We start from the raw sequence: 144,179 nt of genomic DNA, 5'->3' as shown, positions 1-144,179 counted from the left end.
AAGAAAATGACAATGTTGAGAGATTGGAGACGAAGGAATCAAGCAAGGAAAAACAAATCGACTGTGAGCTAACACGGCTTCCTCGATGCTTTGGTCTTTTTCATAATATTTGGCTTGGTATCCATGTAAAGAAACTTGATGATTATCTGATGACGTCATGAAAGCTCCAAGATGCAGTATTCAAAGCAGACGACACTAAACCTATACCCTCTAATAAAACACTGCGTGTGTTTTAATAACATTCCGCAGCCAATTTTGCAACTCTTCCAAATTTAAAAGAAAGTGTGAATGTGCAGCCTAAACATCGGGCGGATTTTGTAAAGGGTTCACCCACTACGCAGTCATCAACAGCTGTCGGTATAGTCTATAGTTGTTATTAAAACGTGCATTCACAACTTCTTCCTATACTTTTTGTCCACGTAATGATTTGACCACAACTGGAACGGTAGAATTATCAAGGACCAGGCAGGACAGGAAAGATTCATGACTGCAGTTACAGGTTTTGAGCTTTTTATCTTCCCTTCAATTTTCCCTCGCGCGAGGCCTCAGACTATAAAAGTCAACATAGCAAAGGGGAAAGTGCTTAGCGACACTAGTGTTATTCTTTCAGGCATTGTCAAAATACATCCGGGCTATAATAGCGCGGGCGCTTTGAAACGGGAATTTCCCTCAACAAGCGCTGACCCGGACGGAGGTCATTTTTTTTTTTTTTTTTTAAAGAAACACTCTGTCCCCTCCCCCCCCCCACTTCCGCCACCCAGATTCGACGTCAACATATGGAGGTAGCACACACACGGGATTACTGTTGTTTGTCTGCACAACCACCGCGAAGTGTCACGACAGTGACCTGTGGCTTTTGGGTCGAACAACGGGAACATCTATTTCCGGGTCAGTGGTCCAGATGCTTTGAGAAAGCGAACTAGATTTTGTTTGTGATTATACTCTTCGTTTTGCTATCGTCATCTCCCATAAAAGGAATGAAGCAACGTGATTATCCTGCGAAATTTCAACCTAGAATAATATCTGTCTACTAAAATACTTATGTGGAAAAACTGATGATAATTGGTCATGTTGGTAGAGGAATAGACGGAAACTAATATGAATGTATAATGTTATCGAACTACATACAACAGTATCAGAAATCTCTATGTAATGGATCAACAAGTACTCGAATAAAAAACCCTCTTAAATTAGGAAGAAATTGATATCTGGACAGGGGAAGAGAAATCAAACAAAGCAGACCGTAATCGCCCATTCTGAACCACATCTGAACTGACGAAATGACATTTCTATTGACCACATTCCAACCCGATTCCAGCTGTGGTAAGGGGATTTCGGTAAAGTTAGGGTCTATAGTCCTTTCCGAGGAAAATTGCAACTGACAGCTGATGATCTGCTTCCGAGTATACCGTGCACGTCTTCCAACGAGTACTATAAGCACATCTTGCGTTAAAGTTTGTTACAAACAGCAGTGACATGGGTATCGGATTCCTTTAAAAAAACAACAGTGAAATGAGTATCGTATTTCTTCTAAAGGTTCACCCAGGTCAAGGAGAGCTCCTTGCCCAGGTATATAGACATCCCGGAGAGTTCATGACTGTGTATCGGAACATTTAAAGTTCCCGGAGTGTGAAGTCACATCGAATTTCTTCCGTTCATGTTGTCTGGTACACTTCGCCCCTCACATTTTTCCAATCATTTCATGTTCCTATGAGGGGGGTTTGGCGTCGTCTACCACGACGCACTCGTTATTTGATTAGTTATCGTCGTGATCCTATACCTTGATTGAACCAAGGAGTTACCAGGTAACACCTTCATTGAACCAACTGCTTTGGATTTCTTCGTCGTCACGTCATGCAGTGTCACGGGGCGCTCTATGTAAAGAAGTACAGGGGAATTGCCAGGCACGCTCAGTGGTTTGACCAGAAAATACCCGCTGAACTTGACACCAAGATTACCTTTTCTGGGACGTCCCTCAACCGCCCCTCCCCCCCCCCCCCACACGCTGAGAGTTTTCGAGTGAAATCGCAGGCAAGATGATCAGAAGAGGCATGATCTTTCAAGATACCCACACCTGTAAATGACCATTTCAGCCCCCACTACTGTGTCGCACCAACAGCACCAACAGAATTCGAGGAAAGAAACAAATCATAAATCATCATCCATGTTTATGATAATATGAGTTTATTAGTCGTTGCTGAAGGCGAATTCTGTTACAAATTGTTCTTCATGTGGAGTACAACAGGGTACAGTCTAAGACGTAGATGCACAAGGCATTTCTAAAGTTTGAGTGAGGAAACCATAGTAGCTCTTCTTTAAGTAACCTCCTAGCAGGGCTTGAGCAAGAGAACCTTAACCCTCTCGCAAATACAATACAAAACAAAACAAAACAAAACAAAACAAAACCAGAAAATTGGTATACTGGGACGTAAACACGAACGACATTGGATCAATGCGGACTCATAGACTGACCATTGCATCTTCGCGCGTAGAAATTGGTGACGTCATTACGAAAAGCAGGGCGCATGCGTCACATCTCCTATCTCGTAACTATGCAGGACTGATAAACTTTGGACATTTGCGTGTTGTAATGTTCGTCCTGGGCCCCATTTCATAAAAAGTTGATATGATAGCAAGTCTTGCTGTATAAATGACGATTGTTATGGTAACGAAAACAATCCCGGCTTCCTGATTGGCTGTTGCTATTGGGAGTTGCCATTCCAGCAACAGTTGCTATCCTAACATCTTTTATGAAATGAGGCCCTGGTCTGAATTTTATTATAGCTTGCATGCCACCTGACTTGCGTCTTCGCATAATCGCCACAGAGCAACAGGTTCAAGCTTCTTTTTTTTCCTTTTTCGTTTGTTTGTTGTTTTTTTTCTTTTGTAATGATTCGTGAATTATTATTAGTTTCAAGGTTGATATGCGAGAACACATCACCGGAATGAGAAAAAACAAAATTGTAATCCTGTGCTATCGGCTGTCCCTTCTCGAAAACGTAAACTGAGGGTAGAAATGGCCCCCCCCCCCAAAAAAAAAAAAATAAAATAAAATAAAATAAAATAAAAAGAAAATAAAAAAAAATCGTTAAAACATATCTACTGGAACTAATATATATAGGTACATGTATTTTACGTAGAAACCAAATTGTATCCCTGGTAATAGTTTAGGCTTTCTTCCTGACTTTACTTGTCTGCGATGTTTTACTTCAAGTCGTTGTTGTTTTTGTCACTATGTTTGTTGGGGATGGGGTGTTATCGTGATTATTGCACCTCGCGATTCGGTGAATGTGAAGCTTGAAGAAGATTACAGGTTCTCTAAGAATCCTTCAAGTTTTATGATTAGAAATGCTTTTGTTACGACCACAATCACTCTGAGAATGATCGCACAAAAGAAACAATCAACTAATGTTCAGGCGGTTTATTAACAGTGATATTGTGGGTACAGACCCGTAATCGGTTTTCACATCAGTACAATAGTGATCAATAAAAACAATTATAAATCAGTAATTGAATCACTTACACGCATTACATGCAATATCCCTGGAAATGCCCAAATACGATGCTCGATGCACAAATGAATGATCCGCGATGCACCGATGAATGATACCTCCGACGTAAATCCAGAGGCGCAGGTTACAATACTCCGTGGTATAGATCCAGGGTATATATCCACATTATAGATCCACGGTATAATGTTCACAGCGAAATGTGCAGAATCCAACGTTATGACGACCACGTCCAGTCGATGTGTTGAATGATGATTCACTTAATAATGTCCAGCAAGGAATCCAGCCCGTCACAGCTTTGCCGTGGCATTGTCCATTGACATAAAATATGGAGTCTATCTCCAATGTAGGCAAATTCATTCCCTGCAGGCAAAAATGTCTCCCAGGCCTTATCTCCACAAACATAACAGGTCAGCAGGTAACACAGGACTGACTATAACAAGTCGCTTCAGAGCCAGAAGTGACGTAACTCTCAGAGCAGTGGTGTTAGGTACTCTGCCTACCTCAGAATTTCTCCGGCTTTTATATCCATTCACCCCTTTCTAGTACATTCTGTAATTTTCTCCAACCTGGGGCCGCACACTTGAACATATACATCCAGGAATCCTGGATGACTCACTGCCTAACTATGTGCATAACATCGTTGGCAAAAATAACTACCAATCACATTGGGCTACAGGGACAGTGCCTCACTCAGCCAAATAATATTATGTTAGCACTTCCTAGAACATTCTAGACTGGGTGAGAAATCATTCTAGATTGAGTGAGCTATAATGTATTTCCTGTCACATGCATGTACTGTGGCTACATTGTACACCACCTAGAAAATTCTCCACTGATCTGGTCAGCCTGTATGTACTATATCTATACCAGATAGAATGTTCTCCATTAATCTGGTCCACCTGTGTACATACACATTAAAACAACCATGCATGCAGTACATCATACATGTACATAACTACTAGTGTGTACATTTTGTGACACTTTGTAGTATGATACCTGAACCATTTACCGGCTTCGTCATGTGGCCATGAATGAATTCAGCTCTTAGGTATCTGCCAATCATTGCGTGTCTGAGCCATCCGAGATGCACCTGTGTACAGCAGGATTATGTGAATAGTGGTATTTTGACTTTTGGAGGTAGAAGATTTTGTGGACAGTCCTATGATAGGGATTAGGACCTCCGCTATTAGGACCTCCCTTTGAAGGTATAGATTCCCTACTTCGGCTACGCTCTACAAACGATGAATTGTTCGCTCTGTCTGTCCTCCTGTGAAGAAATGCCATATGAATTGTAAATCCTTCATATAATCGTTGAAGGCTAACACAAGACACACAGACACAAATCAAAAAGAACACGAGAGAACGGCGACTTTAACGACCAGCGACAGTTATAAACAACATTTGACTGGGAATTGCTTCGGAGGACTCGTTGGAGCTACTGACTAGCTTAAAAGGGATGGTGCAGTTTCGGTTAACATGGGGCTTGAGGTTTCCAACTTTTTTGATGGTGATTTTTTTTTTTTTAATGTAGATAATGAGAAACCTCTTTTATGAAATGTGAATGAACATAACAGTTTTAGGAGGAATTCAAAGTTTATTTAATGAAAATTGGTTTTGAAATGGCCGAGATATCCAAAACAATGTAGGCGTAATCCTTATAAAAGGTGGGACCCACCTTTTATAAGATCCTCCTTGTTTTACTTTGTCTTAGTTATCTCAGATATATAATTTCAAAACCGATTTTCATCAAATAAACTTCGAATTTCTCTTAGAATTGTAGGCTTCTTAACATTATATTTTTAGAAAAGTGGTTTCTAAATATCTCGCAAAAACTTAAAGTCCAAATTCTCACCTCAACCAATACCATACCACCCCTTTAATGCACACTTATTATTATGGCAAAAGTGACAGGGGGTCACGGAAAACTATTCTTATAATCTTGTTTTTTATCATGTCAAACACGAGGATATTTTATGAATTTAACTCCACTTTCACGGAGCGTTCCCTTGAGCCATAGTCTCATGGCTACACGGCGTTACGAGCTGTCAGAAAGACAAAAAGAAGATAAGTAAAATGTAGGAAAAGTGAGAGACAGAATAGAGAAAAGAGGGAGAGAAGGAAATAAAAGAAGTCGGAGACGTTGAAGAGTACAGAAAAACAAATCCAGAGGAATGAGGGTTACGATCACAGAAACAATGATGACATTGTGTACGTATTCATAAAAACCGATCGTGATGATATTTTGTTTGAGAATCTCTCTTCCTCCCCATGAGTTTCTCTCCCTCCCCATGCGTCCGTCTCTCTCCCTAAAGTGAAAAGCGCTTACAAGAATTGAATTGTTTAGAGTTTATATGCATTCCTTTCCACATTGTTCCGAGGTTGTCTATTTCATTTTCGTGCCTGTTGAAAATCTGCGTCAAACACATATAATTTCTTGTATTACGTGTGGGAGGAATGCAGCCTACAACTTACAAGCTCAGCTTTTTAGCATTCCTCCCCATTTCCAACATTTTCCAATACCTACAAGTTTTCTATAAATTTATCCTTTACCTTGTATGATGAAATTTATGCACTGTATTCAATTTTTGTAATATATATATATGTTTTTGTTGGAAATGAAAAATAAATGAATGAATGAATGAATGAATGAATGAATGAGAAAGAAAAAGTAAAACAAAACCAACAAAAATCACATTGAATTGACGGAACTTCTGAGCGCAATTCAATCATCATGATTAAATTGATTTTGATTGACGGGATAAAATCTGACGAACAACATCATGGTTGCAAATCCATACAGAATTGGAATGTATCATGTAGAGAAGTAATGGAATCGAAAGTTTGCTATGTTCTTTACTTTCGTGAAACCGAGCTTCGAATAGTCTGGCTTCCAGACCGTCTGCTCGTATTAATTTCCCTCCTAGAATATTAACGCCATCTAACGAAAAAAGAAGTAGCAGGTTTTGCTGGATGGTCCTTTGGTCCTTCGGCAAAGGCAGCGACTTCGTCGCCGCGGAGGGCACATTTTGTGAAAATGGAATACAGTTGGTAAAGGGTCTGGAAACCAGACTAAGCTACGAGCAGGAGGCTTAGTGTGTACACTACTGTATCACGTATACGCCATATATTTTAGCGAGGCTAAATTTTCGCGAATCGGGACTTCCTGACAATTTCGCGAGTGGTCTAATTCGCGAAGGTGGAGTATAGCACTGAACGGAGGTAATGTATAGGCCTACGTGCACGTACATTCATATCGGAATCAGAGTCAATATTTTCGGGTGTCTTTCAATTCGCGAATAGCACCTGTCTCGACGCGAAATTCGCGAAAATAAAAATCTCGCGAAATATTCGGCGTTTACAGTATTTGCCTATAGCCGTGGGAACTCATATCAGGGAGGTGAGATTCACCTCCCTGCTCATGTATTATTTTCATCATTTCCAGCATCTCTTGCAAATGCGCAACACTACCAGAGCGGCGCTATGTACTCATGAAGGTCACCTCTCTGCTAATCGCAAGGCATTGCCATGCAAGAGCGTTGAGATGTGAATTCATAGAGCTGGCTGTCGCACCTAACGTGCTCGCCATTTTCGTGTCTGTTTTTAGTTCCCGGCGATGATATCTTCAGCAGTGGGCGACGCCTCTTCATGTTGTTGTTATCATCATTATTGCAAGCCAATATCGTTGGATCAATGTTCGTATAATTCACAGTTTCCGGACGAGAAGGAGGTAAGTATGCAAGTCGAGATACAGACATGAAATACCTGCTTTGTCATGGACATATGGCGCGCCATGATGATTCAGCTGCTGTTCCGAGTTCATTGCTCTGCAGATTAAAGTAAAATATCTGTCTCTTCACGATGATTTGGATGGCAAAATGTCTGTCACTTTACGATCATTTAGATGGTAAAATGTCTATCACTTCACGATAATTCGCATAGTAAATGTCTGTTACTTCACTATCATTTGGATAGTAAAATGTCTGTCACTTCATGGGATCATTTGGATATAGTAAAATATCTGTCACTTCACGATGATTTGGATAGTAAAATGTCTGTCACTTCACGATCATTTGGATCGTAAAATTTATGTTACTTCACGATCATCTGGATAGTAAAATGTCGATCACTTCACGATCATTTTGATGGGAAAAATATCTGTCACTTCACGATAATTTGGATCGTAAAATGTCTGTCACTTCACGTTCATTTGGATCGTAAAATGTCTGTCACTTCAAGATCATCTGGATAGTAAAATGTCTGTCACTTCACGTTCATTTGGATCGTAAAATGCCTGTCACTTCAAGATCATCTGGATAGTAAAATGTCTGTCACTTCACGATCATCTGGATAGTAAAATGTCTGCCATGCACTTCACGATAATTTCGAGATAGTAAAATATCTGTTCCTTCATGGGATCATTTGGATATAGTAAAATATCTGTCACTTCAAGATAATTTGAATAGTAAAATGTCTGTCACATCACGATAATTTGGATAGATATAGCATGGACCTACAACTGTATATAGGTCCAGGAATGATTTATTAACAAACAGAACTGGAGCGGTGTCATGAAAATTTGACTCAAGCGTAGATAGTTTTAGCACTTCGGAAAGAGTGAAATAGTGTTATAACATAAGTCGCCAAGACATATCCAGATAACGATGAGGACGCTAATAATAAATCTGGTTATTCACTGTTTTTCCCCTTTCGAAGCATATACAACGTGTACTTTCACTTTTATTCTTTTTTATTACATGATATTTACGGAACATTAGACACACTGGCAGCGTGTAAGTATGGGACAATACAGCTCAGATCTTAAATCTGAAAAGTAGAAATGAAAATAAAATTTCAGTTAAAAGTACCTCAGAGTCTGCTAAGGATTATTTTTGTGTGTATTAAAACCAAAATGCTGCATATAGAAAAATAACATCAAGAAAGTTCTTCTCTACCAACGCAATACAGTCTATAATGAAAGAATGGTCTGCTCAGGTTCTTGACTCCAGGTGAAGACCGATGTCACTCCTCCCCCTCCCTCCCCCGCCTCAATTCCTCTGTTCCTGATGCAAAATATTGGCTCAAACATAAAAATGAGGCTAGTGTATAATTCCTACATGGTCATTAAATAAGATATACCAGCACGGGTGATGAAGCAACATTGATTCTTTTAATGTGTGTGACGGCTGATTACGTTTTGTTTTATCTATCTATTCGTCAGTATTGTCGGTAATCAGTCATCGGGTTTTAACCACCGTATCATGCGCTGCAAAAGACATGCAGACATATTCAAGGTTAGCCTTTTGTCAAGGCCTCTCGCTGTAACGGACGAGCGAAGCGAGCCCAGCCGATCGACAGCGCGAGGCGCAACCCCACGCAGCTGAGCTCTCTTCACCATACAGCGAGAAGGCCTTGACAAAAGGCCAATTCAAGGTATGCTTGAATATATACTCTGTACTAAATCGAGTAGGTACAATTTGTATTAAGCTTAGTACCTCCTTGACTAAACCGTACGTATAGACTATAGGTCTATGCCGCGATCACAGTTTCCCTCGGACCTTCTTATTGTGGTCGAGTTTTTATCAGTCCTATATACATGTTATTTATAGGCCTACACTCTTTTGTCTCTCTCGTCTATCCAAAGTATAACTGATGACTAAATCGGTGAACAACTTATCGATTCCAGATACTTGCATTTAGCGTCACATTACTGAATCATCAATATCGTTGTCTTGTTGTCTTTATGATAATATACTCTTGACCTGTACGAGAGTGCCAAATAAAGCGGGAGGTCAGTCCCGTTCAAATGTTCAAATCTGTGTGAGATTAACCAGAAATCGCTTCATGTCATCAAACTCAAAAGTATACACGTGTGATACAGTATAGCGTTGTGTACGTGTGACTAGAGAGGTGAGACTCTCCTCCCTGGTGTAACCATGTATTGTAATATAGCTGCATGGTGTGTTAAACTTTCGAAGGACCTGGTCAGCACACAGTCTGTTGATCAAGCTTCCGAGTGGAAATATTACATAATCATCATCACCTTGTGATCTGACACCTCTAGACCTATATATATTATATCCCTCGAAGAAAAATGTCAAGGTTTTCGCTGTCGTTTTCACATATCCTGTAACAGCCAGGCATCTGTAGCTTAGGTTTAATATTTCACATCGCGCGTCTTACTTCGAGACTAGCAGCTAGAGCAAGGTAAGACGAAACATCTTTTGTGTATTTTCTGAAATATCTAATTCTTTTTTTTTCCACATGTGTTCCTATGGGGAATTATTGAACAGGTGTGAGATCTGTGAGCACGAGAAATTTGCGCCTGCTATGGGGTGGCTGCCGGGGTGGCTGACCCCAATAGTCCTCTCCACCTCTTACCTCGCAGTTCTCAACAGGAACAAACTTAGTCTGGCTTCAAGACCATCTGTCTGTACTGTTTGGTTCCAAAAATATTGACGCCCTCTAACGACGAGAGAAATGGAAGGAGATGCAATCATCAAAGGGTCTGGAAACCAGACTATACTATTAGGGGAAAAAATAGTCTCAAGTTCAAGTTCAAGTTCAACTTTATTTCCATTTCCATTGAATATAAAGAAAAATAATCTACAATACATTAACGGAACATATATGTGACAATTTCAAAGAAAACGTACATGTGATCACGAGTAACAACAGGAATTCCTTTTCTAAGGTATATAATTATACATACATAAAGACTAGAATGGAAATGGAGGGTCCCACTAAAAAGCAAAGCTTGTAGGGTATGGGACCCTCGGAAAATACATGCACAAAATCAGAGAAACCAATGTCAACTGACATTAAGTTAACTTAGGAAGGGAAAAAACAGAAAAAAAACCCAGAAAAAATGGGGAAAAAGAAAAAAAAGGGAAGTGAGACTATGGTACAACACGCGCCATCGTGGACACAAGCACACTGGTCTTCATGATGTAAGTTCAATGATAAAACGCTCCCTGGATTGATATTGCGAAGGATTGGGTGTATATACCGGTATGAATGCAGAATAACGGCAGAAGAACGGCTATAAAAAAAGATGACATGATTGAGACAATAAAACCGAACCTAATTCGGTTGTATATCATAAGATTTCAATAAGAATAATTTGAATTTGTTCTTAAAATAATTCAGAGTTTGTGCTGATACTATGTCGTATTAGTCCCGCTGTGTGGATGCCTGACAAAAGGCAGGTTCTATTCTCTTGTTTGTTTGTTTGTTTGTTTATTGTTTCTCTTCCTTTTGTTTTCTTTGGTAATTTGCCTTATTTTCATGAGTTCAACCAGGGAGGTGTCTCTTCCCACCTCCCTGGTTCAGCTCAGTAATTAGTTACTGTCCACAAGGTCCGGAGGAATTGGTGTGAGTATTGAGGCTTGTGTGACGTATCAGGACAATTACCCACCCCCCCCCCCCCCCCCCGACAATCATCCCGGCAAATAGTGATAGGGTCAGAGTAAAGATTAGGGTTGGGTTTAGGGTTACACTTTGGTTTAAAGGCGGTTAGGGTTTGGATTAGGTTCAGGATTAGGATTAGGGATATGGTCTGGGGTTATCGTCCATGGGGTAATCGTCCTAGATTCTTGTGTGGATAGTGCGAAGATTGCTGCTATAGAATTATGGAGCTCCATGCTAAAACCAACATTAAAAGGGAATGCCACGCACCGTGTTTGAGTCTAATCATTAGAGTGAAAATTAAACAGAACGGAATTGTTTTTTTTTTCAATTGGACATAAATGAAGAAAGTTATGGAATCCTATTAGATTCCCATATTTATTTGTAGGATATCAGGTGCATCTGCCTAAATCATCAACCAAAAGAATTACTTAAATGGAACTTTTTAAATAGAAGTTTGTATACAAAACCAACGGGAAAGGCGACAGTTGATAACATCATTGCATCTTCCAACTTGCGTGTATTCCATGAGATGATGAAAAACCTTGGAATTCCATGAACGTCTCATTCTGCGTCCCATTTTGATGCAACTTCCATCAATCTTCCCGTCTGCCAGTTCACTTTTTTTTCACCAGGGTTAACTTGAACATGGTTTTTCATTAAATCGCACTTTAATGTCTTTTGACCTACAACATTCCTTCCATGCTCACTGGACCACCAACTGATGTATTAAAAAAATGAAAAACCGCGAGTCGTGCGAGTATGGTAGCATCAGCGCAAATGGAATTAAAGGCTCTTCTTAACATCCCCCTGGCTCCGTAATTAGACACAAAACGTGGAACTTTTCAAACTGAGCTATATGATAAAATTCCATTTGGGCTTGCAATGGCATTTTGAAGTGATTAAACGTTTTGAAGATTGTACGATTTCTTTGAAGATGTCTAGGGACAGATAGCTCCTTGCTAGAAAAAGTGTTTTCAAACTGTGTAAAGCTTTGCGTGCAGGATGGCATGATTTGGGGGCCTGTGAGGTGAGGACTTGTTATTTAATCGTATTTGCATAATAATAATAATGTGTCTATGACCAACTTCACTGACACTCTTTCCTGAATATCTAAACAGATGGGGAAAGGGAATTCTACTTTCTATATAGCCTTTATTACAATTTTACCTCAAGCTCCAATGAAACTGTTTTTTTTATATTTCCTGTTTGTGACTTTGACTTTACTCTTCATATGAAAGTGAAATTTGGCATACAAGGCGGGATTTTCCCTTAAAGGGATGGCACAGTTTTGGTTGAGATGAGACTTTAGGTTTCCAACGGTTTTTTTTGATGGTGCATGACTTTTAGAGATATTGAGAAACCTCTAATTAAATATGGTAGAATGTATAATTCTGAGAGGAATTTAAAGCTTATTTGATGAAAATTGGTTTTGAAATTTCCGAGATATCCAAAACAAAGCAATCCTAATAAAAGGTGGGACCCACCTTTTATCAAGATTGCTTTGTTTTTTATATCTCAGCCATTTCAAAACAGATTTTCATTAAGAAAAATTTGAATATCTCTTAGAATTGTATGCTCTGGATCATTTCATAAAGTGGTTCGAAGTATCTCCCAAAAAATAAAAAAGCTGAATCATCGCCTCAACCATGTCCAATACTATATCACCCCTTTGAAGTTTCAAGGCTTACGTTGTTTCACGAATATGACGGAGCTGTCGTGTCTAAACGTAGAACTTGTATATTATGCAGGACGACAATGACCTCCAACGGGTGGAACGCACTTTTGCGTAGATAAGTTCGAACTTTTGTTCTTTAACCTTTTACTTGGTATATATATACGCGATGGAATTTGCATTTGTGTTGTTCGTGCCATTCCACGAAGGCTGGAATCAAATTTAGTGTATAATGTCCTTATTAGATCTGGCAGATATAGGCCTAACAATAAGTCATGGGGGAATCCTTGTACTTTTTAGTTTGATTGTGATGATTTTTCGTGACACACATGATTTCAGCCAGACACGCGCGCATCATTAAAGTGGAATTCCGAACGAGTTAAAGGAATGATATAGTATTGGTTGAGGTAAGGATTCAGCTCTAAACTTTGTGCAACATATACTTACAAACAATTTCATGAAATGTGTTTGAGCATACAATTCTGACAGGAATTCAAAGTTTATGTGATGAAAATCGGTTGTGAAATGGCTGAGACATCCAGAAACAATGTAAAACAAAACAATCCTAATAAAAGGTGGGTCCCACCTTTTAATTAGCATTGCTTTATTTTGGATATCGTGGCCATTTCAAAACCGATTTTCATTAAATAAGCTTTGAATTCCTCTTGAGAATTACATGCTCTTTCATGTTTTATCAAGGTTTCTCATTATCTTAAAAAAAAAAAAATCATTAAAAAAGTTGAAAACCTGACGCCCCATCTCAACCGAAACTGTACCACCCCTTTAAATGTTAATCTGAAAAGAAAGAGCAACATTTTGCAAGCACTACCAAGGAGGTACACCTCCTTTTTCGGAAGTTATTTAGCCAGATATAACATTATGTTTTACACTTATAAAGAACACAGGAAAAAAAAAAGTGTTTTGTAAACTTTTGTGTCATGAGAACATCGGTTCACTCATTTGCATATTCATATCACCTGATCAAGAACTGTTTTGCAAAAATCTGCGAAACTTCCGATTTTGATCAAATTTTCATTGCTGTGCAAAATAATGATCAGTCATATATACATAAGTAGGACTTGAGACTGGGACATAGATTGCGTTTCAACAACAACAACAACAACAACAAGAAAACTAGAAATTTCAAGGTTTTTGTGTAAAAAAAACTATGGCAAGTTTGTGAAGCAATGAGGTCATCAACTCACTAATTTTAGTGCTGCTTAATCAGACATAATGCATTCATGCAAAAAAAAAAAAAAAGAGAGAAAATACAACGATGAATTATAGAATATATGTTTCAACTTATACGTGCAAACCAAGGAGCTTTAAACACACACAGTAATGGGTGTCATCATCATCATCATCATCATCATCATCATCATCATCATCATCATCATCATCATCATCATCATCATCATCATCATCATCACGATTGTTGCTTGGGGCATGGAGGTACAAACGAGAATTTCGTTTGCATACAGCTCTATTGCTTGGAGTGGAGCAAGATTCACCGGGGGTGAATGCCCCTCAGTCTCGCTGTATGACGAAGTGATATTGTATATTGATCACTTATTTGAACAACATCTCGGCGAAACGGGAACATTATTTTGTTTAGCTCGAAACGATGACTCGCCTGTTTTTTTTTTTTTATTCTTATCTTCATGGTTATAGGGTGTCATTAACCTGATGATAACGTGCTAGGACGTTGAAGTAATCATTCCATGACAAATATAGATAGATGAGAAAGAGAAGAAAAAGATAGAGAACAAAAGGCATATCAATACGCAGTACATTACCTATACTCTCTGACGAATGTTGCTATGTGGAAGTTTAATCTCTTGTTGTGCAGCCTTGAAGATCAAAATTTAGATCGTCATTAGGTGAAGTATCCACATCCTCCTCGTAAGGAACACCTTTGCCGGTATTAAATAAAGCAGTAATGATAATAAAAAAAAACACGTATTGCATATCATTGCCGTCGTCACTGTTGTCTCATTATCAAGTGCTCGCCATATCACCCAACAGCAGCTTGACAAAGTGATTTAGCTGTGGAGTATTTCCTTACAAACGACACTGAAAATGCACAGTCAAGCACGCGATTGGGATAATTAGAAGAAGGTTCGCAATACACTGCGTGTTTCGTGGGCGACCTCATACCTTAAAGGTCTAGTTTACCTTTGGGAGAAGTGATTTAACCCCCCCCCCCCCCTCCAAGATATCACATTTAATACAAGGATCTATGTGTAGGTCTGTTGTTTCACAAACGTCCTACCATATAAAATTTTTGCAATAAACTCTAAAATATAAAGAGATATCAGTATTTTTCTTAATAAACCATAACTGCAGAAGGTTTAGTCTGGAAACATTTTCATTATTGATATTGTTAACATTTTGTGTGTTTAACAATACTTAACATCGATAATATACGGATTCAAATTTTTACAGTTGTTGTTTCTATCCCTAACTCACATTTTAATTTTTAGAACTATTTTAAAGCACTAATGCTGGGTCTTTGTTTTATCTGCAAATGGTAAATTATGCCGTTAATTTTGTGTGACCAGGGAGAGACTTAACTGTGACAAAGGTGTTCCTATTACTGTCGGAACACCTTGTAGGAGTCTCGTGCGACATATCATACTGTAGCAAATAACTACTGACGTAGGCCTATAAAAATAATTCCCAGTGTCGAAATGCCAGTGTGAAGCCTGAGTCATGAAGACATAAAGATGACTTTGTAAAAGAATAGAGGATTATTATTTTTGCTGAATGAGTGGTTTTCTGGACCCCTTGGTAGAACAACAGTGTCTCTAATAGTAGGCACAGCTGAGCTGCAGGGCAATCCAGCCGTATCCCAGTTAACATGTATGATTATCATTTGTGTGTTTTTATGGTGATTTTATGCTGAAAATGAATACAGTACAACACAATACAATACAATACAATACAATACAATACAATACAATACAATACAATACAATGCAAAACAATGCAATACAATACAATACAATACAATACAATACAATACAATACAATACAATACAATACAATACAATACAATACAATGCAAAACAATGCAATACAATACAATACAATACAATACAATACAATACAATACAATACAATACAATACAATACAATACAATACAATACAATACAATACAATACAATACAATACAATACAATACAATACAATACAATACAATATCTTTCTCATTTCTAGCCGAAAAAGAGCGCATAATGTCCATCGCGTGCAAACAGGACTTCGCAGGTTATCATCTGTTCTGGTTTCTTGTCCTCGAGAGACGTCGGTCTTGGTGCCGACATCCCAAGAGCTTTCAGTACAGGTATTCGTATTTATTGACACAAGGTGCCAAAGTTGATGGCAAAATGCCCCCATCTTTAACCTCCTCTCTTGGAATGCAACCCACATTTTTTGGTAAACCCTGGGACGGCAATATTCTGCCATTGTATGCTTTCAGCGTGATCTTCAGTTTTTCTTTCGAGTAGCTTCGCGTGCAGACCGCCATGTCAAATCTTTAATAAGAAACCGGATTTACCACAGTCGATGACGTCACGGATGGGATAACATCAAGCCCGTAAAGAAGAAATATACTTTGTTTTGAAGCGATGTAAACAGTATTTTGTCGGATTCTTTCCCCATCAGTGGAGAGAGTCTCCCCTCACCCCACCCCCACCCCCACTCTTCAAGGACACTTTCTGACCTGCTTATGGGCCAACCTACCTGTTCCCTGAATTGCTTAGGACGCGGCTATACCTTAAAATCCCTTTCACCCGAGACCGAACGTCCGATCAGTCGTAAACAGGATCAACGGAACGAAGGATTTCCTGGAATAGTGGTAAACGGGGATCTCCCCACCCCCTAATAACATCCCAGTTGTCGTTACCTTGCATGCCAGTGTCAGTGTGTGTGTGCGTGTGTGTGTATCACCCTCATGTGAGCGATTAATTCATTATGTGAGTGTTCAAATGTGTGTTATGTATGTGGGTACGCGTGGGTGTGTGGCTATAATAAGTTTGTGACTCAAGCAGGTGAACTGGTAGACAGAAAGATCCGTCTGTAGCTGTCCGGAGGAGTCTTTTATATTTTTCACGTTATCGCTCTCCTCCGTAGACAGAGGGGATCCGTGAAGCCAGACGTAGTCTTCGCGGAACATTCCCCGACGGCCAGATACAGACTGATCTTTCGGTCAAGTAAACTGGAAGAATTATAGATCTACATGTACCGACTGTCCTAACCTCAGGTTTGTAAGTGCTATGGTTGGCTGTAAGTCCTCAAACCCTGCGTATGGAAACTCATTGTATTGGAAAGTGCCTTGAGTATGATGTGTATAGACTCTTGAAACACACGCACACACATATATGTCTATCGATAGTCATAGACTTACACACACACACACACGCACGCACACACACACACACACACACACACACAGGCTCACACACACATACACCCACACACATTCATGTCTTTGCTTTCCATTGAAATTGTATAGTACGTAGTTGTCTTTCCCTCTCTAAATCAAGGAAGTGGTTTATTCTGTGAAATGATACTTTTGTTTATTCTATACACGGGCGAAAATGAAAGATTTAGAGTACTTAGGTATATCGAGGATTATACAAGACCTGTGGTTATCGTGATTCCAGGGTCAAGAGTGCGGATGGTTACGGCATAGGCTTATATATATACTCAAGACTTGTTATCTCGATTGGAAGATGGCAGGCATCAAACGAGAACAAATCGACGTGACAGAAAAGCTTGTTACCATAATGAAAGCTTAGGAATGAAAATCGACGTATTATTTTCTTGATGCTTGCCAAATGCTGTGTTCCACGTTATGTTTTCATGCGGCAAGCCGCAACTTTGGCTTTTCAAACGGCGTTCATGTACCACTGACATTACAAAGTTAGTTGAAACACAGGTGAACACAGTTTTGGAATTAGGCCAACCAACAACGCCAAGGTCAGTTTCAGGGCCTGTTGGAGAGCGGGGCGGGGGGGGGGGGGGGGGAAGCCGTTCCGCCTTTCCTTGGCTCAAGAGGGGTGCTGTAGGGGATACTGTTTACCCCCATCCGACAGGGTTCTTTTCCCCTTTTTACAAAACATCCACCAGCTGCCTTCGCTTAGCTCTCTGTCTCGGGAGAATAACAGGCAGAAAGAAGATAGGAAAATATCCAAATCATACTTGCTCATACCTTCTCAACTTTTTTTTTATTTTTATTTTTTATTTTTAGCTGTCTCATGACAATTACGATCGGATGTCACCGACATCAACATTTTCGATGATGTTGCCTCCGGGTCAGATGACGAAAATCAAGAATGAAATCCAAGGTTGCTCTAATTCTATGAGCAGGCTCCACAATCATTTTTCCCCCATGAAAAAAAAAAATCAAGGGTAAAGTGTATGACATATCTCGTCACCCTAGCTTTGTGAGAGCTTCATCGCTCCATGACTGGAACGAGACGTTATTTGAGAGCACTTGGTCCCAGCATGGAGCTACCAAATAGCTCCATGGTCCCAGCTTGGCTCGTGCATGACTTGAGACCTCAATGACTTGCTGTTTTAGCGAAATTTATATATGACGAAGTTTTTGAAAAAAAAAAGGGTTATAACTATTCCCATGAGCTCACCGACACATAGCTAGAGGCAAAGCATCAATCACTATTTGAACCGCTGATCATCGTGCATCAACCATCCCGTCCCGATAGTAGCAGCTCCCTAACTTCTCCATAAGTGCTGTTTATTACTTTTTTAATGGTGCGCAGTTGGCAAAGATCAACATGGTGATGTCACGGCGATTTACGACGGGTTTGCAGGCCTGTACAGTATGTCCCCCCCCCCCCCCCAAAAAAAAAAAAAAAAATACGATCGGATTTTTGCATTGATAACACACAATATGATTAAACCGTCTAAATGGTACTTCAGGGTCTTACAATATAACAATGTCATCTTAGCTCTATTTTACAGGAAACCCCATTCAGAGAAATGTGGATTGTTGTTAAGCATGTCATGAGTCTGATTCTTCCAAGTTGATGCTCTTGGAACTGCATGTTAATGAGTAAACACAATAGACAGAACTTGGAGGGAAGGGATTCCTGACATGCTCTATCAAGAATCCTCATTTCTCTTTGACCACTCAAGCAAATTGATTAGATTCACCATATTTAGCTCACCTGAGCCAAAGGCTCAAGTGAGCTATTGCGATCGCCCTTCGTCCGGCGTCCGTCGTGCGTCGTGCGTCGTGCGTCGTGCGTCGTCCGTCGTGCGTCGTCCGTCGTCCGTAAACTTTTTACATTTTCATCTTCCTCTTGAAAACCCCAAGACCGATTTTCATCAAACTTGGCAGGTAGCATCCCTAGGGGGTTAGGAACTCAATTTGTTAAAATGGGCACCATGCCCCACCCAGGGGGCCCCCAGGGGGGCCCAAACCCCCCAAAATTAAGGAATCTGTAAAAATCTTCTTCTCTAGAACCAGAAGTGATAGCGCTAAGTTAATACTATGAGTTAGTACATTGATGACTGTAGTTTCAAGTTTGTTCATGGCAGAATCAGGGGTGCCCCCCTTGGGACCCAGGGGAGGGGGGTGGGGAGGGGTCCCAATGGGGCCTAAATTGTACATTTTCATCTTCTTCTTGAGAACCCCATGACCCATTTTCACCAAACTTGGCAGGTAGCATCCCTAGGGGGTTAGGATCTCATTTTGTTAAAATGGGCACCATGCCCCACCCAGGGGGCCCCCAGGGGGGCCCCAACCCCCCCCCCCCAAAAAAAAAGAAGGAATCTTTAAAAATCTTCTCTAAGATAAGCTAAGATAATACTATGAGTGAGTATGACTGTAGTTTCAAGTTTGTTCATGGCAGATCCAGGGGTGCCCCTCTTGGGGGCAGGGGGGGGGGGGGGGTTGGGAAGGTCCAATTGGGGGCCTGAATTGTACATTTTCATCTTCTTCCTGAAAACCTCATGATGGATTTTCGTCAAACTTGGCAGGTAGCATCCCTAGGGGGTCAGGATCTCAATTTATCAAAGTGGGCACCATGCCCCACCCAGTGGGCCCCAGGGGGCCCAAACCCCCCCCCCCCCCCCCAAAATGAAGGAATCTTTAAAAATCTTCTCTAAGATAAGCTAAGATAATACTATGAGTGAGCACATTGTAGTTTCAAGTTTGTTCATGGCAGATCCAGGGGTGCCCCTCTCGGGGGCGGGGGGGGGGTTGGGAAGGTCCAAATGGGGGATTGAATTGTACATTTTCATCTTCTTCCTGAAAACCTCATGATGGATTTTCGTCAAACTTGGCAGGTAGCATCCCTAGGGGGTCAGGATCTCAATTTATCAAAGTGGGCACCATGCCCCACCCAGTGGGCCCCAGGGGGCCCCAATCCCCCCAAATTAAGGAATCTTTAAAAATGTTGGCCCTTATTGTACATTTTCATGTTCTACTTGAGAATGCCTGGTCAAATTTTAGTAAAGCTGTGAATAATTTAGATTAGTGACTGCGTGAAAGGTGAACTTGCGATACTCAGGTGAGCGCTAGACCCGCGAGTCTCTTGTTAAAGTTATCGTTGCGGAGAGTTCCGTTGTATCTTCTTCTTTTTTTCTTTATTTTTTTATTTATTTATTTATTTATTTATTTATTTTTTTTTTTTGGGGGGGGGGGGACATACGGTATAGACAAGGAGGTGCAGACAAGAAACTGTAAGATTCTAAACTTTTTTTTTGATAAATTTTGCCTTCCATACTCACATCGCGGCTCTCACTACATGCGTCAAGCTGTTGTTGATTTTTTTTTTTGACGATGATGTTCATGTCGTTTTTATTAAGAAGCGCGTCATTCACATTTGAATATTTACGCCTTTATCGGCATAAAAATCGATACTTTACTTAAGAACAATAACTCCAAAAAAATGAATGAATAAGATACTTTATAATTATATTCATGCGCGGGGAGCAGTACGTCTGCTGTCATACAGTTAGGGCAGATAAGTCCTGGTGTATGATGGTGACGAACAGTGTGGTAGCGCGTCGCCTTTTGACAGGGCCCTCTCGCTGTGTGATGGCTAAACGGGCGGGCGAAGCGATCTCGCTTCGTTCCTCACCACCACACAGCGAAAGAGTCTTGGCAAAAGGCTAGAGAGCGCGATGCCTCCTATAAATTGAAATGATAATAATAATAATTAGAAAAAAAAAATCGTATCTGCCTGACTTCTCGGATGGACAGATTTCTCTCATTGGGCGATAAGAAATGCGTCGCTTCACGCTCATTTGCTTGTATTTTTCAAGAAAACGTAGATAAATGTGACGGAGACGTAGGTACGACGAGTCGCAATCTGCTCGGACGTGTATAGCAAGGACGTATCGGCAACCATTTCAACGCCACACCGACCGCGTCTGCGCGCAAAATAAACGCATTTGGATCATCATCAGGGCAACATCACTTTAGCAAGGACGTGGCGCGGATGTAGCATGTAAGGGAATTTGTTCAAAAACAACGAAATTTGCGCGACGTCCTTGGCAATTTTTCTAATTTCTAAGGACGTATAGCGGAACCTTCCTCCGGTGTAAAGGGGGAATTACAACAATACGGGTACACACACGTATTGATATATATCAAAGGGCTATAGCTCTTTGGATATTATTACAGTATATAAAAGCTGAGCCGAAGTCCTGACATGGTCCAGGCCACAATTTCGCGAAGGGCATGAGTTTTTACTACATGCTATTTATTAGGATTTATGGACTCGTTTGAACTCACGCCGTAACCTTCGTGATTGTAGGGCCTGACCTCGCGGTGCCGATTGATGGAGCCATACCGATTTTGGAACTAGACAAGGAGTGAACTTTCCCCTTCTTTACACCCCTGAGAATATCTCTTTTTCTCCCATGAAATAGGCCCTATAATGTGTACTCTTTCGGCTTGCTGTGTATTGGCATTCTCTCACCATCTATACGGAGAGGACGATGTTCGTATATCCGAATATAAACGCTTAATTATTCCATGTAACAATTAAATGTGAAAGCAACTAACAAAGGAAGATGTTGATTAATACGAAAATGAAAAAGAGGGTACGCACTAAAATGAACGTACGGAATTGCGAACCTCATTTCGTTCCCGGATCAACAGACCTTCGGAATATTCAACGAACTTTACTTCGGATGGACGAAGTGTCGAAATAACGAACCTTCGGAATGACGAACTTGTACTCCCACGGAGCAATAAAAATCCCTGCAGCTCCGCTCATGCCAAGGAGGAGGATACACCATTGCTCCTACCAAGAAATGCGGATGCGGTATCCCAGGCATGATTTACTGGCACAACCACGTTGTAAAAGAGTAACCTGGCAGACATTCAATTTGAAAAAAAAAAATAATCAGAGATTAAAAGAAAAAAAGGATCGAAGAAGGTTTCACTGTATACTATAACGTTGCTAAATATATAGTTTGCATAATGATAATATTACACAGTTACATCCCGAAAGAAAAAGGGGTGGAGAAGTTTATGTCTTATAAGGTATCATGAACGTTCCCCATGAGCAAACAAGGTGACTAAAGAAATAGGATGAAAGTGACATAATATACTTTATGTACACATGCGGTAGCAAACCAGGAAATAATTAACCAGTTGATATGTTTTTAACGCAGTATGCTAGAAGGTAACAGCTTCTTTCACGGAAATTTCAGCAATAATCGAAACTGAATTCTGCTGCCGAGTGGTCAATATGATAAACGACATAGGCTAACGAAAGTGAATCCTCAGCTCAGCTGAAGTTTGAGACAAATTGGACAAAAGAAAAATCTGACGATGGTGGCAAGTATCAATGCGATTATAATGTACTCAACATATCGCACATAATGTAATGCTTCAACGTAAGAGGGCGCTCTTCCTGTTTTCATGCCGGTGTTCCTGCGACATCATTGCAGCTCTCACTCGCCAGTCTTGATTGTTCTCCATTGACTTAGGATTAGGGTTAGGGCTGTAATGGGGGCTTAGGTTTAGTTTGATGTGAGGATTAGGATTAGAGCTATGTTTGTAGATAAAATTCATGTTTAGCTTTAATAGCGTGCAGATATTTCATGGGAGCAATATTGTCGCAGGAGCAAATGTTATGGAACCGTTCTTGTCAGAGCCGTAATTCTTACTTGCAATACTGCAGTGCAATACCTCATATTTAGCTAACACGAATAGTGTCTGTGAGATAAAAACAAACAAACATTCCCAAACAAACAAACAAACAAACAAACAAACAAACAAACGAACGGGGATTTTTTTTAGATTTGAAATGGGGATTCAGATTTCAACCTTTTGTGAGATAAGATATTAGAACCACTTATGAAATACTAAAGAACATACATTATTCTAAGAGGAATTCAAATGTTTACTGGTGAAAATCGGCGTTGAAATGCCTGAGATATCAAAATATAGTGTAAAACAAAGTGGTCCTAGTAAAAGATGTGTCCCGCCTTTAATTAGGACCTCTTTGTTTTTGAATATCAAACATTTCGAAACCACTTTTCATCAAATGGAACTTCTCTTAGAGGAGTTTCTCTTAGAATTGTTTGCTCTTTCATAATTCATTATAGGTTTCTCATTATCCCCCCCCCCCACACACACACACACTTTGGAGACGCGAAGCCCCATCTCACCAAAACTGTTCTATTCCTTTAAAGAACAGCACAAACGTATCCTGAATTCGACAACAGAGGGGTTACTTAAATCACTGACGAACAACCATCACTATGTGCAAGGATTCGAATCGAAAATATTTATGTCGTGCCTTTAAACGTGAAGCTGCAGCAGTGTCTTAAAGGGGAAATCCAGTCCAAATATAAGTTAGTCTCGTAAAAGAGAGTAAAATCTTACGAGTTCAACGGTGAAAATTTGACTGAAATCGGATGAAAAACTAAGGAAGTTATGACATTTTGAAGTTTTGCTCATTTCTGCAAAACAATACTTGTACAGTGGATATGAATATGCACTAGTAATGAGTGAGCTAACCATGTCATAACCTCACAATTTTCCATTGATCGTGTACCAAAAATAAATAAATAATTAAATAAATAAATGACGAAAGTTCGATGTTTCTGTCATTGAAGTCTGAAACATGTTATTATTCCTGATTGAATAACTTCGAAATAGTAATCAGATATACGAGGATTTGATTCTCCGGCATAAGTGCGCTTGAATGAAAAACTGGAAATTTCAAAATTTTATGTACAAACTGTTTGGCAAGTTGTAAGGTAACGACATGCTCACTTTGCCATTTGCATATTCATATTGACTGTTAAGAACTGTGTCCTAAAAAAATAACGAAACTTCAAAATGTCATAACTTCCATATTTCTCATCCGATTTCGATCAAAAATAAACCATTAAAACATTTTACTCTTTCTTATTAAACTAACTTATATTTTGGACTGGATTTCCCCTTAAACAGTTCCTCTGCTTCACGTATATGAAAGGAGGGGGTGTGTGTGTTGGGTGGAGGGGGGAGGCATTTTAAATCGGTGTATTACCTCAATCAACTAAATAACAATTTATCGTGAACATACTTGATACCGTAGTTATGTACATGGTAGGCCCTATGCACTAATCAGTCGCAGTCACAATACGATTGCGAGCAGCCTGCTGCACGCGGGTCTGAAATTTATGGCGAGGGCCGTACGTGCGACGAGTTCAGAAGGGATATGTACTTTTCTTGTACATTTACACTTTTCTTTCACTTTTAAGAACTTATAGTCACTGTCAGATTTTGTCATGGGGTAGCTGCTATCATCCCCATGCAATGGGTAATATGCATAAGTGTGTGTTACATTAATGGTGCGCCTCGTCCGTCCCGAAATATTTTCAAAACTTCGATCTCTTTCCCCTTTGCCGCGTTTCATATCTGAACCCTCTTTGCTGTAAAGACTTCGGCGAATTTAGTGGCTTATGAGCACTGTGTTATGTGGTTGGTGTTGCCAATTTACGGATAAGTGGCTTCACATATTTCTGTTACCTCTGTTTGCTAGGGTTGTTGCTATGGTGTTTGTGACAACTTATGATAACTAACTGTCTACCCAGCTGCTACTGCAACCCTTACCAACTTTCGACAACTTGCAAGAAACGGAAAAAATACATATTATGTTCGTTTGTTCATTCGTTTGGTCCTTCAGTCTCTGGTTTCTAATGGCAAAATAATCATTTCTGAAACAAATTTTAACAGGACTTGGTGGGACGGGGAGCTAGGGCGCCATCTGTGGCCACTTGTAGTAAAGTCTGTCAAGTAATCAACAAGATTGACATACTGGATACGTTCAATCATGGTCCATGGTTCAATCAAACGGAACATTCTTAAGAAGTAGCAGAAGGAATCGAAAGATAGGCCTGTCCAGTTGTTCCCAAGCTTGTCGTCTTAGCGATAATGATTTCCGTCGTGCCATGGAAAAACCCGAAACGAATCGGAGAAGAAAACAAAACAAAACAAAACAAAACAAAACAAAACCCTAAACCAAACGAGAACAACAAAAATAAGTCAGTGAATCTTGCCTGGAACTTCTACCCCTCAAACGGATTGTGGTTGAATGATAAAAACAATGATTATGATTCCCCTGAAATGTTCATTTGCGCCAAGCCGGAAGCAAGAAATGACCTTAACACCTGCCTTACTCAGGTGGTATATCGCTGCATGACATTAAAATATGCCACGACCATGACCTTAGTCACTGAGAGAGGGAGAAAGAGAGAGAGAGAGGGAGAGAAAGGGAGCGGGGTAGGTACTGTTAATGGATAGTTTGTTTACTTTTCGATCAGCAAATGTACCAGTATTGTTTAATCGTATAACATCTGACATGAATTTGGGACAGTTTAATGAATCGAATCCAGAATGAAAGAGGCTAAACGACACATTAGCCAATATTGCAATGCTGTTTTGTTATTGCAATCATGGTATGATCGTATTTTTTTTCTTTTTTGTACTGACAAAGTCGAAAATATTGTTGTTGCGTGTAGAATAAACAGTATCCTTTGTATTTTATGTTTATTATTGTTTTCTGCATTTTTAGCTCACCTGAGCCGAAGGCTCAAGTGAGCTATTGCGATCGCTCTTCGTCCGGCGTGCGTCGTGCGTCGTGCGTCGTGCGTCGTGCGTCGTGCGTCGTGCGTAAACTTTTTACATTTTCATCTTCTTCTTGAGAACCCCTTGACCGATTTTCACCAAACTTGGCAGGTAGCATCCCTAGGGGGATAGGATCTCAATTTGTTCAAGTGGGCACCATGCCCCACCCCGCCTAAGGAATCTTTAAAGATTTTCTCTAGAACCAGAAGCGATTTAGCTAAGGTAATACAATGAATCGGTATATTGATGACTGTTGTTTCACCATGTTCCCTTGTGGGCACCTAGGGGGCCTAATTCCCCCCCCCCCCCCCCCAACATTAAGGAATATTTACAATTCTTCTCTAGAACCAGAAGTGATAAAGCAAAGTTACTTTGAGTTTGTACATTGATGACTGTAGTTCCAAGTTTGTTCATTGCAGATCCAGGGCTGCCTCCCCCATGTCGGGGGGGGGGGGGGGGGGGGAGCATGCCCTCAGCTCTCAAAGAAAGCTACCCCCACCACAAGTTTCCAGTGTTCTCAGGTAAGAGTCTGCAAGAATGCATGGAAGGAGAACATGCGATACTCAGGTGAGCGCGAGACCCCCGGGTCTCTTGTTTTACATGCAAGTGCTAATTCTTTTGCGCTTCTTTCAGAAATACGCAGCTTTTGCTGGTCAAGCGAGAATTCTCGAATCGTTCTGACGAATAAGACACCAGTCTGGATGATGATCAAGACCATGATCGAATCCATTCCCAGTGCAATAGGTATATCGATGTATCTATGTGTCTTCTATCCAAACTATTGACTTACTGATTATATCATAAACTGTATAACTGCTATTTCTATCTATATCATATCTTTATTTTTTATTCGATTTTGTCGCATCTGATGTATTTTCATTGGGAAATATGAAAATAAATTGAAATGTTCAAAGCGAAAGTTCGTATATATATATATATGAAGAGTTTGTTTGCAAAAACCGATAAGTCCATATTTGCCAAATGGAGATATTTGCGATTAAAGGTCAAGAAAAATAAAGAGAATAATAAGAACATTTTTGCTTCTTTTGACCATAACTTCAAAAATGTACCTTTATATGTAGTGACCAATGTATCATTTAAAAGGTATTATTTTGTACTTTATGACAGACATCGTACTTCAAAATTTTCAAAAATGGACTTATCGGTTTTTGCAAACAAACTCTTCATAGGGCCTATATATAATGTTTACATATATAGATATGCATTTATTTATGTATTTATCTTTATTATCATTACTTTTTTTTTTCTTACGATGGATAATCTTTTGGCAGGACCTCGCCCCACTTTAGAAGCCCTTTAACAACGCGGTATCATTGGGTCGTGCATGTGTTTCTTGCTCGGCCGGATTTGAAAACTGAGATTTTATACTTGACGTTAGGTTTCGATTCATTATGCTTTCACTTTCAGTCAATCCATCGACAGTGAGAGAGAGAGAGAGAGAGAGAGAGAGAGGGGGGGGGGGGGGGAGGCGGGATGGGAAGGGATCAGGTGAATAAAGAATCATAGAATAGACAAGTCGAGATACCAGTTTCTTTGCCGTAGCGCTATACGCCTTCATGCATTGCTTCGAATAGTGAGGGCCACGACAAGTCATTGACTCTGATAACTTTTATCAAAAATGCGGACGCTGTTATGATTCCGGTATTTGATACAGCCGTCCGCAGAAGAGTGTCCCTCGCAGACGCTTGCACAATCACGTGATTTGTGGGAGAAATTTCGGATAAATTCCCGCCGGTTTTCCCACTCGTGGAAAACAGATAATGAATACATCATGATTCGTTTGTTTTAGGGTTTTCCCAATGCTGATTTGGGATGAATGGCGCAATTGTTGTTGACCCGAGGGGAGAGTCAATTCAATGGCGATTATCTCCCACCGGGGAGTCGAACAGTTTCAGATTTGTAAGTTTGATTGACACACTCATGTCTGAAACTATTAAACGAACTAATGTGCCGCGGTTCCATGACATTTGGTCCTGCGACATTATTGCTCCCATGAAATATCTGCACGCGTAGCCAAACATAAGACATACCCACAAACACAACTTTAAAATCCTAACATCAAACTAAAATCTAAAACCTTATCACAACCCTAACCCTAAGACATAAACAAACACACAAACACACATACAAACAAACAAACAAACAAACCTTCCAAACAAACCTTCCAAACGGATATTCTGCCATAGACATCCTCTGTCAACCATTGCTAAAGTAGCAAAAGACATCGGAATGCGTCTTTCTGTAGCCACGGTCCTTCCATGTTTCCATGAAAGAGACTGCAGGGAAACTTGTGCGTGTATGCTCGTGTGCGTGCTCGTAATATTTTTGTTTGTCAAGAAAATGATGATTGATTTCAAATTTATGAATTTTATGTATGACAGTGAACGCTTCATGATTACAGAGAGTAAGGTATACCAGGGAGATGGACACCTTCTTGGGTATACACTGTCAGTAGTTTCGATTATACGCCCTGATCACGTGACAGAAAAAACACCAGCAGTTATATTTCATGTTCTCTATACGGTATGATAAGCCAGGCGATCAATTAAATTCAATTTACTATTTGCAGATGAAATAAAACGCCAGCTTTAATGCTTCAGAATAGTTCTAAAATGTGAGTCAGAGATAGAAACAACCAATGTAAAAAATTGAAATGAATATCAAGTCTTGTATATTAGTTGTACAGTAGCTATAATAAAAATGTTTCTAGACTAAACCATCTACAGTTTAATTGAGAAAAATAGTGATATCTCCTTATATTTAGGCTTTGTTATTATTTGTTTAGGCTTGTTTAGGCTTTGTTAATATATTACTTCTTATATGGTAGGATGCTTTGTGATACAACTGACCTACACATATCCATCAAAAGTGATATCACAAACATTTTATAAATGACTGTTCCCAATGGTAAACTGTACCTTTATCGTCTTTGTATGAAGAAGTCATTGAACCCTTCTCTCTCCCCCCCCCCCAGCCACTCCAAATATTAATATGATTAATGGAACGCCTTGGTTTTAATATCTAGGTTCGGATGATTGGACATTCTGATTTGGACATCTATTCCTATTGGTCATCGCGATTGTTGAGTGGGTCATCCTCAGTGAATGGTCAGGGGAATATTGATGTCGGTGTTGAAAATACGAACGAAACTCGAGATATAGATGTCTACTCACAAATCATCTGATATTAATTGTATGATTTCCGTTGCACTCCTTATACGGAAAGTCGTCCCCCCACCCCCTTTGTGTTGAAAATGCATACATTTATGCATGTCTTGGGAGACAATGGTTTTCGTTTACATGTAGCGAAAGCATTATCTTAAAAAAATGAATGATCAAGAGAATGTTCTGTTGTTCTTGTTGTTTTTGTTGTTCATGAAAAAAAAGTAAGATAAATGGGCCCTATATTGGAACAGGGAGGTGGAAGTTGCCCCAGATAAGACTAATATCAAATCAAACTACATTATAAACAGGTCAAACAATATTATCATTTAAACCTGTGCTAAAAATAACAATGATTAGGGGTTGTGTCTTTGTATTCTGATCAAAGTTGTGCGTTGATATGCACCTCAAAGAAGAGAAATGGATAACAATAATTTGAATGATTATCCTGTGATTGCCAGATGTGTTAAAAAAATTGCGTCGGTTGATTTCCATCTCAATTTCGAGGTTTTCCACGAAGAGAAGACCTTGCCCAGAGTCAACATCATACCTGTGGTTAAAGCAAGATAACATTTCGTTTTAAAACGTGACCAGAGGATAAACGTGTATCATTTTTTTGTCGGTTTGTCTGTCTGTCTGTCTTGCTCATCTCTCCCCCTCGTCTTTCTTCACACCCCCCCCCCCCCGAAGATGTTGATCTCCCTGAAGAAGTCAATATCATTTATAGTTTTGCTGCGAAGTTCGTGGGGATTTCGCTCGAAGGAAAACACTCCAGTAAGATCGACCTCCAGACGGTGTTGTATTCATGTCTCTAATGTGGTCTCTCTTTCTCATTCAGCCATTATGATATGCTCCAGTTTGACCCAATTTTGCTTTCTCCTTAAACTCCCGCACTCTAGTACTTTTTTTCTCGCCTTTTTTGAGGGTAGAAGTTTGGAAGTTTTCTCTTTTACCATTTGCTCTGTAATCTGGTAATTATTTAGTTTGTCTGTATCGAAAAGATATTGTAATATCTAGGCGCGTGATTATAATGTAACCGCGACTCGAATTGGGGTCATCCCACGAGCCCGATACCCACGAGTCATACAACCCACGAGTTCGACATTGAAAACAGGTCCATGAGTCATACAGCTCACGAGTCATACAGCCCATGAGTTCGACACTAGGCAAATAAAGCCTATGAGTTCGACACTAGGTAAAAACAGCCCACGAGTTCGACAGATACAACACGGGGCTTAAAGGCATAATTTACCATTTGCAGATGAAACAAAAACCCAACACTAGTGCTTTAAAATAGTTCTAAAATGTGAGTTAGGGATAGAAACAACCACTGTAAAAATTTGAATCCATATAATCGATGTTAAGTACTGTTAAATACACAAAATGTGAACAATAGTTATAATAAGAATGCTTCCAGACTAAACCGTATACAGTTATGGTTTATTGAGAAAATGCAGATATCTCCTCATATTTTAGGCTTTATTGCAAAAATTTTATATGGTAGGATGTTTTGTGATACAACAGACCTACACATATGCATCAAATGTGATATCTTGAACATTTTTGAAATCACTGCTCCCAAAGGTAAACTGGACCTTTAATGTGTCGGTCTCGTGGGCCTTGTTAGCTCAGTGTCGAACCCATGGACTGTATGACTCGTGAGCTGTATAACTCATGGGCTGTATGACTTGTGAGCTGTATGACTCGTGGGCTGTATGACTCGTGGGTGTCGGTCTCGTGACGTGCACCCCTCGAATTAGGAGTTATTCGTAATAAAAAAGGTTATGTGTGTTTATGACATTGTGTGTGTAAAGCATGTGCGTGTGCGTGTGTGTGTTGTGGGGGGGGGGGGGGGGAAGGGGATAATTACGACTCATATGCAGCAGTAAGGACGATCTAAGAGGAAAAATTTGGGCAAGATTGCTGAAAATTGTGTCGCACAGCCATTTGATATGACAAAGAGTCACAATACAGCCGTTTTTGGTGCAGGTATCGGATAAGTATATAATTTAGATATTGCAACAAAATATTGTCGATTATATTTAGAGTTAAATGCAGATTTTATGATGATTTCTAGAAAAGGAATATAATAATTTATTTAGTTGTGTTATGACTATAATACAATAATGATAATCGATGTGATCATAATGTGAGTAATTATGAATATGAATTTATTCAGTTGTGTACAATTATCAATATGATTATGGTTGTATCATCGTCATTGTAATTTTCTTTCACAATAAGTCATGAACAACGTAATTTTATAGGATAGGATAGGATAGGAGCATAACATTATGCCAAATGGTCATATCGGTTATGACATGAGTTACATTTATGTATTATTTATGTATTATACGATTATTATTATTACCTCCATTATTATTTTTTCACACTTTCCCCTGATTTATTGTTGATTCGCAAATCTATATACTTATTTAAAGGCCTACATGGGTCTCGAAATATGCATAATTGTATTACTTTGGCACCTTTCACCCCATAATATTGAGAAGGATATTATTATTTTAAATCTCCTTTCAGAATATCTTACTTGTTTATGATATTTGAAGCCATTCTAAAAAACAAAAAACAAACACTTAACCGCATAAATATAACTCTTTTTAAGATACCGGATTTTTTTAAAGTGAATTTCACGGGTGTTTTTGTTTTTTCTCGTGTCTCCTTTCACATGTTTTGTTTCATTTGTCCAGTCCGTATTCCTGTCATAGAAAATAACTCCCAAGTTTTTTGTTTTAACATCCTCAGTAATCACGAGGATGGAGTGTTAAGCTTGAAGTCGCACGACAGCTCAGGCAACCTCGGGTGGTCGTCGCGCTTCGCACCCCTGGGCATGCAACAGTATCTTGTGAACCGAAAGACAAAATGCAACACTTTGCTACACTATCTTGTTGTCGTTGTACAGTTGCCACTTACTTACGTCGGCAGAGGGGAAAATCCAAAGACTTGTTCTAGATGCGAATTTGCTCGGAGGGTTGTTTGGGTGCTGTAAAAATAAAACAAAGAAAGGAGAGGAATACGTCCCAGGATAGTATCAAGGGCGAAGATGAGATCGTTTTTGACATCTCGGAATTTCAAAGAGTCCCAGATGACGATCTTTTTTTATTGAAAAAAAAAACAATAAAAAAAAAATACTTTCGAAAGATTAAATCAGGGCATGCATAGATAACAGACAGTATTATTTTCTTGTTGCTTTAATATTAGTTCTCTCATGTGGCTACCGCCGGAATTTTCCTGTTAAACCAGAGAGGTGACCTACCTGGTTAACAATGTACGCAATTCTGTGATCAAATGTCGTTTTTACATGTTATATGCAGGTGTGCCCTACTTGTAGCAATTGAGCACGGTGGCTCCGTTCAGTAGTGGATGTTAAAGAATTACCCAGATTTAAAGTTACTGCGTACCACATAAAAATAGTATGAGGTCATGGCATATCTATGATGGATCAGAGAGAAAGACAGACGGAGGAGGGGTGAGATGGCGGTAAAATATCGAAGGAATTAACAAAGAAAATTTTCTCCCTTTCTGTAGGAACTCGAGGTAAGATGAAGAGCGCCCCCTTCAGTCCAAAGTGCACATTAAGCTCTTTAATACCGCGTTATCCTATTTATTGTGGCTTATTGGCATCTTATTGATACTAAATGGCTTTCCCCCTCTTTCTTTCTTATGGGTAGTGATTGAAGAATGTTCCTAATCCATGGTAAAATCAAAGAAAAGATCTGATATGAAAGTACTGTATTATGGATAATATTAAACCCTTGGAAGATACTAAAGCCATGATTATCATTGCGTTATTGTATGCCCTATATCGGGAAAATCTTGTCTGACTCTTCAAATAGGCGCCGTACACTATGCGTTTAAATAGTTTGCCAAATTACAGTTACCGTGAATACCGATAGACTTGTTCCTTATAGTAACGTGCATGCAATTAAGGAACGTCTACTACTAGTATATGCAAATAATGTAAGACATGACACACTTGGGTCATTTAAGTATGAAGTTATTCACCTGACACTAATTTGTTATTAACGGTCGGAAACACACGATGCATGTATTTTGGACTGTGAAAGTTACAGAGTGTGTATGACGTTATTCAACTTCCGGCCAAGTTATGTGCATTATTTGTTTATTATATCATTATTGTTGGAACATCCCGCGGCGCTACAAGCTCTCTGAATCGCGCACCCAAACAATAATTGCAAAGCATGGTGTTGTCCTACACCAGTTCTGGAACCATGAGCCCGGACAAGCGATCTTGATTACCGGACATCAGTGAAAAAGTATATTTGAGCCTTCAGGCAAAGCAAAGTACTGGTCACGTGATGGCTCTAAGCCAATTATTTCATCAGGATCCATATTGCGATTTTATATCATACATATTACACATTATTACATGATATTCTCGCTTGGGTTTGTCGAGTCCTCTCTGCAATTTCACATACACGTTGTATTCCCCCTCGCGCCTCATGTGTTATTAGAATTGATTATCGACCAAGTTGTGAAAAATACATTAACAATTTAATAGATTATTACAGGGAAGTGAGGTGGCTATGTGACATTCTGATAGCGTAGGCCTAGACAGTACGCTTTGTATTTCAGAGGGTGAGAGAAAAGGAAACACTCAACTCGACTCTGATTTCTGTGTATTCAGTGTGTTTTGCTCTTTAGTAAAGCGGAGATTGCAGGAAAGCCACAACATTCCCTGTCTAGAAGGGGAGAGAGAAAGGGAGAGAGAGAGAGAGAGAGAGAGAGAGAGAGAGAGAGAGAGAAGTGCGATTAGTATAATCATCCTCTACATGCACGGTATATGTTCTATCAAAGTTCAGTTTTCGGGGACAAGGCGTATCTTAGCCTTTTCACCAGTCACTTTCTGTTTTTCTGTCCTTTTTCTGGAACATACCGCCTACCGCTGTGTTGTTGCTCAACAAAATGCAGTGATAATCGATTGTTTGATGATAATTATTTTTGACATTCTTCAAGGAAACTGCTGTCCCCGAGATATTTCACTTTAGTAAGTGGAATTGATGCGCGTTTCACGTTCCTCCCGTTACCAAAGAGTTTGCTTATCGTTTTACGAAGTCATGGACGTGGACGGTGCAGTAACATTGGAGTGGGAACGAAACAGAGCCGATCCGAATCCGAATAAGATCGATGTAAATAAAGAAGGGAGGGGGGCGTCGAATGTTTTATGTGACTCTTGCCTAATAAGAGCGACGTAAAAGAAGTGGGGGGGGGGGACGTCGAATGTTTATGTGACTCTTGTCAAATGGGGTATTTTACCGCTGTGACATAGGTAATTTTGCTGGTTGGTGAATGACTCATTATTTTTTTTTTTAAATGGGTGTTTTGCTGCTGTAGCCAAAACGTCCCCTTCATAATATACGTTGTGCCTTTCAGTGCGTCCAGCGCCCGATTACTAGCAGGAAGGGCTTACAGAAATACACGGTCTGTTGCGCGCATGTTATCATGCACGAGTAAAAAAAGAAAAAGAACAAGAAAAAGAAAGGACCCCCCCCCCCCCACACACACACACACGCAAAACTTTTGTGTATGGTGGTGTGTATCAGAGATACGCCTCTTTTCCTTTGCTAAGCAGCACTTCCTATTGATATGGCGCAAGGCTAAACTTTCGGAGAGCAAGCCAAGTGTAGTGGTTTTCAGTCTCTATCGCACACAGGCGCACCCTCGGTGCCGCAGTAGACGTAGAAGTTTTTCTCATTCTTAATGTTTTACATTGATAGCAAGGAAAAGTTTTAAAACGCGATTCACTGGTCGCTTATATGGTACATCGCTGCTCTGTCTCAGGAGGGATTATACACAAATGGATTATCATTAATGCGAGTGAAAATTTTATTCTGCACCATGACCCAGTGGGGGAAAACACGGAAATGACAACAGAACTATCGAAAAAGTTTGAGCGATCAGAGTTCCCTATAGGATATTAGTTGATTGCCTGACAGTCATGTTCATCGCTGCAAACACCATGTCGCTGCAATACTCACCTAGAACGTGATATTCTATCGCATTACCGGCTTATTTTGTTTCGTAAGCAAAGGATTACTGTTGCGCTTTAAACTTAACCACAGTACTTTTTTTTGAACCGGTCACTGTCTGGCTGACTTCGCTTCGCTCGCCTACACCTGCCGCTGACCATGCCGAGTTGGTGGTGCGGGCCGAAGCTTCGGCTGCCGAAGTGGGCAGCACCGAGACTGGCCGAGGCGCGAATGTCGTTTCGACGTCGCCTGGGGACGAACCGCGGCCGCGACAGCAAGAATGACGGCGATGATGGAGTGAAGAAGACGCCGAGTCGGTCGCAGAGTTTCAGCGGCTATGGCGCTCGACTCCGCAACTCGTTGCGACGAGGTCGTAGCATAAGGATGAGGCGGGGCGCGTCGTTCAGGGATTCGATGCGATTTAGGAGGAGTTACACAGGATCGATGCGCAGGGAGAACTCGGTTCGAAGGAGGAAAATGATGTCGGATATACAGATCATCCGCCGATCATATTGGTAAATATCTAATATGGATACATAAAAATTGTGTAAAAAGGGCATGATCATCGATGTTGCACTCTGCTCGAGTTTGTAATAAATTACATGAATAGAGCTCTCGGGATAAGCCAGCCAAAGAGCAGTTTATTTCACCGATTATGTATGAACTCGTACCTCCATCCTGATGTGTTTTGGTGTCTGTATGTGTGTGCGTGTGCGTGTGTGTATGTATGTATTTGTGTGTGTATGTGCGTGGGCTTGTAGGGTCAGTTGTAAAAAACAAGGAAGAAATGAAAGAGAGGGAGGGTGAGACCAACAAGAGGGTGGGGCAGCGAAAACGTTGTTCATTTGGTTTCACAGCGAGTTTCAAGTTTGTTTACGTTTTTAAAGGGCTCCTTGTAACACTGGGCTTTAAACTTTAAAGGTAACAAAGGACTGCAATTGCCTCCGCGTGGGGAGGAGGGGCTTATTGTTGGAGACTATTGGAGCTTGTCTTGTCACCTCCTACGCTGCTCTCGACAAATAATCCTTGCCATCGTTCGTCAAGCACATCCCTAATTAATCTGCGTCTGATTTTGTTCGATGTGGAACGTTTTCGGCACGTTTATCTGTTTTTCTTTTTTTTTTTCCCATGAGCCTTGAAAGTCACGGTTTCATGGAGAGTTGGGGCGTGCTTGAAAGGGAAGTACACCCTGAAAACAAAAACAAACAAAAAGTGTATCTGATTATTATGGTGTGCTTGTTTACAACCAAGCTATCTCTTGACTTGGATATGAAACGCTCCCAAGAAGAGAGTCAGGTGTAAAGAATCAACAAACAAACAAACAACAAGTTTTCCACCGCCTCCACAAACTAATGCGGAGACAACGCGCAAAACAAAATACCGTGATCTGCGAAAGCACAGAAGTCATCCCCTTCTGCTTTCGTCATTGGCATATTGAGATAATTTTCCTGCAGTGACAGAGCCCAAAGATTACATTTTCTGTGCTTTTATCATGTTCGTGTGCTATAAATTAGGGACTGTGAATGAATGTGCCAATACTCTGATGTAATAGCTAAGTCCTCTTCACTTGACATAACAACTTGTTGTTGTTATTTGTCTCTCCGATAGTGGTAACATTGACACCGATATCGGCCACTCGACACAGTGTAGGGCCTGTTGCGAACTATCAAATTTTCGTTGTAATCCCGCACTAGATATGCGATATGACCGTACTGTCTTGAATTGCACTGAACGATATCTTAATACACAAATGACTGTATGAAGTACTCCAACCACAAACTTTGGCTATGATCTGCACAATTAGAGTCGAGGTCATGGACAGCCAACGAGAGAACTTTTCTGCCCCCCCCCCCCCGTTTTTTGTTCAACTTCCAATTAAATGAGTGGCCAACATCTTTAAGATGCAAGCTTATCATTTTATTAGGGCCTCTCTTTTTCAGTAACAATGATTTTGTTCAAGCAGTTTACTATAGGTAATGCACTTTTGCTTATCTTTTCTTTCACTTTCTAATGTATGTTCATATATTTTGTGTTTTCACCGAATAATTATTATATTCGAAGGTATATGTACGTGATATTGGAAGATTTGAATTGAATTGAATTGAATGAATAACTATAACGAACGGCAAGTAACAAGAGCAGAATGGAAAACAACCATGAAATAGGCAAAAAACCCTGTTTGTTTGGCAATATGAAGCTATGGGATTTCCCACTGGCATGATAATGTTATCATGCTGGGTACTATGACGTCATAAATCAGTCTAATGAGCCTCTCTATGTTTGGCATGCTACAATCAAAATTGTATTAAGTAGCACTTGATTATTGCGATTATTGATATTGTTGGTATAGGAACATTACCTATACCCGTGTATAGTCTTTTCATTGCTTAACATAACGCATCACCATTACATAACTTATTAGAACATGACATAACATAACGTAACATAACATAACATAACATAACATAACATAACATAACATAACATAACATAACATAACATAACATAACATAACATAACATAACATAACATAACATAACATATCAGAACATAACATAGTTTAATAACAATATGATACATAATCTCTCCAGACAGAAAACATTATGTATTTATAGTGATATTAGATAATACCACATTCCTTATTACCTTTTACCTTTTACATGTATTGATGCAGCAATATCACAAATACTAATGTCGTCTTTTTTTCGTTGTCGCACAGCATAAATAACGCGTGTAGTTGAAGAGTAGTGGCATTGTGAAAATATCCACGATGAAATGTGAAAGATGAGGGAACATAATTATTATAATAAACTGTCATTTTCCAATTGGAATTAGCGTCTTTATGGAGGTTACGCAAACAAATGCATTTCAATAATGATCCGCGTATCAATGGCCACTGTATTAACATTTGACACGCCATTTTGGACAGGGCAAATGAGGCATTAGGCTTTACTGAATTCATTATCGAATATGAAAGTTTTTTCCTACTTTCTTGATGGGGGAGGGACAGTTTGAAAAAAGTTATCGAAGTTGATGTAAGAATGTGACGAAAATCGTACGAAATTCACGTAATTATGATGACAATAAATATCATGGTCTTTGACATGTGCGATTCTTTCAGTAGATTCAACATAAATCAAAGATCTCCCAGGAACCAAGAAATCTTGTGAAGTTGTTTTTCCACATCTTCTAAGATGAGTTATCACACCCAAAACAAAAAGACATTCGTTATGAGCCTTTGACGACGCATTTCTTTGATTTATTCTCCTTCCTGATTAGATTAAAGAATAAATCAAAAAGAAACATGAAAAACTGTTTTGTTGTTGAGAAAAGTCGGCTATTTTCACTCCAAAACTGGATTGTCACGTTAATGTGACACGTTGATTCTAGAAATGTCTTTTTCATGGATATAACCCTAAAATAAAAGTCCATTGATATGGTGAATATCAAGGCATCTCGTGCTTCAGGTGTTTTACTCGTTTTTGCTTGATTTTTCTGTATGGACCGCAAAAGTAATGTCATATGCGCGTGATCTGCCTTTGTTTAGTTTCACTTCCAGTCATTCTTGTTTACTGAAATGAGTTGTGACTGAGAATGTTTCCAAGAGATTAGTGATGAATTTTCCACAAACATTATGTAGGCCTACATGGAGATTACTTTTGATTTGGAATATATAAATGTATCTAAATGAGTACATAAAAAATGAAAGAGAAAGAGAGAGAGAGAAGGAGAAAGGGATATGTATGAAACAGGTCCAACACGTGAGGGGAAAGAACGAAATCTGTTAATTCTGTTTCGGCAAAATAGGAGCAGGGAGGTAAAGGAGTATTAAAGGCATAATTTACCATTTGCAGATGAAATAAAAACCCAGCATTAGTTCTTCAAAATAGTTCTAAAATGTGAGTTAGGAATAGAAGCAACCAATGTACGGATTTGAACCAGTATGACCGAGGTTAAGTATTGTTAAATATACAAATATATAAGCAATAGTTACAATAAATATGTTTCCAGACTAAACCGTCTACAGTTATGGTTTAATGAGAAAAATAATGATATCTCCTAATATTTTAGGCTTTATTGCAAAAATTTTATATGGTAGGATGTTTTGTGATACAGATGCATCAAGAGTGATATCTTGAACATCTTTTGAATAACTGCTCCCAAAAGTAGACAGGACCTTTAAAGCACACTTTGTTTCAAACTATCAAAGCAAGAAAGGAAAATATAGAATAATGTCCCGACAGTCATAGTAATCATGCCTCTTTATCATTGCATAACATATATCTGACTTAAAATGCCTCTACAGCATTTACCCTTTCATAAAGACGATTGACTGGATCTGTGATTTCATGTATTGCTCAGTTACCTGGTCCTGTTTTACGTGACGGGAATTATCTCTCGTGAATTATTGGAAGGAAGTTTGCGACAAGTAGCCGTTTATCACAGTCAGACCACGACATCATGGTGGAGCCCCGGGGACTACCAATACAATGGCTGTGGGAGACCGTCTGTCAAAACATGGGGCCTCATTTCCCATGTTACAAACATAATAATTACTAGTATGACTAAGGCCCTGTTCATGTTATCGCTCGTGAAACATGGGGGTGGGGTGTGAGGGGGTGGGGCTGGTTGTTTGGGGGCGGAGCATGATGGGTACAACAGATACCATCTCGGGTCACGGGGGTTGCTAGGTAATGTAATTTGTTCCGCGGCTACCTGGAATCGGTTCGAGATTTTTTTTTTCTTTAAGTAGAATGACAAAATTTTCTGTCGTGGTGAGCATGATTGTAAACATTCGTGTACAACTCGGGATGCCCACCCGACGTAATGGTGGTGGTCCTTAAACAACCAAAATTATCAAATTTGAATGAATGACAGAAAAAAAAAACCAGACTAAACGAAGTTAAAGGGCAAGTCTACTCCATGTTCATGTCAGCTAAGCAAAGAAACAAACAAACAAACAAACAAACAAACAAATAAACAAACAAACAAACGAACAAACAAACAACGGAGTAAAGCCGAGCACAAACAGGAGTGAATTTATGCAGGGCGATATTATTTGACCTGATTTCAGGAAACATTAATAAAAGTCGCAATGACATTATTCAAATTAATGGAGGTGATGACCTCACAAAAATAATGTTCTTAAACGTAATTTTTATCTCTCACGTACAGAGCCATATGACAGGTGTGACAGTATGACGTCAATACCCCTTTCAAATATCCATATTTGTTCATAGTTTTAATGTTTTTATTGTTAATAATGTTAATATTTCTATATGTTAGGTTTCAATCTGTGAAAAATTATGTGAAACATTGGAAACAGCAAAATTTCGCATATTTCTTTACTTAGATCCTTTTTTATGAAACCTCATTCATTCTGTCTGCGTGACGTCACAGTAAAATCCCACTCCCACTCCAGAGGGGATTTCCGCGCACAGTAAGGTATCCAACAATGGATGGCTTTTGGCAGCTTTCCCCATCAGAGTGAATCACTCCGATGTCTACGAGTGGGACTGTGTAAAACTTGACAGGGGAGGGATGGATGCAAGGATGGGAAGCAATGAAACAAACGGATTTTCACGGCTTAGAAAGGAAGTGATCGTTTAGTGGTTTATCGCGATAATTACGAGGCTGGCACCATGCAATATGAATCGATCAAAACGTTTCTCTAGCAATCACCCACGTTGGGTATCACGCGAACGTGTAGGAGCTAGAGCGATCAATGTGGCATAACGGTACCTTCATAATGATAACATTCATTGTATTTCATTTTCTCTTACTTGAAATCAAAGGAGAACTGTGTTGATATGCCAGCAAATCAATCTATATCATTTTATCTATCTGTATATATTGTAAGCGTTGAAGTGGAATGTAATTTCTCCCCCGAGGCTGTGTTGATTCTAATTGAATTTTGCAAATATGTGTGTGTATGTATGTATGTGTGTATATTTGTTTGTATGGGTGTTTGCATACATTAATGAATGAATGAATGAATGAATGAATGAATGAATGAATGAATGAATGAATGAATGAATGAATTAATGTATGTTAAATTACATGTATGTATAAGTATGTATGCATGTATATACAGTATGTGTGTATGTACAATGTGTGTGTACATGTATTTCTTAAACCATTGGCCCAACCAATCCAAGGATTAGAGGGCTTTGGAAATCCCGAGGCGCTTCGAGAGGCTAATTACCTTACTAACGAGTCGCAAGAGAGCGGCTCGGCTGAGCTTTAGTCATCCACATATACCCAGCTCCTAGCGAGGTAGGCCCTATCCTATACTTCATCATGCTTGTCTGCAAGAGATCAGGGCTCCGTTTCATAAAACTTGTTATCAGTGACAAGTTGTCATAGTTGTTATAAGCTACTGAAATCCTTGCATCTGATTGGCTGAGAGCAAATCTGTCACAGAAATGTGGCAGTTGTCACTGATAACAAGTTTCATGAAACGGGACCCTGGACATCATGATGCGACGTTGACAACAGTCTAGCCCTAACACTTTATCACCGTTGAGCGAAAAGATCTGCACAATGGTTGAAACATCAGATAGGAAAATTAAAACGATAAGCAAAAATCTACTTCTATATCTTCCCTTGATTGATTAAAGGAAACCAAAACGCAAAGAGAAATGTGGATTGAGTGAAAGCAGCAATATTAGTAGAACATATCAGTGAAACTTTGAGGAAAATCATACTATCAATTCAAAAGTTGAGAATTTTTAAAGTTTTGGTGTTGGAACCGCTGGATGAGGAGACTACTATAGAGCTTATCTTGTCATGATGTCATCGATGTCTTACATCGATTGTCCGATTTTCCTCAAACTTTCGCTGTTTTCTATTAATGTTACTGCTTTCACTCAATCCACATTTCTCCTTGGGTTTTGGTTTCCTTTAATTGGGCCCTTGAGATGATTTTTATTGTCCTTTCAAAGTTTTTGTAGTTGTTCTGTCATATATTTCATTCATAGATTCATACACACTAAAATCACCACCTTTTTCATTTATAAATACGTCAGTGTAACGAGCAATTTTCAGTCAAATAAATACGAATCACAATCATGCGAGTACTCTGTATTGGTGAGCTGCAAAGATTACGACACAATATTCCACTGCAGTATTCCACTTCAGCTTGTAGGCCCATGTCGCGAACTACAATATCGTCCTACTGTATGCTGTGTATAGGGAGTTTGTATGCTTGTCTGTATGTATGGAATTCAGTGCAACAGAATATCAAGAGAGGATTAGAGCAATTTCGTAGAAACTAATGAAACTTACACCATACAGGTATATGCACAGGCGAATTTGAACTAAAGTTAAATGGCATGGCACCCAGCGCCATGTTCGAATATTTTGATGTAAGTCCATCACCAGATAGGGCAAAATAAAGCCTTTCCAGTGATATCTTACTTGTAACATTTGAAGAACAAATATTCCTGAAGTTAGGATTAAGAATAGTCCATATTCTCTAATTATTTTCTTCGGATTTTAGTAGTTTTAATTGCAAATGTCTCAATTAAACAAGAATGGAGATAGCTATAATTTTGCGTTCTAACTCTCTAGGACCTACGTATATGTTTGTCACCCAAGCTTGGACGATCATTTCATAAGCGGAATTTCTCACAACCGGATGACTATATTCCGTTATCTGTCCTTGGTTACTACATGGGTCAGGCCAAATCCACTGAAAAGCTGAAATTTCCAGTTCACTGATCCTATGGGAAGTCTGAATGATAGCATGCCGTTTTGCTTTTGTATCGTTTTATTGGATTTTCTTGAATCTTTGGATATACATATTAGAGTCGGCCCCGCAGCCGTGACGTTTTAGTTTCGATGACTGAGTTTTTAATTGAAAAAAAAAATCCTAAATATACCACCACATGGTGCAGGTATACTTTATACCTTTCAAAATCTGCATGCCCCATCTTTCAATGATAAAACAATTTATATTATTGTAAATAGAGACCTTGTTTTGATTCATTGTAATAATGTTATGATATTACTACTTCTATTACAACTTAGCCTACTCCTACCACTACAAGTAATACAACTGCTGCTACAACAACAAAACAACAATAACAACAACAACTACTACTACAACAACTACTACTACTTCTACTACTACTACTACTACATTGTACTACTACTCTTGCATAAATACTGCAAGAATAGTAGTAACAACAACAACAAACAGTGATAATGGTAATCGTAGTATTAAAAGTAGTATAGTAGCACTTGGGGACTTAAACGAGATTAAGTGATCGGCAAAATATTGCTTATGATGAAAAATAGTTGGCCATTTGCTCACGAAGAAGTTTGAAGAAGATCGCCGCGTGGTGTGAAGGAGACTATAACTGAGGAGCAGTGTCAAAAGGGCAGATAAACCAGAGACGCGCAAATCCAGCATGAACTCATTTAGCACGAACTCTCGCCCCCTATTTTCCCCGTGTTCATCACCCTCCCTCTCCATCCCAATCCTTCCATTTTATATTCCAGGAGGTAGCCAAGGATGGAATAACCATCCGATGGCGTCAAAGGTCGTGTGACGACATTGATGGAGGTTTGGGACGGAAAAAAGGGAAAGTTCCTCCTTCTCGGAAACTCTCCTGGGGATGGATGGGGGAAAGAAGAGGTAGTGGCTGCCAAAATTCCAGCGAGTCTCAAGTCTACTACGTGATGCTGCGTGGCATCACGACATGTTAAGGAGTTTAGCTGAGAGGGGGTGGGTGGGGATATTGGGGCTGCAGAGAGGAATGAGAGGGGCATGAACGATGAAGAGAAGATCCGAGATCGGAGGACCACTGGGGCTGGTATAAAAAGGTTGAGGATGCCTGCGTCTGACATTACTCGAGTACTGAACACTTTGCGTGGATGCGGAGAGTGGTAACGAACGTGCGGGCACACGATGGGTAGTTCTAAAAAATGGAATATTTTCACCAAAAGGAAGTGGAACCAAGGCGGCCCTACGGCGCTAGAGTACGTATACAGAATATTACTGTACCTTTTATACCACGTGTGCGTGTTTTTATTATTTACGTCAGTGCTTGCGTGTTCCCTCACCCCCTTTCTCTTTATCCAATTTGCAAAGCTCTTTCAATCCTCTTAGAACCACTAATTAATTTATAGCATCAATTAAGTGTCCTTTACTGTTGGTATATATATATAAAAAAAAAGTGTTAATAATCTTGGAAGTTGTTTCCCATTCAACGCATATGATCCTGTAATGCACAGTGGGTATTTCGTAATGATTTTGCAAGTGGTGTAAGTTATAGGGCTATCCCTGGTTTGAAGACTTTATTTGCTAGCTTGAAATTCAATGTATCGTCTGGATTTTGTCACTATGAACCACACGTGGCCTGAAGAGAAATTTGTCTCCAGGAGATGATTCTTGTATTTGTTGTCGGCAAAGTCACGAGAAACACATTATAAAAATGGACACTATTTTTTTATTAAACCGCCCCACGGTCATCGGAAATCCAGTCTAAGTATTCGCTTATTGGAGGAACTGCCGAATGCAGATAGTTTCAAGGTGATGCTTGTGGTCACTGATACAAATTAATATTCTGTATGTCTGTTCAAACATATTGTGTGCTAATTGTTCTGTGGTTTAATTGATAGACTGCTTGAATGTTGAGGTTTTAAGCGCTCCCATGGATGCCATGTTCACACGACAAGTGTATTCTTTTAGTATCAACATCACGCAAGGGATGGTTTTGGGGTTGTTTGTTTTTCGACTTTTCGCATCGTTCTCTTCTTTCCACGTGACGGGAATTTGTGTCCGTGTGATCAGGAAGACACGGAGTTATTCTCACAGTCACGTTTGGTCTATATCTGATGGCGCTGTCTGGGAACTCATTAGCACCTCGCACAGATGACTCGTGTGAGATTATGAGCATGATTTCGGCACAAACAGAAGGAACACAGCACTATCGACAAAAATAACGATGCAATGCAAGTCAAAGCAACTTAACACTTAGGACACCATTGCTTTGGACCATCAGTATAAGAAAGTTAAATGCATCTCAATCTTTAATCACAAAATGGAGGTAATTCAAGTGGGATCTGCCTCCCCTTCTTGTGATGTGACACTCGAATACAAATTAATGGAAGATATTCGCAAGACTTACATGTCTGTACATAGAGTTGGGATGATATAAGAGAAAGGTCAGTGTCAAATATAAACCAACCATACAGTTAGCCTATATGTTTCACTTTAAGCTTTCTGTACTTTCCTTCGTTCAGTGCGGATGATCTTGGGTAGTAAGAAACCGATGTTGTGGTCACACTGTTGTTTAAATGACCTCATCTTCGTGAATCGTTCGCATGACATTCGAGGAACATTAAAAACATATGTCGACATGAAATTGATAGACTCGCGGGGTATTTCAGCCAGTGACAAGCCGTTGTTATGATCACACCGTCGCGTCGTGCCATCTTGGAAAAACCCTGGTAGTTGGGCAGGCGGAGGAGGGGGGGGGGGGAGGGGCGTGGGGGAGGGGGGACAAGTTCTTTGAGAAGCGTTGAGTAGGCTATAGGATTGACATTGCGTTTACTCTCTCATTATCTGATACACTTTTTTTTTTTCAATGAAAAGGCGCCTGGAATTGAGCTTAGTGTTTGTGATGGCATGAACTTTTCATCGTAGGATGAATTGAGAAGGAAAGAAGGAAGTGGGTTTGGAAGAAAAGCACGATTCACTGTCTAACTTTGTGAATCTATTGTCTTACCAGTAGTATGTATTTATGTATGTATGTAGGCCCTATGTATGTATGTATGTACGTATGTACGCATTGTGTGTGTGTGTGTGTGTGTGTGTGTGTGTGTGTGTGTTTGAAAGGAAATGTTTACAGTCAAATTTGTCGCTCTGAAGGAGGTATTTTTTGTGTGCTATCACATTGACAAAATCGATCTTTGATCTTCCTTCCTTATTGATATGAAACGGATTAATTCTAGCATAAAAAGTGCATCGTCATATCTATAAAGCTTACATGAACTCAGTTTGGTTCAACGAGCCTTATTAATTGATACAGGTTTCTGGCGAGTGATAAGGAAGGGGGAGGGGGTTAGGGGGTACACTTTCATACCTTCACCATGTAGTACAAGATCAACGCGTGAAGCGAACATTATTTTCGAGAAATCGGTGTACATTTTAGATGACCAGCATTGGATGTGTCTTGTTTTCTTTTCTTGTGTAACACAAACAGGAAACGGATTGAGGGACAGTGGTCACATTTCAGGAAAGATACGTGCATGTGTGACAAGCCTGGCTGTTGTCCACCCCCGGCCACCCCCTGTTAAGATTTTTGTCACACACAAAAAGAAACAATTGCTCACAAAGGACAATCGTCACATGATTTGAACGCGTGTAAAGTAATTATTGCAAAGGTTATGGTATCTCTAACCACCAATGACCTTGCCTTGATAGACTGATTGACTTTTTTTCTAACGTGAGGTAATAAAGCCCAGTGAGTCAGTTCGAAAGTTTTAGGCCAAATTAGCGATTCGCTACCCTGGTTTTGCGTCCGTTCCCATTGTGCAGAGGTACCGTAAATTGCAATTAGAGTGACGTGTCATCTGTACAGATACAAAAGCAGTGGGAAGGGATTGATCTGGTTTTACCTGTATTACAAGGAGGGTTATAGGGCAAAATGCAGAGACAATACATTTAAAACAACTCACAGTATACAATATCATCGATTGTTGTCACTTCATGACTATACATCACATCAATAATGGTAACCAAAACATTATACATGCATGTATACAATGTATGTTATAATGATACACATACGGGATGATCCATGTATGAAGAGATTGTAATGCATCATTTAGCGTCCAACAACAGTTAAAGGTCCAGTTTACCTTTGGGAGCAGTGATTTCAAAAATGTTCAAGATATCACATTTGATGCATATGTGTAGGTCTGTTGCACCATAAAACATCCTACCATATGAAATATTTGCAATAAAACCTAAAATATAAGTAGATATCAGGGTTTTTCTCCATAAACCGTAACTGTACACGGTTTAGTCTGGAAACATTTTTATTATAACTATTGTTCACATTTTGTGTATTTAACAACACTTAACATTGGTTATACGGATTCAAATTTCGACAGTGGTTGTTTCTATCCCGAACTCACATTTTAGAACTATTTCAAAGCACTAATGCTTTCATCTGCAAATGGTAAATTATGCCTTTAATGGTTTCACCAAATTTTCAACGCGCCATGCGTCTTCTCAGCAGGGTTTGTGGGACTAAAATAATCATTATGATACATGTATGTGTGTGTGTGTGTGTGTGTGTGTGTGTGTGTCTGTCTGTCTGTCTGTCTGTCTATTACGTGTGATTATGCTTACCAGTGTTTTCCTCTCAAGTCTACAATACTGCTCATTCGACTTGGTCAAGTCAACTTTCCGTGGCCTTACTACATGTACTATAAAGATCAAAAGTTTTATGTTGTTGTTGTTGTTGTTGTTGTTATCTTGATTTTAAGGCGTGTGTTATTCAGTTGTGAATACTTACGCCTATTAGACATATTTACGTGTAGTTTTGACTGACTTCATCTCAAGACGTCGACTCGATTTAGTAGTAGGCCTAATGATACGGAGGCATTGATTGCCATTGTTTTCTCTTTATCTTGCGGCGTATAATTCATTGTCAAGGGATGCCAGCACGCAAGGAAATCCTTATCGGTGTAGACAACTTTTCACATACTCATCGTTTTGGGGTCATCATGTCATAGGAAGTACTAGTCGGTTGTATCATTGTCATGATCAACAATTATTCTTGGCTGGGGTATATAGTATTACGATAGAACCTCATGTCACATCCGTTGGTAACAGGTCCGTGATAACAAGGCCAGTCAAAAGCTCATTAGATGAGCAGGCAGGTGAAAGCAGTTAAGTTGTGTCGCCTGGTTCTTCTTTCCCGACCGATTGGTTGACCCGAAGTAGTGGAAATTTCCCTTTCTTGATCGCCGGTTTTGTAAGTCGAAAGTTTCGATATAACTTTCCACCTGTTTCTCCGTCTGTCAGTTTGGTCTACTGACTTCCTTTTATTTTTTCCTCTCTCTTTCTGCTCAGCACATTTATTTTATTCGTGAATTCGGTGTTCAGTTGGTCTGACCATGGACCTACTACACATGGACATTCATCGCTCGTTAATTAATTCGTGCACCTGTTTCTGTCAAAAGCGTCACAAAAACATTTTGAAAATGCTTTCCTGCTTTGATCCAGTGTTGTCCACCGACAGCCAGCCTGGATAAAAACAAGACGGCGCTTTGAGATATCTAAAAACTACGTGCGCAGAAGATTTGTCGCACATTGTTTCAGAGTAAACATGAGCAGTGACAGTAGACGACATGCTTGTCTTGCCATTCAGGGATGTTACATGCATGGTCGCAAGTGGCCGCTTCAGTAATTACCAATTTTGTGAGGCAAAATTTGTCCTTGTTTCAGGTTTGGTGCTCCCCATCATTGGTGTTTGTTCAAAGGCAGTTGAGTCTGAAAAGGCACCTCAGCCAAATATGGCTGAAATGAGGGAAACCGGGTTCTTTTGTCAGTGATGATGCACGATTACACAATCGTCATTGTCCAAACGTGTGAATGTACTGATTAAGATGCACATAATCAGGTGGCGATGGTGAACATTGGATCAAAGAAAGACCTCCGTTCATGGTCCATATGTGTAGTAGGTCCATGGTCTGACAGTCCGGTCGCAGTAATTCAAATCTGATTTGCACCTCAATATTGCGTTCAATGATTCTGAGTTTTCTTTGGTGATTATTGTCCTGGTAGGTCTGTTATCTGCACACTACACCATTGTATCACATTTTTGTCTAATTTGTTATGTTTTTAACGTACCTCCTGAACATCAATTCTCCATGGCAACCCGACGAACGCACTTAGTTTACTCAACAAGGCAACAGTTCAAACAGCTTGCCTTGAAAGGAAATAGAATATTTTAACAAAATCCCTTTTGAATTTCAACGGGGCGAATAAAGTTGTCAAGGGGCATTATAGTGATGCAATGATGACATATTAATAACTCCTGTAGCTGACAATATTATCATCAACTCCCGGAGTTATTTCATATGCTTGAAGGGGGAAGTACGTAGCGGCGACGTAGCTTGAATATTTTGACGGATGTAGTTTATTTTGTTTTTATTTTGTTTCTCTGTCTTCTGTACTTTCAGCGGACCAAGAGGTCAAGAGCCATCCAGTACGATATCCAGCGACGGACAAGAGAGCATCGAACTCAACGACATGACGAAGCAGGCGGATAACCTGTGGCGGGAGTACGAACAGTAGGTCCATCTCCTTGTTGATTCCTTACAGTTACCTTGAGCTCATGGGTACAGTTCGTTATGCCGAAGGTTCGTTGAACAGAAAATGAATTTTGGTTCGTTATTCCGAAGTTTCGTTTTTCCGAAGGTTTACTATTCCGACGGTTCGTTGAATCGAAAATAAGATAAGGTTCGTTATTCCGAAGGTTTGCTATGCCGAAGGTTCGTTGAAGCGAAAATGCAAAAAGGTTCGTTATTCCGAGGGTTCGTGAAACCGAAAATGAGATAAGGTTCGTTAGTCCGAAGGTTTGTTATGTTCAGTTCGTTGAACCGAAAGTAAGATAAGGCTCATAATGCAGAAGGTTCGTCATTCCGAATTTGAGTTATTCCGAAGATTCGTTATTCTGAAGGTTTCGTTAATCTGAAAATCAAAACAAGTGTCGTAATTCTGAAGATTCATTAGCAAGCACCGTCTTTACACTTTCGGAGTAGTGAACCTACATTCATTTCGGGTTGACGAATTACCATCGGAATTAGAGCGAACATGTTATTTTCGGATTTAACGAACCTTCGGAATAACGAAGATCACCCGTAATCGTAATCATCATCATCGTTCTCCCCTTTGCTGGAATCCACAATGGGTTGCTGTCATGATTAAGGTATGATTTGTTGTACGTGGCAACGAATGCTTGTAAGCGAACAGTCGTGGGACCGACGATGCGATGGCTGTTAAAGAGGTGGTCTAGTACTGGTTGAGGTGAGGATTCAGCTTTTAACTTTTTGTGAGATACTGAGAAACCACTTTATGAAATGTTTAAGAGCATACAATTCTAAAAGGAATTCAAAGTTTATTTGATGAAAATCGGGTTTGAAATGGCTGAGATATCCAAAAACATAGTAAAACAAAGCTATCCTAATGAAAGGTGGGTCAGTGTTTTTGTTAGGTTCGCTTTGTTTTGGATATCTCGGTCATTCAAAACCAATTTTTATCAACTGAACTTATGAATTCCTCTTAGAATATATGCTCTTTCATATTTCTTAAGAGGTTTTTCATTATTTAAACCGGTTCATCTTCTATACGCGTATATTTATATACGTCTAATTTATCGTATACGGTAGCAGAAATCCAGTACTTGCTTGGGCAAGGTATATACGCTTAATCATAATATATGTATGTATACATATATACATATATATATATATATATATATATATATATATATATATACATATACATATATATATATATATATATATATATACATATATATATATATATATATACATATATCGTCGTGCGCATGGCAGATTGTCGTTACAGTGTGGGAGTGCGCATGGCAGATTGTCGTTAGGGTGTGGGAGCGCGCATAGGGTTAACAACATTCTGCCATGCACACGGAAGTGCTCTAACAACAATCTGCCATGCGCACGGAAGCGCGCTAACGACAATCTGCCATGCGCACGACGATATATATATATATATATATATATCTATAACAGTAAAAGGCGAAGTTGTTGTTGTTGTCGGGGCCTTATGTATTTCCTGTTTTATTCCGGCGTTGCTGGTTTGTCTATCTCCTCCCGAGCCGTCGGCTCCGGGCCCCCGAGACCGGTGCCGTCGGCAGCGGGAGGGTCTCCTACGTGCCTTGGACCGGGTTTCGTTCGCGCTCCGCCTCCGTGTCGACGTCGAGGACGACAAAGAGAAATTAATGAGATAGATGCATAATGCATTTTTGTGCGTGACGTCAGAGCCGAGCGTTTTAATATTCACCGATCCTGCGCTGGACTCCTGCCTTTCTCGATCGTCCATCTTTTAGCTTGCAGAGACAGTGGGGATACTAAAATCAAAAAGATGATGGCGTGCAGCGAAATCTCTGTCATATTCCGGCGGACACGCACGCACGCACACAATGTACTCTCGGGTACGGTATGCCAGTGTGTGGCCTGCGCCTGTGTATGTATTGACGATGGTTACACGAAACACTATCTGCGTGCGCGTGATATGGACACTCATTATGGTACAATACACGGCGCGGTCATTGTTAGTACAAGGGCATTTACGTACAGCGACGTTCGCCATTGGCGTGCCCAAATGAAAACAACGAATGCTGTTATTTTATTGTATTTTGCACAACTGCAGTGCATGCAGCTCAGGTACGTCATTTAGTTTACTCTCAAGTCGGGTATCATTGTACTCAGACTGTTCAGGACGGCTAAATATCCACTTAAATTTTGTCCTCGCCGATCGTACCCTTCCATATCAGAGTACACGCGCCGCTGTTCATTCGTTTACTGCATGGCTGCTGTAAACATGAATATTCATAAGACGAGCGGACGCGGGGGAAACCCTCGCTTTGACCGCCAATTTTTGAAGTTACAAGTGGACATCAAATGTATGGTTCTATGGTGCATCAAACCAAGTTTTGGTGATAAAAATAAAAAAGAGGGAGCAAATGACGACGAAAATATTCTTCTTTCTCCCATAACGTGGGAAAAGAAATACAGAAAAAATACGAGGCCCTGAGACCCATGGATACCCACGGATGCCTACTTATTAAACCTATAATGACTATCCCCCTTCCCAAAATAATATTTATTAAATGATGATACAATAATAGTATTCATATAATAATGATGGTAATGATAATGTACAGTCTGAAGCAGATAAACGGGCGAGGATATGTAAACATATTGCCGTTGTGTGGGTTTTTTTTTTTCTTTTAAATGACGTGGTAAATTGAATATTATTCATGACATACGCCACTTTTCAGCTTTTTCATGAAGAGAAAAAAAAAGACAAAGACAGAGAAAGAGGACAGAAAATATTCTCTGGAAATTTGTCGAGCTTTCTCTTCCTCTCCCTCTCTCAGTGAGTCAGATCAGATTGTCAGGTCATTTTCTGAAAGGCCTTATTTCGTTCATGCAGACACGTGTTCTCGAAAGGGGGAGAAAAAACAATGCTATCAATTAAAAAAGAGACAAAGAGAAAGAGGACAGAAAATATTCTCTGGAAATTTATCGAGCTCTCTCTTCCTCTCCCTCTCTCACCCTCTCTTACACTCTTATTTATATCCTGTACAACTGAGCAGTGGAATTCTTAGCGTACTTCCAGTGACAATTTATACTATAAACACAAAACACCACAATTTTTTTTAAAGAAAACAAACAAATATGAAATATATAAAACATGAAGTAAGAAAATACCACAAAAGTCCGAGTCACATGAAGGGGTGGTTTAATGAAAAGTCTGACTTTGTCTATATAGACACATGTTCTCGAGAGGAAATTAAAGAACATCAGAATGAAAGAGAGAGAGAGAGAGAGAAGGGGGAATCAATGAATGATCCATCAAGTGCATTTCAGGAACAAGTCATAACCCTCAGATGAGATTGTCATCGGGTGGAAGGAGCACAGACGGGTTTTTCAAATAAAAACGTCGGAAAAGAGATATAAATGATGATATAACTCATTTGCATCTTTTTATTGAACCGAAAAGGTGTGTGTGTGTGTGTGTGTTATTATGTGTGTGTAGTGATCGATCAAACAGGTGTATTAACATTAGGAACGGACGACAACTTATTAGATGGGATTTCGTTGGGAGGGAAAATATTTTTTTTTTATGAAAATGTGGTAAAAGAAGTATGAATCATGACATACAATGTAAGCTTCTTTCAAGCTTACGAATGAAGAGAAAAGATGTGTGTCTGTGGGGGCCAGAGAGGACTCATGTACAAAAAAAAAAACCAAAACAAAACATAAACAAACAGGAAGTTCTTTCGCTTCAACTAATAAAATGGGACGAAAGAAATATATATAAATCTAAAAATATGGGGCCCTCAGACCCGTGGATTTCCACGGGTGCTGCTAGTCTATAACAGTAAAAGGCGAAGTTGTTGTTGTTGTCGCGGCCTTATGTATTTCCTGTTTTATTCCGGCTTTGCTGGTTTGTCTATCTCCTCCCGAGCCGTCGGCTCCGGGCCCCAGAGACCGGTGCCGTCGGCAGCGGGAGGGTCTCCTACGTGCCTTGGACCGGATTTCGTCCGCGCTCCGCCTCCGTGTCGACGTCGAGGACGACAAAGAGAAATTAATTAGATAGATGCATAATGCATTTTTGTGCGTGACGTCAGAGCCGAGCGTTTTAATATTCACCGATCCTGCGCTGGACTCCTGCCTTTCTCGATCGTCCATCTTTTAGCTTGCAGAGACAGTGGGGATACTAATGTCAAAAAGATGATGGCGTGCAGCGAAATCTCTGTCATATTCCGGCGGACACGCACGCACGCACACAATGTTCTCTTGGGTACGGTATGCCAGTGTGTGGCCTGCGCCTGTGTATGTATTGACGATGGTTACACGAAACACTATCTGCGTGCGCGTGATATGAACACTCATTATGGTATAATACACGGCGCGGTTATTGTTAGTACAAGGGCATTTACGTACAGCGACGTTCGCCATTGGCGTGCCCAAATGAAAACAACGAATGCTGTTATTTTATTGTATTTTGCACAACTGCAGGATACTATGCAGCTCAGGTACGTCATTTAGTTTACTATCAAGTCGGGTATCATTGTTAATATCCACTTAAATTTTGTCCTTGCCGATCGTACCCTTCCGTATCAGAGTACACGCGCCGCTGTTCATTCGTTTACTGCATGGCTGCTGTAAACATGAATATTCATAAGACGAGCGGACGCGGGGGAAACCCTCGCTTTGCTGACCGCCAAATTTTGAAGTTACAAGTGGACATCAAATGTATGGTCATGGTGCATCAAAGTAAGTTTTGGTGGTAAAAATAAAAAAGAGGGAACAAATGACGACAAAAAGCAGATAAGCCCCCCAAAAAAAACAAAAAAAACAAACAAACAGATTTTTAAAATTCTTAACAAATTAACATTTCCGCCTCCCTTGGTTGATCATCCCTTTATTATGACTCTACTCTTTCCTCTCCCCAAAGTAATACTAATAATGTTAGTAATAATATTAACAATGATAATAACAATAATAATAATACACTGAAATAATGATAATAATACAATAGGCCAATGCAAGTGAATGGGGAGGGGGTGCTATGATCCATAACTTAAGAGTGGGCGGAAGCGACACAAACTGGTACTGGATTGTTTTGATGTTTAAAATGAAATATCAATGATAATGAAGCTATTTGAAACGTCTATCAGTTGTAGAGTAACCTTGACATGACGGGGAAAAAAAGATATTCACTATCCTTGACCGATAAACTTTTTTCCTGAATTCCCTTGATTCATCCCCATGTCAATGAATAATATGAAAATAATAAAACCGAATGACTATGATCTCCCATCCCACAAAATAACAATAACAATAACAATAATAATGATAGTAATAATAATGCTAATTATCATGATAATAAAAACAATGAACAGTATCAATGAGATAAACGGGTGGTTCTAGATCTATCAAACCAAGTTTTGATTATGAAAACAGAAATGAGGGAGCAAATGAAGACGAAAACATTCTTTGTGTATTTCTTCTCTCATAACGTGGTTGAAAAAATATCAAAGGAAAAATACGAAGCCCTGAGACCCGTGGATTCCCACGGGTGCCTAATACTTATAAAACCTAATTATTATGATCCCCCTCCACAAATAACAATAATAATTATAATAGCAGTATAACAATAGGGGCCTAATGAGAATAATAATATAATAATAATGATGATGTATAGTCTGAAGTAGATAAACGGATGGTTCTATGATCTATCCAACCAAGTTTTGGTGATTAAAAACAAAAAGGAGGGAGCAATTGAAGGCGATCAAAAATATTATATTTTCTCTCATAACGTGGGAAAAGAAATAGGAATGAAAAAAAAAAAGCTAGGCCTTGAGACCAGCCGTGGGTTCCCTCGGGTGCCTGCATGGATGCAAGAGCAGGGGGTATAATTAATATCAAAGTCATAGTGCCAATAGTATCTCCCCATTCCGACTGGAAGAATCTGTGGGCAGAACTTCCGGACAATCTCATAAGCGTTTTTGGTAATTTTTCCCTGAATGTTTTTGTTTTTGTTTTTTTTTTTTGTTTTTTGTTTTTTGCTCTGCGGGGGTGGAAATGTGTGTGTGTGTGTGTGTGTGGGAGGGGGGATGGTGGTCATGGGTAGAAGAGATCGAGCACAAGTAACGAAAGAATGAGAAAAAAAATTTCTTTATCTCATCAATAAAAATGTGCAAAATCGTATCTATGAGAGAGAGAGAGAAAAAAAAAAACCTCAGACCCGTGGATTTCCACGGGTGCTGGTAGTATATATGTATATATATACATATATATTTTATTTTTTTTATTTATTTTTTATTCATTAATTTTTTTTTTAGAGCTAGTGGGGTTTGATTATATTAACCACCTCTTTGGATTCAGGCCACGAGAGATTATCCGTCTTTTAACGTGCACATTCTGTGTCGGCCTACCAGCAACGTGTTGCTATTTGATATAGGAACATTTCTTTTAAATTAATTTCAGGATACTATTTTGGTACCGTGAAGAATATGATATTCATTAAATAATCATCGCTTTTACGATTGTTTCACCTCCCTTTTCTGATTCTGTTTATTGGGCTTTGGGATATGTTTTGATGCAATACACTTGTCCAATGATTACTCATATCACAGTCGTACTGATCTATACCTAAAGTGCATTAAAGATAAGACGCCGGACATTGACATCAGTTAGGTCCGTCTTCTATATCTGGTTGCTTTGCTTCCAGAGTCGAAGGAATGAATGAGTGTAATCTATACAACGCAGATTAACATGTTCTGGGCTATTATGATTCACTCCCTTGCCAATGTAGTATACATGTACTCACTTAATAGAAACCGTTCTGAACCTTACTGGAAAGAACACAGTGTCCCACAGTGGAGAACCACAGTGTGGACACAGTGTGAAGACAGTGTGAACACATTATGAACACAGTGTGAAATATCTTTCCTTCACAATGAACACAATGTGAGTCAACAATCCACAGTGTGAAACAAAGCATTTCTATGTGAACACGGTGAAAACCACACCACAGTGTGCATCTTCATACTGTTAAATCCGAGCATTTTCACATACATGTACTTGACTAAATGAACACACTGTAAACACACTTTGGGGCACTGTGTTCTTTCCAGTAGGGAATGTTTTTGTTGATTGAGCTTTTTTACCTGGTGCGGGTGGGAAGTGTTACTGTATTGAGGGTTTTGGAACATAATGCTTTATCGATTCTTTAACAAACTCCAGCTACACGACGCACTTGAATTATCATGTATAGTGCATCGCCATGTTTTTATATCTTGCCAACGAATCAATACAATTCCGCTTAATGTGTCACAATTACGTTAGGGTTCCAACGTTCATGGCTATCTTGAGTAGCTAACAGGCGCCATATTTTTTTTTTTTTTTTTGCCCATCCATGATATGCTGTCATCGGAGCGGCTCTTGACCTGGTTTTTTTTTTGTCTAATTGTTGTCAGTTTTAGGCTGATAAGAATCTCTTCCATCTCTACTTGCAGTCAAATAACTTTTACTGTTGGTGAATATCATCCTATAATGAAGTCAGGTTACAACTTCCCCACACTTTTTTTTTTTCCTGTAGGGGATTTTTATGTAGGGGATTTTTCATGACGGCGTTGCGGCGTCTTGCTGCGAACCCGACATCATACAACTGTCATACAGTCAAAATAGCATACAGGTGCAAACAATGGATGTTTTCGGATAAGACGATCGAACGTCGACATTGGTTGACAAGCGTTGCTGCTATATGCCACCTACTCCTGAAAGGAATAACATTCCCACAATATATCTGACATTTGTATATCACAATAGTCCAGTTTATATTCTCTCTCCCTCTCTCTCTTCTGTCTGTCTCTCTCCAGTAGCGTGTTTTCCAAAACATGTTCATTGTGTATCGCCCCGAACGACGCACCTTGACGTGCATTATTATCGCCAAACATGTTTCCTTGTCATCAAAACATTTGGCATTCATGTTCGGGAATTGTTGAGAAGCCATTGTGGCTCAGGGGGTAAGATAACGGCTTATCAAACTCAATGTTCCTTGTTTTAGTCCTCTAGCTGCAGTGGTTAACTATGCCCCTATGAAAGGTACTTTATCCTAAAGGATAGGAGTAGTGCCGCTGCCCGGAAAGCAGTAGATGACAGGCTTGATTCGCACTGGTTTTTAAAAAAAATGTAGATAAGCAGTTGCGATCTCACAAATTTCATTGTACAGAGGTGACAGCAGACAGATTGAAGGAAACGTATACATCGTTTCTTCACCCCCTCTGCTTAAAAATATCTTACTTTCATTTACTTCATTCTCACTGCAAGTACGTAAGCACACTTTTAAACTTATCATTATCTTAGCTTTTGATATGTATATATATTTTTTTTTTCTGTTCCGAAGCGAAGGAAAAACGTTTTCGATCGCCCCCCCCCCTTTTTGTGTGTGTGTGTGTCATAGCGCCTTATTGCATTGTGTCAAGCACAGCTGTGAATCTGAAGCTTTGATGTCTGATTCCGGAAGAAAACAAACGTATCCCATGTTGTCCAGAGGGTGTGATGTTACAAGGACCATGCGCCAAGCCCGTTATTTTCCATTTACTAAGTTACCATCTGGTCTCAGTGCGTTTCCTCACGTGGCGCAGTTGGGAAGGGAAAGGGCCTAAATGATATCGTTCTTTGCAACTGATTGACAAATTGCCCTACATCGACGTCGATGTCGATGTAGGGCAATTTGTCAATCAGTTGCAATGAAAACATCTCGACGGAAGAACTTCATAAATTTGGATATCGTTCTTATTCTCAAAACTTTGTTGGATAAACTTATCAGCTTTATGTTTTCGTCACGATTATCCACTTTTTGTATTTTACAGGAAGATCGAAAAACCATACAAAGTGCAGTCTTGGATAAACTGTCTTAACGAAAAACAGTGACAATGCGCGATGTGCTGGATGATAATAGTTATAGTTCTGATAATGATGACATATTAAATTGGTAATGATTATGACGATGATGAAAATATTAATTACTATTACTATACTACTATAACTATTACTATTACTACTATTTCTACTACTATTGTTACTATTACTACTACTACTACTACTACTACTACTACTACTTCTACTATACTATTACCATTACTATTACTACTACTACTACTACTACTACTACTACTACTACTTCTACTACTATTACCATTACTATTACTACTACTGCTATTGCTGTAGTGGTAGTGATGATAATTACAAAAAAAAAAAAGTTATTCAAGCGTGATGTAGAGTGAAAGAGAGAGGGGGAGAAAGAGTGAGATTCAAGATTATTCTGGAGATAAAGCTGCTCTCTAAACAAAATCGAGTGAAAATAATTTATTCACTCTTAAAGGAGTGAATAAAAAAAAAGAGTGAATTTTGAGTGAAAATGTTCATTTTCACTCATTTTGGAGTGACGTCAGGGATCACTCGAAGATTTTGGAGTGATCCCTGAGGTCACTCTAATACGAGTGAAAATGAACATTTTCACTCAAAATTCACTCGAAATTCACTCTAAATTCACTCTTTTTTGTATTTACTCCTTAAAGAGTGAATATTTTCACTCGATTTTTTTAGAGAGTATTGCCAAGTGTGTGAAATCCAAAAGAGGTTATGTTAATTACACCTGTTATTATAAAACAAAGAGAAAAATAAAACAAACAAATCTAAGAGCAAACGAAAATGAGTAGAAATATGTCACTCTGTGGAAAAAACAAAACAAAACCGAAGCTTAGAGATATATAAGAATTATTATAGGTTAAAAAAAAATGGTCAATCGAAATAAGTCCAAATGAGAAGTAATAATTCAACCTGCTTGGTAAAAATCAGGCTTTTGTTTAAATGTTTAAACTATTTGGTCATAATAGTTCCATAGGATTATGTATATATGATTCTGCTTTTCCACAAACAGAGTATGCAACATATTGCCATTTCTCCCTGTAGATAAGTAACCTCGCTCAGTATAGTCTGACTTGCCTTGATCAAAGACGTTACACTCACATTCACCTTTTGGGTGTCTGTTGTACAGCCTGCGTTAGTCATGTTCTAAAATCGTCGCACTGTGTTACAAAGAACGTTTCGTGACCAGCAGTCGTTTACATGACTGTCTTGTAAGCAGTAAGACTGCCTATAACGCCTAGCAAATCTTCTTTCGCTGATTATTATTGTTTGATTGACAGTGATGAGGCGAAAACGGGAAGCATTCTTCATAATTTTGCACACCCGATTTGCTATATTTATGCCAAGCTTAGGCGGAAGACAAAGAATAAGGAACTATGATGATAGATTTGTCAATCAAAAAGCTGAGCAATCTAAGCCCCCAAATCGTCAACCTCCCGACAACCTCTTAAAGCTATTTTCTGTCATCAAGTTATACATTAGTGTACCCCCACAATCATGCTCGCTCATTCTTAATTACTGGTGATTCGAATAGGAACGACTGGCAAGAAAGACTAATCATAGCTTTGATTCATTGTCATGTTGCCCACAAATGAGTAACGGACCTGTTGCTGTTGTTGTTCTTGTCAGACAAAGAGAAGATGAGATTAATTTGTTCAGGTTGCCCTCATTTGGAGATTTGCACTAATTTTTGTCCGAAGATGACATTTGATGCAGGCAGCTGTCACATTGTTTTCTATTGGAAATTGTGTGCAGTCCAGATCATCATCGACCGAGTTTAGCACTAAAAAGTTTTTTTTTTCTATAGTTTCTTTTTTTTCCTTCAATGGTGTAAACGCGAAAGAAGTGTCTTCATGTGTAACACTTGTATCTGTGTGTAGTGAATCACCATCGTGTAAAACTAGTCAGTGTAGGACCAAACAGATACCTCCCCTGTTGGAAAGAACACAGTGTCCCACAGTGTGAACACAGTGTGAAATTTCTTCACACTGTTAAATTCGAGCGTTTTAACAGTGTGAACACAATGTGAGTCGTCAATTTACAGTGTGAAACATAGCATTACTATGTGAACACTCTGTGAAAACCACACCACAGTGTGAAATCATCTTAACAATGTCAAATTCGAGCGTTTTCACATGGTCGACTTTGAACACACTGTGAACACACTGTGGAACACTGTGTTCTTTCCAGTAGGGTCATTAGTCAGTAATCAACAAATTGTTTTGTTTTGTTTTGTTTGTTTTGCTTGGTTTACTGTGTATTATGAGTGTTGCAATTTGGAGGGAATTTCCACATGATCGACAGCGAAATATCAAGATAGTAATTTTAATAAGAGTAAAATAAAAGTAAACAAACTAACAAAGTTTGAAGGAACTGGAGTATTGAGATATTCAAAGGTCTATAAGGCTACGGAAGTTCAAACCCAAAGCGATGTCCTTCCTATAAATTTCTCTCCACACGAGCTGCGGGGGTATCTGTTACAGGATGTTTATATGCTCTGCACATCTTCGATGTAATTGTTTTTGCTTGTTATAACTTTGGAAACTGGTGTTAATCGAAGTATATGCCAACGTGAGGCTGCTTTTTCTTTCTCAACTTCCTCCAACAAAGGGTCAGTTACTTGGCCAAAGACATAAAATATGTCTCCTGCCTCGTGTACCTGTAGGAAGTCCAAATGAAAAGTAAAATATTGAGAAAAAAAAACCCGGCTGGTTAAGAACATAAAGAATGGCCAAAGAATGAGGAAGTGCTAAAACTTGGCCAAACTCCTAAACATTATGGCATTTCATGCGCAGAGGGTAATCCTTATACGACTGACGGTAGACCGTCGTTGTTCAACCCACTACCTGCTAGAATCCGGCCTACCATGTATAATTCGATGGCAACTGCCTTCGGAGGCAAAGTGTTAAACAATCTAAATGGAATTATTGAGGAGGAGGGTGTGTGACAATCTGAAGGCTTGCCCATGTTGTCATTAATATAAATATATTAAATTGTGTTTGTAAACAGTGCGTGTGATGAATTTTGGGCTGTTATGATATCATTACAATAAGTAATTCTTTTCTCTTTTACCTTCGTGATAGATGTTACGATGTTTCATGTATGAAGAAACTTCAGTGCCCGTTTGACGCTTGAGGCCCCTTGATATTTTACGCCATATATGCTCAAACAGTCCAAATAATTGGTGTCAGTCCAGGCTGGCTGTTATTCACCCGGTTACAGCTCGTTATTCCGAAGGTTCGTTATTCCGAAGGCTCTTTATTCCTAAGATTCGTTATTCCGAAGGTTCATTGTTACGAATTTCATTTTCGGATTAACCGATCTTCGGAATAACGAACCTTCGAAATAACGCCACAAATTTTCGGATTAACGAATCCCTTTTCATTTTCGGATTAACGAACCTCTAGGTATAGGGAATTTGCGTGTTTCGGATTAACGACCCTTCGGAACAACGAACCTTCGGAATAGCGAACCTTCGGAATAACGAACGGCACCCATCACTACAGTTGCTAGCGAAAGAAAAAATACCCTAAGTGATACTGACACCTCACCTCACCTCTGTCCCCTTATGTGGCAACATGATTATAATGACACCTGCACCAGCCCATGTGCATAACCGATATGAAGACAATGTACACTGTATTTAAAGGGAAATGCTTGTTATGCGCAATATGTCTGAAATGTAAAGATATTTGACACGGCTTTTGCAAAACTGAGACCAGCACTATGCAATACCAGGGGCGGATCCAGGGAGGACCGCAAACGGCGCACGCCCCCCCTTTTATTTTTTGTTGAAACAAAAGAAATAAAAAGAAAAAAATGGGGGAGGGGTGCGTGCGCCCCCCCCCTTTAATTTTGTAAACACGCCCCCTCTTTACGGAATTCCTGGATCCGCCCCTGAATACAGTCTCCAAAACGTTAGACACGTTACAGATTTTGGTAAATGTAAATCCATGCTAACAGCTCATCTTTTTGATAATAATTATGTTATTGTATTGTAATATGATGCTGAAATCTCATGGTTTTGTTAATGTGTATATCATACATCTTGTCTTATGGTGCTGTGCATTTCCAAGGACCGAATACTGCACGGTGTTGATGGTAGTTGGAATTTTCATGTACATGAACCAATATTATGGAAAGAAAAATACATCGTATCACCATGTACATAAAAATCAGTTGTATTTATCATATTTTGTAATTTTGTGCTGACGCATTCTCTGAATCTATTTCAATTTATAAAGCATGAACTTGTTTTGACAAGATTTAATGTCCATTTCTCACAAACCAATGAGTCATGTGCTTATTTTAGCTTCTTTTTCCCCAAGACTGATTTAACATGAGTGATTCAATGCCATACACACCTTGATGCACTTTGAACTATATTTTGCAGCGCTGCAAGGTAAATATTGTTTTTATTGCGGGGGGGGGGGGGCTGATTTCTCAGCCGAATATGGCAATGTTATTCCCCCAAGGAATGTAGTATAATAATATGGGGACTAAGATATTTTGTTTCTGCCAAGACATCTGCCTGTTTAAACTGCATACCATGTTATGAAGGCATGAAAGTTTATTAGAGGCATGAAAGTTTATTCAGAAACGTATAATAAATAGACTATTTTGTGTAACATATCTTTGCTCCAGAGAACATGGTATTATAACAGTTTTATGCGGGGATAATACAAGCCAAGAGCGACTGCACTTTAGTAATGCGCGTGTAAGCATAAACATTAAAGGGTATCTTTCGCACTAGCTCGTCTGAGTCTATCTGTGTATTTGCTATTCATTCTTATCAGTGAAAACATTATCGTTCTCATGCATTATGATGTCACGTGCTTGCCCTGTAATAGCGATAAATGTTAAATCCTGTGGTCACTTACATGCATGGAAACTACCCTTAAAGAAATAATAATTGATAAACGGGAAATGGAGTAAATGAATGACGACAAACTAGTGAAATGGATAGAATATTATTTGTCTATCTAAATATTTGTTTATCGTTCTCTTTATGTAGCTATGTATCTCTATATAATATGTTTATATTTGTGTATTAATTATAACAATGTCAACATATAATATATGACGCATATGACCAACCACTCGTGAATCGGGATCATCTTCGTACGAGGTGCATAGAATCTCGTTATGTACCACATTAGCGGCTGAAACCACACAGACAGACACGCGCGCTCCTCCGCTTTTGCCTATTGCACCTGTTTGAATACGATAACCCGTTAATTTTGGTCCGGCAAGAACAGGTTCTATCTGTAAAGGTATATTGCCAACTAACAGTGCTGGAAATATTGACAACCTTATGGGGTCGCGTCTAAAACACCATTTGACATCACTGCTCTTCAAAAAAGAAAAAAAAAGAGCGATTGAAAAAAAAAAAAAAAAAACCTGTTCAACTTACATTTATCAAAGATATATGCGAAATCCTGTATGTGACCATGGGGGTATATCCGGGCGAATAAAGGACGTATTTTTTTTTTCTTTAATGTCACGTAGACAATGATTAAGGACGGGTTGGTCTCAAATTACAATACCGCTCCATGTTGAAACTTAGATAAGATAAGATGACGCAGGAAAATCCATTAAAGAAACTGATATGAGAGCAGTAGCTGAAAAAAATGACACAAAATGACACAAAATGACAAACTTCAAAGTTGTTTTCACAGCATAGTGATAATTTGGGGGCAATGATGTTTAACGATCATAATATTGTAAGCAAAGTAGCTGAGCTAGGTGCTGGTATTAAGTTTGGTTGATAATTTAGTAACAAGTAGTAACCTCCTCAAAAGTCATCAAGTCTTCAACGTTAAAGTATTGAGTTATTGCAACACAACAACTATTGACAGCGAAGGTTACGATTTGATTTTTTTTTTTTTTTTTTTTGGGGGGGGGGGAGGGTAAAATATCGAAAAAGTAAATCTATATATCAAAATTCAGTTGCATGTCTGTTTGGCAGACGTGTGCGGCGATTACTCTATCGCTCCTACCAATCTGCATAAGTGCTGCGACTAAAACCATTGCTTCGAGAAACTGCAGGTGTAGCACCTTTAAAAGCCCCAAACATTTTCCATGATACTCTCTGCCTGATTTCGATGAAACTTAAACCGATTTGTTTGGTTGGTTTTACTGCTGAATGTACCTGCTGAGTGTAGCTTTATAGGGTTAATCGTATACATGCGGGTATTATTGTCTGCGAACTATTTAGGAGGCTTGATGCTAACAATACTCTTACAGTTTTGTTTAAAGAGAATTTACGTTTACACAAAATATGTGGGGCTGAGGAAGTATACTTTCTTTGTCTAAAATATAAGTATCTCTTGAACATTATGAGAAAAGATGGCACAGGGCAGTGGTTTTAATAAGCCTTTGTCTGTTGAAACGGATAGCCGAGGGTTTTTGGTCGAGTCGAAATCGCACTAACCTCAAAACTGTCCGGTGGTGAATCTATACCTCCACCAAGCACCCTGGCAACAGTCAAAATTGTCCTGTCGGAGCATGTGACGTCAACAAGCCTGTTCCCACGAACGCCAACTCGAATGACTTTGCTACAAAGTTACATAGTCATGCCGTACACCAAAGGAGTGATCACGTTAATATTATTCATTAAAAAATAATTTTCAAATATTACCTTTTCTTTGTTCAAGCCTATTTATAACATGATACGCAGTTTTTATTATAAACATTCTTTTACAGACGTCATTGTTTCATCAAAGAATTGTTATCCCATTTTCTTTTTGTATATTGCTCGTGGTGATTATTCTCTGCTGGTAAGCACTATTACCGTCATATAAATTTGTTGTTTTTCTAAAGGTTCTTGTACTTAGTTTTCAGAACTTGCCCTGTATAACAGCATATGAACAATGCCTTCTTTAATGAAAGAAATTCATTATGAATAAGCTGATTCAACTCAAAGATGACTTACTCGCAGATAATGAGCTCTTCCTCTTGAATTCAGTCATTTAAAAAGGGGATTAATTGAAGATTTTCTATTCTTTTTGAACAGTATATCATTGTTTAGCCGACCGTCATAACACGCTCTCTTATACGTCATTAGTGACGTACCCACCTAGGTTACATTGATGTTGCTTTAAGGGAGAAAGAATGACCTTACAACCTTTGACCCTATTCTATATTCCCTTGCTGATGTTTAAGTGTAAAACCATACGCTCTATGTTCGGAGTCAACTGTATCGAACAATATAAAACAGTAAAATAACAAACAAACGAACGAACAGGCAAGAAATGTTACGCTGAAATTGGACACAGAATTAGAAAGTACATTTGGGAACTTTAAAATCCCACATACCGTCACGAGACCGGGTAAATGGTCGCAACCACATTATATGCAGACTAGATCAGGTGATGGTAATACCGTTGCCTATAGCAACTCTCCATAAAGTTGTTTCATCATAAAAATATCGTAAAATATGTTTTTGAGCGACTATATACCCAGCAACTAAACCTTCACTATGTTTTACTTATATAAAGACTGATATTTTAAGATTTGATGAGGTGCATATTATATTTTACTCTTTAAGCCTTCAAGACCAGAAAGATTATTGAAGCTAAGAGGGAGCTGTGAGGCAACTAAGTCATATGTGCGACTGTAACCAGTATCACATTGGGAAAGCACGCGTTGAACTTAGAAAATCCCCAAACACTAGTCCGATTATGATAAAAATAGACACTATTCTGTTGGGTTTATTTAAGCCGAGATATATCGTGTATATGGATCGGACTTTCACCTTACAGGCTCAGTCAAGCGGGGTCAAGCAGGGTGAAGAAGTTCTTGAGGACTCAATAACAACTCAGTTCCTTGATAGTCTGCCGGGAAACATATTTCTCGTTTCCTCCATCTCCGCCTTTCTCTCTCTTCTGTGGTATATGTCTATCTGTTTATCTATCTTTTTATCTCTCTCTCTCTATCTATCTATCTATCTATCTATCTATCTATCTATCTATATATATATATATCTATCTATCTCTCTATCTATCTATCTATCTGTCTATATAGGCCTATACCTACCTACCTATTTTTGTGTATCTATTTGTTTGTTTGTTTCCATCGTTTTTCCTTTCTTTCCGGCTATCTTTCTGTCCATCTTTCTGTCTTTCATTCATTTACTTCATTCATTCATTCATTCATTCATTCATTCATTCATTCATTCATTCATTCATTCATTCATTCATTCATTCATTCATTCATCCCTTCCTCCATTATTTCTTTCACCAAGAAACACTCTCATACCGCAGGTGTCACTTTATATGTGATTACAGGTGTTTTTGTCTATTTTTGTTGTGGTTGCTTGTCCACATTTTCTTTCTTGACGCACATCCACACGCCTCGTCCTTAGATTTGACTTCTTGTTGACTATTGACTTGTTATCACGTGGAAATAATCGTCACAGCAGGTGGGCAGGTTATATTGGATTCGAACCCTCATTTCCGTTACCCACATAACCGCGACACTGTGACCTTAAATTGTGTGGTGTTATTGCATTAGAAGCACACCTGTATGGGCTTCTTTCATATAACATATATTGCACACACAGAGACACACACGCGCACGCGCGCGCGCGCGCGCACACACACACACACACACACATATTATATTATTATTATCTTTATCATCATTATTATTATGTTACATTGTACTTATTTTTTTTTTGTCTATGTAACATGCTCGTTCTCGGATCATGGTACCAGCCCTTTTGTCCTCATAGCTATGAGTTGCCTATACTAATCTGATTTATGCGAATAGGAAAACATTTCCGTACACATTGTCATCGGACATTATAGGGACTTGTCATGTGATCTGCATGAGGTCACAATGTGAGCATATCCTGTTTGCATCGAAACCGTCAATATATCACCGTTACATGTTTACCAAAAGTCAATGTTGTATACAAATGACGCACAGGTATGTCCGCTTTGCTAGGCAGAAGTAAAAGAAAAAAAAATGAACAAACATAATAACCGTCTGAAAGGCAATGATTATACTGGTTAAATTGTGGCAACTCGAGCAAAAAAATCTGAAACAGAAATAAACGGCATAAAGGTAAACAAACGATATCAATAATTGATGATAACAATAACGGTTTTCAATTGTGGTAATGGTAACTATGTTCATTATACTATTGATTATATCAATAATTACAATAATGGTGATGATATTAGTGTTAATTATAGTAAGGTCTTATCAGGCAATGTGGAGGGGTATTAAAGGAGGGTTTTGTCCAGTGATGAACACACTGATCAGTATTTGGACTGGCATGCAGAACCACCAGTTTACGTTCCCATACTTTAAACCACCATACACCAACGTGCTCCCCTCTTTCAAATCACATTTTTCCAATGCTGTACTCGTTTAGATGGTAAAGTTGAGTCGAACAAAAAATTGTATACATTCACATCACGGGGAGTGATTTGCAAGTGAAGCGTTTGTTTGCAAAAACCGATAAGTCCATATTTGTCAAATGGAGATATTTGCGATTAAAGGTCAAGAAAAATAAAGAGAATAATAATAAAATTTTTGCTTCTTTTGACCATAACTTCAAAAATATACCATTATATGTAGTGACCAATATATCATTTAAAAGGTATTATTTTGTACTTTATGACAAAGACCGTACTTCAAAATCTTCAAAAATGGACTTATCGGTTTTTGCAAACTTCAAGTCCTTGTTGTGTGCGATATGAGCGCATAAAACATCTGAAAATTAACAGTTCGAGATATAAGAAACGGAAATCACCCTTTCCACACAGTCTCGCCTTACAACTGGGACGAACATCCCCTCTTCAGATCGCAGAATCCTTGCTCTTTGCCACTTTCTCCTGAATGGAATTAAGAAGCCGAGGATCGAGACTGCTCCCACGGGGCTCTCTTTTCCTGAGTAGTCGAAAAGTGTCTAAAAATAAAGTCACTGAAAGCTACAGGACTCGAAGTGCGTAGCAGAACATCCTAAGAGTGTCAGGAGTGGGAACTGCTTCGCTGAAATACATTTTTCATTTCATTTCTATGAGAAATCATATCCGAATCCATAAATTCATTTGGGTAAAAAGATTTAAAAAAATATCCACAGAATATATTCGCATCCATAGGGATTGAGAACTTCTGTTTGTACTGAAAGTAGAACGTATACTTTCAAATTCTTTTATATTTTGTTGATTTTTCAGTAATCAAAGCTGTAGTAGCAGAAAGTGGGATGTAGATGTTTGTTCAATTGAAGATAATGCTCTCTTGGTCGTATGGAGTGTAGCCAAAAAACAAACAAACAAACAAACAAACAAACAAACAAACAAACAAACAAACAAGCAAACACAACTAAAACCGAAACAAATAGCAGTCACTCAGACTAATGTGTTAGAGGGTTTGCTTAATGTTATACATACAACCTTTTCATCTTCCGTGAACCTGGGTGGAATATACCATTATCAGAGTTAGGTTTGAGAGGAGAATGTGCAAGGTGAAATCTTCCTCGCCGTTTTTGTTTTTGTTTTTGTTTTGATATGTTCTTTGTTAACCCGTCGCTTGCGGCTTACAGGACCAAAGAATGCCGTGCATAACGTCTGCGGGAGACCTGCCATATGCTGAGTGCAGTGAGTTAACTAACAGTGGTGTATATGCGATGGGTGATTTTGATTCTGATATTCCCTTTTCTTTTTCTCCCGTGTTCTTCTCTTCTTCTTGTTTCAGGATGAAATTTCAGGAGAAATGGCGGGATGACATGCTCAGTAAGCTGCATTCCGAAAATCTGAAGCTTAACCCGGAAGAGGAAGCGGTGAGAATAACCTTTCAAGATTCCCCCACTCTCTCCCCCTTCAGATGGTTTTTGAGAGAAGGTGTTTGCATGGTGTAGTACATAAGATACACTAGGTCTGCGGTTCACGATGTTATATAGGTACTCTTGTTATATAGGTACTCTTTATCTTTGTTTAAAGGGGGTGGCTGGTAACTGATCAGTGGGAATCAGTGGGAATGCTGGGGATGATTGTTCCAATCCTTGTGGGATTCATTTAAGAGTACATTATATATCTATTGTTGTGTGAAAATTATTTGCTTCAGAATGGTCTCATATTCAAGTGAGACCATATTCAAGTAATGTGCAGTTCAGTGTTTCCAGGATAGCATGCCTGTACAATGTCGGGGCGATCGACCCGTTAACGATCGCCCCGACACTGTACAGGCATGCTAACCTGGAAACATTGAACTACACATTACTTGAATATGAAACCATTCTGAAGCAAATAATTTCCACACAACTTAAATGAATCCCTCAAAGATTGGAACAATCATCCCTCAACATTCCCACTGATTCCCACAGATCAGTTATTAGCCACCCCCTTTAAGTGGATTTTGATGAATAGGAGTTGATCAAAAATAATAAGAACAAACAGTGAAAAGCTGTAGATGGAAATGTTATTGTTTCTCAGGTTTTGACATTTGGGTTAATAAGAAACAGTTGGTCACGTTAATTGTCATAGCTGTCAGTATGAGGTATTGACAAGTGTATGTTTGTCATTTGTTATTGTTTAAAGTTTAATCATGAATAGAGATTGTGTCAAGATGATGATAGGAATGCAACAAAATTAACATTAACTTTAAAAATGTTATTGTTATCACCGTTATGGCTGTTTTTGTTACTGTTCTGTGGTCATAATGATGATGAAATTGATTTTGAAGATGGTAATATCAAATGTAATTTAATGTTCTGCTTTTTTTTTACAATTACTCTACATTGTTCAGTGATTGTGTCATTTTAATCATGTAAATTGTAAATAGTGTGATTTTGTATAATTTTTCAATAAAACACACCAAAAAAAAAAAAAAAGAGTGACAACCATGATATAGGGCTTATACACTCGTATATAAATCTTATATATTTTTTGCTATTCTAATAACTGATATTCTTTCGTACGTAGTCATAGATACATTCGACCTCTCCCAGGTCGACCACGCACATGTCGAAAAATATGCTAAGTCGAAGAATAAATCAACCAGATGGATATTAAACATGCAGTCATTTCATTGTGTCGAAATTCACCTAAATCGAATGATTTTCTCGAGTCCACGTGGATTCGGCTTATTACTGGTTTCTTGTTGTTTAATGACGTCATCTCCCTCTTATTTCTCCTTACAGCTGACTGGCAACTTCAAATCATTCTGCGGCGTCAAGAGCCGGGCAGTAAGTCATAGTTTTCCTTGCCTATTGTGACCTAATAGTATAGGCCTACTAGATTGTTATCGATCATGTCCGACCATTTACGGTCATAAATAGATGAGACCCATATGAAAACACAAATGTTATTATAAGAAGAATATGATTCATGACGAGTTTGCCCTGATAGAAAGAACACAGTGTATCACAGTGTGTTCACATACCGGATATAGTCTGATATGTGAAAACGCCAGAATGTAACAGTGTGAAGATGGTTTCACACTGTGGTGTGGTTTTTCACAGGGTCTTCTCAAAGTGATGTTCTGTTTCACACTGTGGCTTGATGAGTCAACACAATGTTAAAACGCTCAAATTTAACAATGTGAAGAGATTTCACACTGTAGTCACAATGTGTTCACACTGTGTGGAACACACTGTGGAACACTACTGTGGAACACTTCTGTGCAGGGCGAAAAGCGATTGTAAAGGATCATCTTCCGCCCCGCATATCTCTACTCTGCATATAAAGATATAATTCATATGTCATCAGTTTCCTGTCACACTGACTGCAAGAACACAAACGTCAACATTGTCGATGGTTGGCACCCGCTTCCCTGAAAAGGCAGAACCAACGGTCGTGTCTGTAGGGATAGCTCAAATTCCTTCATGCACCACTCGTCACACTTTTCGACCTTTTTCGTATAAAGTAGTACTCAGTAGTTGATGTTTTTTCTTATTTATTTAGTACAAGACTGCATGAGTCATCCATGATTAAATGGCCATGCTGACTTCGCACGTAGATGATCTATGACAACATCATCAGCATCATTTTGGTGTTACTTGTTTATGGGTTGTTCAAATAAAGTCCAGTCAGCAATTCCATCAACATGAATGGTCACGTGATTGCCTCCTGCCTGTAAATGTTCCCTCGTGGGCTTAACATTCGGGATGCAGGTTTTTTTTTTTTTCGGGTGAGGGAACATTAGATTTAGTGTGAACAGATGAGTTTTGTCTTTTAACAAAACTTTCTAAACGCATGCAGGGCTTGAAGTGTTGTTTCGGGGAGGTTTCAAGTCCCATTCAGGGGGGGGGGGGGGCATTTCATGAAGCAAACAGCAAACTGTTTCAAGCTACTTAAATCCTTGCATCTGATTGGCTGAGAGCAAATTTGTCCGACAACTTTGTCGGACAAAATGCTTCATGCTTCATTCAGGTGAATATAATTCTGTATGTTCCCTTCCACGTCAGTCATCATCAATATGACGTCATATAAGTGCTGCATGATAGAGATCTTACGGTCAAAGAGCCATTCAAGTGCGCCTTTAACTATGTGACATACTTCACCGCACATCAGACAATATTCAAACTGAGGATAACACAAAGAAATAACAACACATATTAATTCTCTCGTAAAGGTCAATTTCATTTCATTTTATTCATTTATTTGTTTATTTATTTATTTATTTATTTATTTATTTATTTATTTATTTATTTATTTGTTATTGCGAATGCCACCAAAAAAAAAAAAAAGAAGAAGGGATTTCGCAGAGAGTAAAAAATTTAACTTCTTCCTTCCCCCCCCCCCCCCCTTCTTCTGTTATAATTCTCTGTTTCGAACTAGGACTCACTTCTGGACCAGATCCGGGTCCTCATCCGGAAGTTCCTGGTCCTGTCTCAAGGTGACCCAGCTCTGGTCGAGGCCTGCTTCCAAATAATAGAGGAAGAGGAGAGGTATGTGTTAACCCTTTCCGTACCAGGGACATTAAAACATGTATAATACACTATGGGTTTGCTTGTTTGCTTTGTTGTTGTTGTTGTTGTTGTTGTTTTGGGTTTGTTTGTTGTTGGTTTTTTTTTTCCCAAAATGGCACTACAAGCCCGCAAAGGGTTAATTAAAGGTTGAGCGTCATCAAAATCCACGTGAAGGTTGAACATTATTCACTGAAAACGAATTTTCAGTATTGTTAAGTGTACTTGCTCTCTTGATTAAGCGCATCTGCTCACATGCACTCGCACGCATGATACTATACGCGCATGCAAGCAACCGCGTGAATTTCTCGCTTAGCCGTACCGTGAACGTCGGGAAGAGTGAATAGAACGTTTTAGGCAAGCTCCGTGTGCAAAATCGATCAGTCACTATAGCAACATGTTACTATAGTAACGCATTCTGCCCGCTGATGTCTTGAAATCTAGAACCAGTCGGCGAAAATTTGGCCCTCATATACATCCGTCCATCCAGAATGAGATCGCAAGTGCATTACTAGCGGACTCAACGTTATCATCGTAACTGAAACTAAAAACAAAATCCAAAAAGCATCTCAAAATAAAGCATTAAAAATCTTCTTAGCTCATTTACTAGTATTTACTAAAGATGTAAAATATAGAAGAGTCTTTAGTATCTTTGCTAGGACTATGGAAGATCTGGAGAAAGAGTGATTACTGAGTACATGGAAATGATGCGGTCATGCATACAATGATTATGGTTGATCTATCATTACTAAGCCTGATACAAGGCAGTCTGCTACTGTCATACACCATTAAGCCTTTAAGATTTTCTCCCTAAAACGGATATAAGTCCTACTTCTTCTTTTTTGTTTACTTTGACATGATGTCACGCCACGTAGAGGTAGTAGGAAAGCTCACTGGTGTAGACAAGTGTGATGCCAGTGACAGATGCCTTATGGAGCAACGATGCCCATTCCTATGGGGGCCCTCTTGATTCTTCGCATGCAGAGACTCGTGTGTAAAGAGAGAGTAAAAATCTTGCATACAGAAAGAAAAAAGAATCGCATAAAAGGCAAGGGGGAGCTAGAGAAAAAGAGAGATGGGGCGGGGAGGGGCATTGTTGGAACTTCTATTTCCGATGTGTGTGTGTGTGTGTGTTTTACGATGTTACACACGTCTCTTTCTCGGAATACTCGACCCTGCTTTACTGAACCCTGATCTTTTCGCAGAGTGAACATGGGGTGAGTAAAGTTGTCATGACGTCATTCGATAGGTCGACTGCGAAAATCTCGCACACGAACTCGCGTGCGCGCGCGCGCACACACACACTCTCTCTCTCTCTCAACGCGTGTCTATCAGAATTCTATATATCTGTGCATCTGTGTGTGTGTCTCTCTCTCTCTCTCTCTCTCCTATCAAGTACATCATATAATTCTGCTCTGTTAGTTTCCGTAATATGACAGTTTACTTTTCTTATGCGTATTTCAGGAAAAATGATAACCCCTTAATTGTTCCTACTCAAGGGGATCGAAGCAACATCCCTTCTACCTTTCGCGGGAAACTAAAAGGACATCAGATAAATCGTCATCGACTTTTTCTGCACGTTGGGGTGATGGCGAAATGAAATATTGACTTAAAAAAAAAAATCGTTCCAAACTATAAACCACTTCCGGCTACACGTGGGAATATGACGCGTAACACACAATCATATTTTGATTCATAGAGGAACCAAATTTTATAGGTAAGCCTGTGTAGTCTCGTCGATTTTCGCAGAAAGAATTAAAGAAATGAATAAGGACTTGTAAGGGCATCCAGTTCTGTAAAATTCAGAGATGATTTCAACTGAAATGGAGGAGCGCATCGTGCAATGTACAGTGCCGTTTTATTCGGCTGCGTTGCGGTGATTCTTCCAGAGAGTATACGTCAGCCGACAACCCCAGTTAAAGGAAACTATTAATTGAGCAGGTTATTGGATTCAATGTAGTAATATAGGGCACTGCCCTTTCTCTTTGTCTCGCTGATTCCGGTGCGAAACCTAAGGTCATTTTCGCTGCTTCCCCCATGGGGGTGCCTGTCGAAGAGCACGCGGTGAAGTTCAATCCCTCCTTGGTCCTGTAGCCATGTCAATTATTTTCAATTTAGTTGGTTATTCTTTTTTTATGTCAAAAACAGTTTCAAGGGTCATGAATCAATTTTAGACTGCCTTCGACTATAGAGTCGTATAAGAACCACTTTCCTGTTTTATTGTGACTAATTCAGAAATATTTTCGTTTTCCAATTATACGGTAACATGGTTGCGTATAACGAGCACTGAAACAGACACAGGCAGTTTTGGATTCAAATTGCCACAGTGGGAGAATGATAATTAGACCCTAGTTCAATTCAATTCAATTCAATTCAATTCAATTCAATTCAATTCAATTTCAATTCGGTAACTGTTTTCTTAATTTTTATTTTCCACCGAACATTACATAATATAAAAGTGTTGAGTGCACAATACTTGTCATTGACTCTACGATAGAATGAGTGGCAATTAACAAATTGAAAGCATGTAAGCATAGTTTCAAACCAAAGTTAGTCGTTATACATTATTCATGCTCTGTGGAAAAAAAAAAGAGGGATCCACTTACAAAAAGCAATGCGTATTTCGATACTGTGGACGACTCATGCAACCAACGCAAGAACTTACTGTATCCTCGCTGCAGCTATAACATTGACGCTGACTACGACGTATTAAGCTATGGGTAGGCCTAGAGATTTCGAGGTTTATAGTTACTATAGCCATAGGACAGATTTGAGCTTCATGTCATGTCGTGCACGTAAATTGAGCTTTTAAAAGAACTAGCGCCCCCCCCCCCCACATGTGAAGTGAGGGATTCTTCTAAACATTGAACGCTTCCCAGATTCTGTAATATTTTGTGTGTATAACATGTGTACAATATGTGACCAACTGTGTGCTTATATGGATAGTTAAATATATGTATGTCTGTGGTGTGTTTGTTGGTTATTATGTTTACATGTCATAAAAACTGTCGAAAATATACTAGTAGTTACGGTTCAAGCCATCATACGCCAACCGATAGTACGCCCGTCATTTGTATTTAGTATATGGAGAAGTAGAAATGAAAAAAAAAATGATAGAGGAACAAAGTGAGGTCACTGTTGTGGCAATAAAATCTTTTAGCTTGTTCATAGGGCATGTAGGGTATTTTTCCATATCTATTACAAGGCAATGTATGGTCATATAACACTTTGGTAGCTTGCCCTTCTAGCTCGTCCTTGCCCTCAAAATGACATTGTGTTGCCTGCGGAAATGTGCAAGAGATTAAAAATGGGCCAGGACTAGAGCCGTTTTTTCCCGTCGTTTTCCGCGATTTATGTATTTATGTGTATATAGGCATCAGGATAGTGAGTGGTTGTATGTGTATGGATGTATTGATTGTTATTGCGTGCGTCTGTGTAGGGCCTACGTACTTGTATGTGCGTGATGTATAGAAATAGTTTTGGGATGAAGATTTTGCCAAATATTGTTCATCCTCGCGTCACAAAAAGAGACCTTTGAATATTGATGTTGAACATGAGGATTTTGTTAGTAAAGTTCTGAAGAGCTCGTACTTGTAGGACAACGTAGCATGGACTGGTGGGTACAGTGATACAACAGCAAACAGCAAAAACGTCAACACTCAACAAAACAAAAGAAAAGTTGCGAAAACTATTCTTGATCCTTTGTTGTACTCGATTTAACATAATATTATCTGCAACACATACAGAAATCTTTCTTATCCCGAAGTGGATTTTACAAAGTTGTGTAAAATTTACATACCATTTCTATTCATAAAGCCCTGTATGACAGCACACGTGTAAAGCTAAAGCAGATCGTAACCCGCATTTCTACTGTGGCAGCGCCCTTGCCTTAGTTAGAAACTAAACACCTGTTGTTCTACTTGTGCCAAACACTTACGTATAAATATACGGTGTGTCTAACAACAAGTGCCGGTGATATTGATACTCGTATATATTGTAATTACATTCTACCTTCAACGCCGAGGGGAAATTCCATGAACTTGTGCAGTGTTATCCTTCAGAGCAAGCCAAAAAATGAAGCAATTTTTTGAATCGCGGGGAATTTCGTACTGTACATTCATGTACTGTCAGCTATTGTGCATAATAGTCAAAGTCCGCCCTTCCGCGTTATATTGCGATTTTTTTTTGTTGCATTGTTATTTTTCATTTGAAGATACGCTCCTACAGGCAATAACAGGGCCGATATCATGTGGTGCCGACAAGAAACTAGATATGCAAGGCTAGATTGAATAAAAAACAAAAACGTCAAAGGCATCACACAAACCTTGCTGGCAGTCTGTGTTGTTACATTGTCACATGACCTTTATCACCTCTATATAGCTCAACTGAATATCAAGCACTCACATCCATGCCCATAAACAGAATATTACGCCCTGGCGTAAACGTGAACTTGGGGGAATGATTGTGTAGTTCGATTGTTGGAATTGACGAATGTATATAATGGCAGGACTGCAGGGCCCCATTTCATAAAAGATGTTAGGATGGCAACTCTTGGTGGAATGACAACTTTCAATAGCAACAGCCAAGCAGGAAGCTGGATTCTTGTCTTTACTAAGACAATTGTCATTCCAGCAAGAGTTGCTATCATATCAACTTTCTATGAAATGGGGCCCAGGCCTGTGTATTATCTTAATGATAATAGGATAATAGTGTGCACGTTAATCAACCATCTATGTGCTTAACGCGTGGGCACTGTCCATGTTCTTGATTGTTCAGTGTACCGTCTAATAATCATTTCCAAAACCTTTCCTTTTCGGAAAGTTCATGGTGTGAACGAACTTTTGACAACCAGGGAGAGACAAAGCAACAAAAAAAAGTTTTGTAATCTCATGAAAGAGAGAGAGAGAGAGAGAGAGAGGGGGGGGGGGGCATGAATACCAATCGTAGTCATCGACTTGGTGGGAAATAGTTGTTCAACTTAGCAATCACTGCTTGTCCCGTAACAATGCATTCGGTAAAATCGTTCAAATCGGTCAAATAGGATTATCACTGCAATCATGTTTTGATTGCAATAAAGAACTTATTCTGTTTCTCAATGAGAAACTTATCACCAAGTTCTGGTTGACTGTGTTAAAAAAGAAAGAATCGTCGTGTTGAAACAGAATGGTAAAGGTGTCGAAAATCGGACGAAAAGTAATGAAGTTCAAGTCAATTCGTTTCTAATTTTTATTTCCAATATTTCAAATTCTTTAAAATACAGTTACAAAACAGCAATGTGAAAATAGTATAAAAATATACATTTGAAAGCTGAGAAAGAAAGTTAAGTAGGATATCTTGATATCTCACCCTCGTCTCTCTCACTATCTCTTTTGATAACCTCCAGGAGGGACGAGGAGGCGGCTACGTGCTTCCGGGAGAATGGCTTCGAGAGCCCCGACAGACCCAAGGCATGGAAGGAGAAGTGTCTCAAAGAGCTCCGAAAGGTTCCCCTCCTGAGGTAACGTTGTTACGTAACGTCCCCTAGCTCCTGTCTGTCACATGTACAAACAGAGTTGCATATTCATATAGCGATGTTTGTGTAGGTCGTTTACATTTCTGTATGTATATGCATAAATATAATCATGAAGATACATAGATCGATCGATATATATAGATAGATAGAAAGATAGATTGAAAGAAAGAAAGATAGATAGATAGAAAAATAGATAGATAGATAGATATATTGATAGATTGATAGATAGATAGAAAGATAGATAGAAAGGTAGATAGATTGCATCTTCAGAACTGTATTTCCAATTTTAAGAATTGGTTCTAAATATAGCAATATAGCGATGGAAACGCTTTTGATGATTATGCAACAAAAATTGACAACATTGTTTATAACCAAACTAGAACACAAATGAAAGAGGCGAAGTTCGATCTATCTGGCGAAATACTGCCAATGAAACTCAAAGATATAGCATCAAATTAAAGAAATACGTTTTCTGGGAGTCGATGTATTATTCTTTTGCTATACTACTGTTTGTACTGATTTTTTATTTGCTTCATGACATTTCACCTTCTTGTGCAAATTGTCAATGTTACTTCGCAATAATTTTGTATTTCGATATGGAAAATAAATGATGAAATGAAGTGAAATGAGCTGAAACAAAAGAACGACGGCCTATAGATAAGTTCAACAACTGTGCCAACGCCCCGCATGTTTTGTGTGCTGAATGTGTATAACAAGTGAAGACAGTGTCGTCACTTTTTTTTAGTGCTTTGTCTTGTATGGTGGAGGATATGTTACTTCGAAGCACCTGTCACGTGAATCATAAAATAGAGTCATTCTTGTCTCCCCTCCTCCCCCCCCCCCCCAACACTAGGGTTGAGAACACACCGCAGCTAGACCGTTCCGAAGACCGTTCTTGGCTGGCCAAGCACATGGAACTCATGAGTCAAAAGCTGAGAGAGGACCTACACGTTGTCAAGGTATACATGAAATAGAAATATACCTCCCCCTATCATAAATGAGACACCTGATTGGATGCCATTGTGTCCAGTTCCAATTTGTTTTGTTTTTGTTTTTGTTTTCCTTGTCTTGTTATAATGGAATTATTTTTTCATTCTTGCTTTTGTCCTTGTTTGTTTTTGATGATGCGTATGGTCGTATTTTTTTTTGATGAATTACAGAAGTTCATGCAAACAGAAAGAACTGAGCGAAATTTGTCAAAATCTTCCCTCATAATGAGATCGTACAACATAGAAATCAGAGTAGAGTATACCGTTGCTTCACAACACAACCAGTGGTATGTCCGAAATGATATGTGTGATAAAAGCCGTTGCTGTTAAAGGAGACCTCCGGATGATTTTCAGATTTTTACATTTGAACAACTATAAATTAGTTATACTGAGGACAGAGTTTCAGAATTTGTGATAATTGGGATGAAGAATAAGAATATTTTCAAAATTTAGAACAAATTGTAATGAACAAGGATGATGACATGGCAGTGTCACCATAAGAATGCATGAGTTGGGGCTCAAGGAAGCAGAACATACATAGATTATACACAGGTGAACTCGCAAGCAAGCGGTATTGTAATGGAATTACACTGCTACATTTCTGAAATATGTGAATCTTCTACATCATCATCCTTGTTCAGTGTAATTTGTTTAAAAGTATTGATTCTCTGCTCAAGAACCACAATAAATTCCACAAATCTATACAGGGAGTTGTTGATTTGTGTACTACATGATGTGAAATTATAAAAATCGTCTGGAATGTCCCTTTAAAATGTTTGCTACTTTATAAATCGCAAAATATCCCACCATTTTTTACATCATTACAACAGAAGGATGTAATATGGAGAACTATATTATCTTCTCCTTTTTTAATGATTACAAAAAGACGGTAAATGTATTTTTTTGAGTATTCATTTGATGTCTTATATGTAATGTAATATTATTTGCTATTTATCTGTTGTCAATATGTGTTTATGAATGTGTGACAAAGTCAAATTTCCATGCCATGTTTTTATACATAATTTGGACAATAAAGAAATGAAATGAAATGAAAATGAAATGAAATAAATAATTCTTTATGCGAAGGCTAATTAGAGACTTGTGAGATTGGAACAATGTCTCTGCACATAATTTGCATATCAATATTCCTTTTAAACATGTGAAACTTCATACGTTTCTGTGGCTACCTTGTTCAAGTTTGAGAACTCTTCTCAGTATTCTGTTTCTGTATGGAAAAGGTATAAAACCGAAAGACATTACCCGTTCTAGCTTATGTATTTCCTGAAGAGTAAATTACCAATCAACCTTGTGATAGGTGATATTAGGGACTTCCTACACAAAACTTTGCACTCTTTCTCTATTCATTCATTCATTGGTCTAAGCACTGACGTAAGATTGTTGTACTATACAAACGAAAATTATATTTCCTGTAGCAGAGTTTGTTTTATCCATGACGGCTTTTCCTGTCTTTTTCATTCGTTTTTGGGAGGAAAACCGGCATTCATTTTTGCTAGAAATTTCACAACACTGGCGCTGGATACTGGCGTTGATCCAACGCCTTTAAAATGAGTGGCTCGGATAGTCCTGCGTCGTTCTTGGAGCTAAAGGACACCAGTAAACAGTGCCACTTCGTCGTGTATATTAGGTCTACCGCGATATCTGATAAGACTTTTAGACTGAACTGTCTCTGACCTGTATAATAACCATTCGTCCACGCCATTAAACTAACTGTATGCGACTGTAATCTGCACTCACGCCCTGCTCACGTTAAACAGTAGGCCCTTTCACTATATTTCGCCAATTTGATTACCATTGGTCATCATTGTAGCCAGCTATCAAGCGTTACGGGCTTAGGCCTGTATTGTCATCGTGTAAAGTCGGATTCAGACATCAAAGCATGGTTGTTGTTGTTGTTGTTGTTTTTTTTTTTGGGGGGTTTTTTTTTGAGAGAGAGAGAAAGATACGAGCGCAAATAAAAAAAGTTTTCAAGCCTGAGCAAAGAAACGAGAGCGTCTTTTAGGGAGAGTTCACCCAAAGACTCGTCGGCTGACTGGGTGCAGAGATTAGGTTCGTTGAGATTAGCTTACTGAGCTGGAATTCCCCATTCGTGGTGACGGTGACAGGAATTATTATCCTGTTTTGAATTAGTTCATTGGTACATTGGAAGATATGCCGCAGGGCATAATGTAAGCATAATTCTGAACAGGTATCTAAATTTGTCTTCCCAAGCACTTTGAATGCATTGCGGTGTCGTGCACCCCCCGGGCAGGTTCTTGGTATTGAATTTGTGTTGAAATGAGCTCTAAAGAGATTTGTTGGGAAAGACTTGTAAGCCCTTTGATAATATTCCTGCGCGACTTGTAAAGAGCAAAAGCAAGATTGGGAGTGACAAACATACAACCAACGAGCAAACAGACCAAAATGTAGAGATATACGGAACATGTTCAAACTTGCAGAAAATTATTTTCACCCGAAACACAATAGAACGAGTCTAGAACGTTAACAATGTATCTTGGATATATATGAAGTGTTTGTTCGCAAAAACCGATAAGTCCATATTTGAATATTTTGAAGTACGGTCTCTGTGATAAATACAAAATAAAACCTTTTAAATGATATATTGGTCACTTCATATCGAGGTACATTTTGAAGTTATGGTCAAAAGAAGCAAAAATTTTCTTATTATTCTCTTTATTTTTCTTGACCTTTAATCGCAAATATCTCCATTTGGCAAGTATGGACTTATTGGTTTTTGCAAACAAACTCTTCATATAAAGGAGGGCGAGGTATTGACACACGCGAAGTGCACCACTATAATACGCAAGCGCTCCCTACGTAGGTTGCATGAATTTGTTCCGAACATACGACAGAAGTTATTGAGTATTGTCAAAAAAGTTACTTTTTGTAATTGTGTCAATATCTAGTCTGTGTAAAGAAATCACTCGTTGATGCAAAGACATAATTAGAAAAAAAATCGTTTTATAAGTGCAAATGGTAGTTTGAATTAGTGTGCCAGGAAGAACGACGTGAACGCACGCGAGGCGCGTAAGTAATACATTCGCCTCGTCTGCGTTCGCGTCGTTCTTCCGGGCACGCGAAAGATTGCCCCTATACAGAGAGTCTAACCTCGGAATGTAAGCATCACCTTTCTTTTCACGGCTTGTTTGTATCAACTATAGAGATATGATATACAATGCATGGATCTCCCCTCTTCTCACCCTTCCCCTTCGCTCTCTGTTAATCTCTCTCCCTCTTTCTCTCCTTCCTCCCTCAGTATCCAAACATCTTCAACTCAAACGTCCCTCAATATCCCAACATCTTCAACTCAAATCTCCCTCGATATCCCAACATCTTCAACTCAAACCTCCCTCAATATCCCAATATCTTCGACTCAAATCTCCCTCAATACCCCCAACATCTTCAACTCAAATCTCCCTCAATATCCCAACATCTTCAACTCAAATCTCCCTCAATATCCCAACATCTTTAACTCAAATCTCCCTCAATATCCCAACATCTTCAACTCAAACCTCCCTTAATACCCCAACATCTTAAACTCAAACCTCCCTCAATATCCCAACATCTTCAACTCAAATCTCCCTCAATATCCCAACATCTTCAACTCAAGTCTCCCTCAATATCTCAACATCTTCAACTCAAATCTCCCTCAATATCCCAACATCTTCAGCTCAAACGTCCCTCAATACCCCAACATCTTCAACTCAAATCTCCCTCAATATCCCAACATCTTCAACTCAAACATCCCTCAATACCCCAACATCTTCAACTCAAACCTCCCTCAATATCCCAACATCTTCAACTCAAACCTCCCTCAATATCCCAACATCTTCAACTCAAATCTCCCTCAATACCCCAACATCTTCAACTCAAACCTCCCTCAATATCCCAACATCTTTAACTCAAACCTCCCTCAATATCCCAACATCTTCAGCTCAAACCTCCCTCAATATCCCAACATCTTCAGCTCAAACCTCCCTCAATATCCCAACATCTTCAACTCAAATCTCCCTCAATATACCAACATATTCAACTCAAATCTACCTCAATATCCCAACACCTTCAACTCAAATCTCCCTCAATATCCCAACATCACAAACTCAAACCTCCCTCAATATCCCAACTTAAACTCAAACCTCCCTCAATATCCCAACGTAAACTCAAACCTCCCTCAATATCCCAACTTAAAATCAAACCTCCCTCAATATCCCAACATCTTCAACTGAAACCTCCTATATGTTTTAACTCTTTCATGTTTCTTTTTCACAGAAACTGTTTGAGAAGACAGTCCACCTTCACAAGGAGATAGCACAGTTCTTTGTTGATACGTACTACGAATACCTAGCCCAGCATGTAAGTCCATTTTTATAATATGAAGAAGACTTAGTATATATTCGTATTATAGCATTATCATTATGCATTTTGTATTATATTAGCTTGTATCTCTCTGTAATTTTGTTATATACACATACATTATTCGATATGATTGTGTGTGTGCGCGTGCGTGTGTGTATGTAGTATGTCTGTATATATTATTCAAGGTTTGTACTTAATATCCTTATAATAATTATCCTCTTCATCTGTTTAAAAAAAGTTTCTATCCAGTGATTCCAGTTCTCTTTTCTTTTACTGTATTTGTTATTGTCCTTTATGTGTCATTTTTTTTTTTTTTCAAACGTAGATTCAGGACATCATCTCGACCGGATTACGTCATAATGAAATCATCCAGCTCCTGAGTTGGCTAACAGAGCACAAGTAAGCTTTTTTTTTTCTCACAATCTTATAAAAAGCAAAATCTTCCCGAACACGCGGTCAAACTCAAATAAACACAGGAAGGTTACTGAAATGATGATACTCAAAGGCTTAGTGAATTAAATGGGACAATCTGTTCAATGTCTCGTTGTGATTAAAGGAAAAAAAGACATTTTGGTTATTTCTGTGCGCTGCCATCTTTACAAGGGGAAATCTGCTGCTGCTATTTGTGATGTATAGCTCAGCGACATTAGGCGAATATAAATAGAATTTGACAACATTACCTGTTTTCTGGGACATTGAACAAACACCTGACCCTGCTTCTTCAGAAAGAATCCCCCTCACACAAACACACACACTGTCGACACAGGTATCACACACACTTGCCTAAAAATGTCTCAATAACAAGTTCTCGGAATATGTACTTTTCGTGAAAGAACAATTAAGGCAGGGTTTTTCATCTATAACTATATAGTCATAGGCGGCATAACGGAATAAACCGAAACTTAACGAGACATTAACAAACTATTGAGCAAACATCAACTTTTGAACGATTTGTCTGAATTTCCTTCAAGCTTTCACTGCATGTTCCACTATGCTGCATTTACTTTATACATTAGCATATTATATGTTTTGGGAAACTTCCTCCCCAAGTCTGCGCACCCGTAATGTTTACTAGCGGCACCATTTCCATTTGGATCCCTATGGAGCAAAAAATCAAAGCAGCAGATCGTTTTATACATCTTACACCTTTATACTACGCGACCTCTCCATGAAATTCATTACATACATTATTAGAATGGGCCAAGTCCATAACCTTACGGAACCGGGCGTCGATTATTAAACGTCTATGAGTAGGCCGAGTTACTTCCCCTGCTGGCAATGTATTTAATAGCGTACATTGCTCACAAAATCGCTCTTTTCTGGGAATCAAATACACGACGATCTGATAGTTTTGCTAACCACATGATAATGACAACGCACCTTGCTTTACTCACTTTAACTGACCTCTATATATAGTAAGAATGCGGTTTGTTTTAATGTTTTCGAGGAACATTTGTAGTCTTTACCAGAAGCGGCGTAATGAATAGAGAGACATGTCATGAATGTCCTACCCCGTTTGGGTCGGCTATTGGTTAACCTGATCACGTGACGAGTGGTTAATCGTGAATCATGGGGTATCGTCTGCAAAGCTCTTAAAAGCAGAACTGATCCCCTTGTGAGTCATACATGTCTTTTATACTCCGATACGCCATGTTGCGTATTTTATATAGCAGCTTAATGTGCTGCGCTTTATAATGATCGGGTAAAATCACAAGGATATGGGCCTTGCAAGCGGAACATAAAAGCACGATTATCTTTTCGAGTTCGATACAAGGAACAAGGATATATTATCTTTGACCCCGTACCACTGACCCAACCTTGTTCTTTTCTTTCACTTAAACTCACAATAGAAAGAGAATTGTTTACGACTGTGTACAACTCGACTCTGAGTCTGGCTGAAAACAAAGCAATAGGAAAAAAGAACATCTCCCACTCACTCACCTCATTTCCTTGGCTTGTCTGTCTGTCTGTCTGACAGTCTGTCTTCCAAACCAAAACAAAATACCGTATGTCACAGAAGCATATCATGACAAACACCTATAATTATAGTCTGAATCATGTTCAATGTCAATGCAGCCATGGAATGATATTCACGCGTAGGTTGATTGTATTGTATTCCATTCGAAAGATGACACGATCATGGCAGTCATGGCTCAGTGGTAGCTGTAATGCAACCATTTTAAAACTGCGATTACTGGGCCGGGGGGGGGGGGGAGAGGAATCTGTGCATATAATTCACAAAGGTATTGAATATGATATTGACATCTGGATATATGCTACTCTAGCTATACCTGGTGGCATACGTACACCCTATACACTTTTATTTGCCGTTTGCAATTTATGTATTTATTTAGGTGGGCCTACTTATGAACCTTAACCCAATCCTTTGTCTCTCTTTCTCTTTAATGTGTTCATTTATGTATAATAATTCTAACCAGAGAATGAGTGACATGTACACCAAACTTTAAACCCGTTTTTCTACGAAGTAACATTTCTCAAGATCGACCCTTTTATCTTGTGACGGCCACCTTTCTTGTTATGTGTTCATTTATGTATATAATAATGCTGACAAGAGACTGAGTGGTATGTGTAATGAAATTTACATGCTATCATTTGCCACTTTCTGATTTTTTTTTTTTTTAATCGATGTGGCTCACCCGTTTCCTTTGCTCACGTGACATCGTTCCCACCAATGTTGTTCTTCCTTGTTACGTAGAGCTGAGATGGAACAGTTCAACACGTCGTTTGTTACCGGGGTGTGTCTGGTTAAAGCAGCAAACAGCCTTCTCCCGGACCACACCACCAGGGAACTGGAACAGAGGTACACTTATTATGTTATTTGTATGATATTATACTATGATAGAATTCAAATAATTTTGTGTTGTGGGTGCTGGTGTATTTGGGCCGTGAAACGATTTTTTTTTGGATCGTTCTTACTATTCTTGGTAAGATCGAGGGGCAACCCCGCACTCCCCCGACTTCCCCACCCACCCCCCCCCCCCCGTTAGTCCACAATGTGTCAATGTGTCAATAATGTGCACAAATTTCACACACATACCTATTGACACAAAATTAACGAGGCACACAGAGAATTTTAAAGAATGTTAGGAAAATCCTGTGAGTGGTGATTTAGAGTTAGGGTTTGTAGATTTTCTTCTCTCTTTCTGTGCAACAGGCACTATACTGTGTTAGTTGCAACTCCTTCCCATTGTTCCACGACCAATATTGTGTGTATTGTGTGTGTGTTTTAGCATCTTTATGACATGCACGCCCAACGGCGTCACTGTTATATGCTCTCATGTATGACGTCCCATTATGCCCAGGTTTGATCAGGCATTTCGTTGCTTTGTTTCTGTGAATTGAGATGATAAGCGGTGAACATGTCGGTGGTTGTGTGGGTTGAATGGAGGCACATAGTTTTGACGCAGATAATGATCTTACTGACGTGGCAAGGATATGGGCCATGTATTGTTTATGATGGATGCTCCTTCGTCAGCTTGTGATATTGAATTAAAAGACTCGGCATTGCGTAAGGAGTTACACGTGTTGAGGTATTAAATCATGATGGCCTCATATCTACATACTCATCACGTGATCACTGATGTATCTGGTTGTAGAGCTTCTTGTGTACATTGATGATCCTTTGTCATACTTTTATGTTTATGTTTGTGGGGGGAGGTGGGGTACAGTGTCTAGACAGTATAACGTTTATAGGCACCTTAAAAAGATTAGCCGCCTCAAAAAAAAAACAACAATAACACAAACAAACAAATAGCTAAGTGCATTTACAAACCTAGCACTGCAAATAAGTGTTAGCATATTTGAAGAAAATGCTCTTATTCAGCTATCGTTGATAATAATCTAGAAAAATTGCTTTTAAATCCAGACTTATAAAGATCAAACAGTATAATTTTTGTAAGAAACGTATGATATGATGGACTTGAAGTACTTTGAATGTTTAAGAATGATAGAGAGCACCATTTTACAGAAATTATGTTTAACTCCTCGTATACGCTGACCTATTGTGTCTTTTATTTAATAATCTTATACACTGTTGTAGACGATAATATTATGCAAAGTATATCCTAGCGTCCACACGTGCCCGTGCAGTTGCACATACTAATAAGTCCGTCTGGTCGTTTTTATTATTATTATTTTTATATATCTATTTACTTTTGTACAGCTACACGAAAACGGTGCACGCAAACATCAAACAGTGGGGAAATGATGCCCTGAGGAAAGAGAGTGAGGTAAGCTATTCTTATTGCCACTGTCTTAATTTTGTCGTAGAAGCTAAGTGCAGATAATTTGATTCCATTCGTTGTCTCATATGCCCTAAAGTGGGAATTTCATTGGCTTGGAGACTATTGGTTACATTGCTGGTCGCGAAGTGGTCGGGGAATGGTCTCCACGACGTCTCCGGAATGTCTCCGGGAGACTATCCGGGCGTCCGGAGAGCTAGAATCGAACATGTTAAATCTTTCGGAGACTTTATGGTTCAGATGGTCTCGGAGACACTACCGTGGCGTCTCCGCGACGTCGCCTTTAAAGTAGCGGATACTAATTTTGTAAGAGTCGAATAAGTTGTCACCTTTTTTTTTGGAGACGTCTCGGACGTCGCCCTGGAGTTCCCGTCTTGGTGAGAGCGCAAGTCATTTCTTGGTCTTTCATAGAGTCGCACGAGTCGCGGCAGTCGCGGCGAAGTCTCCTTTAGTGAACTTTTCAGGTAGAATTTATTATGCACCATACCCAAGGCTAGGCACACAATGGAGTGGTCATTCGTGCATGACATTCGACAGGGAATGCAAATACAGACAAGCCCACGCGACCTTACCGTGCATATTATTATTATTATATTTTTTTTTTGACAAGGCGTCAAAACAAACCGATTGTGGCCAATGGGCCCTAATCCTTGCAGACAAAACGACAAAACAAATTTTCAACTCGTATTATTTCAAATGGAAATCAAGCATTTGATCGTTGGACAAGGAACAAACTTGACCCGCCTTGATGTCCCTCTCAACCCAAGGGAATCAATGTCTGTTGTGGCAATGTTGGGGTAAATTATTGTGACGGGGCCATCGTGGAGAAAGTTTGGTAACATTAAAGGGGTTCGTAACATTAAAGGGGTTCATCGGCATTGACTTCCAATTGTCTTCCACAGCATAAACTGTTTATAGTGTCTCTTCTTCCGATGACGTCACACACTGACCACAGGTCGCAGCAGACAAATAATGGACTCTCTCTAATATCTACTTACCAGTTTATTGTTATTGTTATTATTATTATTGCTATTATTATTATTATTACTATTGTTATTATTATTGTTATTCTTTTTGTCAGTATAGCTACCAATATCATTATTTTCATGACAGCAGCAATCTTTGTGATCATTATCATCATCATCATTAATATTGTTATTACTATTATTATTATTATTATTATTATTATTATTATTATTATTATTATTATTATTATTATTATTATTATTATTATTATTATTATTATTATTATTATTATCATCATTATCGTCATCATCATTATTATTGTTATCCTCCAGGACTGGTATAAGGACGAACCTCCTAAACAGGACAAAGACGGTTTCTTTTACACAGAATTCCCCGTCCATCTCTTCGAGCTACTCCAGCAAAATGTGAGTTAGTCGTGGACTGAAGATGTAACTTTGTTCAATCATTTCTTATGGCTAAGAAGACTGAAAAACTTGCTTTTGACCGAACATATTTTCATCTGAAAGGGGCACATTCAAACGGCATTTTGTGCACGCAAGGTTTTTTTTTTTTCATGTCTGTGTAAATCCTTTGTATCAAAGTTACTTGTCAGTTATTATTCACACACACACACACACACACACACACACACACACACACACACTTATTCGGCAAGTGTGTGAACCGCGAGAGCTGACGAAATAATAATGTTTGATTCTATCTTACTTGTATGGACTGTCTGGCGAAATAGTGTTCTTGTTTGGGAATCACTAGCTAACCGAACGCTGCCCGAAATTGAGATTACTTTTTTTATGATGAGGACGCATGTACAAATGAATCATCATAATCTATCTTCATATGATTATACCTGTTTACTCATCTTTGCTTTCAGCTGGATGTAGCTCGAGTAATCAGTGCAGGAACATACAAGGCATTCCTTGGATATTGTCTGGATGAGGTCCGGATCATTGTACAGCAGTACGCAGGTGAGGCATGATTTGTAGGATATAGTGATTTGAAGTTGAGTAAGGATTGTGAAAACGTGTTAGATGATAATTATTATTCTTATGTAAGACTACGCCAGTCAAAATGAATCTAATTTAAACGTGTTATTATTTTGATTAATTAGTGCGGATGAATCTGCATGTACTCTTATGAGATACTTGCCTCCACTTCAAAAGACAAAATGGTTTATACAGTAACACTTCTCGAGGTCGCTTCTATTGAGCGTGTCTGTGTGTATCTTTTGTCTGCGTTTTTATTCAGTACGGTCATGGGCAGTCAAATGCTTATTAATCTATCACGCGGAGATTACCTATTTGGCAGATATTTCCTCTTTTATTCTTTGTTAGTGTTGTTGTTCTCTCTCTCCCTCTTCTTCTATATCTCTCTCCCTTTTCTCTCGTCTTCGTGGTATATACCCTACACTTGAGCGCTCAAGTGAAAATCCTGATTGGGGGCGTACAGCTGATCCGATCATTCCGTTTTGATTGAACTTTTAGCCCAGAATCGCTCCAGAACGCAGTCTGCCTTCAAAGAGATACCAATTATAACAACCACAGATAGACGCGTTCTTCATTGTTATCCTAATATGACACAGGAATGCACGCGCAACCAGTAAAGGATATCATTTTTAACAATGGGACTGTTTCAAAAGTCTTGTTTGTAACAAATTTTACCCTCCTATTGTTGGATCCTTAGTCATGTGTGAGAAAGACCGGTTTTATCTGTCACAAACAAAATTGTTGATAGCCAATCACTTTGATATTATCCGCATACTTTAAAAACTTCAGTAGAATTATCTCTGCTATAGCCTCTATGCTGGTACATGACCTTTAGTCATGTGTGTGCGATTTAACTCTTTGCAGTTGCTTCTTGTCTGGCAGTAATATCTCTCAAATAATTCTTATGTAAACTCTGCAACACTTTCATTTTAACGTGTGGTGAATAGAAATCAGCATTAAAGGACAAGTCCACCTTCATGTACATGTGGATTGAGTGAATGCAACAATATTAGTAGAACGCATCAATGAAAGTTTGTGGAAAATCCGACAATCCGGTCAAAAGTTATGAATTTTTTTAAAAGTATCTGCTCAATCACTGCTGGATGAGAAGACTACTACAGTGTGTGATGTTACATGCATACAACGATAAAAGGAAAATAAAAAGAGAATTTCACAAAACTTTACTTTTTGAATAAAGTGCACATTTAGGGACTTTTTAGTGGTGTATTAAGGATAATATCATTCCCCTCGCCTTCTGAAAGAGAGAAGTTGAGTGTTCTTTTGTTATGCGAGAAAAGAGAAAATAAGTTGAATTTTCTTTATACAATTTCATTATACCGTTGTACACGTCATGTGATATCACAAGCTATAGTAGTCTTCTCTTCCAGCCATGACTTAGCAGAAACTTAAAAGATTCATAACTTTTGAACGGATTGTCCGATTTTCCTCAAACTCTCACTGATGTGTTCTACTAATATTACTGCCTTCACTCAACTCACATGTCTAAGAAGGTGAACTTGTCCTTTAACGCTTCTCTCAAAAAGAATTTACAATGGTAAAACTAAAGACAGTTTACCATCCCCCCCCCCCAAAAAAAAAAGAAATAAAAAAGACGTGTAACTATTTGTGTCGATTGCGACTTAGGACTATCTACCAGCTGCATAGATTCAAAGGGAAGTTCACGATCGAAGGGGCAAAATGATTGCGCCGAAAGCACGTTTTGGGGTTGTTTATCGAAGGAAATCAGATTTGATTCTTGCTCTCGACTTCACCCACAGAAGCTATTGGGAGGGGGGGGGTTGGCGTATGATCAACCATTCAAAAAAAAAAAGACTAGTCGTCTCGTGAGTTTTAATATAAGTCTGGCTGTCCCTGTGTGAATGTGATATGAGGGTCGACTCAAGGGCAGCCCGTTGATGTGTCACTGCAGAGCTATATTTAACAAGGGCGATGAGCCTATCACCTCCCTGATTTAACCCGAGCCAGCTTCGTCCCATTCTTGACGGTCGAAACTCCGGCCTTCTGGTGCGGCATCTCGAACTTCTCGTCAGCTTGCGTAGAAAATGAAATATAGCAGAAACCACCGACGAATGTCGTAGATCCTACGTCTATTTTTGTCTTCGTAACCAATAATGATGTTAAGGTAGCACGTCAAGATTACCAAAAGAGAAAGAAACATAACAATCACACACACACACCCACACACGCACGCACACACACACACACGCACACACACGCACACACACACACACACAAATGAATAACAACATTATGAAACAGTTATACATAACACAGTGCACTCACTATTGAAAATTAAGTTGGAAAGCGTAATGAAATTAAGCAATGGAAAAAGAATGGAAAAGTAATTGGACTATACATAATATGGATGGTTTGTGGATCTAAAAGTGTCGAACACGACAAGAACATTTTTTTTATTATAAGCTACGAAAATCAACGCTCATACAATTATAACGAACTCAGGTGTGTAGATACAGTTTGTGCGTAACATAGGACGTCTCCGTAAATTATCAATATTCAAGATCCCTTTCAAGTTTGATTCACATTCCCAACGAAACACGGGAAGAGGACGATATGTGCACAGACTCATAAAAAGTATCAGGCATTGAACAAAAAATTCGTGAATAAAGGTGCAACATGTCAATGTACTCATTTATGCAAATCATAAGTTGAATCGTGAATACTTCTGTTTCAATGAAAAGTATGAACCATGAAACCTGTTGATAAAAAAAAGTAAACACTTTTCGCTAAATCTGTTATTCTGTCGTTTCGTTTTATGCAGCCGAAGTGAAGGCCTACATCCCGACGCGGTCGGTTGCGACGACGCCTCCGCCCTCGCCGACACCGTCGCCGAAGTCGAAATCGTCCACGGCCCTGGTCAAGAAGATCAGGAAGACAGTGGAGCCGCACCTCGCCCAGATCACGTCGGACGAGAAGCGGCAACAAAACAAACCCAAACATTACGTGCAATACGCAGTGAGTTTCCGCAGCATACTGAGAGAACTATGACGAAAATACCGATTATACTCAGTACTGCTAATACATTTATATAATAACGATGATAGTGACGGTGATGACGACCACAATAACAACAACACCGTCAATAGTAATGATAATGATGATGATGATGATGATAATAATAATAATAATGATAATGATGATAATAATACCACCACTAATAATTATGATGATAATGGTCACAATGATTACTCCGGTCATGGAAGTAGTAATGATGATAAACATAGCTATAAGAATAAGTATGATGATGACATATGTTTATTGTTGGTAATAACAGTAAAGTTGAGGAGGATTTTGTTTTTTTATTCCAGGATTTTTTTTATTGATGTTCCTTAAGATTAACCTTCTAGAAGATTCAGTCTTTGGTTTGTCCTTGGGTATTACGATTGTCATGGTCAACATTTTTGCACCTGTAGGATGCAAAAATTGAGACAGATAAAGACTTTTGTCCAAAGATGCAGGCGCAGGGCAGGAGACTCGAACTCGGAACCTCTTTCTTGAGAGTCCTATAAGATCGGTAATGCATTATTGTTAAATCATGGATACAGAATCAACTTAATGCAAGCAGTGACGTAAGAACGTGTGTTGCTTCATTACAAGACTGCAACTCTCTTGAAAAGTTTTCAAACTCCTTGAGAAGCTATCATATTACACACACTTAATATATCTCTCCCATGCTCTCTCTTTCTCTTTTTATCATCCCGGTGAATATAGGGTGCGGCGCTTAATAACTTCCTCACCATCATCGATTGCTCGCACATCTTCAAGCAGCAACTGACGCCGACGGCCAAGAAGGCTCCTAATTCGATCGAGGACAAGGTGATGCCGAAGCAGAGCCCCGAGAAGGAAGCCGTGGACGATGACGACGAGAAAGTCGACGACTTTACTTACTCCCTCAACACGATGAGGACGGTGACCGACGAGTGGTGAGGATATACGCCTGGGGCTGGTGTTTTTTTCTAGTCTCATAACGCGGGAATGATGATGATAATGGAGTGGTAACGATGATGATGATGATGATAACGATGATGATTAGGGTAATGATATGATTTGTGATAATGATAATTCTTATTAAGCAATGATGGTTTGGAAGATGATGAAGATGATGATGACGATGATGATGACGATGACGACGATTATAACGACGACGATGATGATGGTGATGACGACGACGATGATGATGGTGGTGGTGGTGATGATGATGATTACGATGATGATGATGATGAATATGACAGTGAGGACGATGATGATGATGATGACAATGATGGTGATGATGACGATGATGTGATGATGATGATTGTTTTTGATGGGGATAATCGTGTTTGTGATGGTGTTGCTGATGGATATGCCATACTCAAGGATTACATTTCAAAATGAATGTGTTGGTAGAGAAGAGTCAAGGATTTCCAAGAACGGAAAGAGAAGGAGGAGGAGAAGGAGGAAGGGAAAGATAAGCTTCTGATGAACAATGAAGATGACTATCATTGGCAAGAAAGAATGAGATACGTGACACAGCGAGGACATATGGCTGCGAGTCCTTTTTTTTCATTGTTCCATATTCCACATTTCATATGAATGTTACATTCCATTTGAGAGAGTTCCATTCCAAGAGAGAAGTATAACACAAGACTACTAAATTGAGATGAGAAATAAACACATATGAGCAATCATGAATGAAGTGTAATATGATTGGAACTTCACTCAGAAGCCATCTGCATGCGTCATGATATAATTATGATACTCCTTAGGAATTAATTTCTATGCTATGCTCCCGAGAGGTGCAAGCGTTGACCACCTTCACTCAAGTCTGTAAACACAACTAGGCTTGCCATGAGAAACTGAACATAGATTTTAAACTTGTCTCGTCCCTCTTCTGCAGCGTCGAGATGTTCCTCAATGACCTGTACGCCGAAATGAAGCCCCTCCTCAAGCAAGTCGGCTCCAAGCAGTGGTAGGTACTCCCCCCCCCCCAGTCCCCATACTCATTACCTATAGTGCATGACACTGTGTTGTGATGCGATAGTCTATGACAGCGCTTACTAGTACTTTTTCGTCGCGTGCAGATTGACCTGGACTATTAAATGATAATAAACATTTCTCTCTACCTGGTGCCCTGTCTTGTCAATACAAATTTTCGTGCGCATATATATCCAAACATGATTGTATTTTTGCAGGTATTGCATTTACATAACGACATTCCTGTGTAGAATGAATTGCAGTATACCAGTGTTATCAATTCAACGGTGAATTTTCTTCTTGCTAGTGCAAATGACGTTTCATAAAAACAGAGAAAACTGAATTATCCTCATTTCAAACAGCGATGTAAATCTGATGTATTCTGCAATGATGGCTGATTTGCATTTGTAATGCATTTTCCAATATCAATTCAGATAAAGATGAAATCAAATGGCAGGACAATTACAAACACGGAAGCAATGTCCCATCAATGGCCCAATCGGTAACGAAAAAGAAAAAGAAATCGATTAGTTGTGTGTATGTACAGTGTAGGTATTTGTTGGTGTATGTGTGTCTATGCGAATATACGCATGTATTTGACAAGCTTCTTGAACTCCTGTGTATTTATCTCAGGTTCGGCATCAACAAAACGTCGTGCGTTGGAGATGTGTGCGACCTCATCACGGCCTACACCAGTCACGTGAGACGAGTGCTCATCAGTGATTGGCCAGACCGACTTGAACAGTACCTGCGGGTCGAGTACTCGAAGGGATTCTCCAGAAAGTAAGCTGGTCATACCCATTATACTGACGGTTCTTTTGTTTAATCATGTTATTTTTTCTTGTGTCTTCTGTCTGTCTGTCAGACTGTCTGTCTGTCTGTCTGTCTCTATCCACTGAAGTATTGTAGACTGTTATTGTACTTTTATTGCATTCTTATCTAATTTCATGAAACATTAGATGACATAGTCAAGCATTAACGGGGGTAAACATTATCGTAAAAGTTTAGATCTTACCCTTTATCGATACGATCGAAAACATCTTCAGGTGGAGTTGCATGTAATGCTACATTTTGCTGAAACTAATTGTTTCGCAGTGTGTTTTGAGTAGTGCCTTAATTTGATCTTGTACGCTAGCTACAAGTATGTGTTTCATAGGTGTTTGTTAGTTTCGTTTTGCTTGTTCGTTTTCATTTGTTGTTGTTTTTTTTTTTCCGCGAAGCCTTGTCGGGCAATATGACTGTCATTGGATTCCTTCCCTATCCTTCAGTAATGCAGTCGGTAACCGTGCTACATCACGAAACTTCTCTTTGTAAGAATGATAATGGTAGTTGTGATTATATTGCACGAAATCTATTAAATGAAAATCTCAAGGCGCACTCGAAGATGCAGGTATAATGGTAAGATAGGAAAATGGGAAAAGTTCAAATATCATGAAAAAAAAAGTCAACTCATTGCATTTCAAACTTACCTTCATTATTGCCCAGGGGAGTCTGTATTACGTGCAAGAACGCAAAAGACCGCCGGGACGCCGCCGACCAGATCTGCCTAGAGATGGACCAGGTGGAAAACACGCTAGCTAGTGTTACCAGGGATGGTCAGGTGGGTTGTGTGTACTGATCTCTATACAGGAAGTATCTAGATATCTCATGGGCCAATCGCTTTGAAGCCACGGCGCCGCCATCTTACCATGCACATAGCCGTTACACTTACAATATGTAGGGAGCTCACGACATCACGATCAGCACTACACGGAAGTCCCCATTGAGTATGTGCCTGGAACATGGCGGTGCGGCGGCTTCACTAGTCTTGTTTGTACAGCGTGAATGGGCCAATATCGGTCTCTAGAGATCGGTGGCTGTACATGTATGTCCGTGGTTAAATACTAGCCCCATCAACACTCATCGCCAAGATTACCTTGCTAGCTAAAACCAACAAGGAAGAAATAGGCAGCAATGTCCCGTGTAATCTCTTGATGTATACCTATATACGTACTTACATTATTTCTTTCAAAACTTACGGAAGTTCTTGCGCCGACTACACCACTCCGCTTGGCAACCAGGGCCCTGTTTGCAGGATAGCTGAAATCAAACATGTGTCAATTTTGAGTCTCTCAAAATAACTCTATTCTGACAGGCTGATATCTGATTTACGTTTGATGACATCTTATGCAACAGGGTCAAAGCTATAGCTATCTATCTATCTATCTATCTATCAATCTATCGATTTATCTATGTGTGTGATTTATATATATATATATATATATATATATATATATATATATATATATTGTGCGTGTCTGTATGTGTGTGTGTGTGTGTGTGTGTGTGTGTGTACCCATAGACAGACATGATTATTTAGAGAGATGAAAGAGAGTACACAGGTATCTATCTCAATTGTGTATCAAACTATCAATTCATTTACGCAGTGACTGTAAGATCTCAATTTATATTCTTCTGCCATTTTTTTTTTATTGTGTCATTTTAGACTCGCATGTCCGGGTTGAACATACTCTGCCGGATGGCCGAGGTCGTCAGACTAACTGACAAGTCCATGATCGATCTCGTGGTCACGGTGAGCATCAACCACATTGTTCTTTTCCTCCACCCCCCTTCCTCCGTCGATGACTCCTTGTGGACCTGCTGGTTCTATTTTTGCGAAATTCTTTGTGCTTTCTGTACCTTGCCTTTTTCCCGCTTTTTGGAACCCCTTTGACTGACAGTCTTAATGGACAAGTTCATTTAAGTATACAATCATAATGTTTGGATTGAATGAACGCAGCAATATTGTAGTAGTACACTTCAGTGAAAGTTTGAAAACAAATCGGACAATCCGTTCAAAAGTTATGAAGTTTTAAAGTATCAGCGCCACCATTGCGTGATTAGAAGACTACATAAGTTTATGATGTCACTGCAAAACAATGATATAAAGAAGTTGCAAACATAATTCAACATATTTTCGTATTTCTAACAAAATAAAAGAACACTTGACTTACCTCTTACAGAAAGCAGGGGGAATGTGAATAATATCACTCTGAACATTGTGTCAGTATCAAGATGTTAGAATGTGTATTTTCTATAGAAATGCAATTTTTTGGAATTCTTTGCATAGTTTCTTAATAGATTATTGCCGTACAGTGATGTCACAAACTGTTAGTCTGGTGGTAACGTGTCATAGTCGTGTACTCAAAGGTACAAAGGATATTATTTTGGGGACTCCTACGTTTCCCCTGATACCTATACATGGGACTCAAATTTGTGATTCCAACAGTTAGCCAGTGAAATATGTTTTCATCTATTCATTTCATTTTATTTCAACATTAAAAACAACAATCATTACAGTAAGTCATAGTTTAAGCCTTCAGGCTTGATGGGAAAAGACCCCAAAGTAAATACAAAACTTTCAGAACTTGAGAAATACGGTTATACAATATTATATACAACACAAATGGTATCAAAGCAGGCTGAAGGAGGAAAAGACTGAAGTACTGGTAGAATATACTAAACTATGTAGCTATTTACTATGCCTCTTTATTATGCCTATTTACTATGCTCTCCCTTTTTTCAGAGTCTGGTCCAGAAACACCCTGAAGTAACGAGGAAACAGCTGAAGGCTCTTCTAAGGCTCCGTGGTGACTTCAGTAGCTCCAAGATCAAGAAGGTGTGTGTGTGTTTTTTAAATCTATTTATTTAGTAAATAAACCGATTAAAAACAATATTGTAATTACTAATACGAACATTCTGTTGTGTTTGCGTGTGTGTGTTGGGGGGGGGGGGGTGCGGGCCGATGGGCGTCAACTGTCAATGCATTCTTACAGTGTAACACCATGAAAACTTTACACTAAGTTGTCACACATTAAGTTTTGTTTCCCATCTTTATCTCAATCAATAAATTCCAGAAGTCTTATAGTCTTGCTAAATCTCAACGCAACATTCCTTCATAGTAGCATGTTTGAAATGAATGGTAATGTACGATGCAACCATAGGTTTTCTCCTTTTTTATTGAGAAGACACCAGCAGATTGTTCACAGTGGAGTGGATATCTTTATCCCATATGCCGCCTGCATGCATTATCAACACTTTTTCATGCTATACTTAATGCGTTGCATCACTGCATGGTGCAAGGTAATGAGTACATTGCATTTAATCTATAGCCTTTCTGTGTGTGCTTGTGCGATGTATTTTCATTCCCGGCGTGTGATCTTTTATCTCAATTAGATCCTGGTCAACTCCATGGCACAGGACGATACCGATAGCATCGGCTATGGCTCAGGAGAATCGACTGTGACGATAAACTGAGATGTTCACAAACAACTCCTGGAAAACCTGCACACCGCACCGGAAGTAGTACCCGGGACACCGGAAACAGGAACAGTTACTAAAACATTATCGCGGTGCGCGCGCTGTGTATCAAAGTGCAAGTGAACATAATTTTAGTGACCAGTGACCTTATGATTCTGACATTGGAGCTACGTCGTGACGGTAAGAGGGGCTAAACCAGCTCAGCCGGACGAAGATGTTACTTGTGCATCATGTACAATTGTGTTTAAGTTGAGATTGATGATCTTCACGGCAGGGCATAGGGGCCTACTATGCCAAGAACTATATACATTACCCGTTTCCAGTCTGTGGAGTTGTCATGGAAACGTCATCATCTTCCAAGGCGAACATGCGATGTACATACTACAGGAGTGTACGTGATCGCAAATGTTTGAGCTAGCTATAATGCAAGTTTGTGTACAGAATGATGTGTTTAAAGTGTGACTGCAGCGGAGTTAGTCGTTGTGTTTTGCGAGCAGAAAATGAACATAAGGAATACGTACTAACCCTAAACATGAACTAGGTCAAGACTACCACACGCAATATCAATGGAATGTCGAGACGAAAATCCAAAAAGGTTGAACCTGGTGTGCTGCAACGTTTGAATTAATGGCTGACGTCATCTCAAAGATGGAACAGCGCCCTCACACATTCACGACAGCTGGCTGCAAGACAACACAGTGACACGCAATCATAATCTCCCTAGAAGCCCGCGCGGCTGGTCGCTGCAGACGATCAATGGAAGAAAAGAAAAGAAATGTTATATTTCAGTCCTTATAAAGTTTAAGGTCTGTTTTTGACGAGCTTCTCATCTGGGTAATAATTTTCTCTATGTTATTCACTAATTTTTCTTTGACCAAGTGCACTTACAGCAGAAATCTTTGAAGACTTCCCTGGCGGTAGAACGTTGGGTGCGCCACATAATGATTATTCTTTCTTGCGTATGTATGTGGCCCTCAATAAGGGCCTACTAAATCCCGGCGTTTCGGCACGCATGCTAAACCTTCTATCGCACTCCCTGCAGCATAAGTTTTGCCATACAATGGCTTCTTTCTGTGTGCTTCAGCATTATTTTGACGAGGGAATCTTCTGTGTATGAATTAAAGAAAATGACTATTATGTTGATTCCTAATATCCATTTTTGCCACAACGTAGGCTATATGAATGAAACCCGTAACACGTCGTAAGTCAGCAACACAATTCTCACATCCCCTCCATAATACTGATAATTATCCAGCGATATAAACATGCAAGCAAACAAACGAACGGACAAAAACTGATGGAAATAAAACGTACTGTTACAGTAGCAAATTATCTGTCATTACTTTCTCCTTAATTGTCAAGCAAATTCGCATGAATACGCATTCTGTGGCAAAAATAGTTTTCATGCATTTCACGTTGCTTGTGTTGTTAGAAAGAATAATGGAAAACTTTTTGGAAATCATGGAACGAACTGATCCCGTTAAAAAAAACAAACAACAACTTAAGAGTCCAGTCGTCAAAAATTTTAAGAGATTGAAATTATTGGAATGGACGCACAAATTTTCAAAGGTCTCCCTCTCCCTTTTCTCATGGACTAGATGGAACATATTTGAGCTAGAATGATCCAAATACATTGAAGGTCGGCGCATTTTGGTACTTATCTGTGTAGAATGATAGAAATTGTAGAAAATGTATGTTTAACAAACGACCCCAACAGGAGAAAAAGCGTGGGAAATACAATATTTTTTAACAGATTCATAGATTTCATCAATTGCAGACTTGAGGTTTACGAATTAATTCATGCTTTATCGCAGTAAATCAATTTCAAGCAAGTCATTACAGAGCCGCCATGTCTCTCTGATTCTCTGCAGGAGGCTTCTTGAAAACTGCAATTTTTTTTTCATGTCTGGATAATAGATTATTGCAGGGTCTTCCTCACCTTTTCATCATTTCTTTTTTTTTTTTCTCACCGCTGAGATGCATGTACGTATCCATGGTAACATGAAATAAATCTTCCTGCTTCCGTTTTGAATTCCTTGTGATTCCGACAGCTGATTGTCAACAGCTATGAAGTTATATATCCTGTCTACATGAGCCAAGGAGTTTTTGACATCATGCAAACCTATAAGACACGCAGCTTATGAATTAGACAAGTGTTGCTTCAATTTTTAGGATAACAGACTTATACATAGGGTTCTCTTTCTGTCAGTATGCAACTTTTTTCTCTCTTTCTCCTCGAGTTTATAACTCTGTCCGTTCGATTTTGTCGCGGTTGTTCCTTTGCAGGTGCCGATTTATTTCCTTCACATTCACTGCCTTATGTATAATATTATCTCTTTTTTCACGCTTTCTTGAAATTTATTCCACTTTGTCTCGTCACTGCGTCTCGTTTTACGAGGACAGTCGAGCTCAGATACCAGTCCACAACTGCCTTACTTTTGTATTTTTAGTTTCCTTAAATAACAACCAACCAAGCAAACGTGGTTTAGGCGCCTGCTGCCCATTACGAAAGATGTATAATTGCTATTGAAATTTTGTTTTCGTCAAAGCCCAGCAAAGTTTTATGTTTGCGATTGAGCCAGGTGTAGATACAACACGCATGTAAATTTCGCATGATAGCTGTTCCATTTTAGAACATTGTTTTTAGGTTCGTTGGTGGAAAGGGGTATTGGAAACATACGTTTTGTAGCAAAGACTAAGCAAGATTTAGGAAAGATTGAAAGCTATTTAGATATGAGGCTGAAACGCTGCCCCGTTTGGAAAAAGCAGAACACGGGTTTTAAAAGGCAGAAAAAACTGATATGCAATGTCGATGTGAGTGTGGGAAGATAGTTTATAGTAACATGAACTGTATGGTTGCTTGTGTCATTCAATGTGTATTTGAATATGTAGACTCTTCCGCTTGAAATTTACTATGATAATTATGTTTCGAGTTTTCGTGTGAATAGAAGTGTTTGCTCTATTTAAAATTGTCAAGTACTACTGCAGTGTTATACAGCAAAGTCGCAGAACGGATGAAGGGAGATCATGCACAATATTGAATTGTATTATCATTATTGTAATACATTAATTACATCTAAGTATATTGGCTAACGATTATGATAGTGTATAATCTGAAAATTATACCCGTTGTCAATGATGCTATTGACGGATTGGTTGTCCATTGGTGAAAAGCGTTAATGAGCAACGATCGCACGTTGAGAGTGGAGACGTACCCCTTCTTTATATACCCCCTTCCCCTCCCCGAAACCAAAGGGGAGATGACGCAGTGACGGAGGATGCTTTTATCCCCTTTGTAAACGTGGAGGAGTGTTAAAATCTCTCTATATGCCACCTACCAGAGGTGAATGCAAGGAGGTTCTGGGCCCCGTTTAATAAAAAGTTGATATGATAGCAACTTTTTCTGGAATGGCAGTTGTAATAGTAACGATGAGAATCCAGCTTCCTGATTGGCTGTTGCTATGGGAAGTTGCCATTCCAGCGAGAGTTGCCATCCTAACGTCTTTTATGAAATGGGGCCCAGGACATCTAATGTGCCGAAAGCTATGGCAATTTTGATTCGTAAATAATTGCAGCAATACATTGTGATATCCTAGACCAAACGTTCATTTAGAGGTGTTACGTATATAATAATGATCTTCGCCCTACGTGCGGTGCGAATTGTATCAACAGGTGTAAATGTAGTCTCATTCAGCTAGGCATGACTGAATACAACTTTTGAAGTTTCTGCAGTGTCCAACGTATCCGATGTCGACTAAAAATGGATATGCGTTTGTCCGTAAAATGTACAGGATTGCAATAATTTGAGAATTAAAATGTTATTTTGGGTTCTTGGTTGATAAGAAAATTACAGTGTCCATCAGGTGTTACAACCAAGCTGGAATTTCAGACTAAAACTTGATAGCATTTTTTAGTACGTGGCAAACGCTTGTTAGTATGTCATATTCTTGCCGAAAGTTATATTTATACGAACAGAGTAAAAACCTATATATGTACATTGTGATCAGATTTAAGTAAGAACTACAACAAACAATAACAATTGTGACCAAACTGTATATTTTCTTATACTGTATGTATTTCTTTATCATGGTACTGTCTGTATTTATGTTACGCTGAAAAAAAAAAATATCACAGGAATGAATCATTGATTTTAGACAAAATATAGATATCGAGGGTGTAGTACGGAAAGATTTGTGATACTGATTTAAAACTGGTGGAGAATATTTTACAAATTGAAAGACTGGAATATGAATCGATCTGTATGGTTAATTCGAAATTCCGTCTTCTAATAATTAATTGGTACAATCGGATAATGTAGGTAATTACTATTTACGTACTCGACCGACCTGTTTCTGGAAGTGGTGTTAGAACTTATTCTCAAAATGTGACTGAAATGAACTGTAAGGTGTGTAATTAATGTTTTCATGTAATTCAACTTGCCTGTTGTGCATCATGTGCAAAGCCTAATAAAGCAATCTAAAGAAAAACAAGACTACACTGTGTAAAGTGTATGACAGTTTCCTGACTGTGTGAGTGAATGGTTATGAAAGTGGAAAAAAAAAACCCCAACAAATTGATTAAAACTAGTATTATCTTCATTGAGTTAGAAATTGAGGACGATTAATTTGGTTTAAGCTACATACCCTTCTCAAGAATTCGAGCTATGTCTATACATACACAAGCGATTATAGATACGTACACGCTGACACACGCATTCTTATAGATTGATGTCAAACAGTAAAAATGGTCTGTTTGTTTGGTCAAGAGTACTGGACTCTCTCAAGTTCTTGTTTAACTTCCATAAATGGGCCGTCAACTTTCGACTCCAGATCTTGGACCTCCTGAGTTTACATACAATGTACCCCCCGAAAATCCCGTCTTCACTGCGAACACTCACAACAACCCCCCCCCCCCCCCCCACACACACACACACATGCACACGCGCACGAGGGCACACACACACACACACACACACACACACACACACACACACACACACACACAAACTCCTTCACACATCCATTCTGAAGCCGCAAGGGATACATGGAGGGCCTATTCTAGCAACATGTATATAACACCATTAAACACCACTTTGCAGGAAACCAAGGGTACGCCGGATGTCACTTTTAGGCCAAAGAACGGTCATTTTAATAATGTCCTTCTGCCGATAGCAGCAACCACCTAAGACAAGTTCATTTCAGTTTCAATAATCTCTTTGTCACCTGGATCTTTACAGTACATTGTTGACCAGCGCCCTCACACGACAATTTACAAAGATAATTGATGCAAATTTCTTCATGCGAGGGCGGCGAAAGAAAACATACAGAAAGTAGGAAGAAAGCACGCTATAATACAGGATTGCAGCTCTTCAGAATTCGGTGAAGTTTAGTATGAGAGAACACTGTATATGATGGCCTCATAGATAAGAAAAACATCACAATACAAGCCAGAATTTCTGCTTATTTCTCTGGAAAAAGGGAAATAACTACAACAGCAACAGCAGCAAACAAAACTTTTTATTTTTCCTCCACTCTCTCTTTCTCCCAATGTTTGAACACGACTTCCGGTAATGTAAACATCCTATATACAAGACATGGTCAAATCCGGTAGCACTTTTATAATCCAGATAAAGACATGTGACTTGATTTTTGTTGTTTTGTTCTGGTTTTTTTTTTTTATGTTCATAAAAAAAAAAAAAAAAAAAAAAAAAAAAAAATTGGTACATACACGTACCAATTTGTTTGCATTTTCCTCTCTCTATATATCGTACAGGGAGAGAGTATGTGTACAGATTATGAAATGTATAAGCATATTGCATAATTACCAGATTGGTTGTCAGTTCATATGGTTCCAGAATTTCTAACCAAGCCGATAGGAAAAAACAACAACAAACAAGCAAACAAACAAACAAACACACGAACCTTATGAATAGCATATAGGTGTTGCTGATTCTTGCATTAGCAAACAGGACCTGACCGCACAGAAAACTTTTTTACAGTCTGGGTACACCAACCTGAACAAATATAATACTAGGCTCCATGAAAATTGAAATTAAGGAGGAGCATAGAAATATAGGATGAAATTATGTCAGTATAAAGTTTGTTCACATAAAACATATTGATGGCATTAGTAGCAAAATAGAGATTACCTCATAATATAAAATATACCTGAATGGTAGGATTTATCATAGGCTTATAAGAAAACGTTAATCATGAGGTTTACTGTTCAGCATAGCTTTCAATACAGTCACCCATTCAAAAACATGCCTTTATGAATTTCTGAACACTCGCATGATAGAACTGCAAACCAGCCGTAAGTGAAAAAAAGCATACACAAGCCAAGATGTTACAACAAAATAAGTAAATATGAATGATGTAAGCAAGCCACAGGGCAGAGGAGGACAATGAAACAATATGAAATGTCCTGTGCATGAAAACTTGTATCACATTTGTCCAATGTACAACAGTCAGCACAAAGAATTATAGCAGTGAGTACACCATCCAACCCTTCTGAAACAAATAGCTGTAAAAGAAAACAAACATACAAAGACAAATAATTCAGTGGCAGATCCAGGGGAGCGCAGTAGGCACGCCCCCACTTATTATCTTTTTTTGTTAAAACAAAAGAAATAAAAAGAAAAAATGGGGGGGGGGTGATGCACCCCCTTTACTTTAGTAAAGCCCCCCCCCCTCCCCCCCCCCCCCCCACATGTTATCACTAACACAGCCATTCCCATCCCCATGAAGAGAGTAATTCTTTCCCTACCAGGGTCTGAAATCCTTATAGACTAATAGCACACAGGACCCCATTCCCACCATGATCCTGTCACTACCCAGGGTCTGAAATCATCATAGACTAATAGCACACAGGATTCCATCCCCACCATGATCCTGTCAGCATTGGGTTAAAGGTGAATCGTAGTTCTCACAAGGGTTCAAAATTCATCTTCCATCATTTGGAATTTGGTTACAATACATCGAAAGGGTCTAACAAGAAACCTGCTTGGCTGACACATTTTGCCGAGATAATGAGGTGTTTCTGAGAAGTTTGATGTCATTAAGTATAAAATAATTTAGATGAGAATACCCAACTTTTATCCCTGAAGTGCAATCCCTATCCAGTACATTGTGTTTGGTAGGTACAACATTACATGACAAGTAGATCATGTCCTCAGAGTACCAGAAGCATTTTTCCCAACAAGCTGCATGTGACTCAGGCTCATATGGAATATTGATGATATCCCGCTAGCGCTAATTTTGTTATTAATTATGAAATATCACATACTAGCAATTACAATGGAAATGCTCAGAGATTGCAATACTGTCAGCGTATCATTTTTGGCTAATATTTTGCATTTTCTTCACCCAATTGAAATCATTTTACCACAGCATTCCTTCACATATTTCTTATGCATAATATGTCTATTTTACAGCAACAATTGGCAGTTTCTGCAGGCATATGGAATACCAGCAGAATTTTTAGTGTACTGGGAGACTGAATTCTGGATATGAGTGGCTGAATTGCAGTCAGTGAAGCCTTCTTTCTGTGCTATCAAGCATTTGCCATAAAAATGATATACTGGTGAAAACAGCAATTGTTCACTGCAAATTCCCATGGCTGAGAAAAATTGAATGGGGCAAAAAAGATCCTGTTGTGAAATAGCAAGTGATGGCCACTAAACGGTTTTCACTGAATCTAGAAGGAAGAAGATGAAACAGAAATCCGATTACAAATATGATTAAAAAACAAAACAAAACAAAATCAACATGAAGCAATGTAATCCCTACTGATTACCAACCAACATATACAAACAGGTACATGCCATTTCTACAGACATTTTCATTTTGCTATACTCCGAGCATCCTCAACAGCCGTTCAGGAAATCTGAGACAATACTGTATAAACTGTTATTTTTGCAAGAGTTTAATATTCGTGACTTTTGCGAATCACTGTTGGACCGCGATTTTAACAACACGCGAAAGTGTTGTCATACGCTAGGCTAATAATGCACTTACATTTAGCCTCAGTGTCAAAATTGCAAAAAACAACATCTCGTGAAAATGTCTGTGACCTCTCCATTCGCGAAAATATCTGTATGTAAAAATAACAGCTTATACAGTAGTACATGGACACATTGCAAATGTATTTGGCAAAAGGAGACACTGAGATATTTGCTTCTTTACACAGTACTGTGGAGCAGAAAAAGACTACAATGCATTGGAGCCTTGAACACATGTGTGGGACACAACAGCTTTAGTTAGGACTTCTTATCAATTACCAAACACTCAAAGCATTCACAATAAAATGAAAAAGAAAAAGGGGAGAAAACTAACCAACGAGAGGTTCTTCATGTCAGTAAAAATCACAAATATTGCAATAATGCACTCTGAATGCAAACTTTATGTAACTCCTCACAAGTAAATTTTTTACGGGTGGAAAGGTATTAAAACAACTTGCACAAATGCCCTAGCTGCACATTGGATTGCCTGATTTTTGGCAAACAAAATCAAGAAATGACACTCAAAATCTTACCATCCTCTCCTTGCTTTACCTTGAAATACGCCACTCTGTAAAAATTTAATCTTTCAAATTTTTAATAAAAATATTGATTTCTTTACCTTTATTACACTTAGATTATCATACAAATCTGCTTAATACCCTTGATGTTAGGCAACATAAACTATGCTCTTTGTGTTAACGGAATCATTATCGGACTAGATGAACACTGCCTTCTCAGAACACCTCTAATGCAGCTCTGAGCCACGGGCTTCACAGGGGTTCTTCTGAGAACTTTGCATAGCTCTTGACACGGGAGAAGTAAAATGGCGAGAACTGGTGGTTCATGTCGAATTCGGTCACCGTCACATTTCCAGTCGACCTTGGTAATGGAGGGAGAAAAAACATAAACCTCAACATAGGATGCGACAGGCAAAGTAACATCTGTTCAGGCAACTATCTGCACTATAATGCATCATCAGAAAACACTTGCCCTGAGAATATCGCATACTTTCCACTAATCAGTCTACTTTGGTGAATTTTGGCTTTAGTAGCACCAGATTTGCTATGCTCAATATTAAGAAATATGCCAACCTAGTACACAGGTATGCAGTATTCTGAAGACTGAAAATGAACATTTTTCGGTGGAAAAACAGTATTATCCATTATACCTGCAGTATATTCATTTAAAAAAATAAAAAGATACTGCACACAAGTAACAATTGGTATCTCTGTATTAACAGCGCAATTCCAAGACAAGGTGACTTTCCATGACTAGAAGAAACTTGCATGATCAGAATGGCAATGAGAAAGTTAAAAAAAAAATAAAGCTTCACATGTTTTTCTGCTGAAAAGTGATATTGGATGCAATCGGTTTAATATGCAAATGAGCTGCGGTGATGATGGAACAGCTCACAACTCTCCAAAATCACTTGCACATAAAAATATCACTGATATCATGTTTGTGGTGGATAATTAAGCAACAACATATGAGTGAAGATTTGTGTGTAGGTCAATGGTTGACTTGTGAGGGCACAACATTTTTGACTCATCTAATCTGCATAACTTTTGCCACTAATGTCATCATTTCCTGGAAACACATAAACTTTCAAATTCCATAACTTTCATGTTATACCCCCTGATTTTGATGATACCTCCTCTACCATTTTCTTTATCTGAATCAACTCTACATATCATCAAAGCAATCTTTAACCCTTTCTGTGTCAGGGACTTTGGACAATGTGGACAGTGCTATGCTGCCCCCCCCCCCCCCAGGAAAAACGCAGTATCTGACATTTTTGTCGATTTTCACTTTTTTGCATAAATATAGTCAGTGGACAATCCTTGTTCATATGACTTGGTATTCAGATTTTTGAAAAAATGTTTGGAAAGCTACTTTTCCGTAACTGCCAAACGCAGTATCTACACTTAACTTGCACTTTCCCCAGGGAAAAACGCAGTATCTACATGATGAATATTTCCCCAAGGAAAAACGCAGTATTTACAAAGCTAGTCTTAATTACCAGGGGTGGTATTCTGAGGTCGTAATTAAGTCTGTAATTAACTTCGTGATTAAGTCGTGAAGTTAATAGGCCCTTAATCATGGGCAAAATCGGTATTCTGAGGACGTAATTAAGGTATGATTAAGTCCCCTGTAATTATCTTAGGTCCCTCCCATCTAATTGTTATTCCATCCAATCAGACGCGTTGTTAGAAGCCAAAATGATGATTACACGCGCAAATATGCCCTCAATACGCGCTCCTGCACGCCCCCTGTAATTACAACCCAAGAGCTCCGTGCGCACACTCCGGTATTTGATTACAACCCCTCACTTAGGCACACGAAGATCTCAACCTCTCTGCTCACATAAAATGACAAAATTCCTCGAAGATCGGCTATATTTCTTTTTTTCTCTGAATTCTACGGATACCATGATAACAAGATTCAACCGCTCCTCGGTTACCGAAGACGGTAAGCATCGTTTTGGCAGAGAAAACACGATGTAATGCGTGATATCGGAGTAGTTAATGACACTCTTTGGTATCATTAAGTTTTCCATTAACTTTCATACTTAATTACACCCTCAGAATACCGATTCGTAATTAACTCTGTGATTAAGTCCTCTCAGAGGTGCACGCGCATTGATACGCGCAAACGCGTAGGTCCTTCCCGCCAAAACGCTTGTTGCTATGGTAGTTAATATACCCCCTACTTAATCATGCTCTCAGAATACCAATTCGGTAATTAAGTGCTAATCAGACACTTAATTAGCTCTCAGAATACGGCCCCAGACACTGTTATTTACATATGTGAATACTTTGCCGGTTGTTCTGTAATTTGAACGTAAATTACTTTCTTTAGATATACTTGCTCAATAATAAAACATAATGTTCAAAATATCTAAACGAAACAATGATGATTAGTAAATATCTTGATGAGATCGTGATCCTTATATAAAACACAGTGTGTGATTAAGACTAACCGAGTGCACATTAAAACAATACAGCACAACACTGACAGCTTGCAGCCTAGCTGCACTGCAGCATGCAGTCAGCACAGGGTCCGGCTAGTCAGCATACAGTGGGAGTGTGTACTTGGATTAGGACACTCGTGAGCCTAGCCCTCAAGAAAATTTATCTGCAGATAATGAGTAAGTTATTCAAAACTATTTCAATATTGAAAGAATAAAGCTGATCGTTTGTCACACGAAGCGAGGTAAACACAAATGCATGTTTGTCACACGAAGCGAGGACGAGGTAAACACAAATCATAATGCATACATTTGTGTTTACTGGCCTCGCATCGTGTGATAAACGATCAGCTTTATTCTTTCATATTCTACCTCGATGATGAACATCTTCCGTACTATTTCAATATTAACTTGTTGTGAAGTAACTTTGTAAGGCCTAGACCCTAGTCAAAATTCCTCAGGCTCCGAATCCGAAAATTTCGGCGAAAGGCAATAGATCTAACTCATAACTGTTAGATCTAGACCTATTTGCGTTGTGTTGGATAAATGTCAGGTTATGTAACATGTTAGACCCTGTAGATCTAAGTCTACAAACAACAAACTCTACGTCTAAGACTTGTCTAGACAGTAACGTTTGAGTCTTGCGTCTCTTTTCTAGCGTTAGACTTAACGTTAATCAGAACTTTCAGGGTCCGTATTCCGAAAGTCTAAAGAAAGATCTAGAGTAGGACTAGAATAGGCCTAGGCCTACAACAAGTCTAAGACTTGTCTAGACAGTAACGTTTGAGTCTTGCGTCTCTTTTCTAGCGTTAGACTTAACGTTAATCAGAACTTTCAGGGTCCGTATTCCGAAAGTCTAAAGAAAGATCTAACGTTAGTGTAGGACTAGAATAGGCCTATGATAGGGCAGGCCTGTTTATAAAACTAAGTAAGAAGTCTATTAAAACTAAAACTCAACCACTTAGAATCCTAAGTCTAGTGAAGTGTCAATTCGTTCAATTATCTAGGCCCTAGGCCTAGGGCCTAGGCCTAACGTTACATGATATAAAAAAAACTTTGGTTTGATCCAGAAGGAATAGGCCTAGAGAGCAGATGTAACTTCGATCTAGACCTAACCGTTAGATGTATTTTTTCTAATAAAAGAGTCCTGTCTCGTGTAGGGCTTAGACTAAACCTTCTACTAGGCTATTTTTTTTTTTTCTGTCAGTATTGTGCATGTATAGCCTGAGGCTGTAGACTCGTGTAGCCTGCTACGTAGCCAGCCTAGAAAAACAATATAGAAGTCTAGATTCTATAAAAACTAGCTAGTCTAGATCGATCTAGATCCAGACATCCGATTCAAATTTATTTTGGTCTAGGTGGTTCTAGACAGACTCTAGCCTAGACTGTACAGATCTAGATCTAGATGCTAGTTAGCGGCTAGGCCATTAGTAGCACCACATTACAGCCCTGGCAAGCTTCATGGTTAAAACACGTAACGTTACAGCTAGATCGGTCTGGGAATGTTTTACTTTTTAGGTTTGAGCTGCAATCTGAAAAAGCAAAACGTTCCAAGAACGATCTGTTATTTTTTAATGTTATGAAGCCTGCTCGTCAGGGCAAAAATGGGGGGATGGAGGATGCATCCCCCAGGGCCCAAGGTTGAGGATGGTGCATCATGAATACTTGTACAATGATGTACATACAGAAGATTAATCCTAGTCATTCCGCTGTAGATACTGCGTTTTTCCTTGGGGAAATTCGTTCCATTGTAGATACTGCGTTTTTCCTTGGGGAAATCAGTCAATTGCATGGGGTTTCCCCAAAGTATCTACATTTTCATCAATAACTTAAAAACAAAACCAAAACACAAAATGATATTTTCCAGGAAAATTGGTAGCTAGATAGACTAAAATTCCACAATGAAGGAATTTTTCAAAAGAGTATATTTTCCAGGGGCTTTGGCAAAAATATGAAACGGTGAATATCTCGGTTGTTTAGAAATAGAGCTGGATGTAGATACTGCGTTTTTCCTTGGGGGGGGGGGGGGGGCAGTATGGGGTTTTCCATGACAATCAGCAATCTCAGGGCTAACAGGGTGTGGAAATACATTTGCACTCGCACTCCAAATAGTGTTTTAAGAAAAACAAACAAATAAACATTCACTCATTTGCAAAGAACCCTCTTTTGGGATTTCTTGCTGGAAATAAAAGACTAGAAAATGGGAGCTGTTCCCAACATTTCTAATATTTCATTACCCTTGATAGAAAACACATGGGCAATACAATAACGAACCCTCATTTTGTTTACCCCCATTCACACCTGGTCCTCTTTCTGTTTGAACCCAATAGCACAGCACAGATTGTCCAAAGTCCTTGGCAGAAAAAGAGGTAATATACTCATCAGAGGTCGTCTACCACACCCCGTGTCACACTCACCTGTAACGGGTGTGGCAGGCGTAGTGATGCCATTCCAGTTTCGTGTCTGGCCTGTGACCATGGTTGCAGATTCTCAAATCCTGCACAGTACGAAGAGGGTGAGTTGGACAACATGTGAATTGGCTGGCATGCCTTTCAGGATACACTTAACTCATCGGGAATTATTATCTATACATTGCCCAGTGTTTGAAATAATAATTAAAAAAAGTAACATTACGGATTACAGACTTTATTTTTGTAAGGACAGGGGTGAAGATGGCAGGGAACAAAAGAGCTCGCTTGAAGAAAAACAAGCTATAGAGTGTGACATATTATTGCTTTTTTTTCAAAAGACTCTGCATTACTTTCTGGAAGACTATCCAAAGTTTGAAGATGGCTGCTTGTATCTGGTACTAGGGCAAGAACTTCTACTTAGTTTTGTTACATATGAAATATGATGACTACCGTAATTTCAAGAGATTGGAATGCATTTTCCTCTAAACAGAGCATAACTTACATGTTTTCATATTTACTAATATGATAAACTAAAGACAATCTACAGAAACATGCAAGATATTGTGCTCAGACTAGTGCAGGGTGTATTCCAATGTATTATGCTAATCATATTAGTAGATTAACAGTGATTCACAGATGATTTCATCCACAGAATTTCACTCTGAAAGCATTTATTTTTTTTTTTTTGTGGGCTGATTATAGTAATCAGAAGAATTAATCACAGAAAAACCATAAAGCATGTGGCACATACTTTTATCTGGCCATGTAAGTGAAGATCAGGGTATTATAAATCAACACAAGTCAACATACATAAGGTCCTATAACAATACGAGACAGAATCTGGCACCTGCTTGAGCAATGCCAAACATCATTAGAAGATGGAAATTGGGACGTGGGAGATTACACAAGAGGGGGTACCAACAATAAAGAACGTGGGCCCTAAGTTTGTTTGCACCACACATTTCTCACCATGTGAAACGTCTGCTCAGACTCTGGCATGGTGTGGGAGGTGTGGCTCCGGATGTACCTCCTACCAGGATCCACTTCCCTCACTTTCTCCTTCTCCAGGACTGCCTCCATCTGTGAGGGTATCCCATGGTCACAGAATGAGAGACAAATAGAAAAACAGATAAACATACATAAAGATAGATACACTCATGTAGATAGTTATATGGAAAGATAGATAGATAGATAGATAGATAGATAGATAGATAGATAGATAGGTAGATAGATAGATAGATAGATAGACAGATAGATAGATAGATAGATAGATAGATAGAAAGATACTGTATAAGCTGTTATTTTTGCATACAGATATTTTTGTGACTTAGAAGGTCACAGTCCTTTTCGCGAGATGTTGTTTTAGCAAATTGACACCAACGCCATCTTACATGCATTGTTACCCTGGTGTATGGCGACGTTTTTACATGTTGATAAATTCGCGATCCAACTGTGATTTGCGAAAATAACGCTTATACAGTAGATAGATAGATAGATAAACAAATATACAACTGCAGACAGGTAGGCAGACAGACAGATACATATAACATGCAGGTAGTATAGGATATAGATAGACAGATAGGCAGATAGACAGAGGGAATAATAAAATAACAATAAGAAAAAAAAAAGAAAGGCGAAACAGAGTGAGACAAATTCAACCCCCTCATTGTCAAAGGCAACGTGCCTTGCATGCACTGTCAATGGTAGATTTTTGAAAAGTTGGATCTGTGAGGGTTAAAGCTAGGCTGTGGCAACAGGTCACTTACGATATCGCCCACCAGGCAGTATCGGCCGGTCATCTTGCCAGAGATGACAGAGTAGCGATTCATCTTGTTCACCACGCTCTGGGGGTCATCCGAAGAGTTGACCAAGAGCAGAGTGCCTGGTTGGAAGGGATGGATATGTGGAAAGGGTGGGTCAGACAAGGATGATATCATAAAAATTGAAGTTATGCTATTTTTGCCTAATGTCAACATAGATATTTTTGCACGATTAAATATTCGCAATGGGCAGCTTAAAACATATTCACAGGTTATTGAATTTGCACTGTGCAATTGTCAACCCATTCAAAACAAGCAGATAAATTGAGAAGATATTATCACAGGTTTTAGAATTCGGAATTCGTAGTACAAAATACACAAAAATTTCTGTGTTTATAGTATTTCTCTTCAGATATTGTCATTCTGTCCTCACGACATTTGACATCTCTAAATTATAGTGCATAGCCTAGATTTGAGATGAGTCATATAGAACTAAATAAATTTTTTACATCTGCACAAAATCACAAATGACAACAATTTACTAATATGAGACAAAAATACCACAAAATATCAAATATCACAACCCTAACCCTAACCCAAAGTTCTTGGAGAAAATAAGACCAGAGCAATTGTCGTAGGGGCAAATGTCGTCCCCCCCCCCCCCCCCCCCCCCCCCCCCCCCCCCCCGCGAGCATCAATATGATAACACTACAGTAATGTCACTATCACCTAACAAGGGTAAATTCCTGCATCTCCAAATCAGATTCTTACCGTCGGAAAAGAGCCGCAGGAAGCGGTGGTACTCCACGATGTGCCACGGTCGGTAGAAGCTGTCCATGCTCGGCTCGCCCTGCCGAACATAGGTGATGCGGCTGATGTAGATGCCGTCGAAGCGCGGGTGAGGGCGCTCCACAAACATGTGCCGCCAGGAAAGATATTCCTTCGAGAGGTAGGCCATCTTCCCCCAGATCCTGAGAGTTTGGGTGAAAAGTAGTGTAAGTTTACCCTGATTTCAACACAATCCTTGAGAATCTAATTTGTGAATGTAAAAAAAAACACCGAACATCGTCACTTTTTTTCTTGTCACTAAACTGTATCTATGCCATCTGAAGTCACCAAGAATTCAGCAGTAGACTTCAATGTTAAATCAGCTTCTCACAGTGCATATATAGTTGTTTGAAGAAAAACAGAACAAGAAATGCTGAAATACACAGAAATGTAATTTTACTATGGATTAAAATTATTGTTATGATCAATTAGAAATAGTCATTTCAGAAGACAAGATGTGATCAGGATATTGATGATATAATAAAGATAGTAACGAGGATGCAGACAATGATATAAATATGATGATAATAAATGATGATGGTGATGGTGATGAGGATGATATGTTAAAGAGGATGATGATGATATTGATGATGATTATAAGGATGATGCTGATAACAAAGAAGATAAGAGCGGGGCTGAGCGTAACGGTGATGGTGATCATGAAAATGAAAAAGATGAGAGCAAGACCCAAAGTATCAATTGATGGTAACCCAGCTTACCGGCAGCAAGCCTTCCTCCAGATAGTGCTGTCCCTAGAGCAGACGTAGAAACCTCGGCACACCCTGGATAACTGCTCCAAGGAGCGTAGGTCCAGGTCTGCCGACACCACCCAGCGAAAGATGTAGAGCAGCACCTCCACTGGCAATACTGAGATGTGGGTGGCCTGTAAAAAGTTAATATAAACCAAAAACTCTCTATTACATCCGCACATTTTTGATAAGTTGATAATTTCACTTCAAACATAGGGCTGGCAAAATTTGGGCAGACCATGTACTTAGGCAAAGTATTGTACTAAAATTGTCTTTCACTGATTGATCACCTCAGTGATACAAATGAATCATATGGTCCGGATGGTGAGAACGCATCAAAGACAATTCAATAGAAACTACAGAGATAAACCACACTCACTGCAGAACATGTAGTGCTAACAGTGGCAACATGGAAGTGGATGTGTGGGACCAGACAAACCCAGTATCATGTTTATTTAATCACTCTCTATCAACACTAGTAACACTATACATAATTAATGAACAGTCATAGTGCGTACACTTACAATGTCTATTGGACTTAACGCTTCACTTGAAAGATGCATTTAAGGAAATGAAAGGGTACAAAGCAAATTTGTGACACATTGTATGTGGTTTGATTTAAACATTCAACACATTCTACCTTCATGCTGAATGCCATTTGCAGAGGATTGTGGCATAAACTAAGACATTTGTGAAAGAGGACAACTGTAATTCCAACCTGTAATCAACAAGAGAAACTATGCCAAGGTACATGTACATCAACGTCCGGTCAGAATTGGCCAGCAACAGAATATTGGGAGGCCTGAAAAGGCTAGCAAGGTATTTCTAGATGAAAACAACTAAGTATTTGTAGATAAATACAGATATTCATTTAAGTACACTAGTAGAAAATGACAGAACTTGACGAGGGGACATACGGTTTGTGGAGTGTTGTTTTGGCAGTGGCTCTTTAGATCGTTCGTCGTCATGGCGTGGAGTTCTATGGTCAGTCGGTCCACTTCGTTGTCATCCACTGCTTCCCTAAGGGACGACATCATAAAAATATCTCCAAGATGTTAAAATCTACAGGGCAAAAAGGAAATTATTCTCTGTTGATATCACACAAAGTTAATGGACTGATTTCCATGGGGGTTTCAGAATCTTGTTGGGAATAAGTTAAAGCCCGTCTGCACTAGTCATTATTTTGATGCCAGAACTTTTTTTGTAAAGAGCGCCATCTATCAAAACTTCCGGTGGCCGGGTTACATCCACGGAACTCTAGTCAAAACTCTAGTTCTGTGGTTACATCGTTATTTTATACTGTGGCTGCGCTGATCGCCGCCTGCCGGTCAGCGCACGATCTCACAGCAGCTTGTGCGCATACGCAGAGCCGAGAAAACACACACAAGCAGTGCATATTATGGTGGGGTACCGAGAGCCCAGCCCGGCCCGCCCGGCGCGGCCTCGATCTTTCGGCCGATCGCGAGGGAACGGGTTACTTGTCGCGAGAGAGATCCACGACAATCCACTCAATCAGCCCAATGACCTACTCACCAGCGTAGCGAGCAGAAAAAACATCGCTGGGCGGTGAATTACTAGTACTGTAATGTGGCCGTCGGTTTCTTCGTCGGGCCAGCGAGCTGGGATTTGTAACTTCTGAACTATAATTATTCGCCTGATTATGGGTTGGTCAATTACGATGACATGTGATTAGTGATCGCATTTAGTTTGTTGGTTGTCAATTCCAGCTCGTAAATAAACGTAGCACAGCATGAACACGTATTGTACCAACGATCAATCACATTTCCACGAAAATTTATCACCCACCTCGATCTCCGCGGTATCCTATCTCCGGCCCTGTGTAGGCGATACACCGATAACGGTTTCGCTATACCTCACTTTCCCGTACGTTTTGCATAGTTGATTTTGTGTTGTTTATTTTTTCATTACATGTACAGTTGTATATCATAATCAATGTCAAGGCCCTACGGCTACAACTGTACAAATGCTTGTGAACATGAATCACATGCATAAATATGAATATGTCAATAAATAAAAAAAAAAAAAAAACAGTCCAGGAACCAAAACAGTAAAGATCGAGAAGGACGACTAAAACCCGTGTCCATGAATGTTACTGAAGATGGTCGATAGTAGGTGGTTGAAGATAGTAGGTCCTTATAATAATGATGATAGTAACAATGAGGATGATAATGGTGATAATAATAAGAATAAGAATAGTAGTAGTATTAGTAGTACAAGTAATTGTATCAGCAGAAGCAGTAGTAGTATAGTAGTGACAATAATAATAATGATACAGTAATAATAATAATGATAAATTACTTCATGAAGCGTTGAAATCCAATCTGCAAAATGCTCTTAATCAGTCTTGTCACAGAATAACAAATCTAATGGACAAGTATTTCAGAAATGGCAACTCTGCAACATACATAAAACCAGGCCTCAGTGGATTCCATCTCCCTGTTCAAAACAAACCTCTTGAAATTTGCGCAGCAAAGGCTACCAAATAATATAGAAATTGTCCGAAAGAAGCAAGTGAAAGGCTTGCATAGAAACTCATTATGAAGGAGTCCTTGGGACCATGGAAATTACAGTATATCCAGCGAAATTGAAGGTTTACACAGAAAATGTTTTCAGCTGAATAACTTATGAAAGCATCGCACCAAGGAACAACATTTTAGGTATTTTTATACCGAGATACAGGAGATTCAGATGTATTACTCTTTATCTTTTGCCAAACACACATCTCCAGAAGGATCAGACCACAAAGGACTTAGTTAGGCCAGTAGGCAGGTGCATATTGCCAATTCTGAATTTGTACCCTTGCAAAACTTTTCATCCGTGAGCACTAATGATTCGTAATGAATTCAACTTTATAATTTCGTCCCTTTGCACACTGACTACTTATAGTACCATCCAAAGATAATGTTGCAGAAAATTTGATTCAAAAGACGGAATCCATGCACATGCAGGTGCAGGGTTATAACTTGGTTTATCCCGAAGCTCAGACAAACATTACATGAGCCCTGTCTATAGCTTTAGGGTTGCTAGGGAATCCATGATTGTAGAAGTGAACTCAATACGAACGTTTATTGAGCCGTCACTAAGGTTTTGTCATTACTAACAAATAACCAAAAGGCATGTACACCCCACATGACGCCAGTAATGATGTTCAATAAACAGGTGTAATTCTGCTGGAATATCATCACAAGGAATATTTGTCATGTGGACAGATGCATGATACACACAATCTAATACAATATGTATACGACATACAGTGCTTTCCTGATATTATAGGTTATAGGTTTTGTGTATTCTTGAACAAAGGATCTCTACTTTGTCCGAAACTTTGACCGAAATGTCCGACCCTTTTCAGCAAATATAATCTGCACTGATTTTCAAGACAGTAATCGTCTTAGCAAAAAGTCACATGAACTGTCATCACTCGGGGAAGAAAAAATGTCCATAAATTTTAATACGTGTACACAACTAAAATTGTCTACTGCTTGTGACAGGATAAATTTCGGAATGTATACCGTGTTATTAGTGTACTGCATATTGTATGCAAACTTCTGCAACAAAGGATCTCCAACATAGCAACCCTTTGCGAGCAACCGATTCTAACCCTGTATTCTATCTTTTGGATCCAAATGTTTTTGACACAGGTTGAATAGTCTCTGTCACGGTGCAGGTAAGGAAATGTTCATAAATTTGAATACATTATGGAAATGGTCTGTTCGAATACAACTGTACGTTACAAAATGCTCTGCTGTCGTGCGGGTTGGCAAATAAAACGCCTAAATTCCCTCTACAGATCAATTAGCAAATTCTCAATAACCTCAAAATAAAAATAAAGTGGTCATATCGTATCGATAAATGTATCTTTTTGTGACCTGTATAGTCGGATGTCGTTCGCAATGTTTCTACATGAAATGCGGGCTACTTGTGATTAGGAATTCTGACCTTAGTGTGGTAACTGAAATAGTCGAGCAAGACATGGCTTAGTGTTCAAATTTCATGCATACTTCCAATGATTTCTAGACCAATTCGAGAGCTTGTTCCAGCTCATAAGGTGTTTTCTCCAACATTCAGGAGGAATTTCAGTCAGAACTCTGAATCCAACTATTTTTGACAGGTTCTCTGAGCTGTTTCTGCCACTAAGCAGGGACGAAAATATAACTTGAAATTCACTACAAAACTGGTCTAGTACGCTATGCAGGTGAGTGGAACAAAGTGGAACACAAGATTTGTGAGTATTGATGTCGGACTCAGAAACGAAGTCGCGTTTCCTTCTTTACCAGAGTTAGTTGCATAAATCTCAGGACACCTAGGACAGAAAAAGAAACGAGTGATTGTTTCCTTCTTTGCTCTTTGTGTTTATTGCGAAACTGTTTCAATACACATGTATAGTACCATGGTTATCATGTACAAATGCTAAAGGGATAGGATTAGCTTGTGCTAATGTGAAAACCAACCACAGAGAAAAATATATTATCAAAACGAGATCTGTAGGAAATACACCAAACACTCACTACCACAGTTAATGTATGTGTAGGCATAATGACAACACACCAACTTACATTATATATTTCTTTCACCATCCACTGCACAGGGATTTTGACAAGGGTGAGCACATCCCGTTTGCATGTAAATCTTGCACATATTCTGTCTTGTATATTTTGGGGGATAAGAGGCTTTGCCATTTTCAACCTTCAAATCCATGATGATGTTGAGTTGCGAACTTCACAGTCTACATCAAACCAACAGTTTATCATGGAGGTAGGAGATAGACCGCCATGTGTTGATATAGAGAAGCATCCCACCTCACGAACTATAAACCCTGTTCTGTCAATGAGGATGTGCATATCATATTCATATATGTTTTGCTGGCAGAATGTGCATACAAACGTTTTAGCATAGGGATGGGGTGAAACAAAGTCTAAATAACTAGTTACCGCAAGATGGAGGCATAATAAGTAGCTTTGCAGACAATAAAAATACAAAGAAAATGTTTAGAAATATCTGCAGCCTTTGCAGACAATAAAAATACAAAGAAAATGTTTAGAAATATCTCCATTCAATACATACTTGTATACACATTATCGGTAAAATGTCTTGTACATTTTTTTTTTTCCACATGTAGTTTTATACATGTATCAGCCACAAAGGAAGTTCGTCATCTCTGGCGTGTTCTGTTAGATTTACTCACCTATTCAGCATTTTACAATATCACTAGTGTCTTGAAATGAACATAATGTCTCATACAGTAATTGATACCTGCATATAAGTGCATAAAGAATCACTCATGCGTAATAGATAGTAGGCCTACAACAAAGGGATACTTCACTATGTTACATGTACTATGAGCACACATCTCATAGAATAATCGTAAGACCTAACCAAACTAAGAGCAACCAGTGTCGTCTATTGAAAGTATGTTGCAAGATCCAAGATACAAGGAAAATGGTTGTGGAAGGAATATAAAGTTCGACCCTATAACCATCTCGGTACCCTTTGACCTCCTGATAACCTACATAGTGCCCGTTAGCAGATGAGTACTGTACTCGGTTCTAATGGCCCAGACAGAACAGGAGGGAACCACTCTTCGATTGCCAGCGCCCAATTTGTCGTGCTGCCAATGGACGTACAATGTATGTGCGATATGACGCGTGACGGTATGATCTGTTGCCCCTGTCTGCGGCCCAGGCGTGCTGGTTCTCCAGGTTGTGGCGAACGATGTCGAGTACAGCTGGGTCCAAACAGAGGCGACGGAATCGTGCAGAGAGCGAGTGACACTGCATGTTAGCTTTTCTGCAGCATTTTTTCTCTACGTCATGCGCCATCTCCCTGCACCGCCCACATTTGCACCATGGAGGCACGGCTTCTGGCTCTGGCTCTCGTGGCGGCTGTGGCGGTGGATGAACAAACTGCTCGAAGAAATCTTCGAATAGTCCAGCTGTCCTTTTCAAGTTCGTGATGGCCAGCTCATTGACTTGATCCCTGGTGAGCGCCTCCACCTTGGCCTACGCATGAGAGACAGAAATAAATAAGAAAAATAATGAAACAAATTCTGCCTACAGCTGTACATCAAAAGTACTGTAACACAAAATGCGCATGCATTAATTCATTGACTGTTGATTGTTTGTTTTTGTTTGCATGTTGGTTGACTAGACATCATAACATTCAATGGTAATAGATGATATTATCATGTATTAAGACTTGTTGCTGCAATAAAGGATGCCCATATGGCGACCCTAAAAGCTTGTTCGAGCTCATGCGATGCTTGTCCGAGCTTCGGGAGCAAGTAGGAGCATAAAACCATATTGTGTCTCTTGTGTCCAGTATTGTTTGTTCCAGGTTCTAGAATTGTTGTCAATGCTAATGAACGGGTTTCTCATGTATTCAGATTGTATTTTTGTAAACAAATAATGACAACCCAACAAACTTTGTCCGCGCTCATGTGAAGTTTGTAACAGCGTCGTGAACAAGGAAGATTCTGACTGTCTGTGACAAGTTCTTCGAATTGTTGTCAATGAGCGCATGGAAGGAAACAAGTATAATTGTGTAAATCTGGATACAGTACGAAAATGGTTTATGGAGCAGATTGCAAGTTTCTCCTCCAAATTCAATACGGTCTGTGGGAAAACCAAACCCCGTCTTATCAAACCCCACAAGCCACAGGCGATTAAATTACCACTATAAAACATTGTCTTTGGACTTATATGCTCTAGGCGTCACATTAGTATGATGGTTTTATGGCAAATACGTTTCTAAAATATTTTATGTTGAGCATATAGGTTCAGGTACATAATTTTGTCAGTCAACTTAATCAATATTTGTGAGTCAAATCATGTAGAAAATCTTTCATTGTACCAATATATCTTCCATATTGTAATTCATTTAGCAATGCATCAGATTTTCTTGAGGTAACCCTGAATCTTTGGTCATTACTAAACTACAAGATACAATGTAACACGACATATCAATTTATCATATGCAGCTCTGATTGGGATTTCCGATACTTGGCTTAGAAAATTGATTCTGTCTCCTAAATTTGATTTGGAATTGACGAAATTGTGCTAACTAAACTGTGTTGCAACCTTTCCAAATTCATACCGAAATCGAACAACTGATGAGCCCTACATGTACAAAACTTGTACACTGTATATGTGGCTTCATAACAAACTTCAAGCTTCAAAAAGTCTACTATTTTTCAAGTGCATCCACGATTTCCCTGCAAACACATGTCAAGGTAACCAGAACTATTTCTGCTATTCCTGTTACCATACTCTAAAGGTACAGTAGTTAGGTGAAGATTCGATGAACAGAAGTAAATGGGAGGCTTCTTATTTTAATGTCCTATTGACTTCACAGCAGCAAATTTTTATCAATGCTTCAGAGTAACTAAATGTATGTAAACAGGATTGAAGAGAAAAAAGAGCAACAAACGCTTCTCTCCCTGTCTCCTCTTTCCCCTGCCATGAACAATTCAGAAAAAAAATACCCCCCCCTCCTTTTTCCCCTAGCGTGAATGACGAGAAAGAAAATCCGCAAGACTTCCTCGAATTCTTGAAGTTCTTTTCTGTCTCTTTTTTTCCCCTCGCACATGAAAGATGCAAAACACACACAGACCCAAGACAGAGACCACTACCATCAGAAAAACAAAAACACCAACTACTAGTAAAGAGACAGAAGTGCTAGACAGGGTTGGGGCCTGGGAAGGGCTACCGACAAAGGAACACGGCGCACACAAGCATTCTTTCGTGAGATCGTATTACAACTGGCACCTAGCCTTTTCTCAAGGCCCTCTCGCTGTAATGGGCGAGCGAAGCGAGCCCAGCCGAGCGCGCCAGCGCAACCCCACTCAGCTGGGCTCTCTTCACCATACAGCGAGAGGGCCTTGACAAAAGGCTAACTGGCACCTGGTCATGGCCTGGGAACAGCGCCAAGAGTATAGTCTTGTCACAGACCCCAATTATTAGACCTGGTAACATGGTATCCAATAGGGTTACAGCTCGTTATTCCAAAGGTTTGTCATTCCGAAGGCTCTTCAGTCCGCAGATTCGTTATTCCGAAGATTTGTTTTTCCAAATATCATTTCGGATTAACAAATCTTTGGAATAACGCCACAAATGTTCAGATTGATGAACCTTTTTCATTTTCGGATTAACGAACCTCTAGGTATTGGGAATATGTGTGTTTCGGAGTAACGAACCTTCGGAATAATGAACCTTCAGAATATCGAACATTCATTATGTTTGTTTGAGGTATATGTACATTGTACATTGCTCTAGTTTATTGAGATTTGCTACATCCACCTTTGAAGTTTTACCCAATTTTACCCAAAGTCTAATCAAGTGATTATCCCACCTTGCTTCACCCTTGTGCAAAGTTTAGTGAAATTTGCTTGATCCAGTCTTGAGTTTTAATATCACACAGTGAATTTTTAGAATTTGACCTTGACCTTTGACTCTTGCCAATTTTACACAAAATGTTATCAAGTTAGTGCCCTATCATATTTTACCCTTGTGCCAAGTTTGCTGAAATTTGCTCAATACAGTCTTGAGTTATTGCATAAACTGTTTTAGATGACCTTCACTTTTGACCTACGACCAATTTCTAATCAAGTGATTGCCCAATCATACTTCATAGTCGGACTATGTTTGGTCAAATTCCGCTCAGTATTACTCAAGTTATCGCGTATACTAAAGTAGACAGACAGACCTACAACCCAAAAATATCATGCCTCAAGCACCCATCGGACAGAGGAATAAAAAGGATTCATGGTCAAATTTGTGGGCATTTTATTGTCAATAAGCCTGTGCATAACAATGATAATTTTTAGTTTGATACTCACCTGACTTGGTTCAGGAGGGTCTTAGAGTTGATCGGTGAAAACAACACTCCTCTGCGCAGAGGAGCTCTCCTACGAGCTGTAAACACAAACAAAGCATACTTAATTAACCACATACATGTAATGCAACAAAGTCATTGATAATTACTTTCAATTATACTAATGACATATATTTTCCGAATGAGTGTCAGTAAATGACATTTTCATGTCGAGTCGAGTACAAAATTTTACAGTTTGATCCTAGATTTTTAGAGTCCTAGTTATCAACGAGCAAGGTAGCACAACACTCCTAGAAAGAACACATCAGTATGTATTATGGTCAAGAAAATTCTCAGGGATACGTGAAAAAAAAATGTACCCAAAAATATATGCTAATTGGCTGAAAAAAAGTGCAGATATAGGGTGTTGCAAATGCTCTTTTACACACAATTTGTGATCACGATATTGTCTTTTTAATATGGATGGGAATAACATATTGAAAAGGCAATCATTGTACAGTGCATTTACCATGAAAAGTATGATGTGTGGCAAACAGCAGCAATGACCTTGAGTATAATACAGTGTACTTCTCAAAAAATGTAAAGGTTACAAACATTCTTTTACAACAAACTCCTAAAATTGAATGGTAATTGGTCAATGGGTATACACTGTAGGACACACTGTGTAGAGTATAGAGTACACATGTATTGTTCCTTTACAATGTAGCTGAGGGATCACACTCTTATCAAAGCAATGGTTTTAAGAGTTTTAATAAAATCATTTGATTTGTATACCGGTATATGAAATAAAAACATTTTTTCTGAATAACTCACAAACTAAACATCGTCTGGTATACTAAAGGCAGTATTCTGACCAAAGAAAACATGTTTTTTTTAATGTTTTCTCTGAGAGGAACATTTGGATCAGTTGGATGGCCATTTGCATTCTTTCATTCCTTATTCAGAACATTGCTTCCAATGCACAAGTTATTTCAGCTGGCATTTTTCCTCTGAGATACGAGGCCGAAGATATCTTGGGCTGCAGAACTTAAAATAACACTAATTTTGCTGATGGTAAACTTCCACTTCAGCAGAACATTTCTGGAAAGAAATAACAGGAACAATGAGTACCGGTATATAACTTGATGTTTCCAGCAGGATACATCCTAAATACTGCATGCTATTTTATGGGTAAAATCAGCAAAAGACTCAAGAAGTCAGATGAATTCCCAGCACTGTTCGTTACAAGGTATCCAGAAATTGGCCAATCATGAGCTATTTTCCATGTTTGGTGTTAGATATCAGCATATCTATCCAAATCAAAATAACTCATCCCAATGTCATGACTGCTTTAGTTGACCAATAAAGGTCTTGAGTTTGAACTTACTTAGTAACTGTAAGTCACCTTTTTTTTTTTTTTCGTATCACCGAACAGATGATAAGGAGGTTTGTGTATGAATACATTACACTATTCATGTACTGTGTCTTCAGAGGCAACCATCTACTATTAGCCACTCAGGAAAAACAAACTGTATGGGGGAGGGCTATTGACAGGCTTAATGAATATTCCAGAATAGTCGGCATCTCTGGGTTTATAGGATATTTTTGTTATCCATCCCGACAGGATTATGCTGTAAGAACAAACAATGATCACAAAATAAATTTCGGACCCTATCAATACTACAATGTACGCTTCAAGAAATCTCACTTGAAGTATCTACCGGCTGGCCCAATTCTTGAGTCCTTGGGAGTTTGAGACGTATCTGGACAGAGCTTCCTGCAGGTAGATCTTCAGCAGTAGTTGCTCTGAAAAACATATGAACTGACAGCTTGTACTACACAATATAACCAAAGACATCTAACTTTGAAGAAAAATTAAATCTCATTGTTATTCCACACAATGTATTTCCATTGGCACAAAATTCCAAGAGTGCCTTGAAACATTGACATCGCCTTAGGGCTCTGTTAGACACTGTAGCTGACCTCTGTGTGTAAAATACCTTTTTAATCAACCTGCAGAGCATGCAAAGAGTAAGGTTTCCATGCAATCAAAATCGTCCAGTGGACATTATGGATTCTGAGGTGATTGACAATGCACTACATATTTCAGAGGAGCACAACCTCAAAGAAGACAATGCTGTACAATGTTTGTCAGCAACTGCAGAGGTGGAGATGGTTTCTGTCTGTGATGTTGTGCTATCAGCTGCAGAGGCTACAAGTAAGTCAGATTATTCTGATGACCGAGAACTAACACAAAGATGATGCACAGGGGCAAATAAGTTTATACATCGAGTATACTTTATGCCCAACATCAAGGTAAATCAAGGTTAGAGCAGTACAGCATAAAACATAATGTTAGTTGGATACCATGCATACAAATGTACTGTACCCCAGACTTTTCATATCACATTAGTGAATATTATATGAGAGGTTTCAGCAGCACACTAAAAACATGTAGTCTGTCCCCTTTATTACCAATCATGCAGCAATGACCATGTAGAAGAAAGATGAAAATCCCAATAGGTTACTGTAAAAGATTTCTGTGAAACAATACACCATACTGCATGGCCCGGTAGCCTACTGAGATGGTATGACAGTGCGCTAGAGTAGCGTGCGACTGTGCTTTCGTACCAGTAAAGGTGGATGAGACATGGAATTCTTTCATTTCATAAACTAGTGTAAAATGCAATTTCAATTTAAGCGATTTCCATGAATTCCAAACCACTGTTCACGCATCTTTGGGGGCAGATCTGCATAATGATCATAATATTGGCTACCCTTTCATGGTATACCAGACATATTGCATTCAGCTTGACGAATATTACACTCGTCCATCGTGCAATATTCATCTGGCTTCACATAATTGATCAGGTATACCACTCAAGGACAGCCAATTACTCCGCTACAAAGCTATCTTGACATCAAGAAATCAGTATTTCTACTACACTGTATATTGATATTATGATGGCAAAGAAAAGGTGCTGAATTTGATGGGAGTGTACATTGGCGTGTACACGTAGGGTCTGTACAGTGTAAATGTATGAAATAGCAGTTTTGCATGTGTGACAATTATACATTGTACAAATGTGCCTGTACCTTCCTTTTGTTCTGGCCTTGTATTTCCAATAATGCCCACAAATCAAATCAATTTATTCTGATATGCTCTCTTTGACCTTGGCCATTTGACGTAAAAAACACCCAATTTTCTCATTTTAAATCTTAGTAAAATTGGTGTCCAGTTACTGAGCCCCAACTGTCCTTAGTTGTTATATTATACAACCTACCGAAACAGGGAACTACAACTGTAACCATACTCGAAAAAGTACAGTACAGGTACGTACATGTATGAAAGGCATAATGAATTTAATGTCTACGTCTTTCATACAGTCCAGCTCGCAATGCAACGCGCTGGCAACTAGGTGCAAGTGAGCTCACAAAATCTGACCAACGATAGATTGTGCAATCCTGCAGCCAGGGCCTCCAGTCAGTCCAAGGGTTTGAATACCAAATCTTATTTTTGTAACCAGTGGAGGTGTTGCCTGCAGGATTGTGCGATAAGTGGTAACCCATATCCCATGGAGGCACAGGCTGCAGGTCTGCGCAATCTATTGCCGGTCACCATGTGAGTTCAATTGCACCTGACCAACGATAGATTGTGCAATCCTGCAGCCAGGGCCTCCAGTCAGTCCAAGGGTTTGAATACCAAATCTTATTTTTGTAACCAGTGGAGGTGTTGCCTGCAGGATTGTGCGATAAGTGGTAACCCATATCCCATGGAGGCACAGGCTGCAGGTCTGCGCAATCTATTGCCGGTCACCATGTGAGTTCAATTGCACCCAGTTGTCTGCAACGTTGCATGCAAGCTGCCCTGTATAAGACTGTCGCTACAACTGTACATGTAGTCAAGCATTTTATTACCATAAGGTTTTGTACGACCAAAAATTATTTTCAATAGCTGATTTAGATATACTACACGATGTGCAGAAAAATATTCCTTCAAATTTCATGCTCTTTATTGAGTTTTCATGAAGTCCAACACAATGAGTGATGAAAGCTCCAGATGCGTTATCTCTCGCACATAAATCTTTGCTAGTACTAAGATAACTAGACGGTAAGAGTTACAGATCTAACGTTAGTACTACAGTCAGCACTAGTAGTCTAGTAGTGACTAGTAGTACCAGAGCAAATGTACACGCGGTTCCTAGTCCTACTGTAGACCTAGTCCTACTGTAGATCTAGGCCTACAAGTATAGACTCTATGTACAGCTGATGTGCTGTCCCCCTGAATATTACCACACATGTGAGAAATGACACCAATCTCGAGATTGCAATTGGAAAACAGATAACATATCTTGAATTGATCATGATTTCCCTTCCTAGAAATTTTGACAATTTGTTGAGGCTGGGTTAGTGAGGAACAATAAGCTAAAAATGAAAACGTTCATATACGGCTAGTGATAATTTACATGTATGGCTGGGTCTACTACTGTGACCATACACGTTCACTAATTGACTTAATCAGGCCTAGGTCTAGTCATTGAGTCATCATAGTACTTTTTGTCGTAAGTTGGACGTCAGTATTTATTGTGATAATCATTTAAAAAAAAAAAAATGTGAATAAGACTGTTTTAAATTGTGTCATCGTTCATCGCGATAGTTGCATGAATTAAGCCATGATCAACGCTGCGGTACAACTGTACCGGTAATTCAAGTAACGGTAACGCTATCGTTACATGGATTTGGAAGGTTATAAATTCAGCGTTCAGTGAATGTCATTTGCAACTGAATAAAAAATAGGTACAATTATATATCATACAAGTTGAGTTTCACCCACCTTGGCTTATCAGAGGCTTCTGACTCAGTCTGAGTGCATGTAGAAACTTGCACAATGGGTTGATCCCGCAATCCTGGCACACAGTGCTGATGCCCAGTGCGAGTGGTGGACATCCAGCAGATGACCAGCAAAGTCATCCTGTGTTGAATGGCTTGATGGGCCGTGAAGGGCAACGTTTATCTTGTTCATTTCTTGCCGATAAACAGCTCGCACCTCCTCCCACTGGATCCAGCATTTACCAAGTCGTATCCGCGACATAATGGCACGCAGATTGAAGTTCGACACAAAGATCAGAATAAACGATCTGAGTGTTGAAGACAGTGTTTGAAAGCACCGAACAGATCGCGAAGTGATTTACGTGACAACGTACGTACGCATAACCATGGGATGTACCATCGATCATGGTATACATACTATGCACTGGACTGCGCATAATGCGGGATCGAAGCAAGCCGCTGCGCTGCAAGGCCATCCCCTACGGGAACCTGGTGGTCTGTGTGTTAAGTCTATGGGGATTTCAGAATTCAGTGTGGAAGGGTTAAATTGCTGCACGCCGCTTGGCATTATGGGGGAAATGCTGGGCACCACAGAGAAAAATGAGCCTTATGATGGCGCTAGACATGTTTCTTGCCAGTGCAGACGCACTTTAAAGGACAAGTTCACCTTCATTAACCCTAACTAGGCCGGGCTATTTAGGTAGATCATAGAGCCGGGGGGGGCCTCCCAGGCCCCCCCTCCAGATCTCGGCCGTCGACCGCGCGATCGCGACGAAAATTGGCACGCACATTGCCTATGATGTAATCTAAAGTACTACGAAGTTAGATTTTTGAAAAATTGTCATTTATGCTAAATTATGCTAATTTATGCATAATGATGCATGAAATCAGACAATTTGGTATAAATCACTAAATAAAGCCTGAAATGGGCACATTTTTTTGTGTAAATATTCTTTTTAGTGTCCTAAGCAAATATAAGAGAAAAAAATTGAGCCATCCAAAAAATTTCTTAAGTATTTTATCGTTTTTTGAATTTCTTATGTATTTCTTTGTTTTTTCGACTTTATGTTTTTCATTGTTTTTTCGATGAAACTTGTCCGCGACATTGTTCCGAACGAGAAAATGTGTTATTAGTTGATTTTAATCAATAAAACCCCAAAATAATCATGCTTTTATGAAATTTGACTGTAAGCACAGTTTCCATTGAAATTGTACACGAATTCACGTTTTTGAGCAATTTTTGGTCTGACATGCATGTACATATTTATGCGAAACTTCGGAACCGCGCGCCCGGGCATCGCAAATTTGGTGTCAAAAGATGCGGGAGACTCGACAGAAAAATGTCATGAAACGTCGCGGTGATAGCTTTTCACGTTAGCGATACATCGCGCGGAACGTCGAGGGGGGGCCTCGGAGGCCCCCCCCCCCCCCCCCCCCCCCCGGCCTAGTTAGGGTTAACATAAGCATTAAGAGAATGCAGCAATATTAGTAGAACACATCAGTGAAAGTTTGAGGAAAATTGGACAATCGATGAAAAAGTTTTGAATTTTTAAAACTTTTGTGTTGGAACCGCTGGGTGAGGAGACTACTAAGGTTCATGATGTCATATGAGTACAACAGTATAAAGAAAATGTAAAGAAAATTCAACATATTTTCACTTTTTTTCGCATAATAAAAGAGCACTTGACTTGCCTCTTTCTAAAGGCAATGGGAATAATATTACCCATAACATGTCAGTAACGAGTCAAGGGAATGTGTACTTTTTTCAAAAGATGAAATTTTGTGAAATTCTCTTTATATTTTCCTTATATTGTTGTACACATGTGACACCATACACTGCAGTAGTCTTCTCATCCAACGGTGACTGCACAAAAACTTCAAAAATTCATTACTTTTGAACGGATTGTCCGATTTTCCTCAAACTTTCAATGATGTGTTCTACTAATATTGCTACATTCTCTCAATCCTTATGTTAATAAAGGCGAACTTGTCCTTTAACTTATTCCCTACAAGATTCTGAAACCCCCATGGACATCAGTCCACAGGTACAGTACCGGTTGACTGTGGGCTGCTAGCCTTGAACAAGCCAGTATTTCTACCACTGAAGGTGAATGATATCCCCACCTAACACTTCTGTACAGGTATACTGTCGAGAATCATAAACAATACACTTACACATACTGTAAAACACAATATTTTCGCGGCATGAAATTTTCACGAATTGGAGCCGATGGCCTTATTCGTGGTCAGAAATTTTTCGCGAGTTGCCTCTAACATTCAATGTGCTTTATAGTGTAGACAAAAACTTTCATGTGCATTCTAATCTCGCGAATCTTGGCGCTCGCAAAATTTGCGAAATTAAAATGAACACGAACATTCCTTGTTTTACCGCATACCATCTTCTGCAAGGCTTTTTCCTTTTTTTTTTTTTTTGGGGGGGGGGGGTCCATAATGCACTTTTACCATGGCAAAACTCTTCAAATCCTGCATAACTTTACATCTCAGTCAATGTGAGCCAAATTTCTTCGTAGTCATGTAACAACATGAGAAGAATTTCAATCTACACATTTTTTTTTTTTTTTCTGATTTGGGGGCCATAATGCACTGTTGCCACACCAATGAACTTTCCAGAGCTCTTGAAAAAAGTGTCTTGCACAACTTTACATCAAAATGTTCAAGTGTTAAAATTTCTACGAATGAAACAGCTATGCCGCACAGCAAAAAGTTACAATACAATCCCTAAACTTTAACACTAACAGCAGACTGGTTAGTCGTACTGTTCATCTACAGCTTCAGACAACAATGCACAGTATTGCTATATTACACTCACAGTAACAAAACAAAACCAAACAATTTAAATCAATACCATCCACCTGGGCAAAGATAACTAGCAAAGACAACAAGCAAATCATACCATCCTGCATATATCTTACTGTTTTTGATTATAGGTAAAATTTGTGAAAGACAAAGTATGGATGGTATAGTTGTTAAATCCATGTGGCTAAATCGGATACCTATGCCCATAGGAACTAGTGCATATCACATAATTTTTACAGAGTTTATTAGCCACTTTTGTCAGTCTTGCCTGATGCATGATACCTCTTTCGATTCTTTTTTTTTTCTTTTTAGTGACACATTGATCCACAAATACATGTGCATGCTAATAAAATCATAATATAGGCCACACAATTTCATAATTCATGCATAATTACAAGTACTGAAAGATGACGCCTTTTGATTTGTTTACTGCAATCATGGTTCATTAACATATTCATAAAGCTCATTTCTCAGAGTGTAGTGAATGATTCTGATGCCAACACAAAGAGACATGTGTGGGACTAGGGAGGTGGCACAAGAGGTGCATGCGGGGGAGAGAGTGGCATGACTTGTTTCTAGGCTCACACACAAAGCAGAAACACACTGACTTACGTCATCATGTTAGTGACATCATTGTTGTTTCTAAGAAACAGGGGAGCGAAAGTCACAAATGAGGGCATCACAACATTTCCAAGAACTTCAATTGATGTACTGATTTTGACATTCTCATCTTACAGAAACTACTTGCATAATAAGTATTAAGAAGTACTATTTTTCTTACCCCTTTGAAAAGAAAATGCAGTAAGCGATATATTGGTAGTCAACAGTTGTAATATTATTAAAGTACTTAAACTTTGATTCGAACTGTACTAAAAAAAAAAAAAAGAAAGAAGAAGACGAAGAAGTATATCTAGTATATGATATACTTCTTTAACTTATAGTGTACCATCTTTTCTTCAAAAGTCCCCCCACCCCCTTCCTCCTCCTCTATTTCTGCCTGGGTGTTATTTTTTTGAACACTTCTTTGTTTGTCTTTTAGTCTGTGTGACCTGATCTATTTGAGGTCCATTTACATTTCTAAAGCACCCTTCAGACACCATTCACTTTTAACTCTTAATAGCTTTTGAAAGGATGATGCCATTACACTGAAAATTGGTATCACCGGTAGTCATGAATAGAATACACATAAAGAGTGAGCAAAGTTTCAGCCGGAGTAGATAATCCCTTCAAAGAACACTGTAGTCCCGGTGAGGAGTTTTATATCCAGTGAGTTGTGTGCTTGTTTATCTGTTTTCTTTACCCCAAGTCCCATTCATGGCACAGTGCACTGCTGCATGAGATTACACACTTGGATAGACCCTAACCTTCAAAGCCCCTTTCTTCATCAGTAAACACTTTTCCAGACAGTGTACTTTCTTTCCATTATTTGGATGGGTTAAGAGAGCCAATTGGTATCAAGGCATATGTCATTAAAAAGCTTTAGAGTGTGGTCTTTTAGAATCTGTCCTTTACTATTAAAAAATCTGTGTCTGGCAACATTTTGATGCAGGGTCATATTAACCTGTTGAGGATGGGCTAATTTTGCCACAACACACATTTCCCATAGACCCCTGCCCGAGTAAACTTAGGACTCATCCTTAACGGGTTAAGTATACTCTCTATAGTCTCCAAGCTTGAGTAGAATGAAGTCATTTTTCAATGGATATCATTACTTACTCCTCATCATCAGACACTTGGTTACTGCCTGCAGAATGGGAAGAAAATAGCAAATAATGAATGAGCATAGATAAGAGCTACACTGTGATGCACTATAGTTATATACCATGTCCACAGAATGTGTAGCAATGCAATATCACACTAACATCACAGAGATTACTAAATGTTTCCTGTCTTTTTAGTACTGTATAACTGAAACTTAATTCATGGTATCTACATTGTAACTTGTACATGTACGTCATTTCAATATATTCCTCACGACTTTCGCAAAATCCTCACGTTAGAAACCTCACTTTGCATTGTACAGTCATTTAAATTCTTAATCAAGCTCACCCAATAGCAGCAGTTACATCGACAAAACTTCTTAACCCGCTGAGGACGAGTCCTGAGTATACTCGGTCAAGTGTCTATGGAAATGCATGTTGTAACAAAATCAGCCCGTCCTCAATGGGTTAAAGTTTAATTTAGAGAACTTTTTGAGAAGTTGGCTAATCTGTTCACACTGGAGGTGTTTTGCCAGTGTGACCGTGGCTAATGTATACAAGATTTATTATACATACATGTAGGTGGGCTTGAAATACCTCCCCCCCCCAAAAAAAAAAAAAAAACCAGCTTAATATTTTATAAATTCTTTGCTAAAACCAGTAGACAATCTTTTGATTCCAACATAAACAGTATGATAGCTTTATTTTGCTTAGTGTTCATGTCTTACCAGAGTGACTGTTCACCTCACTCTCCTGCACACGACTTTCAATGTCTGGGACTAACTGCAGTGCCTGCCTGTAGAACATCACAGCTGGAGGGTGAATAACAAGTACATAGAGGAATGAATAAGTTTTACTTATCTACTGGTCAGAAAACCCAAGTTTCTGTAAAAGTAATCACATGCAAATCTCAGAAGTGATCTTGGGGTCATCTGTCTCATTACATGGACATTGTGTACTGACTGTAAAGAAGGAAATTTTCACAGCATGAAATTTTTGTGAATTCGAGCTGACAGACTTTTCCGCGGCATTATATTTTTGCAAAATGCCACTGGCATTCAATGCATAATGTACACTGTAGTGTAGACAAGAACTTTCCCATGCACTTTAATTTTGCAAATCCTGGATCTCCAAAAATTTGTGAAATTGAAATGCATGCAAAAATGTCTGGTTTTACAGCATTCAGTTAGAAGGTAGATGGCACTGGTGAGTTTAACCCCTGGACTGATTTTTTTTTTTTCCTGCTTTTGTGTTTGGATGGCACAGAATACATACATGTAATGAGATCTCCAATACTGTAAAAGTGGAAATTTTCGCGGTGTTGAAATTGTCACACATTTCGCGCAACCTGAAACTAGCGCGAAAATAAAAGCATGCGAATATTTTTGCTTGCCATATGTTCCAGTAGTTGATGTCTTGATTCCGCTGAATTAAAAACATGCAAAACTCTTCTTACCCTGCCAATAGCGAAAAATTAGTCGCGCACAAATATCCCCTTTTACAGTACATGCTTCCCTCTTGGCTACCCAATCAGTTCTCTCTGGACAGGTCCCAGGTGCAGAAATCACTGCAGGCCTAGAACTTGGGTGCTGCTCCTCTTCTTCAATGTTTGGGGTTGGCAGAACCAAGGAGGTACTGGGCAAGACTAGTACTAGTAGTACCTCGTTGGTAGCCCTGGGCACAGGCCAATGTATTGTACATGCCAAGTGAAATTCTACAGTGTTGGGATGGGGCTCTTATCTATGGACAAACTTTCCTCTCTCTTAAATTCCAGGTATTGTTGTGAGGGAGGACCGCAGTTGTCACACATTTCGCGCAACCTGAAACTAGCGCGAAAATAAAAGCATGCGAATATTTTTGCTTGCCATATGTTCCAGTAGTTGATGTCTTGATTCCGCTGAATTAAAAACATGCAAAACTCTTCTTACCCTGCCAATAGCGAAAAATTAGTCGCGCACAAATATCCCCTTTTACAGTACATGCTTCCCTCTTGGCTACCCAATCAGTTCTCTCTGGACAGGTCCCAGGTGCAGAAATCACTGCAGGCCTAGAACTTGGGTGCTGCTCCTCTTCTTCAATGTTTGGGGTTGGCAGAACCAAGGAGGTACTGGGCAAGACTAGTACTAGTAGTACCTCGTTGGTAGCCCTGGGCACAGGCCAATGTATTGTACATGCCAAGTGAAATTCTACAGTGTTGGGATGGGGCTCTTATCTATGGACAAACTTTCCTCTCTCTTAAATTCCAGGTATTGTTGTGAGGGAGGACCGCAGTACCATAACAATTCCCAGTTTTGCATTGATGGGCATCACTGCTATGGTTAAAGACCATGGAAAATCACTGAAGTAGATGAAACTGGAGTGCTACTATAAGTACCACAGCAATAGCCTCCATCCAGGAAGAATGCCTCTCAGTTTGCTGAGCTTCCTGAAATTATCTTCTAGAAGTACCATCGGAAATGTATTTCACAGATTACCTATCTGATACAGAGAATCACTCTTCATTTTTAGAACCTGCTGACGAGAACAAAATTCCGACCATAACAAGTAAATTGCAGAATAGTTGTTTTGGGGTTTGTTTTTTGTTTTTTTCTGAAGGAATAGGTGGAATCAGTTTTAAACCCCATTAAACAAAGTATGCCATGCATTCTTAAGCCTTTCACCCACATTTGTTCCACTTTTTAAACATGTTTTTCTTTTTGTTTGTTTTTTTCAAAAGAGTATGAACAAATAACATGAACTGTACCAGTGATTCTTATCTATAAAAGTGGTAAACCAGGGAGGTGCTAGAGAAGGAGAGACAACTACTGCTCTCCTTTGAAGTCATGCGCGGCGCCGCCGAGAAGTTATGCGTTCAGCTACAGGTGTTACCCATGTGCTTTGACAAAAGAGAGCATCAATAATCAGGACTAGCGCTCTCACATCTAGAAATACTTGCCCCTACTGCAATTCGCTCTCTCTTTCAATGTGATGGCAACAATGAATTTGTGTAACTTGAATTGAAGCAGCGAACCAAAATGCAGTGTAAAACTAACAATTTTAACAGCAAATAGTTTAAAAGCACGCTGGAATACGCTTTAGTGGAGTACTGTATTTGAAAGATCAAAATATCCCAGATTAAAAGATAAAAAAAACTAACATGCACAATTATGCCCATTATAGAAAAATATTAGGTTTTTAAGAGGGCCTAATTTTCATTTCATTTTGATTTGCGCATTACGAAGAAACTAGAAATACATGTTTATAATATTGAATTCTTTCCTAAACTATTCTAAATCAATTCGAGTATTTCATTTAAAATCTTACGGTGAAATAAAACTTGCAATTCAACGAAAGGTGAAATGCGTTCTTCGTCTCCGAACTTCGTCTTGCAAACCAGAGCGGCGCCGAGCATGACTTCAAAGCGTAATGGAATGCTAGACATCCCATTGTAACGCCTTGAACCCAAACATGTGTTTGCATGAATTACGAAGAGTTGCCACTCCATCTCTGTAACACCTCCCTGGGTAAACCAAACTGCTTTAATACCAACTTTCACCCACTTTTATTGCCTCCAACTCCTTTGAAAGTGCTGGAGTGTTCAGTGTTCAATGAACTATGAAAATTCGTTGATGCATTAGCTTGATTTTCAATACCAAAGAGAAGTTTGGTTTTCATCCCATACACTTGATGGAACTTTCATTGAAAATGCATGCAGCTGCAAACAGCTGAATTCTTTTGTGGAAGAAAAGGCTTTCACTTACTCCATACAATGTACATTGAGACTTCAAAAGTCTTTGGCACACTCAATCACATCACAAAATTTTGCATTAAAAAAAAAAATAAATGCATACAGGGTATTACAAGGCCATGCCCTTCTAGTGGTTCACAAGCCACATAACATACAATCCAGGGATGCACACTAACCCATTTCTTCTACTGGTCCAACCTGTCTGTAGGACCAGTAGGTACCCAGTTTTTCTATTTCATTACTGGTAAATTCCTGGAAAAATTACTGGTCCAACAGTGATTTTTACTGGTCATCAGCGTTGTATAATCATGAACAAATTTGCTGAAGCCTGCATGTTTGACTACATATCCTAAACTAGAAAAGCACTTGGAGATTGCAGACTTCTGCAAAGCAGCTCATTTCCACTCATACATGCATACTAAAAATTGCCCTACTTAACAATGATATTGTGTTCCAGGGTCTATCTCATGAGCTTACTGCATTCTCTGCCTTGAGTACATGCTCGTTCATGAACTATTAAAAATAAACTGTGATTTTACTGGATGTTTTATTGAATTTTATTTGATTAAATAAAAATCCATGTCACACCAATGACATTACATATTTACATGTACTACAAATAGTGGCTGCTGAAAAAGGCATGCAAAAAACAAACAAACAAGCAAACATAAACACAAACCATAAAAAAAAACAAATAAAATACAATTTAAAGGAAGATACCTGAAATCTGGTCTCTCGGTTGCCAGTGCTGATACAACAAAATGCCTAATATGCCTCATGGTATTTAAACAGTTGATTGTCTGACATGTGTAATGGTGCATTACAATGATGAATAGTATTTACTTTCATACAACAACTGGGTGCTTTGTTTACTTCTTCCTGGCTACATCTTAATGTTCAGTAAAACATGGAGGTTCTTACCTTCGTAAACTTTGCCAATTCTCTCCAGTCTAATGCCTTGCTGGAACAGATATTTGGCCTATAAACATAATACAGAGAAAAAAAGATCAACAACATTTCCTCCAGTATTTTATCCTTATAAGACTCAAATGCCTGGAAGGGATAAAAGTTCTACAGCTTATCAAGTGCATTGTACAGCCTTTGTAGAAATGCTCCCATTGATTTCACTATTCCATTCTCCACATCTAATTCATGTAGCCGAATCCGACATTGTATGAACGCCTTTTCCCAAAACGATATCAATATCTCCTTGGACAGAAATAATGTAACATGCAATGTAACTTTGTATTTTGTTTTATACATTCTTATGGCTTTTTTTAGTCTAATACCCTGTCTTCACAATCTGCATCCAGAAGTTCTTCGGATGTTCTCGGGAGACGAATCACAGGGTAGTCATTGGATAGAAAGTAATCACTACATGAGGAGAGTGAAGTCTGCATAATCTTAACAGCCATTGCTTGAAGAAAAAAAATGACACAGGAAACAGATAAACACCAAGAACACAAGCTCAATGTCATAGCTTTTTGTACATAGATGACATTAGAAAATATGGTATGTGCCTGAAAAGCTGTAATAAAGGCTTGCGACACTGCACATACTCCAAAGTACGGTCAATATCGACAATTCATAAATATGCAAAGTGCCAATTTCTTGGAATACAATGAGAAGGAAAATAACACGAACAAAAATATGAATGAAAAAACTAAATATGCATATTGTGGAGATGAAGCTTTTTAGTCAGTAACTGCTAATTAATATTTCAGACATTGCCTATATAAAGGTACTATTAAATTGTGTATGAAGACATCATGTAAGAATATGATGACTATTGTTGTCTAGATCGTAGACAATATATTCTCAACCAAGAATTCAAAATGTTATTTGTACGAGATCATACATAAATTAACCTGGTCTTGGGACTAGTGACCTCTCTCACTAACATTTCAAACCCTTTGGATGGATCATACTGAAAGTTTCCTCCCATGTGCAGTGTAGGTCATCTTAGTATAATAATGGTAATTTGCAGTGTTACTTGGGCATCAACCAGCAATGATAAGTTGTTAATTCTCTGACAATAAACACAGTAACAGTCAGCGACCATAGCTTTTCAGCCCATCAAAACCAAATACATGTTGTATTTTACTGAAATTGTCAGAGACTGACAACTTATCAGGGCTGACAATTTTAATGACATGGTGCCCAGGTTGCCAGTTTTTCTACAAATTTTGTGAGAAGTATTGGGAAGTATTGAGAAGTATTGGGAAACAGAGTGAGAGATACTAAAATAATGTTTATCAGTGGAATGCAGCAGCTCAGGAAATTTGATGATACCAAAACACAAATATTGATGATCTGCAACTTTGGCCAATTTTCATTGTGATTGGTCATAAACAGTTATGCAATGCAATCTTAACTAAATTAATATTTTGAATGGTAAAATACACAAAATAATGTACTTGAATATAATCGTGATGAACTGCACCTTTTCTTCAACAGACTCTGTGCGGAGAGAGGATATCTCAAATTCATTCGCGACCTCTGGTGAGGGACTGCTGTTGTTCGTTGCAGTCTGGCTGCGCGACAAGGAAGCGCCGTCTCTCCCCTTCGACGATGCCGCCTTGCTCAGTTCGGCGGCGGTCATCGTCACAGTTGACGTCGGGGAGTGCGTGGCCGCTTGCTCCCCGCTGAGCTCTTGGCGCCACTGCTGCCGGAAGTTTGCCAGTTGCTCCTCGAGACTGAGCGGCGAGGCCGGGGTGTGCTCCTCGTTTTCGGTGTCGAGCCCTTCCAGCTCCAGCATCTCGTCTGCGTCGGAGTCGTCGTCGCCATCCAAAACAGGAACAATCAAGTTCTCGTTTGCCTGAACGAAAGTTGGATGCAAGTGATGCCATTTTATATACACTCTTAACCAGTATTGTGCTTTATTTGTTGACTGGCATGCATGCTGGAGTGCTTTGTTTACCAGTTCGCACTGATAACTAGATCTTATTGTCAACAAAGATCCTACACACTATAATATGGTCAACTCTCCTGATTTTACACGGCCGCTGGTGAAACAGAAGTGGCTACTGCCCTCTAGCATTGAGCGAGTATAGATCGAACAAGCGTTCGCCTTTTGCAAGTGTAGCGACCTGCAAGCGGAGCTGAGGGAGCTACATATGTGCGAGTCTACCGCTCGCTGTGACCGGGAGGTGAGACAAAAACTCGCTGTGCACAGTCTTTTGGAAATCAAAATAATGATAAACCTGCTGATGGTTTGGTGTACATAGCTATTGATGCAGTTTAATGCAATGCACCAATTCTTTGAATAGGTTTACTCATGATTCTTTACAGAAAATTCCTTCTTTCTTGTCTTAACCTGTCTTGGTCCTACACAAACATATCGGAAAAGTAAAGCTCACCTGGAAACTTTACCTGCTCAACACTAGTTGGCGCACTCCTTAAAAATCCCACAATTCCAAGTGGCAGCTTTCTCTTTTCGACGGAGAGTTGACCATCTTACGTAGTGTGTAGGATCTTTGCTGTCAATGACTTGAGATTACCTAAGCCCACTAATCCCTCTGTCATCTTGGTCTAATCTGTTGGACTAGTGCACATTGCTACATTAGGCACCTTGCTATATCTGAGTGGGCCTGCTTTCAAATATCAACTTTAAAACTAGTTCACAGTTGAGGGAATAGGAATACTGAGTGATGATGAAAAGGCTCTACAATTTAAGCATCTATCTTGACATGTTTATATTGTACAACAATATTTTTACAGAGAATGAGACATCAGGGGCCCGTTGCATAAAAGTTACAATTATGGTAACTTTGCCATCCAATTGTAACTACCATGGTAACAATACTTAACAGCCAATCAAAATCAAGAATTCCATGGAAGTTACCATTGGATGGCAAAGTTACCATAATTGTAACTTTTATGCAACGGGCCCCAGTATGTCATAATGGGGATATGACGTACAGGTGTATGTAACAGATAGTGCAAAGGGTAAGTGAAACAGTTAATGACATTCAATTTTTCTTCTTGTCTACTGGTAGATGTTTCATACTGATATATGAATTAGGTTGTTTACACTTACCATGCAAAGAGTTTTATGTCTGCTTTTTAAAATCATTAGCACACAATGATTTTTTTTCTTTTTTTTTTCTCAGCTTTGTATTGCCTCATAGTCTTCCCTTTATAAAAAAAATAAAATAAAAATCATGGTTAGAGCAGGGACTAGCTCGACAATCACTGCACAGGAGGAAACAGGATCCTTTAGAAGACTCTCATTTCTGTGCAGGTCTTGTTGATATGCTACATCAAACTCACTTCCTAACCCAGACACTCATCTTTTCTACAGCTAGAATTGCAAGGATGTCAGTTCCAAAGCCTGATGTCCAAATGAAAGAATTCATGGTTTAAAGGACAAGTTCACCTTCATAAACATAAGGATTGAGAGAATGCAGCAATATTAGTAGAACACATCAGTGAAAGTTGGACAATCGATGCAAAAGTTATGAATTTTTAAAATTGTTGAGTTGAAACCGCTGGATGAGGAGACTACTAAGGCTCATGATGTCATATGAGTACAACACTATAAAGAAAATGTAAAGAAAATTCAACATATTTTCATTTTTTACGTATAATAAAAGAGCACTTGACTTGCCTCTTTCTAAAGGCAATGGGAATAATATTATCCATAACATATGCCAGTAACGAGCCAAGGGGATGTGTACTTTTTTAAAAAGATGAAATTTTGTGAAATTCTCTTTATACTTTCCTTATTATTGTTGTACGCATGTGACATCACACACTGCAGTAGTCTTCTTATCCAGCGGTGACTGCACAAAAACTTCAAAAATTCATAACTTTTGAATGGATTGTCTGACTTTCCTCAAACTGTCACTGATGTGTTGCCTGTACAATAATATTGCTACATTCTCTCAATCCTTATGTTAATGAAGGTGAACTTGTCCTTTAAGTTACACTAGTTCAGTTTTTCCTAATTTTGGTGATATTGCAATGTACACCTTGTATGTTGTACATGTATGCTAATACGGAACCTCTGGGGGAGTACTGTACGAGCTGAAATTTTCGCGGTGGTTTTATTTTCACGAATTTCGCGAATCGCCTTTGAACCGCGAAAATAACAACACGCAAAAATAACAACGCGCGAATAACTAAGTTCAGGTAGACCCACGCAACCGCGAAATTAACAACACGCGAAAATGTCCTCCAAGTAGCAATTCGCGAAAATATCTGTACGCGAAAATTTCAGCTCATACAGTATCAATACAATGTACAAATGTATTACCCTGAGTAGCTAGCTTCTATTTCACTTCAAAGTTCCAATCGGGAAAGCAAAGACCTTTCTTGTGTTTTTTTTTTTTTTAATTCACAATAAATTCATTGTCACCCCAATTTATGGGAGAGGTTGTGAAAGAAACTTTTCTGCCGTTTAAAATCACCCAACAACACAAAACCATATCGGTAGAAATCATGTATGTAAAGCCAAGGCTGTAAGCAATATAAAGCAATACTCAATAGACATGATGCCCTCAAGATGAATCTTTGATTAGTTATACATGTAAAGCAACTCTTTTCAAGCTAGCATCAGTTAACGAGCAATATCGGGTGCACACTTTAATTGCACTAGCTTCTAAGTTCAAGCTGATCACTAGATTTACAAGTACTACCGCATTTAAAGGCACTTAAAATTTACTTGTATCACTGCGCACCTTAACGTTAGACTTCGGTACCGTTCGTTACTGAATTTACATCAGCAAAGGCAGGAACTCCAATCCACTATGCATTACAACTAGATATCGTGTATATTTCACATAAATTTTCATATCTAAAGCCTACAACTAACTTACAAACAAGTAGAGTGTTACACTAGTACTATTGCAGTGCTAACTTTCGAGGTAATTCTAACGTTAAAACCAGTAGTCGACCTACGTTTGTGGTAGCATGCACATGTTTCAGTGCATGGGACTGAAGGAATGGACGCATGACGGGGAAGCTGTACCCTTTGAACTTCCCGAGATATTTGCAGAATATTTTCCTTATCAGACCTCATCAAGACAAAAATCATGCATTTATGCAAAGAAAAAGTAATTACCATCATCAAATCTCGCCTCCGGCCGTCATTCAAGCCTCCAGTTCTCGGTCAGTGTAGCGAATTACGGTGCCAAATTTGAGTGCTTTCGAGACTGCGGCCATCTTGAGCTTGTTTACACAATAATCTTCATGGAACGAGATTAATGATGGATCTGACGTTTGATTGCGCAACACAGCTCACCGCGTCGCACGGTACGGTGCACGTAGGACGTGAACTTCCCAGTTCCCAAGGTCTCTAATAAAAACGACGCACCCTGGACAAATTAGGTGCGGCTGAAAATCTCTTTGGTGTGGATAAAGGTCTAAATGCAGAGCAGATAACTTCACCTCGAGGCATTTACTGCATACATACGTGATCACGGGGAGCATCTGCAGCACCCAGTAGAAGGACATAGGGGAGGGTGGGGCTCCGTGGGGCTCTCACCGGAGATGAGATGAGGAATATTGACAGGGCTGGGAACTGCTCAAGGCATTAGAAGGAGGGGTGCAGAAGGTATCGAGGAAAAATTACATTTAGTAATGTGTATGTGTGTGTGTGTGGGGGGGGGGGTGGGGTGGTTAAGCGGAAAGATGTAGATGGAGTTCAGAGAAGATGAGGGAATTATGGGGTAGAGGGGGTGGAGCTGATGAGGGGGAGGGAAGGAGTGCTGGTAGTTAAGGGAGAGGCGGGAATGAGAAAGGAGAGAGAAAAGGAGATGGAGAGGGGGAAGATGAGGAGAGGGGGAGATGAAGGGTGGGGCGATTGGCAGAGAAGGTTATAAAATAAACTGGAAGGGGAGGAGCGAATGGTAGAGAAAGATCTGGGGTATGGTGGCAAGTGGAGGGAAAGATGATGGAGTAGAGATCCGAGAGGAGGGAGAGGTATTTAAAGGGAAAGAGAATGACAGAGCAAAGGGAGGGGAGGGGGTGAAGAGGAAGGGGCGATCAAAGGTGGTGGAAGGAGGAGTTGAGTGATAGGATGTTAGGAAGGAGAGAATAGGAGGGTTTGGATCGAAATGTCTAAAGGAGAGGATGATGAGATGGGGCAATAGAGAGAGACACGAGGAGTCGGAATGGGGGG

At 39.1% G+C, this 144,179-nt stretch overlaps 2 protein-coding genes and 1 long non-coding RNA gene across 4 annotated transcripts; 1 reads left to right on the top strand and 2 right to left on the bottom strand.

Moving 5' to 3' along the window:
* Window positions 1-35,034: 35,034 nt before the first annotated feature.
* LOC140240023 (exocyst complex component 3-like) lies at window positions 35,035-98,463 on the top strand. Its single transcript, XM_072319835.1, has 21 exons — window positions 35,035-35,402; window positions 49,093-49,203; window positions 68,830-68,914; window positions 70,274-70,318; window positions 71,913-72,022; window positions 77,424-77,537; window positions 78,406-78,511; window positions 82,829-82,912; window positions 83,241-83,314; window positions 85,632-85,736; window positions 87,099-87,165; window positions 88,476-88,568; window positions 89,036-89,129; window positions 91,948-92,141; window positions 92,898-93,109; window positions 94,063-94,134; window positions 94,773-94,922; window positions 95,625-95,739; window positions 96,625-96,711; window positions 97,705-97,797; window positions 98,355-98,463. The coding sequence occupies exons 1-21, from the start codon at window positions 35,047-35,049 to the stop codon at window positions 98,433-98,435; spliced, it is 2,448 nt and encodes an 815-aa protein (XP_072175936.1). The 5' UTR covers window positions 35,035-35,046; the 3' UTR covers window positions 98,436-98,463.
* A 7,737-nt stretch (window positions 98,464-106,200) lies between these two features.
* LOC140240322 (F-box only protein 9-like) lies at window positions 106,201-143,225 on the bottom strand. 2 transcript variants are annotated; one of them, XM_072320104.1, is made up of 13 exons: window positions 143,121-143,225; window positions 139,500-139,874; window positions 137,978-138,035; window positions 134,058-134,141; window positions 133,346-133,373; window positions 132,242-132,271; window positions 116,071-116,173; window positions 115,124-115,287; window positions 114,348-114,547; window positions 113,583-113,698; window positions 112,786-112,896; window positions 111,823-111,902; window positions 106,201-107,316 (listed from the first exon to the last, which is right to left on the bottom strand). In XM_072320104.1, the coding sequence occupies exons 1-13, from the start codon at window positions 143,124-143,126 to the stop codon at window positions 107,208-107,210; spliced, it is 1,464 nt and encodes a 487-aa protein (XP_072176205.1). In that variant the 5' UTR covers window positions 143,127-143,225; the 3' UTR covers window positions 106,201-107,207. The 2 variants fall into 2 exon arrangements, with proteins under 2 accessions (XP_072176205.1, XP_072176206.1); XM_072320105.1 differs by lacking the exon at window positions 132,242-132,271.
* Window positions 119,503-128,885, bottom strand: LOC140240323 (uncharacterized). Its single transcript, XR_011902023.1, has 4 exons — window positions 128,817-128,885; window positions 125,691-125,788; window positions 124,008-124,083; window positions 119,503-121,173 (listed from the first exon to the last, which is right to left on the bottom strand). It is a non-coding gene; the product is annotated as an uncharacterized lncRNA (long non-coding RNA).
* Window positions 143,226-144,179: the final 954 nt, after the last annotated feature.

This window comes from Diadema setosum, chromosome 16, assembly GCF_964275005.1.
Source record: "Diadema setosum chromosome 16, eeDiaSeto1, whole genome shotgun sequence".
Classification (NCBI taxonomy): Eukaryota; Metazoa; Echinodermata; class Echinoidea; order Diadematoida; family Diadematidae; genus Diadema; species Diadema setosum.
Note: the sequence above shows the minus strand (reverse complement) of the source record. Positions and strands in the feature narration are given on the sequence as shown.

Bases quoted from the DNA above. Each gene is read 5' to 3' on its own strand.
- LOC140240322 (XM_072320104.1), bottom strand. The intron at 133,374-134,057 runs GTAAGACATGAA...CCCATTCTGCAG, and splicing joins TGAGGTGAACAGTCACTCTG to GCAGTAACCAAGTGTCTGAT. The intron at 113,699-114,347 runs GTAAGAATCTGA...CCTTCCAACCAG, and splicing joins CCTGCGGCTCTTTTCCGACG to GCACTCTGCTCTTGGTCAAC.
- LOC140240023 (XM_072319835.1), top strand. From the start codon at position 35,047: ATGCCGAGTTGGTGGTGCGGGCCGAAGCTTCGGCTGCCGAAGTGGGCA. The intron at 35,403-49,092 runs GTAAATATCTAA...CTGTACTTTCAG, and splicing joins ATCATCCGCCGATCATATTG to CGGACCAAGAGGTCAAGAGC. The intron at 70,319-71,912 runs GTAAGTCATAGT...GTTTCGAACTAG, and splicing joins GCGGCGTCAAGAGCCGGGCA to GACTCACTTCTGGACCAGAT.